General features: G+C 45.4%; 5 protein-coding genes and 1 pseudogene across 5 annotated transcripts; all 6 read right to left on the minus strand.

The window, feature by feature from the left end:
• Positions 1–3,661: 3,661 nt before the first annotated feature.
• Positions 3,662–6,575, minus strand: LOC133128386 (E3 ubiquitin-protein ligase TRIM35-like). The gene is made up of 5 exons (XM_061241839.1): positions 6,484–6,575; positions 6,168–6,398; positions 5,617–5,639; positions 4,908–5,023; positions 3,662–4,473 (listed from the first exon to the last, which is right to left on the minus strand). Exons 2-5 carry the CDS (start codon positions 6,363–6,365, stop codon positions 3,914–3,916), a joined length of 897 nt encoding a protein of 298 aa, XP_061097823.1. The 5' UTR covers positions 6,366–6,398; positions 6,484–6,575; the 3' UTR covers positions 3,662–3,913.
• Positions 6,576–16,646: 10,071 nt separating this feature from the next.
• On the minus strand, positions 16,647–22,029 carry LOC133128990 (E3 ubiquitin-protein ligase TRIM35-like; annotated as a pseudogene).
• A 27,830-nt stretch (positions 22,030–49,859) lies between these two features.
• On the minus strand, positions 49,860–64,123 carry LOC133128383 (E3 ubiquitin-protein ligase TRIM35-like). Its single transcript, XM_061241838.1, has 6 exons — positions 63,719–64,123; positions 62,647–62,742; positions 61,151–61,399; positions 53,850–53,856; positions 50,938–51,054; positions 49,860–50,506 (listed from the first exon to the last, which is right to left on the minus strand). Exons 1-6 carry the CDS (start codon positions 64,121–64,123, stop codon positions 49,989–49,991), a joined length of 1,392 nt encoding a protein of 463 aa, XP_061097822.1. The 3' UTR covers positions 49,860–49,988.
• LOC133128388 (zinc-binding protein A33-like) lies at positions 58,542–60,163 on the minus strand. Its single transcript, XM_061241841.1, has 2 exons — positions 59,772–60,163; positions 58,542–59,337 (listed from the first exon to the last, which is right to left on the minus strand). Exons 1-2 carry the CDS (start codon positions 59,959–59,961, stop codon positions 58,814–58,816), a joined length of 714 nt encoding a protein of 237 aa, XP_061097825.1. The 5' UTR covers positions 59,962–60,163; the 3' UTR covers positions 58,542–58,813.
• A 4,662-nt stretch (positions 64,124–68,785) lies between the features above and the next one.
• On the minus strand, positions 68,786–73,202 carry LOC133128381 (E3 ubiquitin-protein ligase TRIM35-like). The gene is made up of 6 exons (XM_061241835.1): positions 72,744–73,202; positions 71,667–71,762; positions 71,351–71,581; positions 70,969–70,991; positions 70,098–70,216; positions 68,786–69,676 (listed from the first exon to the last, which is right to left on the minus strand). The coding sequence occupies exons 1-6, from the start codon at positions 73,149–73,151 to the stop codon at positions 69,153–69,155; spliced, it is 1,401 nt and encodes a 466-aa protein (XP_061097819.1). The 5' UTR covers positions 73,152–73,202; the 3' UTR covers positions 68,786–69,152.
• A 10,251-nt stretch (positions 73,203–83,453) lies between these two features.
• On the minus strand, positions 83,454–99,292 carry LOC133128991 (E3 ubiquitin-protein ligase TRIM35-like). The gene is made up of 7 exons (XM_061242796.1): positions 98,888–99,292; positions 87,426–87,521; positions 87,110–87,340; positions 86,536–86,558; positions 85,880–85,998; positions 84,903–85,442; positions 83,454–83,485 (listed from the first exon to the last, which is right to left on the minus strand). Exons 1-7 carry the CDS (start codon positions 99,290–99,292, stop codon positions 83,454–83,456), a joined length of 1,446 nt encoding a protein of 481 aa, XP_061098780.1.
• Between the last annotated feature and the right edge of the window lie 26,831 nt (positions 99,293–126,123).

Genomic DNA, 126,123 nt, shown 5'->3' on the forward strand with positions numbered 1-126,123 from the left:
TTTGGAGGAGAACGACATGAATGCCAATTCATTGAAAGCCTCAATTACCATTCATCTCCGAAGTCTCCTCGACAAATTCCATCAATATTTTCTCACGGGAAATGTAGAGCATTATGACTGGATAGGACAACATTTCACCAGCTGCTCTTCAAACGACCTGCCATCTGAGCTCGAGGATGCGCTGATTGAGCTGTCCAGCGACGCACATTACAGACGTTGTAACACTGGAGGAATTCTGGCTGTCAATTGCGCAGGAATACGTCTTTTGGATCGACCTATCTGTGCGAGAAGACATTTTCGTCTCTGGCCTATATAAAAAATAAATACAGATGTCGGCTCAGCAGCGTGGAGGAAAACCTTTGTGTCGCCGTGTGCAGCATCAATCCAAGAATGAACTTGCTATGTTCGTGGAAGCAGGCCCATCCTTCTCATTAGCATAGCCTATGTATGTTATTAAAGAAAATAAACCAGAGGAAGAAACTAAAATAAATAAAGCGAGATCGTTATAGCCGTGTTTCTGTCTCTCTCCGCCTCCAGATTAGCTGCTCTGGTGTTTTTGATCTGGACTGGATCTGATGATTTGTGCATTTGTTTAATCGTGATTGCTTTGTTTGTTCCGGTTCTTGTTCGTTTTATTAAATTGTTGTAGCCTAGGCTATTTCTTACATTGCCTTATTCGTTTTTGCTTGATTGACAGTTGTTAACATGGGTTTGGAATGGGTTTGGAATGGGTTTTGGGAAAGTGCAGTCGCCAGACCTCTCCAGTTATTTTTGTGGTGTCGCCAGACAAAAAGTTTAAGAACCACTCCTGTAGCGGGTACAAGCTGACGTTAACTCGAGTGTCAAAGGGAGAGCAATATTCTGTTCCCAGAATAGAAGATTTACTTTTGCGTTTGTTTGTTTGTTTGTTTGTTTGTAATAAAAATCAGTAGTTGTAATTCAGGCAGACCGGTAGATGCAGGGCAGGCAGAGTGTAATCTGGAAAACATGCAGGAGTTCAAAAACCAAGAAGCCAGACCGGCAAAAGTGTAAAACTAAATCCAACAAACCAGGCAGAGAGCAAAAGCCAGACAGAATATATCAGGGCAAAGGCACAGGGAAGAGGAGGCTAGAACCAGGGGAAAGGAAATAACAAGGGCAGAACTCGGAAACAGGGGAAGATGAACGCGCCTGAGATGAACAAATGAAACAGACCAGTAAATATATTTAAAACTGATAACAAGGGGAACAAGAATCAGGTGAGTGAACTGGGGAACAGATGATAAGGAACAGGTGAAATGAATGACAAGAGACAGGAAGGAAGTCCATATAAGGAGTGGGAGATGGAGACACAGGTGGAACGAATGAATAAGAGTGAATTAACTGACAGACTGACTACGGTGAGCACAGAGGGTCACAAGGAACGAAAACGCAAAGAGCGGATACAGAAAAACAGAGAACCCGACAGACATGAGTTTTTCATCCTCATGGACACACACTCAAAATGGATGGATGTGTACCCAGTCAGTTCAGCCACTGCAGCCTGAACAGCTGAGTGCCTGCACATTAGTTTCAGTCACCATGGCAGCCAGAACTCTTGGTCTCTGATAATGGTGCCTGCTTTGTGAGTGGAGAGTTTACAGGGTTCATGAGGAAGAAACGGGCTTGCAGAGCGGCCAGTCCAAACCTTTAAGGAGATTATGAAAGACTGTCTGGAGGGAACACTGGACACGAAAGGGGCAAGAGTCTGGTTCAGCTGCAGAGCAACTCTCCAGACCAGGACAGCTCTATCGCCAGCGGGAATGTTGCTCTCCGCTGCACCCTGGACTCCATACACCCCCACCTGAAATGGAGAGTTCAAAAGAAGCAAAGAAAACTGAGAACCATGACAGGCAGGTTTGTCATCGGTGATCCTGCACACACAAGGAACTTCAGTCACGGACCAAAATGGATTCCTGGATACGCAGAGACGGTGACTGGACCGGTATCCTACAGAGAGAGGCTGGAGGATGGAGGAGCGGTCCAAAGACACCAGGACCCAATCCATTCAGAACCTGAGTCACCTGAGGAGATCTCTGCTGGAGAGCTGAAGGACTGTACTGTCCCTAGTCATAACACTGCTCATAACACTGCTCCTCACAACACTGCTCCTCATATCACTGCTCCTCATAACACTGCTCCTCATATCAATGCTCCTCATAACACTGCTCCTCATAACACTGCTCCTCATAACACTGCTCATAACACTGCTCCTCAGAACACTGCTCCTCATAACACTGCTCCTCATAACACTGCTCCTCATGTCACTGCTCCTCATAACACTGCTCCTCATGTCACTGCTCCTTATAACACTGCTCCTCATAACACTGCTCCTCATAACACTGCTCCTCATATCACTGCTCCTCATATCACTGCTCCTCATGTCACTGCTCCTCATAACACTGCTCCTCATAACACTGCTCCTCATATCACTGCTCCTCATGTCACTGCTCCTCATAACACTGCTCCTCATAACACTGCTCCTCATAACACTGCTCCTCATATCACTGCTCCTCATGTCACTGCTCCTCATATCACTGCTCCTCATAACACTGCTCCTCATAATACTGCTCCTCATATCACTGCTCCTCATGTCACTGCTCCTCATAACACTGCTCCTCATAACACTGCTCCTCATGTCACTGCTCCTCATATCACTGCTCCTCATATCACTGCTCCTCATAACACTGCTCGGACAGCGCCTCCCTCAGGGGCTGGTTACCCAGCAACCAATGTGCACTGGGACCGAGACCCACAAAGACAGAGAGAGTTACCTCCTCATCTGAAAGACTTTCATTGAATATAAATATTTTTATTCTATATTTTTTTCTGATTATGAACTTATCTTATTTTTTCATATTATTAAAATAATTGCTGAGAAGTAAAAATACTCGTTGCAGTGGTTACTGTAGAACGATTAGGCTGGTAAGTAGAGTTATAGTATGTTAAAATGTTTGGTGGCAGGAGATGGAGTGGAGTGGCGTAAGACTGCCAGTATTCTGATTCCACTAGAGGGCGGTAGAGTCACTGTTACGCAGCAGCGTCGGGGTGAAGAACGAGTGAAGAAGTCAGGCTGTTAGAAGAGGTGTGTGAGTCACACTCGTTTCTCTGGTCCTGTTCAACTTCCAATGAAAGTAACGATACAGATATCTCCTGTCTTTACGTTACTGCGCACACAATCCCAGCGCTCCATTACAACTGCTATGAGCACTATTTTATTTGTGCCAAGAGGATGCGTTTTAAACAATGAAATGTATAATGAGATGTGCATAGTAGCCTAAGGTGGAAGCTTGATTTTTGGTTCTTAAGGGCATCTCTGGAGGTTAGACTCAATAAAGTAGGATCCTTATTGATTCCACCCTCTTTTGTGTTTTTCCTGAAATGATTGGCAGACCTGAACACCCAATCCCAGCACTGCAGCCTCCTTTCTGCGCTGAGATTGTTTTTCAATGAGGGAGCCTTGGGGGGGCTCCACTGATCTCAGATCAGCTCAAGTGAGTGTGGAATGAGCCCAAACCCAGCGTATGAGGGGCGTATTTGTCTCTGTCTGCGTTCATACTGCACTGGAGAGAGAGAGACTTACCTCATCACACACCTGGGAGACACACTGGTGACGGGTCAGGAAAAGAGCAGCACTCTGGAGTTATTCCACCGGTGTATTTATTACACCCCAACTCATTACACACTCACTAGTGTACTTACAGTACCACCATGTACCACAGTAATTATTCAGTAATAACATTGTGAGGTTATATCAGAGAGATCAGACATTTCTCATCAAGCACTTAAGAATGTTTGTATTTACATTTCAGATAATTGACTATATTTTGTTCATGACGTGTTTTTGTTTGACATCTGTTGTAAACCTGCTTGGAGTTTAATAAATAAAGTCATTTTACTTCAACTGATGTTTACCCATAATCCCACAGTGCTGTTTAACACTTACAAACACCCCCAGTGGACAGATCCGCACAGTCCCCAGAGTACCAAAGAAAGGAAACAGTCTCTCAGTGAAGGAGTGTTTAAAAGTGTAGAGAGGAGTGTTGTCACTGGGGTCAGAGAATGACACCTCCCCCCTGTCCCAGTCCAGCTGCACTCTGACCCTCTGGAGTTTCCTCTGCACAGTGAGGTCTGTAGGTGTGGAGGTCATGGCTCTGTATTCCCCCCTGATCAGCTTTATACTCCACACTCCTCCTGCTGGGCTCAGATCCAAACGCCCTTTCCTGCTGAATGACTCTTTAATCACACCCACCCGCCAGGCCACACCCCCCACTTCTACATCCCAGCAGTGTGTCCCTGTGCTGAATCCCTCAGAGCCCAGCACCCAACACCATCCAACAAATCTCTCTGGATTATCAGGAACCTCCTGTCTCTCACCACTGTTTCTCACACTGGTCAGATCCTCAGACAGTGAGAGTTTGGGATCTGCTGTGTTTGGGTCCAGAGTCACAGGAGCTGAAGGGACAGAGAATGAGACGTCAGCACTGATCTGCACAAAGGGAAACCGTCAGAAACAATGGGCTCCTAATGATATAAACTGGGTTTCACAAGAACAACATTATAGCCTCAGATACATGTGTGAGAGAAGCACCAGAACTAAAGGATAATATTTCATTAGTCACATATTGTATAATCCCTATAAGAGGGAGCCAAGCCTGTCAGTGTTTGTGTAGCTCCTGTCCTTCCCCTTAAATACAGTATCACTCTTAAAGCAGCATTTTATTATGAGCATCAGTGAGATTAAGGACTGGTGCTCAGTCTCTTCACTCCAGGGCTCTTACACAGACAGGACCAATATGACTCTGACTGGCTTCATCAGCTTGTGGAAAGGATGCTGAAGATTCCCCCTGTACAGTGACAATGTGGAGCTCCCTGCCCCCAGTACTCACTGTATTGAACAGTCCCCAGCATCTTCTCCCACACTCTGTACTTCAGATTGCCCAGGTGCTTGGCCACATCAATCAGCGGTCCTGACACCTCTGGATCCCCCAGTGTGCACTGGGCTCTGCAATAATATTCAGGAGTCACTTGTGCTGTGGGCGTGGCTTCATTACCATAGAAGATTATCCGCAGAAACATCAGATCTTCATTCTGTAAGAAAATGGCTCCATCCCTCCCAGCATTCTGCCACACAGCCCCACTGAGAGACACACACTCACAGCCCCACTGAGAGACACACACTCACAGCCCCACTGAGAAACACACACTCACAGCCCCACTGAGAGACACACACTCACAGTCCCACTGAGAGACACACACTCACAGTCCCACTGAGAGACACACACTCACAGCCCCACTGAGAGACACACACTCACAGCCCACTGAGAGACACACACTCACAGCCCCACTGAGAGACACACACTCACAGCCCCACTGAGAGACACACACTCACAACCCCACTGAGAAACATGCACTCACAGGAGTGTGGGGGAGGGGGGTATTTACATTAGAGAGAGATATTAATTTAATTAAAGCTGCAGTAATTATTAAAGAGAGAGAGGCATTTCAAACACATTCCACAGTACCTCACTGATAGAACACTACAGGCTAATAAACTACTTTTCATATTTAACCTGATAGAGGATGGAGGTTGCTTACCTGTCTTGTGTGTCCTTGTAGCTCTGAAATAATAAAATGAGTGAATTATTACCAGTGTAGCCAATACTCAGTCCATTAACACATAAATATCTTTAAATAGCTTTAGATATTATATGATATAGAAAAATAAATGTGCTGCTTTAACACTTTAATAAGGGGCGGCCTGTAGTGTAGTGGTTAAGGTGCATGACTGGGACACACAAGGTCAGTGGTTCTAATCCTGGTGTAGCCACAATAAGATCAGCCATTGGGCCCTTGAGCAAGGCCCTTAACCCTGCATTGCTCCAGGGGAGGATAGTCTAATCAACTGTACGTCGCTCAGGATAAGAGCGTCTGCCAAATGCCATTAATGTAATGTAATGTAATGCATGAGATGTTGCACGATAAACTGGTTTTAAAACCCTTTCCCTGCAAGACAATTGATTAATTAGCTTGATGAAGTTTTGAGGAGATTTAATGATTTTTTAATACTATATTGTATAAATAAATGCATGCAAGCATTGACAGCAGTGTGTATAGAGTCCTACAGACACAGAGTGAACAGGTCTTACCTGCAGGAATGAGATGTCTTCAGCTCCCAGCTCCTGTTTTATGGCTCTGATCTGTTCTGAAAGGGATGATATCTCTTCTTTCATCTTCTCAATCTTCTCCTTCATCTTCTGACTCTTCTGCTCCTCTTCCTCCCTTAGTGTAGTGATCCTGGCTGCCTCTTCATCTTTTAGGAACTGCTGAAGTTTCTCAAACTCCATCTTTATCTGCCTCTCTGTGTGCTGGGCCTGGCTCTGGAATAAACATTATTCACCATCATTTCAGCACAATCCAGTGCTGCATTTTCAACACTGTGATTTAAAGGCCTCAGTTCAGTACCTTGATGTGCTCTGCTGTTTGATCACAGATTAGTTTCACTGCATTAAAGGCTTTTAGCTTCTTCTGCAGTGGAGCCAGTGCAGTCCTGAGTTTCTCCTGGAAAGAAATGACAGAGTCCACTTTACTGAGGACACAGAACCACAGTAAACTTTACTGTCTACACAAACAGCACAAGAGCCCCTGCTCAGACACAGGGGAGCCAAAATGGAGACTCAGGTCAACATGTGTAGAAACAATGTGTTCACAGTGACACATATCTGTGCATTGCCTCTATGACAGGACATGCCAAGCAAACAGGTATGACTGTAGTAAATTACAACATACAAATTAATTCATATATTAAATTCAGTTTAATGTGCTGTATATTTACTCTCCAGTGACACATTAACAGTGATCTTCCATCTTAGACCACATTGTGTCAGACACATTTATCTGAGCATGAACTTTGACCCCTCCTGTCCCATGCTGAGCACTGCTCCCTAACACAGCTCTGAGAATGTCTCCACACTCCTGCCCCTCCCTCCTGTCTCTCTGTCAGTCATGTGACACGTAGTGAGGAGCTCAAACTGCAGTCAGGCCTGAGAACTAAAATGGCTCCTTTTGCAGATCATTTCACTTTGGAAATACAATAAATACTTACATTAGAATGTGAAATAAAGAAACATTTTCATATTCAAAATGAACTATACTTCTGTTTTCAGTTCTACTGATAACCTTCAGCAAGGGCTCAGTAGATGACAGCAATACAAATCATTTTTAATCGGCAAGAATTTTCTGATAAAATTTGTAAAATATAAAGCTAATAAAATAAATTATGAATGAGCAAATTGCGTAATAACCAGGTACCTTATACTCTTCTGCAGCCTCCTGAACTGGTCGCATTTTGTGGTTTTCATGTTTTTTTGAAGTTTGACAGATAACACAGATGGGTATTTGATCCTCCAAACAGAAGAGTTTGAGTTTCTCACTGTGCAGACTGCAGAGCACTTCAGATCCTGCTTCAGCTCTCTGACTTCTCTCCTTTAAGAACGCCTCACAGGTATTCCTCAGAGACAAGTTACAGGGAGGACGTTGATTTGAAGATTTTCTCCTGCAAACTGGGCACTCCAGAGATCCCTTCTGATCCCAGTACTGCTGCAGACAGGCCTTACAGAAGCTGTGACTGCAACTCAGGAGAACAGGATCCCTGAAGATTTCAGAGCACACAGGACAGGAGAGCTCCTCTTCCAGGAGAGAAGGAGATGCAGACGCCATTCTGTCTCCGTCTGTTCTGAGCTCAGTAATGGCTTCTGCTAAATCTGCAGTTTAGTTTCACTTTTACTTACTGCTGTAACTGCAGGTAAACTTAATAAATCTATTTAAATGTTTTTGTTTCTCTTATCTTTAGAGGTTCCTTAATTTCTGAAGAATATACAGTGAGATCATATCCTGAGATTCCCAGTGTAACTGAAGTGTCTCTGTGTGTGAGAAACTTGTATTTCGCATTTCCTGGTAGACACGCCTGGTTATCAGAGACACTTCCTGCAGGGGGCAGCATTGTGCCACTGAGATTTGAGTGGCTGATCTGCCTGCAGATTTACACCAGTGTCACGGAATAATAACACATTATTTGTTGAGAATAACTTCCCCATCACTGCAAGAGAGGGAAGGTTCATCAATGTTAGAAAGCCATCGTAGGGCAACATTTACTTCCTCATTAAGGTTGATCCTCTGGGAATTACATTGATTTTTAAATCATAAGAAACTTTCTAAGCAAAAGCTATGACGGATAACTAGTTATTACGAGAAGGAGAAAATGTAGATTTAGGCCTAAAACGAATAACAGAACTTATATAAAGTACAGAATGATGTGTAGTTCCCGAAGGTAAATTATAAGGGTTCTGATTGTACGAAACCCTTAGATGTAAACCTCTATAAAATATAAAATAAAGGTTTAGGCCTACATCTTAGTCTAGCCATTCAGACTAAGAGATAAAAAGAAGATAAATAAATAAAGCTTTTGCAAAGCTCAAACAGTTGCACAGCAGCAATGGTGTTGTTAGTAAATTGCTCCACCTGAACCTGACTCCACGTTTGCTTTGTAGTTTGAGGTACGTGTGCAGGGCGGTAAAATCCTACTCACTTCCTTTGCGATCACTGAATTCACCCGATTCAACTAAAGAACTTACGGTCTTCAGTCCAAATGAGCTGAATCCGGCGTTTTCACTCTGAGCCTCAGGTGGCTAACCCGATATTTTCCTACATTTACCCTGACATTTTGGCCTCTTTGAGCTACAGTAAAACTGAATTAAATATATTTGTGAAAATATTATCACTACAACACGTTGTCATTAAAGACACTTGTATTATGTCAGGTAAAACCTCAGGACCGTACGGCGGTGTTCCAGTGGATGTGTCGCACGATCTGATGTGACCGGCGACACCACAGAGCAACACGTGATTGGCTGCAGTGTCGCCCGGGGCGACCGCGTCTCGCGGCTCTCTGGCTCCCTCTGCAGGTCAGTAGGATGTTCACAGCCAGGTTGTTGGACCGTATTCAACTCCAGAAGCAACAGCACCGTGACGTTTCGCTTTGTACCTGCAGAGGGCGCTCAAATTCAAATGGAGCGTTTCTTACACGAGGGAAATCCACAGCAACAGGCGCTACTACAATTCCATGGCTCAAACGAAATAAACGAAAATGTTTACACAGCACTCATTCCGGTTGGAGATTCACAGCTAACGGACATTCTGTTTGAGAATTACAGAAAGACAAACCCGCCCTTTGAAAGAAGGACAACACTTTGGATAAAGGCGCTATATAAATGGCAACCATTTACAAGAAATATATACAGTGCATCCGGAAAGTATTTTTTTATGTTACAGCCTTATTCCAAAATGGAATAAATTCTTTTTTTCCTCAACATTCTACACACAACACCCCATAATGGCTCCGTCAGGTTGGACATCAGGTTGGATGGGGAGTGTCGGTGCACAGCCATTTTCAGATCTCTCCAGAGATGTTCAATCGGATTCAAGTCTGGGCTCTGGCTGGGCCACTCAAGGACATTCACAGAGTTGTCCTGAAGCCACTCCTTTGATATCTTGGCTGTGTGCTTAGGGTCGTTGTCCTGCTGAAAGATGAACCGTCGCCCCAGTCTGATTGGTGGATTGCTGCAGAGATGGTTGTCCTTCTGGAAGGTTCTCCTCTCTCCACAGAGGAACGCTGGAGCTCTGACAGAGTGACCATCGGGTTCTTGGTTACCTCCCTGACTAAGGCCCTTCTCCCCCGATTGCTCAGTTTAGACGGGCGGCCAGCTCTAGGAAGAGTCCTGGTGGTTCCGAACTTCTTCCATTTACGGATGATGGAGGCCACTGTGCTCATTGGGACCTTCAAAGCAGCAGACATTTTTCTGTACCCTTCCCCAGATTTGTGCCTCGAGACAATCCTGTCTCGGAGGTCTACAGACAATTCCTTTGACTTCATGCTTGGTTTGTGCTCTGACATGCACTGTCAACTGTGGGACCTTATATAGACAGGTGTGTGCCTTTCCAAATCATGTCCAATCAACTGAATTTACCACAGGTGGACTCCAATTAAGCTGTAGAAACATCTCAAGGTTGATCAGTGGAAACAGGATGCACCTGAACTCAATTTTGAGCTTCATGGCAAAGGCTGTGAATACTTATGTACATGTGATTTCTTCGTTTTTTATTTTTAATAAATTTGCAAAAATTTCTAAAAAACTTCTTTCATGTTGTCATTATGGGGTGTTGTGTGTAGAATGTTGAGGGAAAAAAAAGAATTTATTCCATTTTGGAATAAGGCTGTAACATAACAAAATGTGGGAAAAGTGAAGCGCTGTGAATACTTCCCGGATGCACTGTATATGTATAATTTATACTCATTGATAAATACTGTATGTACATCAATGCTAGTCATCCAGGTCCTCTGAATTGAGTCACAATTTCCCATCTGTATCACACCTTATATCCCCTCTTGCCATACACACGGGCAAAAGCCTCTTTGAATGCCTGATCCATCCCAAGCCTTCACTGCGTTCAGCAGGGACCTCTCATCATGCGGACGGTGGTCATACGAGGACAATAGTCTCTGTAGTTTCTCTGGGACGAGCCTTCCATGGAGGTCACCCAGAAATGAGACGAGGTGCTCAGTGTTGCATGGGCCAGTCAGCGCTATGTGGAACAGCAGCCCAGCGGAGGACATTGCTGCACACATTGTTACAGTATGCTGGCTCCCCTCTGACCAGGACCATCCACTGTAGCTCTTTGTCCAATGATAAGGTGAGATGTACAGACATCCTACCTGGACATATGGGCACCTCCACTCTTTCACACACTCTGAGCTCCTCTCAAAGGGGACGGTATGCAGCCGCTTCATCATGACCTCATGTTTCCTCAGGAACGGCTGTCAAACTCACATTCTGGACATTTCCCAATGTTGTCTGCTACGACTCTGGGGTGGTGGTATAATGTTTTGATATATTTGTTGTGGTAACCCAGACAGAAACAGAGAGACAGAGACAGAGAGAGAGATTACACATTTTGAAAACTTATCAACAAATATCACCAAACACTCAATTTGGAGCAGAACAAAATCAAAGAAACTAAAAATCCTAGAATCAACTATCAAAAACAATCAGAACGCACTTGACTACCAAATCTCAATTAAGGAATTAGAAGACCAAATTAAAAAACTTAAACCAAGAAAAGCTTGTGGCCATGGCAGCATCAGGACAGAGATGCTTAAACACAGCACAGAGGATATGAGGTCACTGTATGACAGGTGAGGTTACTGTATGACCAGGTAACCCTCTTATGCCAAGACATAGAGGACAGCTTCCAGGCAGGAGAGAAGGCTGGTGCCATCTTTCTGGACCTCACAGCTGCCTACGACACGGTCTGGCCACGTGGGCTACACATGAAGCTTCTGGAAACCATCCCAGATAAGCACACGGTGAGCTTTATAATGGAGACGCTGAGCAACCGCAGCTTCCGGCTACTGACCAGCGACGGCCAGAGCAGCAGGGTGAGAAAGCTCAAGAACGGTGTCCCACAGGGTTCGGTGCTGGCACCTATGCTGTTTAACATCTACATCTATGACCTACCCCTAACAACATCAAGGAAGTATGGTTATGCAGATGACCTGGCCATCCTAACCAGCAAACCATCCTGGCAGGCAGTGGAGGAGGGCCTCTCGGAGGACATGAGCATCCTGTCTTCGTACCTGAAGGACTGGCGCCTCAAGCTCAGTGTGGACAAGACCGTGTCTACAATGTTCCACCTCAACAACAGGGAAGCAACCCGCGAAATTAACGTCATGGTTGACAGCGCCCGGCTACAGTCCCAAGCCTCCCCTACGTACCTCGGCGTGAAGCTCGACAGAACACTGTCATTCAAACAACACCTGGACAGTGCCAAGGCAAAGACCACCGCCCGCACTGCACTTATACGCCGCTTAGCCGGTACCACATGGGGAGCCACACAGAAGACACTGCGCATCTCCACCGAGGCCCTGGTCTTCACGGCTGCCGAGTACTGCGCCCCAGTCTGGTGCCGCAGCTCCCACGTGAAGAAGCTGGACACTGCCCTCAACGACGCCTTACGGACTGTCTCTGGATGCCTACGAGCCACTCCAACTCACCAACTACCTGTCCCAGCTGGTATCGCCCCAGTAGAGGTCAGACGGGAAGGAGCCATGCTGGCCCTTGCTCGGAAGGCACAGATGAGTGAATCCCACCTCCTCCACAAGACCATCACGGAGAGACCGCAGCGCAAGCGCCTCAAGTCCGGGCGTCCCTTTGCGATACAGGCCCAGGAACTGCTCAGTACAACACCAGCTGACATCAACAAGGCGTCCTGGGTCAAGGCAAGGTGGAGAGAACAGTGGAAAGCAGCAGAACCATCTAGGCTTCACAACTACATCGAGGATCCCACAGACGTCCCTGGTCAGCACCTGCCCCGTAAGCAGTGGACAACCCTCAACCGCCTGAGGACAGGCGTGGGACGCTTCGGTGAAGCAATGCAACGGTGGGGTCTCACGGACAGTGCCCACTGTGAATGTGGAGACCCCCTACAGACTGTGGAACACATTATGACCAGCTGCCCGAAACACCGCCCACCACATGGCGACCTAGGCCTGATGAACCTGGATGACGAGACGCTGGACTGGCTTGCTGCAACGGAGCTGAGGATCTGATGACATACGCAAGAAGAAGAAGGTGAGGTTGAAACGGAGGTGCACTTCCTTCTAAAATGTGAAAAACACAATAATATTAGAGAAAAATCTTTTTATAAATTTAAAAAAACATATCCCCAACTTTGTCCATCTGGAAGAGAGCAACCAACTGCCGATAGTCTGGGGGGAGGGACCAACTGCACATATTGCAGTAAAATATGTGTCTGAATGTCACATACTCAGAGACTCAAAGCCAGTGCGGTCCAAGAAGTATATATATATATATATATATATATATATATATATATAAATATTGTGGCGCCCCTGCTCCTGCATGTTGCGCCACGTGGGTGGAGAACCCCGGAAGCACCCGCACAACGCAGCCCCGCAGCGTTACGCATTGGGAGAGGTGTGCGCAGGAGTGTATCTTCCTAGAGAGGTGGTGGGGAGATCAGCACCATGGAGAGAGATTCCTCTACCTGCAGTCCCGGACAGTGCACGTGAGGGAGCACGGTGGAAAAGTACTGACTCGGCTGCAGCCCTTTTCCCTAATGAGCAGGGAGGGTATTTAAGGCGCGGTCGAGGCTGCAAACAGGGTCAGTCGGCGCCTATTCTGAGGAAGGAAGAGCAGCGAGAGGAAAGATCCTCTGCCGTACTGACCTGGAGGATTGAACCTAAAAGGAGGCCCCACCTTTATCAACGGACACTTGAGGATAATCGAGCACCCTTACCTTACCCTATCTCTGTGTGCTTCCCCCAGCCCCGACGCGGCCCAGGAGGGAAGAAGGAAGGAGGCCCTGAAGAATACCCTGGTCTGGGAAGAACCTAATTTATTTTTGCCTCAACGGCCCTTTTATTTTCTCCAGTTTTCCTACCCTTGCCCTGAGGGGAGGCGCTATCAGCAATACCCCGATGAGAGAAAAAAAAAAAAAAAAAAGATTAATATTTTTTCTGAATATTACTGACTCCTCTGTCTTGGGTTCCAGCTGGGCCCACCCACGGCCTCAGGATCTACCCCGAGGCACCACAATATAACCAGGTACCTTAAACTCTTCTGCAGCCTCCTGAACTGGTAGCAGTTTGTGGTTTTCATGTTTTCTTGAAGTTTGACAGACAAGACAGATAGATATTTCATCCTCCAAACAGAAGAGTTTGAGTTTCTCACTGTGCAGACTGCAGAGCACTTCAGATCCTGCTTCTGCTCTCTGACTTCTCTCCTTTAATATCCTCACAGATATTCTTCAGAGACAGGTTATAGGGAGGACGATCCTTAGAAGATCTTCTCCTGCAAACTGGGCACTCCTGAGATCCCTTCTTTCCCCAGTACTGCTGCAGACAGGCCTTACAGAAGCTGTGACTGCATCTCAGTACAACAGGATCCCTGAAGATTTCAAAGCACACAGGACAGGAGAGGTCCTCTTCCAGGAGAGAAGGTCCAGACGCCATTCTGTCTCCGTCTGTTCTGAGCTCAGTAATGGCTTCTGCTAAATCGGTCGGATAGTTTCACTTTTCACTTTAGCTGTTACACAAACTGCAGGTAAAAATAAATCTGAAGGATATACAGTGAAATCATATCATAAGTTCCCCAGTGTAGCTACAGTGTCTGTCTGTGAGAAAGTGGTACACTGTAAAAGTCTGTCTCCACTTTTACACCAGCCCTGTTCTTCAGGTTCTGTCAGTTCTCTCATGAATTAATGCAAATGGAGTCTCATTACCCAAATAAACTCATGATTCACACACAGATACAGAGCTGGAGTCCACAATCTATTCCTCTTGATAATCAACTGATGAAGCTAATGGAGAGAGCTGTGCTTTAGAATAGCTAATCTACAGCACTGATGAAGCTAATGGAGAGAGCTGTGCTTTAGAATAGCTCATCTACAGCACTGATGAAGCTAATGGAGAGAGCTGTGCTTTAGAATAGCTCATCTACAGTACTGATGAAGCTAATGGAGAGAGCTGTGCTTTAGAATAGCTCATCTACAGCACTGATGAAGCTAATGGAGAGAGCTGTGCTTTAGAATAGCTCATCTACAGCACTGATGAAGCTAATGGAGAGAGCTGTGCTTTAGAATAGCTCATCTACAGCACTGATGAAGCTAATGGAGAGAGCTGTGCTTTAGAATAGCTCATCTACAGTACTGATGAAGCTAATGGAGAGAGCTGAGTAAACCAAAGCCATGGGATGCAGTTAATTTACGGCAAGCTAAATCCGTATGAAACACATTCAATTTAAAAATGCTTTAAAAAGCGAAACACCTTTTGACACGTGCGTTTTTTTAACCGTTGAAATCTTCCCAGTGGATAAACCCAGGGAACTCTGGAGAGTAGTAATTAGTATTAGTTGTAAGAGTTGTAATTGTCCACAGGACTGGTAAAAGAAGGAATAGATTTTTGTCATATTAATAGAGGTGTGTGTGTGTGTGAGAGAGAGAGAGAGAGAGAGAGAGAGAGAGAGAGGGAGATGTAGGCCTACTCATTGCATACAGACTCCTTACCAAAAAAAGATAAACAATTATCAGAAAAATTACGTTGTATTTTACATTTAAAAGCTTCAGTTTTATATGGGCATGCACATGTGTTGAAAAAACACGTCCATAGCATGTTTTCGTCTTCTACGTCCCCCACCCCATCATGAGGAGACTCATGAGTGAGTGACACTGCTCGAGGAACATTCCAGCGCTTCAAACTCACCTGGAGGTTCAGGCAACTGGGGGAATCCATGTTGAGCTCTGTGGCCGTGTCGAGAAAATCAGCACGGGACTGCAATTATGGGGCGAAGCCGACGGAAATGCCACGAGAGAGAGACTGGTTTGTGGAGCTGGAGATGACCTTATTCAGCGCCGTCTGTTTGTCGGAAACGGACCGGACTTTTGAACAGGCGCTGAGCGCGGCACAAGCGTTGGAAGCGGCAAACAAAGACGTGCCAGATTTACAGACTCATCATTCAGAGGCCTCTCCTTCTGCAAGCAGCCCAGACGCACACAAGATGGCCGCCGCACGACCAGAGTGAAGAGGGGAACAGCCCAGATGTACACAAGATGGCCGCCGCATGACCAGAGCGGAGAGGGGAACAGCCCAGATGTACACAAGATGGCTGAAGTCCATATAAGGAGTGGGAGGTGGAGACACAGGGGGGAACGAATGAATAAGAGTGAATGAACTGACAGACTGACTACGGTGAGCACAGAGGGTCACAAGGAACGAAAACGCAAACAACAGACATGAGTTTTTCATCCTCATTGACACACACTCAAAATGGATGGGTGTGTAGTTCAGCCACTGCAGCCTGAACAACTGAGTGCCTGCACATTAGTTTCAGTCGCCATGGCAGCCAGAACTCTTGGTCTCTGATAATGGCAGCTGCTCTGTGAGTGCAGAGTTTACAGGGTTCATGAGGAAGAAACAGGCTTGCAGAGCGGCCAGTCCAAACCTTTAAGGAGATTATGAAAAACTGTCTGGAGGGAACACTGGACACCAAAGGGGCAAGAGTCTGGTTCAGCTGCAGAGCAACTCTCCAGACCAGGACAGCTCTATCACCAGCGGGAATGTTGCTCTCCGCTGCACCCTGGACTCCATACACCCCCACCTGAAATGGAGAGTTCAAAAGAAGCAAAGAAAACTGAGAACCATGACAGGCAGGTTTGTCATCGGTGATCCTGCACATACAAGGAACTTCAGTCACGGACCAAAATGGATTCCTGGATACGCAGAGACGGTGACTGGACCGGTATCCTACAGAGAGAGGCTGGAGGATGGAGGAGCGGTCCAAAGACACCAGGACCCAATCCATTCAGAACCTGAGTCACCTGAGGAGATCTCTGCTGGAGAGCTGAAGGACTGTACTGTCCCCAGTCATAACACTGCTCATAACACTGCTCCTCATGTCACTGCTCCTCATAACACTGCTCCTCATATCACTGCTCCTCATATCACTGCTCCTCATGTCACTGCTCCTCATATCACTGCTCAGACAGCGCCTCCCTCAGGGGCTGGTTACCCAGCAACCAAAGTGCACTGGGACCGAGACCCACAAAGACAGAGAGAGTCACCTCATCATCTGAAAGACTTTCATTGAGTATATATATTTTTATTCTATATTTTTTCTGATTATGAACTTATCTTATTTTTTCATATTATTACATTACATTACATTATTGGCATTTGGATATTGGCAGGATATTATGAAAATAATTGCTGAGAAGTAAAAATACTCGTTGCAGTGGTTATTGTAGAACGATTAGGCTGGTAAGTAGAGTTATAGTATGTTAAAATGTTTGGTGGCAGGAGATGGAGTGGAGTGGCGTGAGACTGCCAGTTCTGATTCCACTAGAGGGCGGTAGAGTCACTGTTACGCAGCTGCGTCGGGGTGAAGAACGAGTGAAGAAGTCGGCTGTTAGAAGAGGTGGTGAGTCACACTCGTTTCTCTGGTCCTGTTCAACTTCCAATGAAAGTGACGATACAGATATCTCCTGTCTTTACGTTACTGCGCACACAATCCCAGCGCTCCATTACAACTGCTATGAGCACTATTTTATTTGTGCCAAGAGGATTGTTGTAGGAATTTTAATGTATTTCTGTATGAAAACACTCAGAGACAAAGACAGTAAAATAATTCAATCTTTACTATGCATAGGGTCCAAGTTACATGCAAAAACAAGGACCAAGGTTCCAGGACCTGTCTGGATATATGTAGGCACAGAGCGCAACAAATGTACGCCCCTTCATTAGTATTCATTAATATTTCTGATAATCAATATTCAAAAACAATCCACCGCTCTTCTCCTTACTATAGATTGTTTATTCATAACTCCCCCTTCAAGGTACTGTCTATGCAGATACATGTTCTCAAAACATTCCAGCATGATGTATACGCAGGTGCCTGTGCAATTAACTGCACGTCTGAGAAATCTATCTTATCTTGTTTTAACTCCCTATTTCCAGGAAGATAATCCCCATGGTAGCTTCCGTCATGAGGTCTTATGTTTTTGGTTCTGCAGGCTCTCAGGCCCCAAGACAAGATAATCCAGAACACACAGTTAATAGCCGTGGCCTTGGAGGCCCATGGTACAGACAGGGAGAGACATCTCCACTCACACAGTTACAGAAAATAATATTGAGTAGCACAAAGCAAGTTATGATACTTTAATAAGTGTGTATGCTCTGGATCACTCCAGCATAAGCAACCAATAATAGTCGAAGAAATTAGGAAAGGATAAGCAATGAATAATATGATAAGCAATTAATAATGAACTAATCACATGAATATAATAATTTCAACAACAGGATGCGTTTTAAACAATGAGATGTATTATGAGATGTGCATAGAAGCCTAAGGTGGAAGCTTGATTTTTGGTTCTTAAGGGCATCTCTGGAGGTTAGACTCAATAAAGTAGGATCCTTACTATCCCATTTTACTTCAACTGATGTTTACCCATAATCCCACAGTGCTGTTTAACACTTACAAACACCCCCAGTGGACAGATCCGCACAGTCCCCAGAGTACCAAAGAAAGGAAACAGTCTCTCAGTGAAGGAGTGTTTAAAAGTGTAGAGAGGAGTGTTGTCACTGGGGTCAGAGAATGACACCTTCCCCCTGTCCCAGTCCAGCTCCACTCTGACCCTCTGGAGTTCCCTCTGCACAGTGAGGTGTGTAGATGTGGATGTCATGGCTCTGTATTCCCCCCTGATCAGCTTTATACTCCACACTCCTCCTGCTGGGCTCAGATCCAAACGCCCTTTCCTGCTGAAGGACTCTTTAACCACACCCACCATCCAGGCCACACCCCCCACTTCTACATCCCAACAGTGTCTCCCTGAGCTGAATCCCTCAGAGCCCAGCACACACAACCACCCAACACATCTCTCTGGATTATCAGGAACCTGCTGTCTCTCACCACTGCATCTCACACTGGTCAGATCCTCAGACAGTGAGAGGAGTGGATGTCATGTGTTTGGGTCCAGAGTCACAGGAGCTGAAGGGACAGAGAATGAGACGTCAGCACTGATCTGCACAAAGGGAAACTGTCAGACACAAAGGGCTCCTCATGATATTAACTGGGTTTCACAAGAACAACATTATAGCCTCAGATACATGTGTGAGAGAAGCACCAGAACTAAAGGATATTAATATTTCATAAGTCACATATTGTATAATCCCTGTAAGAGGGAGCAAAGCCTGTCAGTGTTTGTGTAGCTCCTGTCCTTCCCCTTAAATACAGTATCACTCTTAAAGCAGCATTTTATGATGAGCATCAGTGAGATTAAGGACTGGTGCTCAGTCTCTTCACTCCAGGGCTCTTACACAGACAGGACCAATATGACTCTGACTGGCTTCATCAGCTTGTGGAAAGGATGCTGAAGATTCCCCCTGTGCAGTGAAAATATGGAGCTCCCTGCCCCCAGTACTCACTGTATTGAACAGTCCCCAGCATCTTCTCCCACACTCTGTACTTCAGATTGCCCAGGTGCTTGGCCACATCAATCAGCGTTCCTGAGACCTTCTCTGGATCCCCCAGGGTGCACTGGGCTCTGCAATAATATTCAGGAGTCACTTGTGCTGTGGGCGTGGCTTCATTACCATAGAAGATTATCAGCAGCAACATCAGATCTTCATTCTGTAAGAAAATGGCTCCATCCCTCCCAGCGTTCTGACACACAGCCCCACTGAGAAACACACACCCACAGCCCCACTGAGAGACACACACTCACAGCCCCACTGAGAGACACACACTCACAGCCCCACTGAGAGCCACACACTCACAGCCCCACTGAGAGCCACACACTCACAGCCCCACTGAGAGCCACACACTCACAGCCCCACACCACTGATGACCGACCGACCGACCGACCGACAGTGCCAGGAAGAGACTTAAATAGCTCTTCAAGCAGCTGACTGCAATTGGCCATGATTACACCCGCATTCCACATGCAGGAGGAAATTTCTCCTGCAGAGCTAAGCCGGAAAGCCCTCTAGAGGTCTAGAGTGGTAAATACAGGAATTTCCAGAAGTAGACAGTGAGAAACCATGACACTATGAGAGAGGATGGAGTTTGCTTACATGTCTTGTGTGTGCTTGTAGCTCTGAAATAAAGAGAGTGAATTATTACCAGTGTAGCCAATACTCAGTCCATCAACACTGCATCAGAAACCACAGTAATATCTTTAAATAGCTTTAGATATGACATGACAGAAAAATGAATGTGCTGCTTTAACACTTTAATACGGGGTGGCCTGTAGCATAGTGGTTAAGGTAAATGACTGGGACCCGAAAGATTGGAGGTTCTAATCCCAGTGTAGCCACAATAAGATCCGCCATTGGGCTCTTGAGCAAGGCCCTTAACCCTGCATTGCTCCAGGGGAGGATTGTCTCCTGCTTAGTCTAATCAACTGTACGTTACTCTGGATAAGAGCGTCTGCCAAATGCCATTAATGTAATGTAATGTATTACCTGAGATGTTGCACAATAAACTGGTTTTAAAACCCTTTCCCTGCAAGACAATTATTCTGCTTGATTAAGTTTTGAGGAGATTTAATGATTTTTGAATACTATATTGTATAAATGAATGTATGCAAGCATTAACAGCAGTGTGTATAGAGACCTACAGACACAGAGTGAACAGGTCTTACCTGCAGGAATGAGACATCTTCAGCTCCCAGCTCCTGTTCTATGGCTCTGATCTGTTCTGAAAGGGATGATATCTCTTCTGTCATCTTCTCAATCTTCTCCTTCATCTTTTGACTCTTCTGCTCCTCTTCCTCCCTCAGTGCAGTGATCCTGGCTGCCTCTTCATCTTTTAGGAACTGCTGAAGTTTCTCAAACTCCATCTTTATCTGTCTCTCTGTGTGCTGGGCCTGGCTCTGGAATAAACATTATTCACCATCATTTCAGCACAATCCAGTGCTGCATTTTCAACACTGTGATTTAAAGGCCTCAATACAGTACCTTGATGTGCTCTGCTGTTTGATCACAGGTTAGTTTCACTGCATTAAAGGCTTTTAGCTTCTCCTGCAGTGGAGCCAGTGCAGTCCTGAGTTTCTCCTGGAAAGAAATGACAACCACAGACAGACAGTAAACTTCACTGCCTGCACAGACAGCACAAGAGCCCCTGTTCAGACAGAGAGGAGCCAGAATGGAGACCTAGGTCAACATTACATTACATTACATTACATTATTGGCATTTGGCAGACGCTCTTATCCAGAGCGACGTACAGTTGATCAGACTAAGCAGGAGACAATCCTCCCCTGGAGCAATGTGGGGTTAAGGGCCTTGCTCAAGGGCCCAACGACTGTGCAGATCTTGTTGTGGCTACACCGGGATTAGAACCACCAACCTCACATGTCCCAGTCATTTACCTTAACCACTACGCTACAGGCCGCCCATGTGTAGAAACAATGTGTTCACAGAGACATTGCATTGCCTCTATGACAGGACATGCCAAGCAAACAGGTATGACTGTAGTAAATGACAACATACAAATTAATTCATATATTAAATTCAGTTTAGTGTGCTCTATATTTACTCTCCAGTGACACATTAACAGTGATCTGCCCTCTAAGGCCACATTGTATCAGATACATTTATCTGATCAAGAACTTTGTCCCCTACTGTCCCATGCTGAGCACTGCTCCCTAACACAGCTCTGAGAACGTCTCCACACTCCTGCCCCTCCCTCCTGTCTCTCTGTCAGTCATGTGACATGTAATAAAGAGATAAAACCATAATCTCAGACCAAAGGTCACCTTATACATTTCCGTCTATTAAATATTAAGTTTTGACTTCCTGCTGTCAGCAAATTTCAGCGGTATTTTGCAATATAATCAGACATATTATTTTTTACATAGAACAGATACATGAAAAATAATGATATGCTAAACCACTGGAAATCCCAATTTTGTATAAATCCAAATAATTTTTAATCCCAATGAATTTACAAAAGGAAATTGTTTGAACTGAGAATTACCTTAAACACTTCTGCAGCCTCCTGAACTGGTTGCAGTTTGTGGTTTTCATGTTTTTTTGAAGTTTGACAGACAAGACAGACAGGTATTTGATCCTCCAAACAGAAGAGTTTGAGTTTCTCACTGTGCAGACTGCAGAGAACTTCAGATCCTGCTTTAGCTCTCTGACTTTTCTCCTTCAAGAACGACTCACAGGCATTCCTCAGAGACAGGTTACAAGGAGGATTTTTGTTAGAAGATCTTCTCCTGCAAACTGGGCACTCCAGAGATCCCTTGTGTTCCCAGTACTGCTGCAGACAGGCCTCACAGAAGCTGTGACTGCATCTCAGGACAACAGGATCCGTGAAGATTTTAGAGCACACAGGACAGGAGAGCTCCTCTTCCAGGAGAGAAGATCCAGACGCCATTCTGTCTCCGTCTGTTCTGAGCTCAGTAATGGCTTCTGCTAAATCTGTAGTTTAGTTTCACTTTGAAATCCACACACTTCACTGTAAAATGTCTTTAAATTAGTCCAGAAATCTCTGTGCTTCATGATCGGTTTTTATCCCTGTCAGAATCTTTAGAAATTCCATAGTTCCTGAAAATTACACATTAAACTCATATTATAAAGTCGGCAATATAACTAAAGCATCTGTGTGTGAGAAATGTTACCTCCCTCTTCACATTTACACCAGCCCTGTTCTTCAGCTTCTGGTTGTTCTCTCTCCTGTGTTCTTCAAAATGCACCCAGATCATCTCAAGCACACACCCTCCCTTATCAAGCATAGATCCAGTCCAGAGTCCAGAGTCCATTCATCTTTATATTGTTGTGTTGTTTAAGAGGTACAATGATAAACCTAGAGGCTGACGAACGTCTCAAACCGTTAGTGCCATTCAATCAACTAACTTTATTGGCAGCTACATGACCACACATACAGTCAACAACATGACGTATCACCTGTCAAGAACCTATCACTACATCCCCCTTTCCCAGATAAGAACCCTTTCTTATGAGATGCATGATAGGATAGTTAACTTTGGTGACTTTTGCTCTGTTTGTTTGTTTGTTTGTTCAAAAAAAGAAAAAAAGAAAAAAAAAGGCCCTCGTCCTTATCTTTGTTGTACAGGTAGCAGTTGAAATTGTACTTCCCTCTAGGCTCTTTCAGCGAACTTATCCCTGGTTATGGGTATGCACTTTGTTGTACGTCGCTCTGGATAAGAGCGTCTGCCAAATGCCACATGCTGGGTTGATCTGCGCTGGGATGATGGGGACAGTTGTTCGGATCTCTCTCCCCATAAGTCGCTCAGTGGGGCTGTGTCCATTGGCCAGAGGAGCAGCACGGTAGGCCATGAGGGCTAGGTAAGGGTCACCCGACTTCTTGAGGAGACTTTTGATTGTCCTCACTGCCCGTTCCGCCTCCCCGTTGCTCTGTGGGAAATGTGGACTGGATGTCACATGACTGAAGCTCCACTCTCGTGCAAACCTCCTGAAGGACTCGGATGGAAACTGTGGCCCATTGTCTGAGCGCAGTACCTCTGGTATCCCGTGACGAGCGAAGATGGACTTACAGTGCTCAATCACACCTTCTGATGATGTGGACGTTAGCTTGGCTACCTCAAGGTACCTGGAGAAATAATCTACTCTGACTAGGTTCTATCCGGAACAGGTCTGCTCCTACTATTGACCATGGCCTAGCTTACAAAGATGATCCAAGCACAGATCCAGAGTGCATTCATCTTTATATCATCGCTTATCAAGACAGACAAGACATAGAGGTATTTGATCCTCCAAACAGAAGAGTTTGAGTTTCTCACTGTGCAGATTGCAGAGCACTTCAGATCCTGCTTTAGCTCTCTGACTTCTCTCCTTTAAGAACGACTCACAGGCATTCTTCAGAGACAGGCTAGGGAGAGGTGGATCCATAGAATCTCTTCTCCTGCAAACTGGGCACTCCTGAGATCCCTTCTCTCTCCACCAAAGCTGCAGACAGGCCTCACAGAAGCTGTGACTGCATCTCAGGACAACAGGATCCCTGAAGATTTCAGAGCACACAGGACAGGAGAGGTCATCTTCCAGGAGGGAAGATCCAGACGCCATTCTGGAAAATCTGCTAAATCGGCTGTTAGACAAACCGCAGGTAAAAATAATTAATCTGAAGGATATACAGTGAAATCATATCATAAGTTCCCCAGTGTAGCTACAGCGTCTGTCTGTGAGAAAGTGCACCTCTGTCTTCACTTTTACACAATCCCTGTTCTTCAGGTTCTGTCAGTTTCCAGATAAACTCAAGTACAAACATGATTCACACACAGATGCAGAGCTGGAGTCCACAATCTATTCCTTTTGATAATAGCCTCACTGGTGAAGCTAATGGAGAGAGCTGTGCTTTAGAATAGCTCATCTACAGCGCTGATGAAGCTAATGGAGAGAGCTGTGCTTTAGAATAGCTCATCTACAGCACTGATGAAGCTAACGGAGAGAGCTGTGCTTTAGAATAGCTCATCTACAGCGCTGATGAAGCTAATGGAGAGAGCTGTGCTTTAGAATAGCTCATCTACAGCACTGATGAAGCTAATGGAGAGAGCTGTGCTTTAGAATAGCTCATCTACAGCACTGATGAAGCTAATGGAGAGAGCTGTGCTTTAGAATAGCTCATCTACAGCGCTGATGAAGCTAATGGAGAGAGCCGTGCTTTAGAATAGTTGAATTTCACAAATACTCATGACACGATTGGCTCTCAATTCAGTTCTGGCCAGAGGCTCCTGTTTCTTCCTCATTTAAATTCTGTGACAGGTGTATCACCCTGGTTTGTCCACAAGAGTGCGCTGCAGAGTAAACCAAAGCCATGGGATGCAGTTAATTTACGGAAAGCTAAATCCGTATGAAACACATTCATTTAAAGACTTTAAAAATGCTTTAAAAAGCGAAACACCTTTTGACACCTTTTTTTTACCGTTGTGTCATGAAATCTTCCCAGTGGATAAACCAAGGGAGGTCTGGAGAGTAGTAATTGTGCACAGGACTGGTAAAAGAAGGAATAGATTTCTTTCATATGAATAGATGCGTGTGTGAGTGTGTGTGTGTGTGTGTGTGAGAGAGAGAGAGAGAGAGAGAGAGAGAGATGTAGGCCTACTCATTGCATACAGGCTCCATACCAAAAAAAGAGAAACAATTACGTTGTATTTTACATTTAAAAGCTTCAGTTTTATATGGGCTTGCACATGTGTTGAAAACAACACGCCCATAGCATGTTTCTTCTACGTCCCCCACCCCATCATGAGCGAGTGACACTGCTGGAGGAACTTTCCAGTCTGAAGCCGAGCGAGGCTGTTCAGCGCTTCAAACTCACCTGGAGGTTCAGGTAACTGGGGGAATCCATGTTGAGCTATGTGGCCGTGTGGAGAAAATCATTACATTACATTACATTACATTATTGGCATTTGGCAGACGCTCTTATCCAGAGCGACGTACAACAAAGTGCATACCCATAACCAGGGATAAGTTCGCTGAAAGACCCTAGAGGTAAGTACAATTTCAACTGCTACCTGTACAACAAAGATAAGGACAAGGGCCATATTTTTTTTTAATTTTTTAATTTTTTATTTTTTTTGAACAAACAAACAAACAAGAGCAAAAGTGACCAAAGTTAACTATCCAAACACTGCTTACCTAGCCAACTAAAAATACCGATACACAAAGCAAGTCACAGAGACAACAATTAAGGTTCACAGGGAGGTAGGGAGGGATGGGGAGAGGTGCTGCTTGAAGAGGTGCGTCTTCAGCTTGCGCTTGAAGGTGGGGAGAGATTCTATAGTTCTGACCTCAACGGGGAGTTCGTTCCACCACCGTGGAGCCAGAACAGACAGTAGTCGTGAGCGTGAGGTGGAGGTTCTGAGAGGGGGAGGTGCCAAGCGGCCTGTGGAGGCTGAACGAAGAGGTCTGGCAGGGGTGTAGGGTCTGATGATTTTTTGCAGATAAGCTGGGGAAGACCCTTTAACTGCTTGGAAGGCTAGCACCAATGTTTTGAATTTGATGCGAGCCATGACAGGCAGCCAGTGGAGGGAAGTAAGCAGGGGGGTGACGTGTGAGTATTTGGGAAGGTTGAAGACCAGACGAGCTGCTGCATTCTGGATGAGTTGGAGGGGTCTGATGGCGGACGCTGGGAGGCCAGCCAAGAGGGAATTGCAGTAGTCCAGGCGGGACAGAACCATCGCTTGGACCAGGAGCTGGGTCGAGTAGGGGGTGAGAAAGGGGCGGATTCTCCGTATGTTGTAGAGGAAGAACCTGCAAGACCGGGTCACCGCCGCAATGTTCTCGGAAAGGGACAGTCTGCTGTCCATCACCACGCCGAGGTTCCTTGCACTGGGTGACGGCGTGAGTGTGGTATCCCCGAGAGAAATGGAGAGATCCAGATGGGGAGAGGTATTAGCAGGGATGAATATCATTTCAGTTTTACCTGGGTTGAGCTTTAGATGGTGGTTGTCCATCCAGCTCTGGATGTCCCTCAGGCGGCACGGGACTGCAATCATGGGGCGAAGCCGACGGAAATGCTACGAGAGAGAGAGACTGGTTTGTGGAGCTGGAGATGACCGTATTCAGCGCCGTCTGTTTGTCGGAAACGGACCGGACTTTTGAACAGGCGCTGAACGCGGCACAAGCTCATCATTCAGAGGCCTCTCCTTCTGCAAGCAGCCCAGACACACACAAGATGGCCGCCGCATGACCAGAGCAGAGAGGGGAACAGCCCAGATGTACACAAGATGGCTGAAGTCCATATAAGGAGTGGGAGGTGGAGACACAGGTGGAACGAATGAATGAGAGCGAATGAACTGACAGACTGACTACGGTGAGCACAGAGGGTCACAAGGAACGAAATGCAAAGAACAGATACAGAAAAACTGGGCAGACATGAGTTTTTCATCCTCATTGACACACACTCAAAATGGATGGGTGTGTAGTTCAGCCACTGCAGCCTGAACAGCTGAGTGCCTGCACATTAGTTTCAGTAGCCATGGCAGCCAGAACTCTTGGTCTCTGATAATGGCAACAGAGTTTACAGGGTTCATGAGGAAGAAACAGGCTTGCAGAGCGGCCAGTCCACACCTTTAAGGAGATTAGGAAAAGCTGTCTGGAGGGAACACTGGACACCAAAGGGGCAAGAGTCTGGTTCAGCTGCAGAGCAACTCTCCAGACCAGGACAGCTCTATCGCCAGCGGGAATGTTGCTCTCCGCTGCACCCTGGACTCCATACACCCCCACCTGAAATGGAGAGTTCAAAAGAAGCAAAGAAAACTGAGAACCATGACAGGCAGGTTTGTCATCGGTGATCCTGTACATACAAGGAACTTCAGTCACAGACCAAAATGGATTCCTGGATACGCAGAGACCGTGACTGGACCGGTATCCTACAGAGAGAGGCTGGAGGATGGAGGAGCGGTCCAAAGACACAAAGACCCAATCCATTCAGAACCTGAGTCACCTGAGGAGATCTCTGCTGGAGAGCTGAAGGACTGTACTGTCCTAGGCATAACACTGCTCATATCACTGCTCCTCATATCACTGATCCTCATAACACTGCTCCTCATGTCACTGCTCCTCATAACACTGCTCCTCATATCACTGCTCCTCATGTCACTGCTCCTCATATCACTGCTCCTCATAACACTGCTCCTCATAACACTGCTCCTCATATCACTGCTCCTCATATCACTGCTCCTCATATCACTGCTCGGACAGCGCCTCCCACAGGGGCTGGTTACCCAGCAACCAATGTGCACTGGGACCGAGACCCACAAAGACAGAGAGAGCTACTTCCTCATCTGAAAGACTTTCACTGAATATATATATTTTTATTCTATATTTTTTCAGATTATGAATTTATAATGTTATTTTTTCAGATTATGAAGATAATTGTTGAGAAGTAAAAATACACGTTGCAGTGGTTATTGTAGAACGATTAGGCTGGTAAGTAGAGTTATAGTAGGTTAAAATGTTTGGTGGCAGGAGATGGAGTGGAGTGGCGTGAGACTGCCAGTTTTCTGATTCCACTAGAGGGCGGTAGAGTCACTGTTACGCTGCAGCGTCGGGGTGAAGAACGAGTGAAGAAGTCAGGCTGTTAGAAGAGGTGTGTGAGTCACACTCGTTTCTCTGGTCCTGTTCAACTTCCAATGAAAGTAACGATACAGAGATCTCCTGTCTTTACGTTACTGCGCACACAATCCCAGCGCTCCATTACAACTGCTATGAGCACTATTTTATTTGTGCCAAGAGGATGTGTTTTAAACAATTAAATGTATTATGAGATGTGTATCGTAGCCTAAGGTATGAAAGGTGGAAGCTTGATTTTAGTTCTCTGGAGGTTTGGCTCAATAAAGTAGGATCCTTACTGATTCCACCCTCTTTTGTGTTTTTCCTGAAATGATTGGCAGACCTGGGGCCTCATTTATAAAACTGTGCTTAGGATTCACGTCAAAAGGTTGCGTAAGCATGATACCTAGGACGTGCCTACGCAAAAAAATATTCTGATTTATAAAACAGTGCATACGCACGTCCCACGCCAGTTTTCCATTATAAATCACAATCAACTCTAAATGTGGCGCAACTTTGCCAGCTTCATGTCCCGCCCACAGTTGCCTATAAATAGGCAGTGAAACACCCCTAATGAATATGCATTTCACGAAGACGACAATGGCAAACGCTGAAAAGAAGGCCAAGAAAAGGGATTTCAGCCATTTTATTGCCTCTGAAAAGCTACAGGTGTGGGAATTATCCTGATTGATTGTAAATGACGAACAGTTCTGCACAACGAATGTGATGATGACGATGATAATAATAATAATAATAATAATAATAATAATAATAATAATACACGTTATTTGTCTAGCAGCATTGAAAACACAGTTACAAAATTAAGAGATAAAACGAACAAAAATGTATAACAATAAACACATTATAAAACATAATATATGAATATGATAACAATATATGAAACTATGCTCGTATCTGCCCGACTGACGCATTGTAAACGGCATCAGTGCAGCGCAATTTGTCCGACTGTTCACCATATTATTTATGAGAATACATTTAATAACATGAAGTATTGTTTAACAATTCGTCTACATATTTGAGGGATTATTTTACTACAACATCTCCGTTTATATTTATCATCCTAAATCATATTTTTTGGGCACTCCAGGGAGCATCAATCAAACAGCTGTTTGTTTATTCGTTGTAAGAGAGGCTTTTGTCCGTTTTTGCAATTTAACTCTTCGTATATGATACGTGAGAGGTAATATTTCATTACATTACATTACATTATATTGCATGGCATTTAGCAGACGCTCTTATCCAGAGCGACGTACAAAGTGCAAATTAAACACAAGAACAAGTGCAAAGAGGACCTGAGAGGACAGTATAGTTCCGAGTCCTAGTGTAAACATGCAGAAAATCAGAACCCTTTAAGAGTACAATCAACAACAATCAATTTCGATTTATTTTACACAGTGGTATCAGTTGTGTATCATTTTCGACTTCTCTCGTCGCCAAATGTTGTGTTGCACTTAGGAAGGGAGAGAACCCGTATTGCGAGATTCAACACTTTAATAAGTATAACAGCATAGCTGCCAACTCTCACGCTTTCGGCGTGAGACACACGCATTTGCCTGTTTTCACACGCACATGCAAATGCGTGTGTCTCACGCCGAAAGCGTGAGAGTTGGCAGCTATGTAACAGGGACAACGCACGTCCTTACAGCAGCCATACCCAGCCACAACTCCCGGCAAATCTTTATACCTTTTTACATCCTGTTTCACTTCCCGTTTTCCTGGTCTTACGTCACGAGCATTAAAGGCACAGTTTCTCATTTCTCCAGTTAATGTGCGTACGCATGGGTCAGAGTTTCCGTGGAGGACCGCACATTTTCCCGTCAAGTTCGTTTTTCATAAATGCCAAAGTTTGCTTAGAAAGTGGCATACGCATTCTTTTGTGCCTACGCAACGTTTATAAATGAGGCCCCAGGGAGACACACTGGTGATGGGTCAGGAAAAGAGCAGCACTGGAGTTATTCCACCGGTGTATTTGTTACACCCCAACTCATTACACACACACCAGTGTACTTACAATACCACCATGTACCACAGTAATTATTCAGTAATAACATTGTGAGGTTATGTCAGAGAGATCAGACATTTCTCATCAAGCACTTAAGAATGTTTACATTTACATTTTACATTTTTGTCATTTGGCAGACGCTTTTAATCCAAAGCGATTTACAAGTGCATAGGTTCTACCATAAGTCAAAGCATCACATCCAGAACTAGCAAAATACACATGAAATGCTGTTCTAAACATAGTAACATAGTTGTCATCATAAGTGTAAAAATTAGACAAGGATAGGGATATCAGAAAGGAGGGGCAGGGGAAATCAGGAGGGAGGACTAAGGTAGAGTTTGAAAAGGTGGGTTTTGAGTCTGCGTCGAAATAGGGGGAGGGATTCTGCTGTTCTGACAGTGGTAGGCAAGTCATTCCACCACTGAGGAACCAGAACGGAAAACAGGCGTGAACGTGCAGCTCGACCGCCAGGTGTACGTAGAGAGGGAACCATAAGGCGACCAGAGCTGGCAGACCGGAGTGGTCTAGCTGGGGAGTAGGGAGTGATCAAGGATTGTATGTAAGGTGGGGCAGTCCCCTTAGCAGCCTGAAATGCCAACGCTGTGTTTGGGTCCAGAGTCACAGGAGCTGAAGGGACAGAGAATGAGACGTCAGCACTGATCTGCACAAAGGGAAACCGTCAGACACAATGGGCTCCTCATGATATAAACTGGGTTTCACAAGAACAACATTATAGCCTCAGATACACGTGTGAGAGAAGCACCAGAACTAAAGGATAATATTTCATAAGTCACATATTGTATAATCCCTGTAAGAGGGAGCAAAGCCTGTCAGTGTTTGTGTAGCTCCTGTCCTTCCCCTTAAATACAGTATCACTCTTAAAGCAGCATTTTATTATGAGCATCAGTGAGATTAAGGACTGGTGCTCAGTCTCTTCACTCCAGGGCTCCAGGTGCCACTGAGAGACACACACTCACAGCCCCACTGAGAGACACACACTCACAGCCCCACTGAGAGACACACACTCACAGCCTGACCCCACTGAGAGACACACACTCACAGGAGCGTGGGGGAGGGGTGTATTTACATTAGAGAGAGATATTAATTTCATTAAAGCTGCAGTAATTATTAAAGACACTGGCATTTTAAACACATTCCACAGTACCTCACTGATTGAGCAATACAGGCTAATAAACTACTTTTGATATTTAATCCTATGTGCAAGGGAGCAGGGGCGGGAGACCAAGAGCGACCAGGAAGGGATCACAAAGTTACCAACGATAAGTTGGATAACCACTAAAATAGGTGAAGAAAGAACGAAAAAAGGGAACAAAACTCCCCGGCGATCTGCCAACAGAAAAACTGACCTGAGCTATATTGGTCAGGAGAAACAAAATGAGATATTTCACCGGCAGTCTCGAACAGGCAAAACTTTATGAGCCGAACACTAGAACAAAGTACCCAGTACCCAGAACAAATAGGGAAGGTTCTAGGGAACTAAGCAACCCAAAGAAAAACAAACTAGGTCCCTAAACAATTCTGTCTTCTAAACCGACCGACCGACCGACCGACCGAACGACCGACCATCTTAATACCTTAATACCTTACCGGCTTTGGGTGCGTGTCAAACTGAAATGCCAAAGCTCAGAGCAGTGCCAGGAAGAGACTTAAATAGCTCTCCATGCAGCAGACTGCAATCGGCCATGATTACACCCGCATTCCTTGATGTGCTCTGCTGTTTGATCACAGATTAGTTTCACTGCATTAAAGGCTTTTAGCTTCTTCTGCAGTGGAGCCAGTGTAGTCCTGAGTTTCTCCTGGAAAGAAATGACAACAACAGACAGACAGTAAACTTCACTGCCTATACAAACAGCACAAGAGCCCCTGCTCAGACAGAGAGGAGCCAAAATGGAGACCCAGGTCAACATGTGTAGGAACAATGTGTTCACAGTGACACATATCTGTGCATTGCTTCTATGACAGGACATGCCAAGCAAACAGGTATGACTGTAGTAAATGACAACATACAAATTAATTAATATATTAAATTCAGTTTAGAGTGCTCTATATTTACTCTCCAGTGACACATTAACAGTGATCTGCCCTCTAAGGCCACATTGTGTCAGACACATATATCTGAGCATGAACTTTGACCCCTCCTGTCCCATGCTGAGCACTGCTCCCTAACACAGCTCTGAGAACGTCTCCACACTCCTGCCCCTCCCTCCCTCCGCTCTCTGTCAGTCATGTGACATGTGAAGAGATAAAACCATAATCTCAGACCAAAGGTCACCTTATACATTTCTGTCTATTAAATATTAAGTGTTGACTTCCGTCAGCAAATTTCAGCGGTATTTTTCAATATAATCAGACATATTCTTTTTTACATAGAACAGATACATGAAAAATAATGATATGCTAAACCACTTGAAATCCCAATTTTGTATAAATCCAAATAATTTTTAATCCCAATGAATTTACAAAAGGAAATTGTTTGAACTGAGAATTACCTTAAACTCTTCTGCAGCCTCCTGAACTGGTTGCAGTTTGTGGTTTTCATGTTTTTTTGAAGTTTGACAGACAAGACAGACAGGTATTTGATCCTCCAAACAGAAGAGTTTGAGTTTCTCACTGTGGAGACTGCAAAACACTTCAGATCCTGCTTTAGCTCTCTGACTTTTCTCCTTCAAGAACGACTCACAGGCATTCCTCAGAGACAGGTTACAGGGAGGATGAGTGTTAGAAGCTCTTCTCCTGCAAACTGGGCACTCCTGAGATCCCTTGTGTTCCCAGTACTGCTGCAGACAGGCCTCACAGAAGCTGTGACTGCATCTCAGGACAACAGGATCCCTCAAGATTTCAGAGCACACAGGACAGGAGAGGTCCTCTTCCAGGAGAGAAGATCCAGATGCCATTCTGTCTCCGTCTGTTCTGAGCTCTGTAATGGCTTCTGCTAAATCTGTAGCTTAGCTTCACTTTGAAATCCACACACTTCACTGTAAAATGTCTTTAAATTAGTCCAGAAATCTCTGTGCTTCTTGATCGGTTTTTATCCCTGTCAGAATCGTTAGAAATTCCATAGCTCCTGAAAATGACACATTAAACTCATATAATAAAGTCGGCAATATAACTAAAGCATCTGTGTGTGAGAAATGTTACCTCCCTCTTCACATTTACACCAGCCCTGTCCTTCAGATTCTGGTTGTTCTCTCTCCTGTGTTCTTCAAAATGCACCCAGATCATCTCAAGCACACACCCTCCCTTATCAAGCATAGATCCAGTCCAGAGTCCAGAGTCCATTCATCTTTATATTGTTGTGTTGTTTAAGAGGTACAATGATAAACCTAGAGGCTGACAAACATCTCAAACCATTAGTGCCATTCAATCAACTAACTTTATTGGCAGCTGCATGACCACACATACAGTCAACAGTATGACGTATCACCTGTCACAAGCCTATCACTACATCCCCCTTTCCCAGATAAGAACCCTTTCTTATGAGACGCATGAATTACTCATTCAAAACTAAAATATAGCTTTTCTAAACTATCACATAGGTTGAACACTTCAGGTATTTCAGGTATAAACATGAATGAAAACATTTCTTTCAGAATGAACTCAAAATCTTATAAATGCGTCTCTTTACTTCTTTACTTTTTATGCCATCCTTTATCTTACTGCTATAACTGGTATGAACTGCATCTCTGAACTTATGCTTCCATGAACCTATAATAACCAACAATAAACATTTCCACTACTATCTCTCTTCTCCTATGTGTGTGGCATAAGGGATGGGTAGACTGCCCAAACCCTTAACCTGAGTGAGGGTATTATTCTGCCCCTGGGGTCACTCAGTGTGTCAGTGCTCACTAAAAATAGTCTTTTAGATATGAGGGAGGCTTGCTCTCTCGAGAAGGATACCGTCTCTGTCGCATTGGAGTCTCTTGACTGGGGTCACACCGGGCCGGTCTGGCAGGTGTGACAGGTGCACTGGCTGTACCTGGAGCGGCGGTCTCCTGTGATGTCTCAGGTACGCTGGTGGCAGGTTCAGGTGCCACAGGGGTTGGCGAGAGGTGAAGTCTGTTTCTGCGCAGGGTGCCCCTGGGCGTCTCGATGACATAGGATCTGGGTGTGTTTGATGCAGACACCACTGTGCCTCTCTGGTTCATGTCTTTCACCCACACATGCTCACCTGGTTGCAGGTCTGGCAAGTCACGCGTACGGTGTCTCCGGTTGTAGTTTTGCTGCTGTTTTTGTCTGTATTTCTGTTCCTTCCTTTTCAGGTTCTCTATGTTCTCCATGCTGCGCTGGGATGATGGGGACAGTTGTTCGGATCTCTCTCCCCATAGGTAGCTCAGTGGGGCTGTGTCCATTGGCCAGAGGAGCAGCACGGTAGGCCATGAGGGCTAGGTAAGGGTCACCCGACTTCTTGAGGAGACTTTTGATTGTCCTCACTGCCCGTTCCGCCTCCCCGTTGCTCTGTGGGAAATGTGGACTGGATGTCACATGACTGAAGCTCCACTCTCGTGCAAACCTCCTGAAGGACTCGGATGGAAACTGTGGCCCATTGTCTGAGCGCAGTACCTCTGGTATCCCGTGACGAGCGAAGATGGACTTACAGTGCTCAATCACACCTTCTGATGATGTGGACGTTAGCTTGGCTACCTCAAGGTACCTGGAGAAATAATCTACTCTGACTAGGTTCTATCCGGAACAGGTCTGCTCCTACTGTTGACCATGGCCTAGCTTACAAAGATGATCCCAGCACAGATCCAGAGTGCATTCATCTTTATATCATCGCTTATCAAGACAGACAAGACATAGAGGTATTTGATCCTCCAAACAGAAGAGTTTGAGTTTCTCACTGTGCAGACTGCAGAGCACTTCAGATCCTGCTTTAGCTCTCTGACTTCTCTCCTTTAAGAACGACTCACAGGCATTCTTCAGAGACAGGCTAGGGAGAGGTGGATCCATAGAATCTCTTCTCCTGCAAACTGGGCACTCCTGAGATCCCTTCTCTCTCCACCAAAGCTGCAGACAGGCCTCACAGAAGCTGTGACTGCATCTCAGGACAACAGGATCCCTGAAGATTTCAGAGCACACAGGACAGGAGAGGTCATCTTCCAGGAGGGAAGATCCAGACGCCATTCTGGAAAATCTGCTAAATCGGCTGTTAGACAAACCGCAGGTAAAAATAATTAATCTGAAGGATATACAGTGAAATCATATCATAAGTTCCCCAGTGTAGCTACAGCGTCTGTCTGTGAGAAAGTGCACCTCTGTCTTCACTTTTACACAATCCCTGTTCTTCAGGTTCTGTCAGTTTCCAGATAAACTCAAGTACAAACATGATTCACACACAGATGCAGAGCTGGAGTCCACAATCTATTCCTTTTGATAATAGCCTCACTGGTGAAGCTAATGGAGAGAGCTGTGCTTTAGAATAGCTCATCTACAGCGCTGATGAAGCTAATGGAGAGAGCTGTGCTTTAGAATAGCTCATCTACAGCACTGATGAAGCTAACGGAGAGAGCTGTGCTTTAGAATAGCTCATCTACAGCGCTGATGAAGCTAATGGAGAGAGCTGTGCTTTAGAATAGCTCATCTACAGCACTGATGAAGCTAATGGAGAGAGCTGTGCTTTAGAATAGCTCATCTACAGCGCTGATGAAGCTAATGGAGAGAGCTGTGCTTTAGAATAGCTCATCTACAGCACTGATGAAGCTAATGGAGAGAGCTGTGCTTTAGAATAGCTCATCTACAGCGCTGATGAAGCTAATGGAGAGAGCCGTGCTTTAGAATAGTTGAATTTCACAAATACTCATGACACGATTGGCTCTCAATTCAGTTCTGGCCAGAGGCTCCTGTTTCTTCCTCATTTAAATTCTGTGACAGGTGTATCACCCTGGTTTGTCCACAAGAGTGCGCTGCAGAGTAAACCAAAGCCATGGGATGCAGTTAATTTACGGAAAGCTAAATCCGTATGAAACACATTCATTTAAAGACTTTAAAAATGCTTTAAAAAGCGAAACACCTTTTGACACCTTTTTGAGGCTGTTCAGCGCTTCAAACTCACCTGGAGGTTCAGGTAACTGGGGGAATCCATGTTGAGCTATGTGGCCGTGTGGAGAAAATCATTACATTACATTACATTACATTATTGGCATTTGGCAGACGCTCTTATCCAGAGCGACGTACAACAAAGTGCATACCCATAACCAGGGATAAGTTCGCTGAAAGACCCTAGAGGTAAGTACAATTTCAACTGCTACCTGTACAACAAAGATAAGGACAAGGGCCATATTTTTTTTTTTTTTTTTTTTTTTTTAACAAACAAACAAACAAGAGAAAAAGTGACCAAAGTTAACTATCCAAACACTGCTTACCTAGCCAACTAAAAATACCGATACACAAAGCAAGTCACAGAGACAACAATTAAGGTTCACAGGGAGGTAGGGAGGGATGGGGAGAGGTGCTGCTTGAAGAGGTGCGTCTTCAGCTTGCGCTTGAAGGTGGGGAGAGATTCTATAGTTCTGACCTCAACGGGGAGTTCGTTCCACCACCGTGGAGCCAGAACAGACAGTAGTCGTGAGCGTGAGGTGGAGGTTCTGAGAGGGGGAGGTGCCAAGCGGCCTGTGGAGGCTGAACGAAGAGGTCTGGCAGGGGTGTAGGGTCTGATGATTTTTTGCAGATAAGCTGGGGAAGACCCTTTAACTGCTTGGAAGGCTAGCACCAATGTTTTGAATTTGATGCGAGCCATGACAGGCAGCCAGTGGAGGGAAGTAAGCAGGGGGGTGACGTGTGAGTATTTGGGAAGGTTGAAGACCAGACGAGCTGCTGCATTCTGGATGAGTTGGAGGGGTCTGATGGCGGACGCTGGGAGGCCAGCCAAGAGGGAATTGCAGTAGTCCAGGCGGGACAGAACCATCGCTTGGACCAGGAGCTGGGTCGAGTAGGGGGTGAGAAAGGGGCGGATTCTCCGTATGTTGTAGAGGAAGAACCTGCAAGACCGGGTCACCGCCGCAATGTTCTCGGAAAGGGACAGTCTGCTGTCCATCACCACGCCGAGGTTCCTTGCACTGGGTGACGGCGTGAGTGTGGTATCCCCGAGAGAAATGGAGAGATCCAGATGGGGAGAGGTATTAGCAGGGATGAATATCATTTCAGTTTTACCTGGGTTGAGCTTTAGATGGTGGTTGTCCATCCAGCTCTGGATGTCCCTCAGGCGGCACGGGACTGCAATCATGGGGCGAAGCCGACGGAAATGCTACGAGAGAGAGAGACTGGTTTGTGGAGCTGGAGATGACCGTATTCAGCGCCGTCTGTTTGTCGGAAACGGACCGGACTTTTGAACAGGCGCTGAACGCGGCACAAGCTCATCATTCAGAGGCCTCTCCTTCTGCAAGCAGCCCAGACACACACAAGATGGCCGCCGCATGACCAGAGCAGAGAGGGGAACAGCCCAGATGTACACAAGATGGCTGAAGTCCATATAAGGAGTGGGAGGTGGAGACACAGGTGGAACGAATGAATGAGAGCGAATGAACTGACAGACTGACTACGGTGAGCACAGAGGGTCACAAGGAACGAAATGCAAAGAACAGATACAGAAAAACTGGGCAGACATGAGTTTTTCATCCTCATTGACACACACTCAAAATGGATGGGTGTGTAGTTCAGCCACTGCAGCCTGAACAGCTGAGTGCCTGCACATTAGTTTCAGTAGCCATGGCAGCCAGAACTCTTGGTCTCTGATAATGGCAACAGAGTTTACAGGGTTCATGAGGAAGAAACAGGCTTGCAGAGCGGCCAGTCCACACCTTTAAGGAGATTAGGAAAAGCTGTCTGGAGGGAACACTGGACACCAAAGGGGCAAGAGTCTGGTTCAGCTGCAGAGCAACTCTCCAGACCAGGACAGCTCTATCGCCAGCGGGAATGTTGCTCTCCGCTGCACCCTGGACTCCATACACCCCCACCTGAAATGGAGAGTTCAAAAGAAGCAAAGAAAACTGAGAACCATGACAGGCAGGTTTGTCATCGGTGATCCTGTACATACAAGGAACTTCAGTCACAGACCAAAATGGATTCCTGGATACGCAGAGACGGTGACTGGACCGGTATCCTACAGAGAGAGGCTGGAGGATGGAGGAGCGGTCCAAAGACACAAAGACCCAATCCATTCAGAACCTGAGTCACCTGAGGAGATCTCTGCTGGAGAGCTGAAGGACTGTACTGTCCTAGGCATAACACTGCTCATATCACTGCTCCTCATATCACTGATCCTCATAACACTGCTCCTCATGTCACTGCTCCTCATAACACTGCTCCTCATATCACTGCTCCTCATGTCACTGCTCCTCATATCACTGCTCCTCATAACACTGCTCCTCATATCACTGCTCCTCATATCACTGCTCCTCATATCACTGCTCGGACAGCGCCTCCCACAGGGGCTGGTTACCCAGCAACCAATGTGCACTGGGACCGAGACCCACAAAGACAGAGAGAGCTACTTCCTCATCTGAAAGACTTTCACTGAATATATATATTTTTATTCTATATTTTTTCAGATTATGAATTTATAATCTTATTTTTTCAGATTATGAAGATAATTGTTGAGAAGTAAAAATACACGTTGCAGTGGTTATTGTAGAACGATTAGGCTGGTAAGTAGAGTTATAGTATGTTAAAATGTTTGGTGGCAGGAGATGGAGTGGAGTGGCGTGAGACTGCCAGTTTTCTGATTCCACTAGAGGGCGGTAGAGTCACTGTTACGCTGCAGCGTCGGGGTGAAGAACGAGTGAAGAAGTCAGGCTGTTAGAAGAGGTGTGTGAGTCACACTCGTTTCTCTGGTCCTGTTCAACTTCCAATGAAAGTAACGATACAGAGATCTCCTGTCTTTACGTTACTGCGCACACAATCCCAGCGCTCCATTACAACTGCTATGAGCACTATTTTATTTGTGCCAAGAGGATGTGTTTTAAACAATTAAATGTATTATGAGATGTGTATCGTAGCCTAAGGTATGAAAGGTGGAAGCTTGATTTTAGTTCTCTGGAGGTTTGGCTCAATAAAGTAGGATCCTTACTGATTCCACCCTCTTTTGTGTTTTTCCTGAAATGATTGGCAGACCTGGGGCCTCATTTATAAAACTGTGCTTAGGATTCACGTCAAAAGGTTGCGTAAGCATGATACCTAGGACGTGCCTACGCAAAAAAATATTCTGATTTATAAAACAGTACATACGCACGTCCCACGCCAGTTTTCCATTATAAATCACAATCAACTCTAAATGTGGCGCAACTTTGCCAGCTTCATGTCCCGCCCACAGTTGCCTATAAATAGGCAGTGAAACACCCCTAATGAATATGCATTTCACGAAGACGACAATGGCAAACGCTGAAAAGAAGGCCAAGAAAAGGGATTTCAGCCATTTTATTGCCTCTGAAAAGCTACAGGTGTGGGAATTATCCTGATTGATTGTAAATGACGAACAGTTCTGCACAACGAATGTGATGATGACGATGATAATAATAATAATAATAATAATAATAATAATAATAATAATACACGTTATTTGTCTAGCAGCATTGAAAACACAGTTACAAAATTAAGAGATAAAACGAACAAAAATTTATAACAATAAACACATTATAAAACATAATATATGAATATGATAACAATATATGAAACTATGCTCGTATCTGCCCGACTGACGCATTGTAAACGGCATCAGTGCAGCGCAATTTGTCCGACTGTTCACCATATTATTTATGAGAATACATTTAATAACATGAAGTATTGTTTAACAATTCGTCTACATATTTGAGGGATTATTTTACTACAACATCTCCGTTTATATTTATCATCCTAAATCATATTTTTTGGGCACTCCAGGGAGCATCAATCAAACAGCTGTTTGTTTATTCGTTGTAAGAGAGGCTTTTGTCCGTTTTTGCAATTTAACTCTTCGTATATGATACGTGAGAGGTAATATTTCATTACATTACATTACATTACATTGCATGGCATTTAGCAGACGCTCTTATCCAGAGCGACGTACAAAGTGCAAATTAAACACAAGAACAAGTGCAAAGAGGACCTGAGAGGACAGTATAGTTTCGAGTCCTAGTGTAAACATGCAGAAAATCAGAACCCTTTAAGAGTACAATCAACAACAATCAATTTCGATTTATTTTACACAGTGGTATCAGTTGTGTATCATTTTCGACTTCTCTCGTCGCCAAATGTTGTGTTGCACTTAGGAAGGGAGAGAACCCGTATAGCGAGATTCAACACTTTAATAAGTATAACAGCATAGCTGCCAACTCTCACGCTTTCGGCGTGAGACACACGCATTTGCCTGTTTTCACACGCACATGCAAATGCGTGTGTCTCACGCCGAAAGCGTGAGAGTTGGCAGCTATGTAACAGGGACAACGCACGTCCTTACAGCAGCCATACCCAGCCACAACTCCCGGCAAATCTTTATACCTTTTTACATCCTGTTTCACTTCCCGTTTTCCTGGTCTTACGTCACGAGCATTAAAGGCACAGTTTCTCATTTCTCCAGTTAATGTGCGTACGCATGGGTCAGAGTTTCCGTGGAGGACCGCACATTTTCCCGTCAAGTTCGTTTTTCATAAATGCCAAAGTTTGCTTAGAAAGTGGCATACGCATTCTTTTGTGCCTACGCAACGTTTATAAATGAGGCCCCAGGGAGACACACTGGTGATGGGTCAGGAAAAGAGCAGCACTGGAGTTATTCCACCGGTGTATTTGTTACACCCCAACTCATTACACACACACCAGTGTACTTACAATACCACCATGTACCACAGTAATTATTCAGTAATAACATTGTGAGGTTATGTCAGAGAGATCAGACATTTCTCATCAAGCACTTAAGAATGTTTACATTTACATTTTACATTTTTGTCATTTGGCAGACGCTTTTAATCCAAAGCGACTTACAAGTGCATAGGTTCTACCATAAGTCAAAGCATCACATCCAGAACTAGCAAAATACACATGAAATGCTGTTCTAAACATAGTAACATAGTTGTCATCATAAGTGTAAAAATTAGACAAGGATAGGGATATCAGAAAGGAGGGGCAGGGGAAATCAGGAGGGAGGACTAAGGTAGAGTTTGAAAAGGTGGGTTTTGAGTCTGCGTCGAAATAGGGGGAGGGATTCTGCTGTTCTGACAGTGGTAGGCAAGTCATTCCACCACTGAGGAACCAGAACGGAAAACAGGCGTGAACGTGCAGCTCGACCGCCAGGTGTACGTAGAGAGGGAACCATAAGGCGACCAGAGCTGGCAGACCGGAGTGGTCTAGCTGGGGAGTAGGGAGTGATCAAGGATTGTATGTAAGGTGGGGCAGTCCCCTTAGCAGCCTGAAATGCCAACGCTGTGTTTGGGTCCAGAGTCACAGGAGCTGAAGGGACAGAGAATGAGACGTCAGCACTGATCTGCACAAAGGGAAACCGTCAGACACAATGGGCTCCTCATGATATAAACTGGGTTTCACAAGAACAACATTATAGCCTCAGATACACGTGTGAGAGAAGCACCAGAACTAAAGGATAATATTTCATAAGTCACATATTGTATAATCCCTGTAAGAGGGAGCAAAGCCTGTCAGTGTTTGTGTAGCTCCTGTCCTTCCCCTTAAATACAGTATCACTCTTAAAGCAGCATTTTATTATGAGCATCAGTGAGATTAAGGACTGGTGCTCAGTCTCTTCACTCCAGGGCTCCAGGTGCCACTGAGAGACACACACTCACAGCCCCACTGAGAGACACACACTCACAGCCCCACTGAGAGACACACACTCACAGCCTGACCCCACTGAGAGACACACACTCACAGGAGCGTGGGGGAGGGGTGTATTTACATTAGAGAGAGATATTAATTTCATTAAAGCTGCAGTAATTATTAAAGAGACTGGCATTTTAAACACATTCCACAGTACCTCACTGATTGAGCAATACAGGCTAATAAACTACTTTTGATATTTAATCCTATGTGCAAGGGAGCAGGGGCGGGAGACCAAGAGCGACCAGGAAGGGATCACAAAGTTACCAACGATAAGTTGGATAACCACTAAAATAGGTGAAGAAAGAACGAAAAAAGGGAACAAAACTCCCCGGCGATCTGCCAACAGAAAAACTGACCTGAGCTATACTGGTCAGGAGAAACAAAATGAGATATTTCACCGGCAGTCTCGAACAGGCAAAACTTTATGAGCCGAACACTAGAACAAAGTACCCAGTACCCAGAACAAATAGGGAAGGTTCTAGGGAACTAAGCAACCCAAAGAAAAACAAACTAGGTCCCTAAACAATTCTGTCTTCTAAACCGACTGACCGACCGACCGACCGACCGAACGACCGACCATCTTAATACCTTAATACCTTACCGGCTTTGGGTGCGTGTCAAACTGAAACGCCAAAGCTCAGAGCAGTGCCAGGAAGAGACTTAAATAGCTCTCCACGCAGCAGACTGCAATCGGCCATGATTACACCCGCATTCCTTGATGTGCTCTGCTGTTTGATCACAGATTAGTTTCACTGCATTAAAGGCTTTTAGCTTCTTCTGCAGTGGAGCCAGTGCAGTCCTGAGTTTCTCCTGGAAAGAAATGACAACAACAGACAGACAGTAAACTTCACTGCCTATACAAACAGCACAAGAGCCCCTGCTCAGACAGAGAGGAGCCAAAATGGAGACCCAGGTCAACATGTGTAGGAACAATGTGTTCACAGTGACACATATCTGTGCATTGCTTCTATGACAGGACATGCCAAGCAAACAGGTATGACTGTAGTAAATGACAACATACAAATTAATTAATATATTAAATTCAGTTTAGAGTGCTCTATATTTACTCTCCAGTGACACATTAACAGTGATCTGCCCTCTAAGGCCACATTGTGTCAGACACATATATCTGAGCATGAACTTTGACCCCTCCTGTCCCATGCTGAGCACTGCTCCCTAACACAGCTCTGAGAACGTCTCCACACTCCTGCCCCTCCCTCCCTCCGCTCTCTGTCAGTCATGTGACATGTGAAGAGATAAAACCATAATCTCAGACCAAAGGTCACCTTATACATTTCTGTCTATTAAATATTAAGTGTTGACTTCCGTCAGCAAATTTCAGCGGTATTTTTCAATATAATCAGACATATTCTTTTTTACATAGAACAGATACATGAAAAATAATGATATGCTAAACCACTTGAAATCCCAATTTTGTATAAATCCAAATAATTTTTAATCCCAATGAATTTACAAAAGGAAATTGTTTGAACTGAGAATTACCTTAAACACTTCTGCAGCCTCCTGAACTGGTTGCAGTTTGTGGTTTTCATGTTTTTTTGAAGTTTGACAGACAAGACAGACAGGTATTTGATCCTCCAAACAGAAGAGTTTGAGTTTCTCACTGTGCAGACTGCAGAGAACTTCAGATCCTGCTTCAGCTCTCTGACTTCTCTCCTTTAAGAACGCCTCACAGGCATTCCTCAGAGACAGGTTACAGGGAGGATGAGTGTTAGAAGCTCTTCTCCTGCAAACTGGGCACTCCTGAGATCCCTTGTGTTCCCAGTACTGCTGCAGACAGGCCTCACAGAAGCTGTGACTGCATCTCAGGACAACAGGATCCCTGAAGATTTCAGAGCACACAGGACAGGAGAGGTCATCTTCCAGGAGGGAAGATCCAGATGCCATTCTGTCTCCGTCTGTTCTGAGCTCTGTAATGGCTTCTGCTAAATCTGTAGCTTAGCTTCACTTTGAAATCCACACACTTCACTGTAAAATGTCTTTAAATTAGTCCAGAAATCTCTGTGCTTCTTGATCGGTTTTTATCCCTGTCAGAATCGTTAGAAATTCCATAGCTCCTGAAAATGACACATTAAACTCATATAATAAAGTCGGCAATATAACTAAAGCATCTGTGTGTGAGAAATGTTACCTCCCTCTTCACATTTACACCAGCCCTGTCCTTCAGATTCTGGTTGTTCTCTCTCCTGTGTTCTTCAAAATGCACCCAGATCATCTCAAGCACACACCCTCCCTTATCAAGCATAGATCCAGTCCAGAGTCCAGAGTCCATTCATCTTTATATTGTTGTGTTGTTTAAGAGGTACAATGATAAACCTAGAGGCTGACAAACATCTCAAACCATTAGTGCCATTCAATCAACTAACTTTATTGGCAGCTGCATGACCACACATACAGTCAACAGTATGACGTATCACCTGTCACAAGCCTATCACTACATCCCCCTTTCCCAGATAAGAACCCTTTCTTATGAGACGCATGAATTACTCATTCAAAACTAAAATATAGCTTTTCTAAACTATCACATAGGTTGAACACTTCAGGTATTTCAGGTATAAACATGAATGAAAACATTTCTTTCAGAATGAACTCAAAATCTTATAAATGCGTCTCTTTACTTCTTTACTTTTTATGCCATCCTTTATCTTACTGCTATAACTGGTATGAACTGCATCTCTGAACTTATGCTTCCATGAACCTATAATAACCAACAATAAACATTTCCACTACTATCTCTCTTCTCCTATGTGTGTGGCATAAGGGATGGGTAGACTGCCCAAACCCTTAACCTGAGTGAGGGTATTATTCTGCCCCTGGGGTCACTCAGTGTGTCAGTGCTCACTAAAAATAGTCTTTTAGATATGAGGGAGGCTTGCTCTCTCGAGAAGGATACCGTCTCTGTCGCATTGGAGTCTCTTGACTGGGGTCACACCGGGCCGGTCTGGCAGGTGTGACAGGTGCACTGGCTGTACCTGGAGCGGCGGTCTCCTGTGATGTCTCAGGTACGCTGGTGGCAGGTTCAGGTGCCACAGGGGTTGGCGAGAGGTGAAGTCTGTTTCTGCGCAGGGTGCCCCTGGGCGTCTCGATGACATAGGATCTGGGTGTGTTTGATGCAGACACCACTGTGCCTCTCTGGTTCATGTCTTTCACCCACACATGCTCACCTGGTTGCAGGTCTGGCAAGTCACGCGTACGGTGTCTCCGGTTGTAGTTTTGCTGCTGTTTTTGTCTGTATTTCTGTTCCTTCCTTTTCAGGTTCTCTATGTTCTCCATGCTGCGCTGGGATGATGGGGACAGTTGTTCGGATCTCTCTCCCCATAGGTAGCTCAGTGGGGCTGTGTCCATTGGCCAGAGGAGCAGCACGGTAGGCCATGAGGGCTAGGTAAGGGTCACCCGACTTCTTGAGGAGACTTTTGATTGTCCTCACTGCCCGTTCCGCCTCCCCGTTGCTCTGTGGGAAATGTGGACTGGATGTCACATGACTGAAGCTCCACTCTCGTGCAAACCTCCTGAAGGACTCGGATGGAAACTGTGGCCCATTGTCTGAGCGCAGTACCTCTGGTATCCCGTGACGAGCGAAGATGGACTTACAGTGCTCAATCACACCTTCTGATGATGTGGACGTTAGCTTGGCTACCTCAAGGTACCTGAAATAATCTACTCTGACTAGGTTCTATCCGGAACAGGTCTGCTCCTACTGTTGACCATGGCCTAGCTTACAAAGATGATCCCAGCACAGATCCAGAGTGCATTCATCTTTATATCATCGCTTATCAAGACAGACAAGACATAGAGGTATTTGATCCTCCAAACAGAAGAGTTTGAGTTTCTCACTGTGCAGATTGCAGAGCACTTCAGATCCTGCTTTAGCTCTCTGACTTCTCTCCTTTAAGAACGACTCACAGGCATTCTTCAGAGACAGGCTAGGGAGAGGTGGATCCATAGAATCTCTTCTCCTGCAAACTGGGCACTCCTGAGATCCCTTCTCTCTCCACCAAAGCTGCAGACAGGCCTCACAGAAGCTGTGACTGCATCTCAGGACAACAGGATCCCTGAAGATTTCAGAGCACACAGGACAGGAGAGGTCATCTTCCAGGAGGGAAGATCCAGACGCCATTCTGGAAAATCTGCTAAATCGGCTGTTAGACAAACCGCAGGTAAAAATAATTAATCTGAAGGATATACAGTGAAATCATATCATAAGTTCCCCAGTGTAGCTACAGCGTCTGTCTGTGAGAAAGTGCACCTCTGTCTTCACTTTTACACAATCCCTGTTCTTCAGGTTCTGTCAGTTTCCAGATAAACTCAAGTACAAACATGATTCACACACAGATGCAGAGCTGGAGTCCACAATCTATTCCTTTTGATAATAGCCTCACTGGTGAAGCTAATGGGGAGAGCTGTGCTTTAGAATAGCTCATCTACAGCGCTGATGAAGCTAATGGAGAGAGCTGTGCTTTAGAATAGCTCATCTACAGCACTGATGAAGCTAACGGAGAGAGCTGTGCTTTAGAATAGCTCATCTACAGCGCTGATGAAGCTAATGGAGAGAGCTGTGCTTTAGAATAGCTCATCTACAGCACTGATGAAGCTAATGGAGAGAGCTGTGCTTTAGAATAGCTCATCTACAGCGCTGATGAAGCTAATGGAGAGAGCCGTGCTTTAGAATAGTTGAATTTCACAAATACTCATGACACGATTGGCTCTCAATTCAGTTCTGGCCAGAGGCTCCTGTTTCTTCCTCATTTAAATTCTGTGACAGGTGTATCACCCTGGTTTGTCCACAAGAGTGCGCTGCAGAGTAAACCAAAGCCATGGGATGCAGTTAATTTACGGAAAGCTAAATCCGTATGAAACACATTCATTTAAAGACTTTAAAAATGCTTTAAAAAGCGAAACACCTTTTGACACCTTTTTGAGGCTGTTCAGCGCTTCAAACTCACCTGGAGGTTCAGGTAACTGGGGGAATCCATGTTGAGCTATGTGGCCGTGTGGAGAAAATCATTACATTACATTACATTACATTATTGGCATTTGGCAGACGCTCTTATCCAGAGCGACGTACAACAAAGTGCATACCCATAACCAGGGATAAGTTCGCTGAAAGACCCTAGAGGTAAGTACAATTTCAACTGCTACCTGTACAACAAAGATAAGGACAAGGGCCATATTTTTTTTTTTTTTTTTTTTTTTTAACAAACAAACAAACAAGAGAAAAAGTGACCAAAGTTAACTATCCAAACACTGCTTACCTAGCCAACTAAAAATACCGATACACAAAGCAAGTCACAGAGACAACAATTAAGGTTCACAGGGAGGTAGGGAGGGATGGGGAGAGGTGCTGCTTGAAGAGGTGCGTCTTCAGCTTGCGCTTGAAGGTGGGGAGAGATTCTATAGTTCTGACCTCAACGGGGAGTTCGTTCCACCACCGTGGAGCCAGAACAGACAGTAGTCGTGAGCGTGAGGTGGAGGTTCTGAGAGGGGGAGGTGCCAAGCGGCCTGTGGAGGCTGAACGAAGAGGTCTGGCAGGGGTGTAGGGTCTGATGATTTTTTGCAGATAAGCTGGGGAAGACCCTTTAACTGCTTGGAAGGCTAGCACCAATGTTTTGAATTTGATGCGAGCCATGACAGGCAGCCAGTGGAGGGAAGTAAGCAGGGGGGTGACGTGTGAGTATTTGGGAAGGTTGAAGACCAGACGAGCTGCTGCATTCTGGATGAGTTGGAGGGGTCTGATGGCGGACGCTGGGAGGCCAGCCAAGAGGGAATTGCAGTAGTCCAGGCGGGACAGAACCATCGCTTGGACCAGGAGCTGGGTCGAGTAGGGGGTGAGAAAGGGGCGGATTCTCCGTATGTTGTAGAGGAAGAACCTGCAAGACCGGGTCACCGCCGCAATGTTCTCGGAAAGGGACAGTCTGCTGTCCATCACCACGCCGAGGTTCCTTGCACTGGGTGACGGCGTGAGTGTGGTATCCCCGAGAGAAATGGAGAGATCCAGATGGGGAGAGGTATTAGCAGGGATGAATATCATTTCAGTTTTACCTGGGTTGAGCTTTAGATGGTGGTTGTCCATCCAGCTCTGGATGTCCCTCAGGCGGCACGGGACTGCAATCATGGGGCGAAGCCGACGGAAATGCTACGAGAGAGAGAGACTGGTTTGTGGAGCTGGAGATGACCGTATTCAGCGCCGTCTGTTTGTCGGAAACGGACCGGACTTTTGAACAGGCGCTGAACGCGGCACAAGCTCATCATTCAGAGGCCTCTCCTTCTGCAAGCAGCCCAGACACACACAAGATGGCCGCCGCATGACCAGAGCAGAGAGGGGAACAGCCCAGATGTACACAAGATGGCTGAAGTCCATATAAGGAGTGGGAGGTGGAGACACAGGTGGAACGAATGAATGAGAGCGAATGAACTGACAGACTGACTACGGTGAGCACAGAGGGTCACAAGGAACGAAATGCAAAGAACAGATACAGAAAAACTGGGCAGACATGAGTTTTTCATCCTCATTGACACACACTCAAAATGGATGGGTGTGTAGTTCAGCCACTGCAGCCTGAACAGCTGAGTGCCTGCACATTAGTTTCAGTAGCCATGGCAGCCAGAACTCTTGGTCTCTGATAATGGCAACAGAGTTTACAGGGTTCATGAGGAAGAAACAGGCTTGCAGAGCGGCCAGTCCACACCTTTAAGGAGATTAGGAAAAGCTGTCTGGAGGGAACACTGGACACCAAAGGGGCAAGAGTCTGGTTCAGCTGCAGAGCAACTCTCCAGACCAGGACAGCTCTATCGCCAGCGGGAATGTTGCTCTCCGCTGCACCCTGGACTCCATACACCCCCACCTGAAATGGAGAGTTCAAAAGAAGCAAAGAAAACTGAGAACCATGACAGGCAGGTTTGTCATCGGTGATCCTGTACATACAAGGAACTTCAGTCACAGACCAAAATGGATTCCTGGATACGCAGAGACGGTGACTGGACCGGTATCCTACAGAGAGAGGCTGGAGGATGGAGGAGCGGTCCAAAGACACAAAGACCCAATCCATTCAGAACCTGAGTCACCTGAGGAGATCTCTGCTGGAGAGCTGAAGGACTGTACTGTCCTAGGCATAACACTGCTCATATCACTGCTCCTCATATCACTGATCCTCATAACACTGCTCCTCATGTCACTGCTCCTCATAACACTGCTCCTCATATCACTGCTCCTCATGTCACTGCTCCTCATGTCACTGCTCCTCATAACACTGCTCCTCATGTCACTGCTCCTCATAACACTGCTCCTCATATCACTGCTCCTCATGTCACTGCTCCTCATATCACTGCTCCTCATATCACTGCTCCTCATATCACTGCTCGGACAGCGCCTCCCACAGGGGCTGGTTACCCAGCAACCAATGTGCACTGGGACCGAGACCCACAAAGACAGAGAGAGCTACTTCCTCATCTGAAAGACTTTCACTGAATATATATATTTTTATTCTATATTTTTTCAGATTATGAATTTATAATCTTATTTTTTCAGATTATGAAGATAATTGTTGAGAAGTAAAAATACACGTTGCAGTGGTTATTGTAGAACGATTAGGCTGGTAAGTAGAGTTATAGTATGTTAAAATGTTTGGTGGCAGGAGATGGAGTGGAGTGGCGTGAGACTGCCAGTTTTCTGATTCCACTAGAGGGCGGTAGAGTCACTGTTACGCAGCAGCGTCGGGGTGAAGAACGAGTGAAGAAGTCAGGCTGTTAGAAGAGGTGTGTGAGTCACACTCGTTTCTCTGGTCCTGTTCAACTTCCAATGAAAGTAACGATACAGAGATCTCCTGTCTTTACGTTACTGCGCACACAATCCCAGCGCTCCATTACAACTGCTATGAACATTATTTTATTTGTGCCAAGAGGATGCGTTTTAAACAATGAAATCTTTGATGAGATGTGCATAGTAGCCTAAGGTGGAAGCTTGATTTTTGGTTCTTAAGGGCATCTCTGGAGGTTAGACTCAATAAAGTAGGATCCTTCCTGATTCCACCCTCTTTTGTGTTTTTCCTGAAATGATTGGCAGACCTGAACACCCAATCCCAGCACTGCAGCCTCCTTTCTGCGCTGAGATTGTTTTTCAACGAGGGAGGGGGCTCCACTGATCTCAGATCAGCTCAAGTGAGTGTGGAATGAGCCCAAACCCAGCGTATGAGGGGCGTATTTGTCTCTGCCTGCGTTCATACTGCACTGGAGAGAGAGACTTACCTCATTACACACCTGGGAGACACACTGGTGACGGGTCAGGAAAAGAGCAGCACTCTGGAGTCATTCCACTGGTGTATTTATTTATTTTGGAGTAATGTGTTTTTGTTTATAACATTTGTAGTAAACCTGCTCTGAGTTGATTAAATACAGTCCTTTGATTTCAACTGATGTTTACAAACAATCCCACAGTGCTATTTCACACTTACTGACACCTTCAGTGGACAGATCCGCACAGTCCCCACAAAGAATGGAAACAGTCTCTCAGTGAAGGAGTGTTTAAAAGTGAAGAGAGGAGTGTTGTCACTGGGGTCAGAGAATGACACCTCCCCTCTGTCCCAGTCCAGCTGCACTCTGACCCTCTGGAGGTCCCTCTGCACAGTGAGGCGTGTAGGTGTGGGGGCCAGGGCTCTGTATTTCCCATCGTGCAGCCCTATACCCCACACTCCTCCTGCTGGGCTCAGATCCAAACGCCCTTTCCTGCTGCTGGACTCTTTAATCACACCCATCCGCCAGGCCACACCCCCCACTTCTACATCCCAGCAGTGTCTCCCTGAGCTGAATCCCTCAGAGCCCAGCACACACAACCATGCATCAAATCTCTCTGGATTATCAGGAACCTGCTGTCTCTCATCACTGTATCTCACACTGGTCAGATCCTCAGACGGTGAGAGTTCAGGATGTGCTGTGTTTGGGTCCAGAGTCACAGGAGCTGAAGGGACAGAGAATGAGACGTCAGCACTGATCTGCACAAAGGGAAACCGTCAGACACAAAGGGCTCCTAATGATATAAACTGGGTTTCACAAAAACAACATTATAGACTCAGATACATGTGTGAGAGAAGCAGCAGAACTAAAAGACAGTAATAATTCTAAGGATTTCACAAGGATAGTATAATCGTTGTAAGAAGGAGCAAAGCCTGTCTGTGTTTCTGTAGCCCCTTAAATACAGTATCACTCTTAAAGCAGCATTTTATGATGAGCATCAGTGAGATTAAGGACTGGTGCTCAGTCTCTTCACTCCAGGGCTCTCACACAGACAGGACCAATATGACTCTGACTGGCTTGATCAGCTTTTGGAAAGGATGCTGAAGATTCCCCCTGTACAGTGACAATGTGGAGCTCCCTGCCCCCAGTACTCACTGTATTGAACAGTCCCAAGCATCTTCTCCCACACTCTGTACTTCAGATTGCCCAGGTGCTTGGCCACATCAACCAGCGTTCCTGAGACCTTCTCTGGATCCCCCAGGGTGCACTGGGCTCTGCAATAATATTCAGGAGTCACTTGTGCTGTGGGTGGGGCTTCATTACCACAGAAGATTATCAGCAGCAACATCAGATCTTCATTCTGTAAGAAAATGGCTCCATCCCTCCCAGCGTTCTGCCACACCGCCCCACTGAGAGACACACACTCACAGCCCCACTGAGAGACACACACTCACAGCCCCACTGAGAGACACACACTCACAGCCCCACTGAGGAACACACACTCACAGCCCCACTGAGAGACACACACTCACAGCCCCACTGAGAGACACATACTCACAGCCCCACTGAGAAACACACACTCACAGGAGTGTGGGAAGGGGGTATTTATATTTGAGGCAAATAATATTGTAAATACTTCAATATTATTATATATATATGTTCCTCCACAGTCATTATTAAAGCAGCAGTAATTATTACAGAGAGAGAGGCATTTCAAACACATTCCACAGTAGCTCACTGATAGAACACTGCAGAGCTAATGAACTACTCTTGATATTTAACCTGATGAGAGAGGATGGAGTTTGTTTACCTGTTTTGTGTGTCCTTGTAGCTCTGAAATAAAGAGAGTGAATTATTATCACTGTAGCCAATACTCAGTCCATTAACACCATGTTAGGAACCACATTAATATCTTTAAATAACTTTTGATATTATATGACATAGAAAATTAAATGTGCTGCTTTAACACTGTTATACATGGGTGCAGTGTATGTTGCCTGATAACGTCGATTTAAAACACTTTCCCTGCAAAACAATAATTCTGCTTGATTAAATTTTGAGGAGATTGAATGACTTTTGCAAGAATAGAGAATACTATCTTGTATAAATGAATGTGTGTGAGCATTAACAGCAGTGTACACAGAGTCCTACAGACACAGAGTGAACAGGTCTTACCTGCAGGAATGAGACGTCTTCAGCTCCCAGCTCCTGTTCTAAGGCTCTGATCTGTTCTGAAACGGATTATATCTCTTCTGTCATCTTCTCAATCTTCTCCTTCATCTTCTGACTCTTCTGTTCCTCTTCCTCCCTCAGTGCAGTGATCCTGGCTGCCTCTTCATCTTTTAGGAACTGCTGAAGTTTCTCAAACTCCATCTTTATCTGTCTCTCTGTGTGCTGGGCCTGGCTCTGGAATAAACATTATTCACCATCATTTCAGAACAATCCAGTGCTGCATTTTCAACACTGTGATTTAAAGGCCCCAGTACAGTACCTTGATGTGCTCTGCTGTTTGATCACAGATTAGTTTCACTGCATTAAAGGCTTTTAGCTTCTCCTGCAGTGGAGCCAGTGCAGTCCTGAGTTTCTCCTGGAAAGAAATGAGTCCACACTTTACTGAGGAAACAGACCCACAGTAAACTTCACTGCCTACGGACAGCACAAGAGTCCCTGCTCAGACAGAGGGGAGACAGAATGGCTCTATTCTGTTTTCACAGACAAAATTCAACATCCATCCATCCATCCATTATCTTAACCTGCTTATCCTGAACAGGGTCGCAGGGGGACTGGAGCCTATCCCAGCATACATTGGGCGAAAGGCAGGAATACTGTAAAGACGGGGACTATAAGTATAATACCGGGCACAATGTCCCTCACCCAAAAGCTCACACGAGCTAGAAATAAAAAGAACCTTCAGGAAGGCGTCAGAAGCACACGCCGCACTAACGACCTGAACACCTTCCTTACCTTTTCTTTTAAGAGTGAACGAAACCCCGCACCAGCACGATACCTGACTCACTAACACACCTAGTCTACCGCGTGCTTACCAGCTTGGTGCAAGAGCGAACACCAAAGCACTGACAGACTGCCAGCGAGGGCTTTAAATACCCTCAGGAGGTAGGCTCCCCTGGCACTAACGAGGACCAGGTGAAGATAATGACAACCTGCCCCCTGGTGGCCACAACCAGTCACTACCTCCCAACCCTGACAAATACACCCTAGAAAGGTCGCCAGTCCATCACAGGGCACACACACCATTCACTCACACACTCATACTCACGGACAATTTAGAGTCTCCAATCAGCCTAACCTGCATGTCTTTGGACTGTGGGAGGAAACCCACGCAAACACGGGGAGAACATGCAAACTCCACACAGAGAGGCCCCGGCTGACCGGGATTCAAACCCAAAACCTTTGCTGTGAGGCATTCAATATCCAGATGTTTTTAAATGAAAATATCCTACAATGTATACTTCGTCTCTCATGACAGATCAACAGTGATCTTCCATCTTAGACCACATTGTGTCAGACACATTTATCTGAGCATGAACTTTGACCCCAACTGTCCCATGCTGAGCACTGCTCCCTAACACAGCTCTGAGAATGTCTCCACACTCCTGCCCCTCCCTCCTGTCTCTCTCTGTCAGTCATGTGACACGTAGTGAGGAGCTCCAACTGCAGTCAGGCCTGAGAACTAAAATGGCTCCTTTTGCAGATCATTTCACTTTGGAAATACAGTAAATACTGACATTAGAATGTGAAATCATGTCAAATCTTAATATTAAAATGTTAATTCTACTTCTGTTTTCAGTTATAGTGATAACCTTCACCATGGGCTCAGTAGATGACAGCAAAACAAATCATTTTCAATCATGAAGAATAAATTGCGTTATAACCAGTTACCTTATACTCTTCTGCAGCCTCCTGAACTGGTCGCATTTTGTGGTTTTCATGTTTTTTGGAAATTTGACAGATAACACAGATGGGTATTTGATCGTCCAAACAGAAGACTTTGAGTTTCTCACTGTGCAGACTGCAGAACACTTCAGATCCTGCTTTAGCTCTCTGACTTCTCTCCTTTAAGAACGCCTCACAGGTATTCCTCAGAGACAGGCTAATGGGAGGATGTTTCTTCGAAGATCTGCTCCTACAAACTGGGCACTCCTGAGATCCCTTGTCTCTCCACCAATGCTGCAGACAGGCCTTACAGAAGCTGTGACTGCATCTCAGGACAACAGGATCCCTGAAGATTTCAGAGCACACAGGACAGGAGAGCTCCTCTTCCAGGAGAGAAGGAGATCCAGACGCCATTCTGTCTCCGTCTGTTCTGAGCTCAGTAAATAAATCTGAAGGATATACAGTGAAATCATATCATAAGTTCCCCAGTGTAGCTACAGCGTCTGTCTGTGAGAAAGTGGTACACTGTAAAAGTCTGTCTTCACTTTTACACCAGCCTTGTTTTTCAGGTTCTGCCAGTTCTCTCTGATGTAATGCAAATGGAATCTCATTACCCACATAAACTCAAGCACACACCCTCCCTTACAAACATGCTTCACACACAGATGCATAACTGGAGTCCACAATCCATTCCTCTTCATAATATTGTCACTGATGAAGCTGATGGAGTTAGCTGTGCTTTAGATTAGTTGAATTTCACAAATACTCATGACAGGGCAGCCTGTGGTGTAGTGGTTAAGGTAAATGACTGGGACACACAAGGTCGGTGGTTCTAATCCTGGTGTAGCCACAATAAGATCCGCACAGCCATTGGGCCCTTGAGCAAGGCCCTTAACCCTGCATTGCTCCAGGGGAGGATTGTCTCCTGCTTAGTCTAATCAACTGCACGTCACTCTGGATAAGAGTGTCTGCCAAATGCCACTAATGTAATAATGATTGGCTCTCAATTCAGTTCTGTCCAGAGGCTCCTGTTTCTTCCTCAGGTGTACCACCCTGGTTTGTCCACAAGAGTGCACTGCAGAGTAAACCAAAGCCATGGGATGCAGTTAATTGACGCTAAGCCAAATCCGTATAAAAACACATTCAATTAAAGATTTTAAAAACGCTTTAAAAAGCAAAACACCTTTTGAACACGGACGACAGTACATACAGAAGTACATACAGACACACGTGCATTTTTTAAACCGTTGTGTCAGGAAATCTTCCCAGTGGATAAACCAAGGGAACTCTGGAGAGTTGTAATTATGCACTGGTAAAATAAGGACTAGATTTTTTCAATATTAATAGATGCGTATGTGAGAGAGATGTAGGCCTACTCATTGCATACAGGCTCCATACCAAAAAAAGAAAGACAATTATCTGAACAATTATGTTGTATTTTACATTTAAAAGCTTCAGTTTTATATGAGCATGCACATGTGTTGAAAACAACACGTCCATAGCATGTTTTCGTCTTCTACGTCCCCCACCCCATCATGAGGAGACTCATGAGTGAGTGACACTGCTCGAGGAACATTCCGGTCTGAAGCCGAGCGAGGCTGTTCAGCGCTTCAAACTCACCTGGAGGTTCAGGTAACTGGGGGAATCCATGTTGAGCTATGTGGCCGTGTGGAGAAAATCAGCACGGGACTGAAATGATGGGGCGAAGCTCAACACTAACATCCTCACGCCTTTTGGATCGACCTATCTGTGCGAGAAGACATTTTCGTCTCTGGCCTATATAACAAATAAATACAGATGTCGGCTCAGCAGCGTGGAGGAAAACCTTTGTGTCGCCGTGTGCAGCATCAATCCATGAATTAACTTGCTATGTTCGTGGAAGCAGGCCCATCCTTCTCATTAACATAGTCTATGTATGTTACTAAAGAAAATAAACCAGAGGAAGAAACTAAAATAAATAAAGTGAGATCGTTATAGCCGTGTTTCTGTCTCTCTCCGCCTCCAGATTAGCTGCTCTGGTGTTGTGACTCTTGGCTCCCGTTTTAGATCTGAACTGGATCTGATGATTTGTGCATTTGTTTAATCGTGATTGCTTTGTTTGTTCTGGTTCTTGTTCGTTTTATTAAATTGTTGTAGCCTAGGCTATTTCTTACATTGCCTTATTCGTTTTTGGTTGATTGACAGTTGTTAACATGGGTTTGGAATGGGTTTTGGGAAAGTGGGGTCGCCAGACCTCTCCAGTTATTTTTGTGGTGTCGCCAGACAAAACGTTTAAGAACCACTGCTGTAGCGGGTACAAGCTGACGTTAACTCGAGTGTCAAAGGGAGAGCAATATTCTGTTCCCAGAATAGAAGATTTACTTTTGCGTTTGTTTGTTTGTTTGTTTGTAATAAAAATCAGTAGTTGTAATTCAGGCAGACCGGTAGATGCAGGGCAGGCAGAGTGTAATCTGGAAAACATGCAGGAGTTCAAAAACCAAGAAGCCAGACCGGCAAAAGTGTAAAACTAAATCCAACAAACCAGGCAGAGAGCAAAAGCCAGACAGAATATATCAGGGCAAAGGCACGGGGAAGAGGAGGCTAGAACCAGGGGAAAGGAAATAACAAGGGCAGAACTCGGAAACAGGGGAAGATGAACGCGCCTGAGATGAACAAATGAAACAGACCAGTAAATATATTTAAAACAGATAACAAGGGGAACAAGAATCAGGTGAGTGAACTGGGGAACAGATGATAAGGAACAGGTGAAATGAATGACAAGATACAGGAAGGAAGTCCATATAAGGAGTGGGAGGTGGAGACACAGGTGGAACGAATGAATGAGAGTGAATTAACTGACAGACTGACTACGGTGAGCACAGAGGGTCACAAGGAACGAAAACGCGAAGAACAGATACAGAAAAACACAGAACTGGGCAGACATGAGTTTTTCATCCTCATGGACACACACTCAAAATGGATGGATGTGTACCCAGTCAGTTCAGCCACTGCAGCCTGAACAGCGGAGTGCCTGCACATTAGTTTCAGTCGCCATGGCAGCCAGAACTCTTGGTCTCTGATAATGGCAGCTGCTCTGTGAGTGCAGAGTTTACAGGGTTCATGAGGAAGAAACAGGCTTGCAGAGCGGCCAGTCCAAACCTTTATGTCCAAAAGATTATGAAAAACTGTCTGGAGGTAACACTGGACACGAAAGGGGCAAGAGTCTGGTTCAGCTGCAGAGCAACTCTGCAGACCAGGACAGCTCTATCACCAGCGGGAATGTTGCTCTCCACTGCACCCTGGACTCCATACACCCCCACCTGAAATGGAGAGTTCAAAAGAAGCAAAGAAAACTGAGAACCATGACAGGCAGGTTTGTCATCGGTGATCCTGCACATACAAGGAACTTCAGTCACGGACCGAAATGGATTCCTGGATACGCAGAGACGGTGACTGGACCGGTATCCTACAGAGAGAGGCTGGAGGATGGAGGAGCGGTCCAAAGACGCAAAGACCCAATCCATTCAGAACCTGAGGATATTTCTGCTGGAGAGCTGAAGAACTGTACTGTCCCTAGTCATAACACTGCTCATGTCACTGCTCCTCATAACACTGCTCCTCATATCACTGCTCCTCATAACACTGCTCCTCATATCACTGCTCCTCATATCACTGCTCCTCATAACACTGCTCCTCATATCACTGCTCCTCATAACACTGCTCCTCATAACACTGCTCCTCATATCACTGCTCCTCATAACACTGCTCCTCATATCACTGCTCCTCATAACACTGCTCCTCATATCACTGCTCCTCATATCACTGCTCATGATTACACTGCTCATCATGTCACTGCTCCTCATAACACTGCTCATGCCACTGCTCCTCATAACACTGGTCATGTCACTGCTCCTCATAACACTGCTCCTCATAACACTGCTCGGACAGCGCCTCCAACAGGGGCTGGTTACCCAGCAACCAATGTGCACTGGCGCCGAGACCCACAAAGACAGAGAGAGTTACCTCATCATCTGAAAGACTTTCATTGAATATATATATTTTTTTCTGATTATGAATTTATAATCTTATTTTTTCAGATTATGAAGATAATTGTTGAGAAGTAAAAATACACGTTGCAGTGGTTATTGTAGAACGATTAGGCAGGTAAGTAGAGTTATAGTATGTTAAAATGTTTGGTGGCAGGAGATGGAGTGGAGTGGCGTGAGACTGCCAGTTCTGATTCCACTAGAGGGCGGTAGAGTCACTGTTACGCAGCAGCGTCGGGGTGAAGAACGAGTGAAGAAGTCAGGCTGTTAGAAGAGGTGTGTGAGTCACACTCGTTTCTCTGGTCCTGTTCAACTTCCAATGAAAGTAACGATACAAATATCTCCTGTCTTTACGTTACTGCGCACACAATCCCAGCGCTCCATTACAACTGCTATGAGCACTATTTTATTTGTGTGTTTTAAACAATGAAATGTATTCTGAGATGTGCGTAGTAGCCTAAGGTGGAAGCTTGATTTTTGGTTCTTAAGGGCATCTCTGGAGGTTAGACTCAATAAAGTAGGATCCTTACTGATTCCACCCTCTTTTGTGTTTTTCCTGAAATGATTGGCAGACCTGAACACCCAATCCCAGCACTGCAGCACCCTTTCTGCGCTGAGATTGTTTTTCAAGGAGGGAGCCTTGGGGGGGCTCCACTGATCTCAGATCAGCTCAAGTGAGTGTGGAATGAGCCCAAACCCAGCGTATGAGGGGCGTATTTGTCTCTGTCTGCGTTCATACTGCACTGGAGAGAGAGAGACTTACCTCATCACACACCTGGGAGACACACTGGTGATGGGTCAGGAAAAGAGCAGCACTGGAGTTATTCCACCGGTGTATTTATTACACCTCAACTCATTACACACACAACACCAGTGTACTTACAGTACCACCATGTACCACAGTAATTATTCAGTAATAACATTGTGAGGTCATATCAGAGAGATCAGACATTTCTCATCAAGCACTTAAGAATGTTTGTATTTACATTTCAGATAATTGACTATATTTTGTTCATGACGTGTTTTTGTTTGACATTTGTAGTAAACCTGCTCTGAGTTGATTAAATAAAGTCATTTTACTTCAACTGATGTTTACCAACAATGCCACATTGCTATTTTACACTTACAGACACCTTCAGTGGACAGATCCGCACAGTCCCCAGAGTACAAAAGAAAGGAAACAGTCTCTCAGTGAAGGAGTGTTTAAAAGTGTAGAGAGGAGTGTTGTCACTGGGGTCAGAGAATGACACCTTCCCCCTATCCCAGTCCAGCTGCACTCTGACCCTCTGGAGTTTCCTCTGCACAGTGAGGCGTGGAGGTGTGGAGGTCATGGCTCTGTATTTGCCCCTGAACAGCTCTATACCAAACAGTCCTCCTGCTGGGCTCACATCCGCATCCCCTTTCCTGCTGAATGACTCTTTAACCACACCCACCTGCCAGATCCCACCCCCCACTTCTACATCCCAGCAGTGTGTCCCTGAGCTGAATCCCTCAGAGCCCAGCACACACAACCACCCAACACATCTCTCTGGATTATCAGGAACCTGCTGTCCCTCATCACTGCGTCTCACACTGGTCAGATCCTCAGACAGTGAGAGTTTGGGATGTGCTGTGTTTGGGTCCAGAGTCACAGGAGCTGAAGGGACAGAGAATGAGACGTCAGCACTGATCTGCACAAAGGGAAACCGTCAGACACAAAGGGGTCCTCATGATATAAACTGGGTTTCACAAAAACAACATTATAGCCTCAGATACATGTGTGAGAGAAGCACCAGAACTAAAGGATAATATTTCATAAGTCACATATTGTATAATCCCTGTAAGAGGGAGCAAAGCCTGTCAGTGTTTGTGTAGCTCCCGTCCTTCCCCTTAAACACAGTATCACTCTTAAAGCAGCATTTTATGATGAGCATCAGTGAGATTAAGGACTGGTGCTCAGTCTCTTCACTCCAGGGCTCTTACACAGACAGGACCAATATGACTCTGACTGGCTTCATCAGCTTGTGGAAAGGATGCTGAAGATTCCCCCTGTACAGTGACAATGTGGAGCTCCCTGCCCCCAGTACTCACTGTATTGAACAGTCCCCAGCATCTTCTCCCACACTCTGTACTTCAGATTGCCCAGGTGCTTGGCCACATCAATCAACGCTCCTGAGACCTCTGGATCCCCCAGGGTGCACTGGGCTCTGCAATAATATTCAGGAGTCACTTGTGCCGTGGGCGTGGCTTCATTACCATAGAAGATTATCAGCAGCAACATCAGATCTTCATTCTGTAAGAAAATGGCTCCATCCCTCCCAGCGTTCTGCCACACAGCCCCACTGAGAGACACACACTCACAGCCCCACTGAGAGACACACACTCACAGCCCCACTGAGAGACACACACTCACAGCCCCACTGAGAGACACACACTCACAGCCCCACTGAGAGACACACACTCACAGCCCCACTGAGGGACACACACTCACAGTCCCACTGAGAAACACACACTCACAGCCCCACTGAGAGACACACACTCACAGCCCCACTGAGAGACACACACTCACAGCCCCACTGAGAGACACACACTCACAGCCCCACTGAGAGACACACACTCACAGCCCCACTGAGAGACACACACTCACAGCCCCACTGAGAGACACACACTCACAGCCCCACTGAGAGACACACACTCACAGCTCCACTGAGAGACACACACTCACAGCCCCACTGAGAAACACACACTCACAGCCCCACTGAGAGACACACACTCACAGCCCCACTGAGAAACACACACTCACAGCCCCACTGAGAGACACACACTCACAACCCCACTGAGAGACACACACTAACAGCCCCACTGAGAGACACACACTCGCAGGAGTGTGGGAGGAGGGAAGGGAGGCATTTATATTAGAGGCAAATAATATTGTAAATACTTCAATATTATTATATATATATAGATGTTCCTCCATAGTCATTATTAAAGCTGCAGTAATTATTACAGAGAGAGAGGCATTTCAAACACATTCCACAGTAGCTCACTGATAGAACACTGCAGAGCTAATAAACTACTCTTGATATTTAACCTGGTGAGAGAGGATGGAGTTTGTTTACCTGTTTTGTGCGTCCTTGTAGCTCTGAAATAAAGAGAGTGAATTATTCACTGAAGCAAATACTCAGTCCTTTAACACTATGTTAGAAACCATTTTTATTTAAATATCTTTAAATAACTTTTGATATTCTATGACATAGAAAAATAAATGTTCTGCTTTAACACTGTTATACATGTGTACAGTGTATGTTGCATGATAATGTTGATTTAAAACACTTTCCCTGCAAAACAATAATTCTGCTTGATTAAGTTTTGAGGAGATTGAATGACTTTTGCAAGAATAGAGAATACTATATTGTATAAATGAATGTGTGTGAGCATTAACAGCAGTGTGTTTAGAGTCCCACAGACACAGAGTGAACAGGTCTTACCTGCAGGAATGAGATGTCTTCAGCTCCCAGCTCCTCTTCTATGGCTCTGATCTGTTCTGAAAGGGATGATATCTCTTCTGTCATCTTCTCAATCTTCTCCTTCATCATCTGACTCTTCTGCTCCTCTTCCTCCCTCAGTGCAGTGATCCTGGCTGCCTCTTCATCTTTTAGGAACTGCTGAAGTTTCTCAAACTCCATCTTTATCTGTCTCTCTGTGTGCTGGGCCTGGCTCTGGAATAAACATTATTCACCATCATTTCAGCACAATCCAGTGCTGCATTTTCAACACTGTGATTTAAAGACCTCAGTACAGTACCTTGATGTGCTCTGCTGTTTGATCACAGATTAGTTTCACTGCATTAAAGGCTTTTAGCTTCTTCTGCAGTGGAGCCAGTGCAGTCCTGAGTTTCTCCTGGAAAGAAATGACAGAGTCCACACTTTACTGAGGAAACAGACAGACAGTAAACTTCACTGCCTACAGACAGCACAAGAGTCCCTGCTCAGACAGAGGGGAGACAGAATGGCTCTATTCTGTTTTCACAGACAAAATTCAATATCCATCCGTCCATCCATCCATTATCTTAGCCTGCTTATCCTGAACAGGGTCGCAGGGGGGCTGGAGCCTATCCCAGCATACATTGGGCGAAAGGCAGGAATACTGTAAAGACGGGGACTATAAATATAATACCGGGCACAACGTCCCTCACCCAAAAGCTCACACGAGCTAGAAATAAAAAGAACCTTCAGGAAGGCGTCAGAAGCACACGCCGCACTAACGACCTGAACACCTTCCTTACCTTTTCTTTTAAGAGTGAACGAAACCCTGCACCAGCACGATACCTGACTCACTAACACACCTAGTCTACCGCGTGCTTACCAGCTTGGTGCAAGAGCGAACACCAAAGCACTGACAGCCTGCCAGCGAGGGCTTTAAATACCCTCAGGAGGTAGGCTTCCCTGGCACTAACGAGGACCAGGTGAAGATAATGACAACCTGCCCCCTGGTGGCCACAACCAGTCACTACCTCCCAACCCTGACAAATACACCCTAGAAAGGTCGCCAGTCCATCACAGGGCACACACACCATTCACTCACACACTCATACTCACGGACAATTTAGAGTCTCCAATCAGCCTAACCTGCATGTCATTGGACTGTGGGAGGAAACCCACGCAAACACGGGGAGAACATGCAAACTCCACACAGAGAGGCCCCGGGATTCAAACCCAAAACCTTTGCTGTGAGGCATTCAATCTTCTCCTTCATCATCCGACTCTTCTGCTCCTCTTCCTCCCTCAGTGCAGTGATCCTGGCTGCCTCTTCATCTTTTAGGAACTGCTGAAGTTTCTCAAACTCCATCTTTATCTGTCTCTCTGTGTGCTGGGCCTGGCTCTGGAATAAACATTATTCACCATCATTTCAGCACAATCCAGTGCTGCATTTTCAACACTGTAACTTAAAGGCCTCAGTTCAGTACCTTGATGTGCTCTGCTGTTTGATCACAGATTAGTTTCACTGCATTAAAGGCTTTTAGCTTCTCCTGCAGTGGAGCCAGTGCAGTCCTGAGTTTCTCCTGGAAAGAAATGAGTCCACACTTTTCTGAGGAAACGGACAGTAAACTTCATTGCCTACAGACAGCACAAGAGTCCCTGCTCAGACAGAGGGGAGACAGAATGGCTCTATTCTGCTTTCACAGACAAAATTCAATATCCATCCATCCATCCATCCATCCATTATCTTAACCTGCTTATCCTGAACAGGGTCGCAGGGGGGCTGGAGCCTATCCCAGCATACATTGGGTGAAAGGCAGGAATACACCCTGGACAGGTCGCCAGTCCATCGCAGGGCACACACACCATTCGCTCACACACTCATACCCATGGGCAATTTAGACTCTCCAATCAGCCTAACCTGCATGTCTTTGGACTGTGGGAGGAAACCCACGCAAACACGGGGAGAACATGCAAACTCCACACAGAGAGGCCCCGGCTGACCGGGATTCAAACCCTTGCTGTGAGGCATTCAATATCCAGATGTTTTAAAATGAAAATATCCTACAATGTATACTTAGTCTCTCTTGACACATTAACAGTGATCTTCCATCTTAGACCACATTGTGTCAGACACATTTCTCTGAGCATGAACTTTGACCCCGACTGTCCCATGCTGAGCACTGCTCCCTAACACAGCTCTGAGAACGTCTCCACACTCCTGCCCCTCCCTCCTGTCTCTCTCTGTCAGTCATGTGACACCTAGTGAGGAGCTCCAACTGCAGTCAGGCCTGAGAACTAAAATGGCTCCTTTTGCAGATCATTTCACTTTGGAAATACAGTAAATACTTACATTAGAATGTTAAATAATGAAACATTTTAATATTAAAGGTTAATTATACTTCTTTTTTCAGTTCTACTGATAACCTTCACCGAGGGCTCAGTAGATGACAGCAAAACAAATTATTTTCAATCATCATGAATTTTCTGATTAAATTAGTAAAATATAAAGTTGATAAAATAAATTATGAATGTGTAAATTGCGTTATAACCAGTTACCTTATACTCTTCTGCAGCCTCCTGAACTGGTCGCATTTTGTGGTTTTCATGTTTTTTTGAGGTTTGACAGATAACACAGATGGGTATTTGATCCTCTAAACAGAAGAGTTTGAGTTTCTCACTGTGCAGACTGCAGAGCACTTCAGATCCTGCTTCAGCTCTCTGACTTCTCTCCTTTAAGAACGCCTCACAGGTATTCCTCAGAGACAGGTTACAGGGAGGACGTTGATTTGAAGATTTTCTCCTGCAAACTGGGCACTCCAGAGATCCCTTCTGATCCCAGTACTGCTGCAGACAGGCCTTACAGAAGCTGTGACTGCAACTCAGGACAACAGGATCCCTGAAGATTTCAGTGCACACAGGACAGGAGAGCTCCTCTTCCAGGAGAGAAGGTCCAGACGCCATTCTGTCTCCGTCTGTTCTGAGCTCAGTAATGGCTTCTGCTAAATCTGCAGTTTAGTTTCACTTTTACTTACTGCTGTAACTGCAGGTAAACTTAATACATCTCTTTAAATGTCTGCTTCTCAGTCTGTTTTTGTTTCTCTATCTTTAGAGGTTCCTTAATTTCTGAAGAATATGCAGTGAGATCATATCCTGAGATTCCAAGTTAAACTGAAGGGTCTTTGTGTGAGAAAGTTGTACTTTGCTCTTCCTAACGACTAACAGAACTTATATAAAAGTACAAAATGATGTGTAGTTCCCGAAAGTACATTTTAAGGGTTCTGATTGTACGAAACCCCTATAATATATAAAATAAAGGTTTAGTCCTACATCTTCGTCTATACATTCAGACTAGACTAAGAGAAAAAAAAAAAGAGATATCAGAAATAAATTAAGCTTTTGAAAAGCTCTAACGGGTACACAGCAGCAATGGTGTAGTTAGTAAATTGCTCCACCTTTACCTGACTCCACGTTTGCTTTGTACAGAGTTTGAGGTACGTGCGCAGGGCGGTAAAATCCTACCCGCTTCCTTTGCGATCACTGAATTCACCCCATTCAACAAAAGAACTGACGGTCTTCAGTCCAGATGTAGAAGAGTTGAATCCGGCGTTTTCACTCTGAGCCCGACATTTTGGCTTCCCTGAGCTACAGCCTTTATCGCAACATAAGGGGCATTACAGTAAAACTAAAAAAAATATTTGTGAAAATATTATCACTGCAACAACACGTTGTCATTAAAGACACTTGTATTATGTCACGTAAACTTCCCCCCTGGATCTCAGGACCGTACGGCGGTGTTCTAGTGGTTGTGCCGCACGATCTGTTGTGACCGGCGACACCACAGAGCAACAGGTGATTGGCTGCAGTGTCGCCCGGGGCGACCGTGTCTCGCTGTGTAGGGGAAATTCCCTGGACAGGCGACGTCTTGCAAACAACCTTTCCCGTTCACTTTCACTTTCCGAGTTCTTTCACAGCAAGGAGAGCTACACTAATACGAACTTTATGACTACTGCAGCAAAACAAAGCACGGAGAATGTACCACACCAATGTGAGAATAACTGCTAAAATCTAGAGTGTTTCTAACTATATGCATTGTACATATCTGGATACATATATCCTAGGTTACATTGTTCTACATTATATTTTTCTCACAGCTGCTCTCTGGCTCCCTCTGCAGGTCAGTAGGGTGTTCACAGCCTGATTGCTCGAGCTTCCCCTGACACGTGACGTTTTCGTGCGACTAGTCTCAGGTTGTATTCAACTCCAGAAGCAGCAGCACCTTGACGTTTCGCTTTGTACCTGCAGAGGGCACTCAAATTCAAACAGAGCGTTTTTTACACGAGGGAAATCCACAGCAACAGACGCTACTACAATTCCATGACTCAAACGAAAAAAACAAAAATGATTTCGGTGAAGCCAAAATTTGTACACAGCGCTCATTCCGGGTGGAGATTGACAGCTAACGGACATGGTGGCCATTATGTTTGAGAATTACAGGAAGACAAACCTGCCCTTTAAAAGAAGGGACAACGCCAACAAAAAAACAACCGAAGAGCACTCTTCAAAAAAAAGCAACAAAAATGAAAATAAAAGCAAGGATTGTGTTTTATTTTTCCTTCCTTTATCTACTGTGGTGCCTCGGGGTGGATCCTGAGGGCAGTGGGTGGGCCCAGCTGGAAACCAGACACAGGAGTCAGCAATATTCAGAAAAAATTAATCTTTTAAAAGGGCCGTTCAGGCAAAAAGAACTTATGCTCTTCCCAGACCGGGGTATTCTTCAGGGCCTCCTTCCTCATTCCCTCCTGGGCCGCGTCAGGGCTGGGGGACGTACACAGGGAGAGGGTAAGTGAAGGTGCTTTATTATCCTCACGTGTCCTTCGGTAAAGGTGGGGTCTCCTTTCGGATCAATCCTCCTTGTCAGTACAGCAGGGCGCAGACGGTCCTTCCTCTCTCTGCCTCTTCCTTCCTCAGAATAGACTGACTCTGTTTGCAGCCTTGACCGCGCCTTAAATCCTCCCCTCCTCGTTTTAGAAAAAGGGCTGCAGCTGAGTTAGTACTTTTCCACATTGTTCACTCACATGTGCTGTCCGGGGTCCTGGACTGCAGGTAGAGGTGTCTCTCTCCATGGTGCTGATCTCCCCATCACCTTTCTAGGGAAATACACTCCTTCGCATACCTCTCCCAATGTGTAACGTTTGCGTGGCTGAGTGGTGCGGGTTCTTCGGGGGTTTTCCCCCCACGTGCATATATATTTCAATATGGTATTATGGTGGACATGTCAAATTGCTGTCTAACTCAATTGCATTATGTTTTGAACAGTTTTTAAAACATTACCTTCACCTGTCCAAAAGGTGCTGTCGATACACAGAATTTTAGTGGTGTTTGTGTTGTGTTGACACTGAATGCATTTTGTTTGAAAGCAATGAAAAATGATCCAGTTAGACTGCTGTTGTGCTACCTGTGTTAAGAGTTTAGCCCACATAGACTGCTGTTGTGCTACCTGTGTTAAGACTTTAGCCCACACAGACTGCTGTTGTGCTACCTGTGTAAAGACTTTAGCCCACATAGACTGCTGTTGTGCTTCCTGTGTTAAGAGTTTAGCCCACACAGACTGCTGTTGTGCTACCTGTGTTAAGAGTTTAGCCCACATAGACTGCTGTTGTGCTACCTGTGTAAAGACTTTAGCCCACACAGACTGCTGTCGTGCTTCCAGTGTTAAGAGTTTAGCCCACATAGACTGCTGTCGTGCTTCCAGTGTTAAGAGTTTAGCCCACATAGACTGCTGTTGTGCTTCCTGTGTTAAGAGTTTTGAAAAAGTGTACTCGGTACTGGGACATGGGTATAAGCAATTGTAAAAAAAATTAAGATCCCTCAAGTATTCTATTGCCTAAAGGGCTGGAAGAAACATATTGACTGTGTTTTAAACAGGAACCCCAAAAGATATGAGGAAGTGCTTAGTCACACTGCTATTTAAATTCTGAATGTTGAAGAAACCAGACCTCTAACATCACGTGCTGAAGATGCCTGACATCCTTGGAAGGATGAGTCCCACGTGTGCTGGTCTACAGGGCAGTAATGGCCCATGTGTGGTGGTCTACAGGGCAGTAATGGCCCATGTGTGCTGGTCTACAGGGCAGTAATGGCCCATGTGTGCTGGTCTACAGGGCAGTAATGGCCCATGTGTGCTGGTCTACAGGGCAGTAATGGCCCATGTGTGGTGGTCTACAGGGCAGTAATGGCCCATGTGTGCTGGTCTACAGGGCAGTAATGGCCCATGTGTGCTGGTCTACAGGGCAGTAATGGCCCATGTGTGCTGGTCTACAGGGCAGTAATGGCCCATGTGTGCTGGTCTACAGGGCAGTAATGGCCCATGTGTGCTGGTCTACAGGGCAGTAATGGCCCATGTGTGCTGGTCTACAGGGCAGTAATGGCCCATGTGTCCTGGTCTACAGGGCAGTAATGGCCCATGTGTGCTGGTCTACAGGGCAGTAATGGCCCATGTGTGCAGGGCAGTAATGGCCCATGTGTGCTGGTCTACAGGGCAGTAATGGCCCATGTGTCCTGGTCTACAGGGCAGTAATGGCCCATGTGTGCTGGTCTACAGGGCAGTAATGGCCCATGTGTGCTGGTCTACAGGGCAGTAATGGCCCATGTGTGCTGGTCTACAGGGCAGTAATGGCCCATGTGTGCTGGTCTACAGGGCAGTAATGGCCCATGTGTGCTGGTCTACAGGGCAGTAATGGCCCATGTGTGCTGGTCTACAGGGCAGTAATGGCCCATGTGTGCTGGTCTACAGGGCAGTAATGGCCCATGTGTGCTGGTCTACAGGGCAGTAATGGCCCATGTGTGCTGGTCTACAGGGCAGTAATGGCCCATGTGTGCTGGTCTACAGGGCAGTAATGGCCCACGTGTGCTGGTCTACAGGGCAGTAATGGCCCATGTGTGCTGGTCTACAGGGCAGTAATGGCCCATGTGTGCTGGTCTACAGGGCAGTAATGGCCCATGTGTGCTGGTCTACAGGGCAGTAATGGCCGCTTGCCTGTCTTACTGTATGTCAGCGTTAGCAGCAGGCAGTGCAGCTGTGGCACAAGTCAGATTGCAGATTGATGGAGCAGCACAGTTTATGAATGAAGCTGAACACGTTTTTGCTCTCCATGACGTGAAACTGGTTGTAATGATAGAAGTCTTAAAAATCCTAGAAATATCCCATGAATCACAAAAGATGGTTTGGTATTGTTTTTTTGAATTGGATTGAGTGACATTCACACTGTACTACTGCTGCTGTCTCCATGGCGATGGCCTTTCTTGTGTTACCACGACCCTGCTTAAGACTCAACCACACGTCTTTGCTTATTACGATGGCTCTGTGTTTCTCAACTGATCTTAGATCAGCTCAAGTGAGTGTGGAATGAACCCAAACCCAGCGTATGAGGGGCGTATTTGTCTCTGTCTGCGTTCATACTGCACTGGAGAGAGAGACTTACCTCATCACACACCTGGGAGACACACTGGTGACGGGTCAGGAAAAGAGCAGCACTCTGGAGTGATTCCACTGCTGTATTTATTACACCCCAACTCATTACACACACCAGTATACTTACAATACCACCATGTACCACAGTAATTACTCCTTACACACACACCAGTGTACTTACAATACCACCATGTACCACAGGAATTACTCATTACACACACACCAGTGTACTTACAATACCACCATGTACCACAGTAATTACTCCTTACACACACACCAGTGTACTTACAATACCACCATGTACCACAGGAATTACTCAGTAATAACATTCTGAAGTTATATCAGAGAGATTAGACATTTCTCATCAAGCACAATACAATGTTTCTATTTACATTTAAAATAATAGATAATATTTTGTAATAATGTGTTTTTGTTGATAAAATTTGGAGTTAATCTGCTCTGAGTTGATCAAATACAGTCCTTTGACTTCAAGTGATGTTTACAAGCAATCCCACATTGCTATTTAACACTTACAGACACCTCCAGTGGGCAGATCCGCACAGTCCCCTCAGTACAAAAGATTGGAAACAGTCTCTCAGTGAAGGAGTGTTTAAAAGTGTAGAGAGGAGTGCTGTCACTGGGGTCAGAGAATGACACCTCCCCCCTGTCCCAGTCCAGCTGCACTCTGACCCTCTGGAGGTCCCTCTGCACAGTGAGGACTGTAGGTGGGGAGGTCAGGGCTCTGTATTTCCCACTGAACAGCCCTATACCCCACAATCCTGCTGTTGGGCTCAGAGACACACCCCCTTTCCTGCTGATGGACTCTTTAACCACACCCACCCGCCAGAACTCACCCCCCACTTCTACATCCCAGCAGTGTCTCCCTGAGCTGAATCCCTCAGAGCCCAGCACCCACCAGCACCCATCAAATCTCTCTGGATTATCAGGAACCTGCTGTCTCTCACCACTGCGTCTCACACTGGTCAGATCCTCAGACAGTGAGAGTTCGGGATGTGCTGTGTTTGGGTCCAGAGTCACAGGAGCTGAAGTGACAGAGAATGAGACGTCAGCACTGATCTGCACAAAGGGAAACAATGGGCTACTAATGATATAAACTGGGTTTCACAAGAACAACATTATAGCTTCAGACACATGTGTGAGAGAAGCAGCAGAACTAAAAGACAGTAATAATTCTAAGGATTTCACAAGGATAGTATAATCGTTGTAAGAAGAAGCAAAGCCTGTCAGTGTTTCTGTAGCCCCTTAAATACAGTATCACTCTTAAAGCAGCATTTTATTTTGAGCATCAGTGAAATTAAGGACTGGTTCTCAGTCTCTTCACTCCAGGGCTCTCACACAGACAGGACCCATATGACTCTGACTGGCTTCATCAGCTTGTGGAAAGGATGCTGAAGATTCCCCCTGTACAGTGACAATGTGGAGCTCCCTGCCCCCAGTACTCACTGTATTGAACAGTCCCCAGCATCTTCTCCCACACTCTGTACTTCAGATTGCCCAGGTGCTTGGCCACATCAACCAGCACTCCTGAGACCGTCTCTGGATCCCCCAGGGTGCACTGGGCTCTGCAATAATATTCAGGAGTCACTTGTGCTGTGGGTGGGGCTTCATTACCACAGAAGATTATCAGCAGCAACATCAGATCTTCATTCTGTAAGAAAATGGCTCCATCCCTCCCAGCGTTCTGCCACACAGCCCCACTGAGAGACACACACTCACAACCCCACTGAGAGACACACACTCACAGCCCCACTGAGAGACACACACTCACAGCCCCACTGAGAAACACACACTCACAGCCCCACTGAGAGACACACACTCACAGCCCCACTGAGAGACACACACTCACAGCCCCACTGAGAGACACACACTCACAGCCCCACTGAGAGACACACACTCACAGCCCCACTGAGAGACACACACTCACAGCCCCACTGAGAGACACACACTCACAGTCCCACTGAGAGACACACACTCACAGCCCCACTGAGAGACACACACTCACAGCCCCACTGAGAGACACACACTCACAGCCCCACTGAGAAACACACACTCACAGCCCCAGTGAGAGACACACACTCACAGGAGTGTGGGAGGGGGGAAGGGGGGTATTTATATTTGAGGCAAATAATATTGTAAATACTTCAATATTATTATATATATATGTTCCTCCATAGTCATTATCAAAGCTGCAGTAATTATTACAGAGAGAGAGGCATTTCAAACACATTCCACAGTAGCTCACTGATAGAACACTGCAGAGCTAATAAACTACTCTTGATATTTAACCTTATGAGAGAGGATGGAGTTTGTTTACCTGTTTTGTGTGTCCTTGTAGCTCTGAAATAAAGAGAGTGAATTATTATCACTGTAGCCAATACTCTGTCCATTAAGACCATGTTAGGAACCACATTAATCTCTTTAAATACCTTTTGATATTATATGACATAGAAAAATAAATCTTCTGCTTTAACACTGTTATACATGTGTACAGTGTTATGTTACATGATGAAGTAAAACTGACTTAAAAATGACTTAAAACACTTCCTCTGCAGAACAATAATTCTGCTTGATTAAGTTTTGAGGAGATTGAATGACTTTTGCAAGAATACAGAATACTATATTGTATAAATGAATGTATGCAAGCATTAACAGCAGTGTACATAGAGTCCTACAGACACAGAGTGAACAGGTCTTACCTGCAGGAATGAGACGTCTTCAGCTCCCAGCTCCTGTTCCAAGGCTCTGATCTGTTCTGAAAGGGATGATATTTCTTCTGTCATCTTCTCAATCTTCTCCTTCATCATCCGACTTCTCTGCTCCTCTTCCTCCCTCAGTGCAGTGATCCTGGCTGCCTCTTCATCTTTTAGGAACTGCTGAAGTTTCTCAAACTCCATCCTTATCTGTCTCTCTGTGTGCTGGGCCTGGCTCTGGAATAAACATTATTCACCATCATTTCAGCACAATCCAGTGCTGCATTTTCAACACTGTAACTTAAAGGCCTCAGTTCAGTACCTTGATGTGCTCTGCTGTTTGATCACAGATTAGCTTCAGTGCATTAAAGGCTTTTAGCTTCTCCTGCAGTGGAGCCAGTGCAGTCCTGAGTTTCTCCTGGAAAGAAATGAGTCCACACTTTACTGAGGAAACGGACAGACGGTAAACTTCATTGCCTACAGACAGCACAAGAGTCCCTGCTCAGACAGAGGGGAGACAGAATGGCTCTATTCTGTTTTCACAGACAAAATTCAATATCCATCCATCCATCCATCCATCCATCCATTATCTTAACCTGCTTATCCTGAACAGGGTCACAGGGGGGCTGGAGCCTATCCCAGCATACATTGGGCGAAAGGCAGGAATACACCCTGGACAGGTCGCCAGTCCATCGCAGGGCACACACACCATTCGCTCACACACTCATACCCATGGGCAATTTAGACTCTCCAATCAGCCTAACCTGCATGTCTTTGGACTGTGGGAGGAAACCCACGCAAACACGGGGAGAACATGCAAACTCCACACAGAGAGGCCCCGGCTGACCGGGATTCAAACCCTTGCTGTGAGGCATTCAATATCCAGACGTTTTAAAATGAAAATATCCTACAATGTGTACTTAGTCTCTCTTGACACATTAACAGTGATCTTCCATCTGAGACCACATTGTGTCAGACACATTTATCTGAGCATGAACTTTGACCCCGACTGTCCCATGCTGAGCACTGCTCCCTAACACAGCTCTGAGAACGTCTCCACACTCCTGCCCCTCCCTCCTGTCTCTCTCTGTCAGTCATGTGACACCTAGTGAGGAGCTCCAACTGCAGTCAGGCCTGAGAACTAAAATGGCTCCTTTTGCAGATCATTTCACTTTGGAAATGCAATAAATACTTACATTAGAATGTGAAAATAATGAAACATTTTAATATTCAATGTTAATTATACTTCTGTTTTCAGTCTGATAACCTTCACCAAGGGCTCAGTAGATGAAAGCAAAACAAATCATTTTTAATCATCAAGAATTTTCTGATGAAATTTGTAAAATATAAAGTTAATAAAAGAAATTATGAATGTTTAAATTGTGTTTTAACCGGTTACCTTAAACTCTTCTGCAGCCTCCTGAACTGGTCGCATTTTGTGGTTTTCATGTTTTTTGGAAATTTGACAGATAACACAGATGGGTATTTGATCCTCCAAACAGAAGAGTTTGAGTTTCTCACTGTGCAGACTGCAGAGCACTTCAGGTCCTGCTTTAGCTCTCTGACTTCTCTCCTTTAAGAACGTCTCACAGATATTCCTCAGAGACAGGTTAATGGGAGGATTTTCCTTCGAAGATCTTCTCCTGCAAACTGGGCACTCCAGAGATCCCTTCTGATCCCAGTACTGCTGCAGACAGACCTTACAGAAGCTGTGGCTGCAACTCAGGACAACAGGATCCCTGAAGATTTCAGAGCACACAGGACAGGAGAGCTCCTCTTCCAGGAGAGAAGGAGATCCAGACGCCATTCTGTCTCCGTCTGTTCTGAGCTCAGTAATGGCTTCTGCTAAATCTGCAGTTTAGTTTCACTTTTACTTATGAAGGGGAAAATTCACAGAACGAAAGATCTCCCTCCTAAAAGCATGATAACCAATCACAAGTCAAAATCAGACTCCACCTTAGTGAGCAGGCTGGTTCCTCCAAAACTCTCGACGATGTGTGCTAAAAGTTTATCAATATATCTGTATTAAAGTATGATATGTACCCTGTATAGTTTCAAACTGATTAACTGCTAAATTGTGGTAGGATTACACAGTGAGCCCAGCCAGCTGGCAGGGGGGGGGGGCCGTCTTGAACTGTGTCAAGGACACGGGCAGAGCAAGATATGACTGTACAGCTGATTTCTCCGGGACTCTCAATGTTTTATGCCAGAAGTGTATCTATTTGACCTTGAACATTAATTATAGCTGAGCTTATGAAAACGCAAGAAACCACAGTGAAAACTGTTGAAATGAGAGCAAAGAATGCTACGTACATTTATTCCCTTAGAAGAGAATAATTAATGAAATGTTTAGTATGTCTGTATATTAGAAAAGTATATTAGAAGTGAATATTAATGAAATGTTTAGTTTGTCTGTATATTTTCAATGATTACTGCTGCTTAGTTTGTCTTATAAAAGCTAAAGATGCAGAGTGACGTGTATGGATGACGTGTTAGAGGGAGGGCATCCAGAACTTTATGAGGTCTGGTAGTTTGCCAAGAGCAGGTGCGGGGTGAAGTGAGGACACGTAGTTGGCAGAATGCCCTGAACTTTGTACAGAGTTGGCAGAGCATAAGGACCGTTGGCAATTTGCCACAATGACGTTGTGGGAGGAGCGTTGGGAGGAGTTACGATAAGAAAAGTGTGGGTGATTTGCCTGAATGAGGTTTGAGGAGGAGTTGTAGGTGGAGTAACTGTGTATAAAATGGGTGTACAAATGCCAGTCGGGGGTCAGTTCTGGAGAGCTGATCCGGCTTTATGCACGTGTGCTAATAAAGTCTGATTTTCCTGAAGATCTTGCTGCCTGGTGTCGTCTTTTCCCTCGCGAAGATGTTTTTCGACAAATTGAAGATTTGGACTCTGTCATTTCCTAGACACGACACTTACTGCTGTACTGCAGGTAAACTTAATAAATCTATTTAAATGTCTGCTTCTCAGTGTGTTTTTGTTTCTCTATCTTTATAAGTTCCTTAATTCCTGAAGAATATGCAGTGAGATCATATCCTGAGATTCCCAGTGTAACTGAAGTGTCTCTGTGTGTGAGAAACTTGTATTTCGCATTTCCTGGTAGACACGCTTGGTTATCAGAGACACTTCCTGCAGGGGGCAGCATTGTGCCACTGAGATTTGAGCGGCTGATCTGCCTGCAGATTTACACCAGTATCACGGAATAATAACACATTATTTGATGAAAGTCACTTCCCCAACACTGCAAGAGAGGGAAGGTTCATCAATGTTAGAAAGCCATCGTAGGGCAGCATTTTCTTCCTCATTAAGGTTGATCCTCCGGGAATTACATTGATTTTTAAATCATAAGAAACTTTCTAAGCAAAAGCTATGACGGATAACTAGTTATTACGAGAAGGAGAAAATGTAGATTTAGGCCTAAAACGACTAACAGAACTTATATAAAGTACAGAATGATGTGTAGTTCCCGAAGGTAAATTATAAGGGTTCTGATTGTACGAAACCCGTAGATGTAAACCTCTATAAAATATAAAATAAAGGTTTAGGCCTACATCTTAGTCTAGCCATTCAGACTAAGAGATAAAAAGGAGATAAATAAATAAAGCTTTTGCAAAGCTCAAACAGTTGCACGGCAGCAATGGTGTTGTTAGTAAATTGCTCCACCTGAACCTGACTCCACGTTTGCTTTGTAGTTTGAGGTACGTGCGCAGGGCGGTAAAATCCTACTCACTTCCTTTGCGATCACTGAATTCACCCGATTCAACTAAAGAACTTTCGGTCTTCAGTCCAGATGGAGAGGAGCTGAATCCGGCGTTTTCACTCTGAGCCTCAGGTGGCTATCCCGATATTTTCCTACATTTACCCTGACATTTTGGCCTCTTTGAGCTACAGTAAAACTGAATTAAATATATTTGTGAAAATATTATCACTACAACACGTTGTCATTAAAGACACTTGTATTATGTCAGGTAAAATCTCAGGACCGTACGGCGGTGTTCCAGTGGATGTGTCGCACGATCTGATGTGACCGGCGACACCACAGAGCAACACGTGATTGGCTGCAGTGTCGCCAGGGGCGACCGCGTCTCGCGGCTCTCTGGCTCCCTCTGCAGGTCAGTAGGATGTTCACAGCCAGGTTGTTGGACCGTATTCAACTCCAGAAGCAGCAGCACCGTGACGTTTCGCTTTGTACCTGCAGAGGGCGCTCAAATTCAAACGGAGCGTTTCTTACACGAGGGAAATCCACAGCAACAGGCGCTACTACAATTCCATGGCTCAAACGAAATAAACGAAAATGTTTACACAGCACTCATTCCGGTTGGAGATTCACAGCTAACGGACATGGTGGCCATTCCGTTTGAGAATTACAGAAAGACAAACCTGCCCTTTGAAAGAAGGACAACACTTTGGATAAAGGCGCTATATAAATGGCAACCATTTACAAGAAATATATACAGTGCATCCGGAAAGTATTTTTTTATGTTACAGCCTTATTCCAAAATGGAATAAATTCTTTTTTTTCCTCAACATTCTACACACAACACCCCATAATGGCTCCGTCAGGTTGGACATCAGGTTGGATGGGGAGTGTCGGTGCACAGCCATTTTCAGATCTCTCCAGAGTTGTTCAATCGGATTCAAGTCTGGGCTCTGGCTGGGCCACTCAAGGACATTCACAGAGTTGTCCTGAAGCCACTCCTTTGATATCTTGGCTGTGTGCTTAGGGTCGTTGTCCTGCTGAAAGATGAACCGTCGCCCCAGTCTGATTGGTGGATTGCTGCAGAGATGGTTGTCCTTCTGGAAGGTTCTCCTCTCTCCACAGAGGAACGCTGGAGCTCTGACAGAGTGACCATCAGGTTCTTGGTCACCTCCCTGACTAAGGCCCTTCTCCCCCAATTGCTCAGTTTAGACAGGCGGCCAGCTCTAGGAAGAGTCCTGGTGGTTCCGAACTTCTTCCATTTACGGATGATGGAGGCCACTGTGCTCATTGGGACCTTCAAAGCAGCAGAAATTTTTCTGTACCCTTCCCCAGATTTGTGCCTCGAGACAATCCTGTCTCGGAGGTCTACAGACAATTCCTTTGACTTCATGCTTGGTTTGTGCACTGACATGCACTGTCAACTGTGGGACCTTATATAGACAGGTGTGTGCCTTTCCAAATCATGTCCAATCAACTGAATTTACCACAGGTGGACTCCAATTAAGCTGTAGAAACATCTCAAGGTTGATCAGTGGAAACAGGACGCACCTGAGCTCAATTTTGAGCTTCATGGCAAAGGCTGTGAATACTTATGTACATGTGATTTCTTAGTTTTTTATTTTTAATAAATTTGCAAAAATTTCTAAAAAACTTCTTTCATGTTGTCATTATGGGGTGTTGTGTGTAGAATGTTGAGGGAAAAAAAAGAATTTATTCCATTTTGGAATAAGGCTGTAACATAACAAAATGTGGGAAAAGTGAAGTGCTGTGAATACTTCCCGGATGCACTGTATATGTATAATTTATACTCATTGACAAATACTGTATGTACATCAATGCTAGTCATCCAGGTCCTCTGAATTGGGTCACACTTTCTCATCTGTATCACACCTTATATCCCCTCTTGCCGTACACACGGGCAAAAGCCTCTTTGAATGCCTGATCCATCCCAAGCCTTCACTGCGTTCAGCAGGGACCTCTCATCATGAGGACGGTGGTCATACGAGGACAATAGTCTCTGTAGTTTCTCTGGGACGAGCCTTCCATGGAGGTCACCCAGAAATGAGACGAGGTGCTCAGTGTTGCATGGGCCAGTCAGCGCTATGTGGAACAGCAGCCCAGCGGAGGACATTGCTGCACACATTGTTACAGTATGCTGGCTCCCCTCTGACCAGGACCATCCACTGTAGCTCTTTGTCCAATGATAAGGTGAGATGTACAGACATCCTACCTGGACATATGGGCACCTCCACTCTTTCACACACTCTGAGCTCCTCTCAAAGGGGACGGTATGCAGCCGCTTCATCATCACCTCATGTTTCCTCAGGAATGGCTGTCAAACTCACATTCTGGACATTTCCCAATGTTGTCTGCTACGACTCTGGGGTGGTGGTATAATGTTTTGATATATTTGTTGTGGTAACCCAGACAGAAACAGAGAGACAGAGACAGAGAGAGAGATTACACATTTTGAAAACTTATCAACAAATATCACCAAACACTCAATTTGGAGCAGAACAAAATCAAAGAAACTAAAAATCCTAGAATCAACTATCAAAAACAATCAGAACGCACTTGACTACCAAATCTCAATTAAAGAATTAGAAGACCAAATTAAAAAACTTAAACCAAGGAAAGCTTGTGGCCATGGCAGCATCAGGACAGAGATGCTTAAACACAGCACAGAGGATATGAGGTCACTGTATGACAGGTGAGGTTACTGTATGACCAGGTAACCCTCTTATGCCAAGACATAGAGGACAGCTTCCAGGCAGGAGAGAAGGCTGGTGCCGTCTTTCTGGACCTCACAGCTGCCTACGACACGGTCTGGCCACGTGGGCTACACATGAAGCTTCTGGAAACCATCCCAGATAAGCACACGGTGAGCTTTATAATGGAGACGCTGAGCAACCGCAGCTTCCGGCTACTGACCAGCAACGGCCAGAGCAGCAGGGTGAGAAGCTCAAGAACGGTGTCCCACAGGGTTTGGTGCTGGTACCTATGCTGTTTAACATCTACATCTATGACCTACCCCTAACAACATCAAGGAAGTATGGTTATGCAGATGACCATCCTGGCAGGCAGTGGAGGAGGGCCTCTCGGAGGACATGAGCATCCTGTCTTCTTACCTGAAGGACTGGCGCCTCAAGCTCAGTGTGGACAAGACCGTGTCTACAATGTTCCACCTCAACAACAGGGAAGCAACCCGCGAAATTAACGTCATGGTTGACAGCGCCCGGCTACAGTCCCAAGCCTCCCCTACGTACCTCGGCGTGAAGCTCGATAGAACACTGTCATTCAAACAACACCTGGACAGTGCCAAGGCAAAGACCACCTCCCACACTGCACTTATACGCCGCTTAGCCGGTACCACATGGGGAGCCACACAGAAGACACTGCGCATCTCCACCGAGGCCCTGGTCTTCACGGCTGCCGAGTACTGCGCCCCAGTCTGGTGCCGCAGCTCCCACGTGAAGAAGCTGGACACTGCCCTCAACGACGCCTTACGGACTGTCTCTGGATGCCTACGAGCCACTCCAACTCACCAACTACCTGTCCCAGCTGGTATCGCCCCAGTAGAGGTCAGACGGGAAGGAGCCATGCTGGCCCTTGCTCGGAAGGCACAGATGAGTGAATCCCACCTCCTCCACAAGACCATCACGGAGAGACCGCAGCGCAAGCGCCTCAAGTCCGGGCGTCCCTTTGCGATACAGGCCCAGGAACTGCTCAGTACAACACCAGCTGACATCAACAAGGCGTCCTGGGTCAAGGCAAGGTGGAGAGAACAGTGGAAAGCAGCAGAACCATCTAGGCTTCACAACTACATCGAGGATCCCACAGACGTCCCTGGTCAGCACCTGCCCCGTAAGCAGTGGACAACCCTCAACCGCCTGAGGACAGGCGTGGGACGCTTCGGTGAAGCAATGCAACGGTGGGGTCTCACGGACAGTGCCCACTGTGAATGTGGAGACCCCCTACAGACTGTGGAACACATTATGACCAGCTGCCCGAAACACCGCCCACCACATGGCGACCTAGGCCTGATGAACCTGGATGACGAGACGCTGGACTGGCTTGCTGCAACGGAGCTGAGGATCTGATGACATACGCAAGAAGAAGAAGGTGAGGTTGAAACGGAGGTGCACTTCCTTCTAAAATGTGAAAAACACAATAATATTAGAGAAAAATCTTTTTATAAATTTAAAAAAACATATCCCCAACTTTGTCCATCTGGAAGAGAGCAACCAACTGCCGATAGTCTGGGGGGAGGGACCAACTGCACATATTGCAGTAAAATATGTGTCTGAATGTCACATACTCAGAGACTCAAAGCCAGTGCGGTCCAAGAAGTATATATATATATATATATATATATATATATATATAAATATTGTGGCGCCCCTGCTCCTGCATGTTGCGCCACGTGGGTGGAGAACCCCGGAAGCACCCGCACAACGCAGCCCCGCAGCGTTACGCATTGGGAGAGGTGTGCGCAGGAGTGTATCTTCCTAGAGAGGTGGTGGGGAGATCAGCACCATGGAGAGAGATTCCTCTACCTGCAGTCCCGGACAGTGCACGTGAGTGAGCACTGTGGAAAAGTACTGACTCGGCTGCAGCCCTTTTCCCTAATGAGCAGGGAGGGTATTTAAGGCGCGGTCGAGGCTGCAAACGGTGTCAGTCGGCGCCTATTCTGAGGAAGGAAGAGCAGCGAGAGGAAAGATCCTCTGCCGTACTGACCTGGAGGATTGAACCTAAAAGGAGGCCCCACCTTTACCAACGGACACTTGAGGATAATCGAGCACCCTTACCTTACCCTATCTCTGTGTGCTTCCCCCAGCCCTGACGCGGCCCAGGAGGGAAGAAGGAAGGAGGCCCTGAAGAATACCCTGGTCTGGGAAGAACCTAATTTATTTTTGCCTCAACGGCCCTTTTATTTTCTCCAGTTTTCCTACCCTTGCCCTGAGGGGAGGCGCTATCAGCAATACCCCGATGAGAGAAAAAAAAAAAAAAGATTAATATTTTTTCTGAATATTACTGACTCCTCTGTCTTGGTTACCAGCTGGGCCCACCCACGGCCTCAGGCTCTACCCCGAGGCACCACAATATAACCAGGTACCTTAAACTCTTCTGCAGCCTCCTGAACTGGTAGCAGTTTGTGGTTTTCATGTTTTCTTGAAGTTTGACAGACAAGACAGACAGATATTTCATCCTCCAAACAGAAGAGTTTGAGTTTCTCACTGTGCAGACTGCAGAGCACTTCAGATCCTGCTTCAGCTCTCTGACTTCTCTCCTTTAATATCCTCACAGATATTCTTCAGAGACAGGTTACAGGGAGGACGACCCTTAGAAGATCTTCTCCTGCAAACTGGGCACTCCTGAGATCCCTTCTTTCCCCAGTACTGCTGCAGACAGGCCTTACAGAAGCTGTGACTGCATCTCAGGACAACAGGATCCCTGAAGATTTCAGAGCACACAGGACAGGAGAGCTCCTCTTCCAGGAGAGAAGATCCAGACGCCATTCTGTCTCCGTCTGTTCTGAGCTCAGTAATGGCTTCTGCTAAATCGGTCGGATAGTTTCACTTTAGCTGTTACACAAACTGCAGGTAAAAATAAATCTGAAGGATATACAGTGAAATCATATCATAAGTTCCCCAGTGTAGCTACAGTGTCTGTCTGTGAGAAAGTGGTACACTGTAAAAGTCTGTCTCCACTTTTACACCAGCCCTGTTCTTCAGGTTCTGTCAGTTGTCTCATGAATTAATGCAAATGGAGTCTCATTACCCAAATAAACTCATGATTCACACACAGATACAGAGCTGGAGTCCACAATCTATTCCTCTTGATAATCAACTGATGAAGCTAATGGAGAGAGCTGCGCTATAGAATAGCTCATCTACAGCACTGATGAAGCTAATGGAGAGAGCTGTGCTTCAGAATAGCTCATCTACAGCACTGATGAAGCTAATGGAGAGATCTGTGCTTTAGAATAGCTCACCTACAGCACTGATGAAGCTAATGGAGAGAGCTGTGCTTTAGAATAGCTCATCTACAGCGCTGATGAAGCTAATGGAGAGAGCTGTGCTTTAGAATAGCTCATCTACAGCACTGATGAAGCTAATGGAGAGAGCTGAGTAAACCAAAGCCATGGGATGCAGTTAATTTACGGAAAGCTAAATCCGTATGAAACACATTCAATTAAAGACTTTAAAAATGCTTTAAAAAGCGAAACACCTTTTGACACGTGCGTTTTTTTAACCGTTGAAATCTTCCCAGTGGATAAACCCAGGGAACTCTGGAGAGTAGTAATTAGTATTAGTTGTAAGAGTTGTAATTGTCCACAGGACTGGTAAAAGAAGGAATAGATTTTTGTCATATTAATAGATGTGTGTGTGTGTGTGTGTGTGTGTGTGTGAGAGAGAGAGAGAGAGAGAGAGAGAGAGAGAGAGAGAGGGAGATGTAGGCCTACTCATTGCATACAGACTCCTTACCAAAAAAAGAGAAACAATTATCAGAAAAATTACGTTGTATTTTACATTTAAAAGCTTCAGTTTTATATGGGCATGCACATGTGTTGAAAACACGTCCATAGCTTGTTTCTTCTACGTCCCCCACCCCATCATGAGGAGACTCATGAGCACGTGACACTGCTCGAGGAACATTCCAGCGCTTCAAACTCACCTGGAGGTTCAGGCAACTGGGGGAATCCATGTTGAGCTCTGTGGCCGTGTCGAGAAAATCAGCACGGGACTGAAATCATGGGGCGAAGCCGACGAAAATGCCACGAGAGAGAGACTGGTTTGTGGAGCTGGAGATGACCGTATTCAGCGCCGTCTGTCAGAAACGGACCGGACTTTTGAACAGGCGCTGAGCGCGGCACAAGCGTTGGAAGCGCCAAACAAAGACGTGCCAGATTTACAGACTCATCATTCAGAGGCCTCTCCTTCTGCAAGCAGCCCAGACGCACACAAGATGGCCGCCACATGACCAGAGTGGAGAGGGGAACAGCCCAGATGTACACAAGATGGCCGCCGCATGACCAGAGCAGAGAGGGGAACAGCCCAGATGTACACAAGATGGCCGCCACATGACCAGAGTGGAGAGGGGACAGCCCAGATGTACACAAGATGGCCGCCACATGACCAGAGTGGAGAGGGGAACAGCCCAGATGTACACAAGATGGCCGCCGCATGACCAGAGTGAAGAGGGGAACAGCCCAGACGCACACAAGATGGCCGCCACATGACCAGAGTGAAGAGGGGAACAGCCCAGATGTACACAAGATGGCCGCCACATGACCAGAGTGGAGAGGGGAACAGCCCAGATGTACACAAGATGGCCGCCACATGACCAGAGCAGAGAGGGGAACAGCCCAGATGTACACAAGATGGCCGCCGCTCAACCAGAGCAGGGAGGGGAGCAGCCCAGATGTACACAAGATGGCCGCCACACAACCAGAGCAGAGAGGGGAGCAGCCCAGACGCACACAAGATGGCTGAAGTCCATATAAGGAGTGGGAGGTGGAGACACAGGGGGGAACGAATGAATAAGAGTGAATGAACTGACAGACTGACTACGGTGAGCACAGAGGGTCACAAGGAACGAAAACGCAAACAACAGACATGAGTTTTTCATCCTCATTGACACACACTCAAAATGGATGGGTGTGTAGTTCAGCCACTGCAGCCTGAACAGCTGAGTGCCTGCACATTAGTTTCAGTAGCCATGGCAGCCAGAACTCTTGGTCTCTGATAATGGCAGCTGCTCTGTGAGTGCAGAGTTTACAGGGTTCATGAGGAAGAAACAGGCTTGCAGAGCGGCCAGTCCAAACCTTTAAGGAGATTATGTCTGGAGGGAACACTGGACACCAAAGGGGCAAGAGTCTGGTTCAGCTGCAGAGCAACTCTCCAGACCAGGACAGCTCTATCACCAGCGGGAATGTTGCTCTCCGCTGCACCCTGGACTCCATACACCCCCACCTGAAATGGAGAGTTCAAAAGAAGCAAAGAAAACTGAGAACCATGACAGGCAGGTTTGTCATCGGTGATCCTACACATACAAGGAACTTCAGTCACGGACCAAAATGGATTCCTGGATACGCAGAGACGGTGACTGGACTGGTATCCTACAGAGAGAGGCTGGAGGATGGAGGAGCGGTCCAAAGACACCAGGACCCAATCCATTCAGAACCTGAGTCACCTGAGGAGATCTCTGCTGGAGAGCTGAAGGACTGTACTGTCCCTAGTCATAACACTGCTCATAACACTGCTCCTCCTAACCCTGCTCCTCATAACACTGCTCCTCATATCACTGCTCCTCATAACACTGCTCCTCATAACACTGCTCCTCATATCACTGCTCCTCATGTCACTGCTCCTCATATCACTGCTCAGACAGCGCCTCCCTCAGGGGCTGGTTACCCAGCAACCAATGTGCACTGGGACCGAGACCCACAAAGACAGAGAGAGTCACCTCATCATCTGAAAGACTTTCATTGAGTATATATATTTTTATTCTATATTTTTTCTGATTATGAACTTATCTTATTTTTTCATATTATTACATTACATTACATTATTGGCATTTGGATATTGGCAGGATATTATGAAAATAATTGCTGAGAAGTAAAAATACTCGTTGCAGTGGTTATTGTAGAACGATTAGGCTGGTAAGTAGAGTTATAGTATGTTAAAATGTTTGGTGGCAGGAGATGGAGTGGAGTGGCGTGAGACTGCCAGTTCTGATTCCACTAGAGGGCGGTAGAGTCACTGTTACGCAGCAGCGTTGGGGTGAAGAACGAGTGAAGAAGTCGGCTGTTAGAAGAGGTGGTGAGTCACACTCGTTTCTCTGGTCCTGTTCAACTTCCAATGAAAGTGACGATACAGATATCTCCTGTCTTTACGTTACTGCGCACACAATCCCAGCGCTCCATTACAACTGCTATGAGCACTATTTTATTTGTGCCAAGAGGATTGTTGTAGGAATTTTAATGTATTTCTGTATGAAAACACTCAGAGACAAAGACAGTAAAATAATTCAATCTTTACTATGCATAGGGTCCAAGTTACATGCAAAAACAAGGACCAAGGTTCCAGGACCTGTCTGGATATATGTAGGCACAGAGCGCAACAAATGTACGCCCCTTCATTAGTATTCATTAATATTTCTGATAATCAATATTCAAAAACAATCCACCGCTCTTCTCCTTACTATAGATTGTTTATTCATAACTCCCCCTTCAAGGTACTGTCTATGCAGATACATGTTCTCAAAACATTCCAGCATGATGTATACGCAGGTGCCTGTGCAATTAACTGCACGTCTGAGAAATCTATCTTATCTTGTTTTAACTCCCTATTTCCAGGAAGATAATCCCCATGGTAGCTTCCGTCATGAGGTCTTATGTTTTTGGTTCTGCAGGCTCTCAGGCCCCAAGACAAGATAATCCAGAACACACAGTTAATAGCCGTGGCCTTGGAGGCCCATGGTACAGACAGGGAGAGACATCTCCACTCACACAGTTACAGAAGATAATATTGAGTAGCACAAAGCAAGTTATGATACTTTAATAAGTGTGTATGCTCTGGATCACTCCAGCATAAGCAACCAATAATAGTCGAAGAAATTAGGAAAGGATAAGCAATGAATAATATGATAAGCAATTAATAATGAACTAATCACATGAATATAATAATTTCAACAACAGGATGCGTTTTAAACAATGAGATGTATTATGAGATGTGCATAGTAGCCTAAGGTGGAAGCTTGATTTTTGGTTCTTAAGGGCATCTCTGGAGGTTAGACTCAATAAAGTAGGATCCTTACTATCCCATTTTACTTCAACTGATGTTTACCCATAATCCCACAGTGCTGTTTAACACTTACAAACACCCCCAGTGGACAGATCCGCACAGTCCCCAGAGTACCAAAGAAAGGAAACAGTCTCTCAGTGAAGGAGTGTTTAAAAGTGTAGAGAGGAGTGTTGTCACTGGGGTCAGAGAATGACACCTTCCCCCTGTCCCAGTCCAGCTCCACTCTGACCCTCTGGAGTTCCCTCTGCACAGTGAGGCATGTAGATGTGGATGTCATGGCTCTGTATTCCCCCCTGATCAGCTTTATACTCCACACTCCTCCTGCTGGGCTCAGATCCAAACGCCCTTTCCTGCTGAAGGACTCTTTAATCACACCCACCCGCCAGTCCTCACCCCCCACTTCTACATCCCAGCAGTGTCTCCCTGAGCTGAATCCCTCAGAGCCCAGCACCCACCACCGCCAATCAAATCTCTCTGGATTATCAGGAACCTGCTGTCTCTCACCACTGCGTCTCACACTGGTCAGATCCTCAGACAGTGAGAGGTTGGGATGTGCTGTGTTTGGGTCCAGAGTCACAGGAGCTGAAGGGACAGAGAATGAGACGTCAGCACTGATCTGCACAAAGGGAAACCGTCAGACACAATGGGGTCCTAATGATATAAACTGGGTTTCACAAGAACAACATTATAGCCTCAGATACATGTGTGAGAGAAGCACCAGAACTAAAGGATATTAATATTTCATAAGTCACATATTGTATAATCCCTGTAAGAGGGAGCAAAGCCTGTCAGTGTTTGTGTAGCTCCTGTCCTTCCCCTTAAATACAGTATCACTCTTAAAGCAGCATTTTATGATGAGCATCAGTGAGATTAAGGACTGGTGCTCAGTCTCTTCACTCCAGGGCTCTTACACAGACAGGACCAATATCACTCTGACTGGCTTCATCAGCTTGTGGAAAGGATGCTGAAGATTCCCCCTGTACAGTGACAATGTGGAGCTCCCTGCCCCCAGTACTCACTGTATTGAACAGTCCCCAGCATCTTCTCCCACACTCTGTACTTCAGATTGCCCAGGTGCTTGGCCACATCAATCAGCGTTCCTGAGACCTTCTCTGGATCCCCCAGGGTGCACTGGGCTCTGCAATAATATTCAGGAGTCACTTGTGCTGTGGGCGTGGCTTCATTACCATAGAAGATTATCAGCAGCAACATCAGATCTTCATTCTGTAAGAAAATGGCTCCATCCCTCCCAGCGTTCTGACACACAGCCCCACTGAGAAACACACACCCACAGCCCCACTGAGAGACACACACTAACAGCCCCACTGAGAGACACACACCCACAGCCCCACTGAGAGACACACACTCACAGCCCCACTGAGAGACACACACTCACAGCCCCACTGAGAGACACACACTCACAGCCCCACACCACTGATGACCGACCGACCGACCGACCGACCGACCGACAGTGCCAGGAAGAGACTTAAATAGCTCTTCAAGCAGCTGACTGCAATTGGCCATGATTACACCCGCATTCCACATGCAGGAGGAAATTTCTCCTGCAGAGCTAAGCCGGAAAGCCCTCTAGAGGTCTAGAGTGGTAAATACAGGAATTTCCAGAAGTAGACAGTGAGAAACCATGACACTATGAGAGAGGATGGAGTTTGCTTACATGTCTTGTGTGTGCTTGTAGCTCTGAAATAAAGAGAGTGAATTATTACCAGTGTAGCCAATACTCAGTCCATCAACACTGCATCAGAAACCACAGTAATATCTTTAAATAGCTTTAGATATGACATGACAGAAAAATGAATGTGCTGCTTTAACACTTTAATACGGGGTGGCCTGTAGCATAGTGGTTAAGGTAAATGACTGGGACCCGAAAGATTGGAGGTTCTAATCCCAGTGTAGCCACAATAAGATCCGCACAGCCATTGGGCCCTTGAGCAAGGCCCTTAACCCTGCATTGCTCCAGGGGAGGATTGTCTCCTGCTTAGTCTAATCAACTGTACGTTACTCTGGATAAGAGCGTCTGCCAAATGCCATTAATGTAATGTAATGTATTACCTGAGATGTTGCACAATAAACTGGTTTTAAAACCCTTTCCCTGCAAGACAATTATTCTGCTTGATTAAGTTTTGAGGAGATTTAATGATTTTTGAATACTATATTGTATAAATGAATGTATGCAAGCATTAACAGCAGTGTGTATAGAGACCTACAGACACAGAGTGAACAGGTCTTACCTGCAGGAATGAGACATCTTCAGCTCCCAGCTCCTGTTCTATGGCTCTGATCTGTTCTGAAAGGGATGATATCTCTTCTGTCATCTTCTCAATCTTCTCCTTCATCTTTTGACTCTTCTGCTCCTCTTCCTCCCTCAGTGCAGTGATCCTGGCTGCCTCTTCATCTTTTAGGAACTGCTGAAGTTTCTCAAACTCCACCTTTATCTGTCTCTCTGTGTGCTGGGCCTGGCTCTGGAATAAACATTATTCACCATCATTTCAGCACAATCCAGTGCTGCATTTTCAACACTGTGATTTAAAGGCCTCAATACAGTACCTTGATGTGCTCTGCTGTTTGATCACAGGTTAGTTTCACTGCATTAAAGGCTTTTAGCTTCTCCTGCAGTGGAGCCAGTGCAGTCCTGAGTTTCTCCTGGAAAGAAATGACAACCACAGACAGACAGTAAACTTCACTGCCTGCACAGACAGCACAAGAGCCCCTGTTCAGACAGAGAGGAGCCAGAATGGAGACCTAGGTCAACATTACATTACATTACATTACATTATTGGCATTTGGCAGACGCTCTTATCCAGAGCGACGTACAGTTGATCAGACTAAGCAGGAGACAATCCTCCCCTGGAGCAATGTGGGGTTAAGGGCCTTGCTCAAGGGCCCAACGACTGTGCAGATCTTGTTGTGGCTACACCGGGATTAGAACCACCAACCTCACATGTCCCAGTCATTTACCTTAACCACTACGCTACAGGCCGCCCATGTGTAGAAACAATGTGTTCACAGAGACATTGCATTGCCTCTATGACAGGACGTGCCAAGCAAACAGGTATGACTGTAGTAAATGACAACATACAAATTAATTCATATATTAAATTCAGTTTAGTGTGCTCTATATTTACTCTCCAGTGACACATTAACAGTGATCTGCCCTCTAAGGCCACATTGTTTCAGACACATTTATCTGAGCATGAACTTTGACCCCTCCTGTCCCATGCTGAGCACTGCTCCCTAACACAGCTCTGAGAATGTCTCCACACTCCTGCCCCTCCCTCCTGTCTCTCTGTCAGTCATGTGACATGTAATAAAGAGATAAAACCATAATCTCAGACCAAAGGTCACCTTATACATTTCCGTCTATTAAATATTAAGTTTTGACTTCCTGCTGTCAGCAAATTTCAGCGGTATTTTGCAATATAATCAGACATATTCTTTTTTACATAGAACAGATACATGAAAAATAATGATATGCTAAACCACTGGAAATCCCAATTTTGTATAAATCCAAATAATTTTTAATCCCAATGAATTTACAAAAGGAAATTGTTTGAACTGAGAATTACCTTAAACACTTCTGCAGCCTCCTGAACTGGTAGCAGTTTGTGGTTTTCATGTTTTTTTGAAGTTTGACAGACAAGACAGACAGGTATTTGATCCTCCAAACAGAAGAGTTTGAGTTTCTCACTGTGCAGACTGCAGAGAACTTCAGATCCTGCTTTAGCTCTCTGACTTTTCTCCTTCAAGAACGACTCACAGGCATTCCTCAGAGACAGGTTACAAGGAGGATTTTTGTTAGAAGATCTTCTCCTGCAAACTGGGCACTCCAGAGATCCCTTGTGTTCCCAGTACTGCTGCAGACAGGCCTCACAGAAGCTGTGACTGCATCTCAGGACAACAGGATCCGTGAAGATTTTAGAGCACACAGGACAGGAGAGCTCCTCTTCCAGGAGAGAAGATCCAGACGCCATTCTGTCTCCGTCTGTTCTGAGCTCAGTAATGGCTTCTGCTAAATCTGTAGTTTAGTTTCACTTTGAAATCCACACACTTCACTGTAAAATGTCTTTAAATTAGTCCAGAAATCTCTGTGCTTCATGATCGGTTTTTATCCCTGTCAGAATCTTTAGAAATTCCATAGTTCCTGAAAATTACACATTAAACTCATATTATAAAGTCGGCAATATAACTAAAGCATCTGTGTGTGAGAAATGTTACCTCCCTCTTCACATTTACACCAGCCCTGTTCTTCAGCTTCTGGTTGTTCTCTCTCCTGTGTTCTTCAAAATGCACCCAGATCATCTCAAGCACACACCCTCCCTTATCAAGCATAGATCCAGTCCAGAGTCCAGAGTCCATTCATCTTTATATTGTTGTGTTGTTTAAGAGGTACAATGATAAACCTAGAGGCTGACGAACGTCTCAAACCGTTAGTGCCATTCAATCAACTAACTTTATTGGCAGCTACATGACCACACATACAGTCAACAACATGACGTATCACCTGTCAAGAACCTATCACTACATCCCCCTTTCCCAGATAAGAACCCTTTCTTATGAGATGCATGATAGGATAGTTAACTTTGGTGACTTTTGCTCTGTTTGATTGTTTGTTTGTTCAAAAAAAGAAAAAAAGAAAAAAAAAGGCCCTCGTCCTTATCTTTGTTGTACAGGTAGCAGTTGAAATTGTACTTCCCTCTAGGCTCTTTCAGCGAACTTATCCCTGGTTATGGGTATGCACTTTGTTGTACGTCGCTCTGGATAAGAGCGTCTGCCAAATGCCACATGCTGGGTTGATCTGCGCTGGGATGATGGGGACAGTTGTTCGGATCTCTCTCCCCATAAGTCGCTCAGTGGGGCTGTGTCCATTGGCCAGAGGAGCAGCACGGTAGGCCATGAGGGCTAGGTAAGGGTCACCCGACTTCTTGAGGAGACTTTTGATTGTCCTCACTGCCCGTTCCGCCTCCCCGTTGCTCTGTGGGAAATGTGGACTGGATGTCACATGACTGAAGCTCCACTCTCGTGCAAACCTCCTGAAGGACTCGGATGGAAACTGTGGCCCATTGTCTGAGCGCAGTACCTCTGGTATCCCGTGACGAGCGAAGATGGACTTACAGTGCTCAATCACACCTTCTGATGATGTGGACGTTAGCTTGGCTACCTCAAGGTACCTGGAGAAATAATCTACTCTGACTAGGTTCTATCCGGAACAGGTCTGCTCCTACTATTGACCATGGCCTAGCTTACAAAGATGATCCAAGCACAGATCCAGAGTGCATTCATCTTTATATCATCGCTTATCAAGACAGACAAGACATAGAGGTATTTGATCCTCCAAACAGAAGAGTTTGAGTTTCTCACTGTGCAGATTGCAGAGCACTTCAGATCCTGCTTTAGCTCTCTGACTTCTCTCCTTTAAGAACGACTCACAGGCATTCTTCAGAGACAGGCTAGGGAGAGGTGGATCCATAGAATCTCTTCTCCTGCAAACTGGGCACTCCTGAGATCCCTTCTCTCTCCACCAAAGCTGCAGACAGGCCTCACAGAAGCTGTGACTGCATCTCAGGACAACAGGATCCCTGAAGATTTCAGAGCACACAGGACAGGAGAGGTCATCTTCCAGGAGGGAAGATCCAGACGCCATTCTGGAAAATCTGCTAAATCGGCTGTTAGACAAACCGCAGGTAAAAATAATTAATCTGAAGGATATACAGTGAAATCATATCATAAGTTCCCCAGTGTAGCTACAGCGTCTGTCTGTGAGAAAGTGCACCTCTGTCTTCACTTTTACACAATCCCTGTTCTTCAGGTTCTGTCAGTTTCCAGATAAACTCAAGTACAAACATGATTCACACACAGATGCAGAGCTGGAGTCCACAATCTATTCCTTTTGATAATAGCCTCACTGGTGAAGCTAATGGAGAGAGCTGTGCTTTAGAATAGCTCATCTACAGCGCTGATGAAGCTAATGGAGAGAGCTGTGCTTTAGAATAGCTCATCTACAGCACTGATGAAGCTAATGGAGAGAGCTGTGCTTTAGAATAGCTCATCTACAGCGCTGATGAAGCTAATGGAGAGAGCCGTGCTTTAGAATAGTTGAATTTCACAAATACTCATGACACGATTGGCTCTCAATTCAGTTCTGGCCAGAGGCTCCTGTTTCTTCCTCATTTAAATTCTGTGACAGGTGTATCACCCTGGTTTGTCCACAAGAGTGCGCTGCAGAGTAAACCAAAGCCATGGGATGCAGTTAATTTACGGAAAGCTAAATCCGTATGAAACACATTCATTTAAAGACTTTAAAAATGCTTTAAAAAGCGAAACACCTTTTGACACCTTTTTTTTACCGTTGTGTCATGAAATCTTCCCAGTGGATAAACCAAGGGAGGTCTGGAGAGTAGTAATTGTGCACAGGACTGGTAAAAGAAGGAATAGATTTCTTTCATATGAATAGATGCGTGTGTGAGTGTGTGTGTGTGTGTGTGTGAGAGAGAGAGAGAGAGAGAGAGAGAGAGAGAGATGTAGGCCTACTCATTGCATACAGGCTCCATACCAAAAAAAGAGAAACAATTACGTTGTATTTTACATTTAAAAGCTTCAGTTTTATATGGGCTTGCACATGTGTTGAAAACAACACGCCCATAGCATGTTTCTTCTACGTCCCCCACCCCATCATGAGGAGACTCATGAGCGAGTGACACTGCTGGAGGAACTTTCCAGTCTGAAGCCGAGCGAGGCTGTTCAGCGCTTCAAACTCACCTGGAGGTTCAGGTAACTGGGGGAATCCATGTTGAGCTATGTGGCCGTGTGGAGAAAATCATTACATTACATTACATTACATTATTGGCATTTGGCAGACGCTCTTATCCAGAGCGACGTACAACAAAGTGCATACCCATAACCAGGGATAAGTTCGCTGAAAGACCCTAGAGGTAAGTACAATTTCAACTGCTACCTGTACAACAAAGATAAGGACAAGGGCCATATTTTTTTTTAATTTTTTAATTTTTTATTTTTTTTGAACAAACAAACAAACAAGAGCAAAAGTGACCAAAGTTAACTATCCAAACACTGCTTACCTAGCCAACTAAAAATACCGATACACAAAGCAAGTCACAGAGACAACAATTAAGGTTCACAGGGAGGTAGGGAGGGATGGGGAGAGGTGCTGCTTGAAGAGGTGCGTCTTCAGCTTGCGCTTGAAGGTGGGGAGAGATTCTATAGTTCTGACCTCAACGGGGAGTTCGTTCCACCACCGTGGAGCCATAACAGACAGTAGTCGTGAGCGTGAGGTGGAGGTTCTGAGAGGGGGAGGTGCCAAGCGGCCTGTGGAGGCTGAACGAAGAGGTCTGGCAGGGGTGTAGGGTCTGATGATTTTTTGCAGATAAGCTGGGGAAGACCCTTTAACTGCTTGGAAGGCTAGCACCAATGTTTTGAATTTGATGCGAGCCATGACAGGCAGCCAGTGGAGGGAAGTAAGCAGGGGGGTGACGTGTGAGTATTTGGGAAGGTTGAAGACCAGACGAGCTGCTGCATTCTGGATGAGTTGGAGGGGTCTGATGGCGGACGCTGGGAGGCCAGCCAAGAGGGAATTGCAGTAGTCCAGGCGGGACAGAACCATCGCTTGGACCAGGAGCTGGGTCGAGTAGGGGGTGAGAAAGGGGCGGATTCTCCGTATGTTGTAGAGGAAGAACCTGCAAGACCGGGTCACCGCCGCAATGTTCTCGGAAAGGGACAGTCTGCTGTCCATCACCACGCCGAGGTTCCTTGCACTGGGTGACGGCGTGAGTGTGGTATCCCCGAGAGAAATGGAGAGATCCAGATGGGGAGAGGTATTAGCAGGGATGAATATCATTTCAGTTTTACCTGGGTTGAGCTTTAGATGGTGGTTGTCCATCCAGCTCTGGATGTCCCTCAGGCGGCACGGGACTGCAATCATGGGGCGAAGCCGACGGAAATGCTACGAGAGAGAGAGACTGGTTTGTGGAGCTGGAGATGACCGTATTCAGCGCCGTCTGTTTGTCGGAAACGGACCGGACTTTTGAACAGGCGCTAAACGCGGCACAAGCTCATCATTCAGAGGCCTCTCCTTCTGCAAGCAGCCCAGACACACACAAGATGGCCGCCGCATGACCAGAGCAGAGAGGGGAACAGCCCAGATGTACACAAGATGGCTGAAGTCCATATAAGGAGTGGGAGGTGGAGACACAGGTGGAACGAATGAATGAGAGCGAATGAACTGACAGACTGACTACGGTGAGCACAGAGGGTCACAAGGAACGAAATGCAAAGAACAGATACAGAAAAACTGGGCAGACATGAGTTTTTCATCCTCATTGACACACACTCAAAATGGATGGGTGTGTAGTTCAGCCACTGCAGCCTGAACAGCTGAGTGCCTGCACATTAGTTTCAGTAGCCATGGCAGCCAGAACTCTTGGTCTCTGATAATGGCAACAGAGTTTACAGGGTTCATGAGGAAGAAACAGGCTTGCAGAGCGGCCAGTCCACACCTTTAAGGAGATTAGGAAAAGCTGTCTGGAGGGAACACTGGACACCAAAGGGGCAAGAGTCTGGTTCAGCTGCAGAGCAACTCTCCAGACCAGGACAGCTCTATCGCCAGCGGGAATGTTGCTCTCCGCTGCACCCTGGACTCCATACACCCCCACCTGAAATGGAGAGTTCAAAAGAAGCAAAGAAAACTGAGAACCATGACAGGCAGGTTTGTCATCGGTGATCCTGTACATACAAGGAACTTCAGTCACAGACCAAAATGGATTCCTGGATACGCAGAGACGGTGACTGGACCGGTATCCTACAGAGAGAGGCTGGAGGATGGAGGAGCGGTCCAAAGACACAAAGACCCAATCCATTCAGAACCTGAGTCACCTGAGGAGATCTCTGCTGGAGAGCTGAAGGACTGTACTGTCCTAGGCATAACACTGCTCATATCACTGCTCCTCATATCACTGATCCTCATAACACTGCTCCTCATGTCACTGCTCCTCATAACACTGCTCCTCATATCACTGCTCCTCATGTCACTGCTCCTCATATCACTGCTCCTCATAACACTGCTCCTCATATCACTGCTCCTCATATCACTGCTCCTCATATCACTGCTCGGACAGCGCCTCCCACAGGGGCTGGTTACCCAGCAACCAATGTGCACTGGGACCGAGACCCACAAAGACAGAGAGAGCTACTTCCTCATCTGAAAGACTTTCACTGAATATATATATTTTTATTCTATATTTTTTCAGATTATGAATTTATAATGTTATTTTTTCAGATTATGAAGATAATTGTTGAGAAGTAAAAATACACGTTGCAGTGGTTATTGTAGAACGATTAGGCTGGTAAGTAGAGTTATAGTAGGTTAAAATGTTTGGTGGCAGGAGATGGAGTGGAGTGGCGTGAGACTGCCAGTTTTCTGATTCCACTAGAGGGCGGTAGAGTCACTGTTACGCAGCAGCGTCGGGGTGAAGAACGAGTGAAGAAGTCAGGCTGTTAGAAGAGGTGTGTGAGTCACACTCGTTTCTCTGGTCCTGTTCAACTTCCAATGAAAGTAACGATACAGAGATCTCCTGTCTTTACGTTACTGCGCACACAATCCCAGCGCTCCATTACAACTGCTATGAGCACTATTTTATTTGTGCCAAGAGGATGTGTTTTAAACAATTAAATGTATTATGAGATGTGTATCGTAGCCTAAGGTATGAAAGGTGGAAGCTTGATTTTAGTTCTCTGGAGGTTTGGCTCAATAAAGTAGGATCCTTACTGATTCCACCCTCTTTTGTGTTTTTCCTGAAATGATTGGCAGACCTGGGGCCTCATTTATAAAACTGTGCTTAGGATTCACGTCAAAAGGTTGCGTAAGCATGATACCTAGGACGTGCCTACGCAAAAAAATATTCTGATTTATAAAACAGTGCATACGCACGTCCCACGCCAGTTTTCCATTATAAATCACAATCAACTCTAAATGTGGCGCAACTTTGCCAGCTTCATGTCCCGCCCACAGTTGCCTATAAATAGGCAGTGAAACACCCCTAATGAATATGCATTTCACGAAGACGACAATGGCAAACGCTGAAAAGAAGGCCAAGAAAAGGGATTTCAGCCATTTTATTGCCTCTGAAAAGCTACAGGTGTGGGAATTATCCTGATTGATTGTAAATGACGAACAGTTCTGCACAACGAATGTGATGATGACGATGATAATAATAATAATAATAATAATAATAATAATAATAATACACGTTATTTGTCTAGCAGCATTGAAAACACAGTTACAAAATTAAGAGATAAAACGAACAAAAATGTATAACAATAAACACATTATAAAACATAATATATGAATATGATAACAATATATGAAACTATGCTCGTATCTGCCCGACTGACGCATTGTAAACGGCATCAGTGCAGGGCAATTTGTCCGACTGTTCACCATATTATTTATGAGAATACATTTAATAACATGAAGTATTGTTTAACAATTCGTCTACATATTTGAGGGATTATTTTACTACAACATCTCCGTTTATATTTATCATCCTAAATCATATTTTTTGGGCACTCCAGGGAGCATCAATCAAACAGCTGTTTGTTTATTCGTTGTAAGAGAGGCTTTTGTCCGTTTTTGCAATTTAACTCTTCGTATATGATACGTGAGAGGTAATATTTCATTACATTACATTACATTATATTGCATGGCATTTAGCAGACGCTCTTATCCAGAGCGACGTACAAAGTGCAAATTAAACACAAGAACAAGTGCAAAGAGGACCTGAGAGGACAGTATAGTTCCGAGTCCTAGTGTAAACATGCAGAAAATCAGAACCCTTTAAGAGTACAATCAACAACAATCAATTTCGATTTATTTTACACAGTGGTATCAGTTGTGTATCATTTTCGACTTCTCTCGTCGCCAAATGTTGTGTTGCACTTAGGAAGGGAGAGAACCCGTATTGCGAGATTCAACACTTTAATAAGTATAACAGCATAGCTGCCAACTCTCACGCTTTCGGCGTGAGACACACGCATTTGCCTGTTTTCACACGCACATGCAAATGCGTGTGTCTCACGCCGAAAGCGTGAGAGTTGGCAGCTATGTAACAGGGACAACGCACGTCCTTACAGCAGCCATACCCAGCCACAACTCCCGGCAAATCTTTATACCTTTTTACATCCTGTTTCACTTCCCGTTTTCCTGGTCTTACGTCACGAGCATTAAAGGCACAGTTTCTCATTTCTCCAGTTAATGTGCGTACGCATGGGTCAGAGTTTCCGTGGAGGACCGCACATTTTCCCGTCAAGTTCGTTTTTCATAAATGCCAAAGTTTGCTTAGAAAGTGGCGTACGCATTCTTTTGTGCCTACGCAACGTTTATAAATGAGGCCCCAGGGAGACACACTGGTGATGGGTCAGGAAAAGAGCAGCACTGGAGTTATTCCACCGGTGTATTTGTTACACCCCAACTCATTACACACACACCAGTGTACTTACAATACCACCATGTACCACAGTAATTATTCAGTAATAACATTGTGAGGTTATGTCAGAGAGATCAGACATTTCTCATCAAGCACTTAAGAATGTTTACATTTACATTTTACATTTTTGTCATTTGGCAGACGCTTTTAATCCAAAGCGACTTACAAGTGCATAGGTTCTACCATAAGTCAAAGCATCACATCCAGAACTAGCAAAATACACATGAAATGCTGTTCTAAACATAGTAACATAGTTGTCATCATAAGTGTAAAAATTAGACAAGGATAGGGATATCAGAAAGGAGGGGCAGGGGAAATCAGGAGGGAGGACTAAGGTAGAGTTTGAAAAGGTGGGTTTTGAGTCTGCGTCGAAATAGGGGGAGGGATTCTGCTGTTCTGACAGTGGTAGGCAAGTCATTCCACCACTGAGGAACCAGAACGGAAAACAGGCGTGAACGTGCAGCTCGACCGCCAGGTGTACGTAGAGAGGGAACCATAAGGCGACCAGAGCTGGCAGACCGGAGTGGTCTAGCTGGGGAGTAGGGAGTGATCAAGGATTGTATGTAAGGTGGGGCAGTCCCCTTAGCAGCCTGAAATGCCAACGCTGTGTTTGGGTCCAGAGTCACAGGAGCTGAAGGGACAGAGAATGAGACGTCAGCACTGATCTGCACAAAGGGAAACCGTCAGACACAATGGGCTCCTAATGATATAAACTGGGTTTCACAAGAACAACATTATAGCCTCAGATACACGTGTGAGAGAAGCACCAGAACTAAAGGATAATATTTCATAAGTCACACACTGTATAATCCCTGTAAGAGGGAGCAAGACCTGTCAGTGTTTGTGTAGCTCCTGTCCTTCCCCTTAAATACAGTATCACTCTTAAAGCAGCATTTTATTATGAGCATCAGTGAGATTAAGGACTGGTGCTCAGTCTCTTCACTCCAGGGCTCCAGGTGCCACTGAGAGACACACACTCACAGCCCCACTGAGAGACACACACTCACAGCCCCACTGAGAGACACAGACTCACAGCCTGACCCCACTGAGAGACACACACTCACAGGAGCGTGGGGGAGGGGTGTATTTACATTAGAGAGAGATATTAATTTCATTAAAGCTGCAGTAATTATTGAAGAGACTGGCATTTTAAACACATTCCACAGTACCTCACTGATTGAGCAATACAGGCTAATAAACTACTTTTGATATTTAATCCTATGTGCAAGGGAGCAGGGGCGGGAGACCAAGAGCGACCAGGAAGGGATCACAAAGTTACCAACGATAAGTTGGATGACCACTAAAATAGGTGAAGAAAGAACGAAAAAAGGGAACAAAACTCCCCGGCGATCTGCCAACAGAAAAACTGACCTGAGCTATACTGGTCAGGAGAAACAAAATGAGATATTTCACCGGCAGTCTCGAACAGGCAAAACTTTATGAGCCGAACACTAGAACAAAGTACCCAGTACCCAGAACAAATAGGGAAGGTTCTAGGGAACTAAGCAACCCAAAGAAAAACAAACTAGGTCCCTAAACAATTCTGTCTTCTAAACCGACCGACCGACCGACCGACCGAACGACCGACCATCTTAATACCTTAATACCTTACCGGCTTTGGGTGCGTGTCAAACTGAAACGCCAAAGCTCAGAGCAGTGCCAGGAAGAGACTTAAATAGCTCTCCACGCAGCAGACTGCAATCGGCCATGATTACACCCGCATTCCTTGATGTGCTCTGCTGTTTGATCACAGATTAGTTTCACTGCATTAAAGGCTTTTAGCTTCTTCTGCAGTGGAGCCAGTGCAGTCCTGAGTTTCTCCTGGAAAGAAATGACAACAACAGACAGACAGTAAACTTCACTGCCTATACAAACAGCACAAGAGCCCCTGCTCAGACAGAGAGGAGCCAAAATGGAGACCCAGGTCAACATGTGTAGGAACAATGTGTTCACAGTGACACATATCTGTGCATTGCCTCTATGACAGGACATGCCAAGCAAACAGGTATGACTGTAGTAAATGACAACATACAAATTAATTAATATATTAAATTCAGTTTAGAGTGCTCTATATTTACTCTCCAGTGGCACATTAACAGTGATCTGCCCTCTAAGGCCACATTGTGTCAGACACATATATCTGAGCATGAACTTTGACCCCTCCTGTCCCATGCTGAGCACTGCTCCCTAACACAGCTCTGAGAATGTCTCCACACTCCTGCCCCTCCCTCCCGCCGCTCTCTGTCAGTCATGTGACATGTGAAGAGATAAAACCATAATCTCAGACCAAAGGTCACCTTATACATTTCTGTCTATTAAATATTAAGTGTTGACTTCCGTCAGCAAATTTCAGCGGTATTTTTCAATATAATCAGACATATTCTTTTTTACATAGAACAGATACATGAAAAATAATGATATGCTAAACCACTTGAAATCCCAATTTTGTATAAATCCAAATAATTTTTAATCCCAATGAATTTACAAAAGGAAATTGTTTGAACTGAGAATTACCTTAAACACTTCTGCAGCCTCCTGAACTGGTTGCAGTTTGTGGTTTTCATGTTTTTTTGAAGTTTGACAGACAAGACAGACAGGTATTTGATCCTCCAAACAGAAGAGTTTGAGTTTCTCACTGTGCAGACTGCAGAGCACTTCAGATCCTGCTTTAGCTCTCTGACTTTTCTCCTTCAAGAACGACTCACAGGCATTCCTCAGAGACAGGTTACAGGGAGGATGAGTGTTAGAAGCTCTTCTCCTGCAAACTGGGCACTCCTGAGATCCCTTGTGTTCCCAGTACTGCTGCAGACAGGCCTCACAGAAGCTGTGACTGCATCTCAGGACAACAGGATCCCTCAAGATTTCAGAGCACACAGGACAGGAGAGGTCCTCTTCCAGGAGAGAAGATCCAGATGCCATTCTGTCTCCGTCTGTTCTGAGCTCTGTAATGGCTTCTGCTAAATCTGTAGCTTAGCTTCACTTTGAAATCCACACACTTCACTGTAAAATGTCTTTAAATTAGTCCAGAAATCTCTGTGCTTCTTGATCGGTTTTTATCCCTGTCAGAATCGTTAGAAATTCCATAGCTCCTGAAAATGACACATTAAACTCATATAATAAAGTCGGCAATATAACTAAAGCATCTGTGTGTGAGAAATGTTACCTCCCTCTTCACATTTACACCAGCCCTGTCCTTCAGCTTCTGGTTGTTCTCTCTCCTGTGTTCTTCAAAATGCACCCAGATCATCTCAAGCACACACCCTCCCTTATCAAGCATAGATCCAGTCCAGAGTCCAGAGTCCATTCATCTTTATATTGTTGTGTTGTTTAAGAGGTACAATGATAAACCTAGAGGCTGACAAACATCTCAAACCATTAGTGCCATTCAATCAACTAACTTTATTGGCAGCTGCATGACCACACATACAGTCAACAGTATGACGTATCACCTGTCACAAGCCTATCACTACATCCCCCTTTCCCAGATAAGAACCCTTTCTTATGAGACGCATGAATTACTCATTCAAAACTAAAATATAGCTTTTCTAAACTATCACATAGGTTGAACACTTCAGGTATTTCAGGTATAAACATGAATGAAAACATTTCTTTCAGAATGAACTCAAAATCTTATAAATGCGTCTCTTTACTTCTTTACTTTTTATGCCATCCTTTATCTTACTGCTATAACTGGTATGAACTGCATCTCTGAACTTATGCTTCCATGAACCTATAATAACCAACAATAAACATTTCCACTACTATCTCTCTTCTCCTATGTGTGTGGCATAAGGGATGGGTAGACTGCCCAAACCCTTAACCTGAGTGAGGGTATTATTCTGCCCCTGGGGTCACTCAGTGTGTCAGTGCTCACTAAAAATAGTCTTTTAGATATGAGGGAGGCTTGCTCTCTCGAGAAGGATACCGTCTCTGTCGCATTGGAGTCTCTTGACTGGGGTCACACCGGGCCGGTCTGGCAGGTGTGACAGGTGCACTGGCTGTACCTGGAGCGGCGGTCTCCTGTGATGTCTCAGGTACGCTGGTGGCAGGTTCAGGTGCCACAGGGGTTGGCGAGAGGTGAAGTCTGTTTCTGCGCAGGGTGCCCCTGGGCGTCTCGATGACATAGGATCTGGGTGTGTTTGATGCAGACACCACTGTGCCTCTCTGGTTCATGTCTTTCACCCACACATGCTCACCTGGTTGCAGGTCTGGCAAGTCACGCGTACGGTGTCTCCGGTTGTAGTTTTGCTGCTGTTTTTGTCTGTATTTCTGTTCCTTCCTTTTCAGGTTCTCTATGTTCTCCATGCTGCGCTGGGATGATGGGGACAGTTGTTCGGATCTCTCTCCCCATAGGTAGCTCAGTGGGGCTGTGTCCATTGGCCAGAGGAGCAGCACGGTAGGCCATGAGGGCTAGGTAAGGGTCACCCGACTTCTTGAGGAGACTTTTGATTGTCCTCACTGCCCGTTCCGCCTCCCCGTTGCTCTGTGGGAAATGTGGACTGGATGTCACATGACTGAAGCTCCACTCTCGTGCAAACCTCCTGAAGGACTCGGATGGAAACTGTGGCCCATTGTCTGAGCGCAGTACCTCTGGTATCCCGTGACGAGCGAAGATGGACTTACAGTGCTCAATCACACCTTCTGATGATGTGGACGTTAGCTTGGCTACCTCAAGGTACCTGGAGAAATAATCTACTCTGACTAGGTTCTATCCGGAACAGGTCTGCTCCTACTGTTGACCATGGCCTAGCTTACAAAGATGATCCCAGCACAGATCCAGAGTGCATTCATCTTTATATCATCGCTTATCAAGACAGACAAGACATAGAGGTATTTGATCCTCCAAACAGAAGAGTTTGAGTTTCTCACTGTGCAGACTGCAGAGCACTTCAGATCCTGCTTTAGCTCTCTGACTTCTCTCCTTTAAGAACGACTCACAGGCATTCTTCAGAGACAGGCTAGGGAGAGGTGGATCCATAGAATCTCTTCTCCTGCAAACTGGGCACTCCTGAGATCCCTTCTCTCTCCACCAAAGCTGCAGACAGGCCTCACAGAAGCTGTGACTGCATCTCAGGACAACAGGATCCCTGAAGATTTCAGAGCACACAGGACAGGAGAGGTCATCTTCCAGGAGGGAAGATCCAGACGCCATTCTGGAAAATCTGCTAAATCGGCTGTTAGACAAACCGCAGGTAAAAATAATTAATCTGAAGGATATACAGTGAAATCATATCATAAGTTCCCCAGTGTAGCTACAGCGTCTGTCTGTGAGAAAGTGCACCTCTGTCTTCACTTTTACACAATCCCTGTTCTTCAGGTTCTGTCAGTTTCCAGATAAACTCAAGTACAAACATGATTCACACACAGATGCAGAGCTGGAGTCCACAATCTATTCCTTTTGATAATAGCCTCACTGGTGAAGCTAATGGAGAGAGCTGTGCTTTAGAATAGCTCATCTACAGCGCTGATGAAGCTAATGGAGAGAGCTGTGCTTTAGAATAGCTCATCTACAGCACTGATGAAGCTAACGGAGAGAGCTGTGCTTTAGAATAGCTCATCTACAGCGCTGATGAAGCTAATGGAGAGAGCTGTGCTTTAGAATAGCTCATCTACAGCACTGATGAAGCTAATGGAGAGAGCTGTGCTTTAGAATAGCTCATCTACAGCGCTGATGAAGCTAATGGAGAGAGCCGTGCTTTAGAATAGTTGAATTTCACAAATACTCATGACACGATTGGCTCTCAATTCAGTTCTGGCCAGAGGCTCCTGTTTCTTCCTCATTTAAATTCTGTGACAGGTGTATCACCCTGGTTTGTCCACAAGAGTGCGCTGCAGAGTAAACCAAAGCCATGGGATGCAGTTAATTTACGGAAAGCTAAATCCGTATGAAACACATTCATTTAAAGACTTTAAAAATGCTTTAAAAAGCGAAACACCTTTTGACACCTTTTTTTTACCGTTGTGTCATGAAATCTTCCCAGTGGATAAACCAAGGGAGGTCTGGAGAGTAGTAATTGTGCACAGGACTGGTAAAAGAAGGAATAGATTTCTTTCATATGAATAGATGTGTGTGTGAGTGTGTGTGTGTGTGTGTGTGAGAGAGAGAGAGAGAGAGAGAGAGAGAGAGAGAGAGAGATGTAGGCCTACTCATTGCATACAGGCTCCATACCAAAAAAAGAGAAACAATTACGTTGTATTTTACATTTAAAAGCTTCAGTTTTATATGGGCTTGCACATGTGTTGAAAACAACACGCCCATAGCATGTTTCTTCTACGTCCCCCACCCCATCATGAGGAGACTCATGAGCGAGTGACACTGCTGGAGGAACTTTCCAGTCTGAAGCCGAGCGAGGCTGTTCAGCACTTCAAACTCACCTGGAGGTTCAGGTAACTGGGGGAATCCATGTTGAGCTATGTGGCCGTGTGGAGAAAATCGGCACGGGACTGCAATCATGGGGCGAAGCCGACGGAAATGCTACGAGAGAGACTGGTTTGTGGAGCTGGAGATGACCGTATTCAGCGCCGTCTGTTTGTCGGAAACGGACCGGACTTTTGAACAGGCGCTGAACGCGGCACAAGCTCATCATTCAGAGGCCTCTCCTTCTGCAAGCAGCCCAGATGTACACAAGATGGCCGCCACATGACCAGAGCAGAGAGGGGAACAGCCCAGATGTACACAAGATGGCCGCCACACAACCAGAGTGGAGAGGGGAACAGCCCAGATGTACACAAGATGGCCGCCACATGACCAGAGTGGAGAGGGGACAGCCCAGATGTACACAAGATGGCCGCCACATGACCAGAGCAGAGAGGGGAACAGCCCAGATGTACACAAGATGGCCGCCGCATGACCAGAGTGGAGAGGGGAACAGCCCAGACGCACAGAAGATGGCTGAAGTCCATATAAGGAGTGGGAGGTGGAGACACAGGTGGAACGAATGAATGAGAGCGAATGAACTGACAGACTGACTACGGTGAGCACAGAGGGTCACAAGGAACGAAATGCAAAGAACAGATACAGAAAAACTGGGCAGACATGAGTTTTTCATCCTCATTGACACACACTCAAAATGGATGGGTGTGTAGTTCAGCCACTGCAGCCTGAACAGCTGAGTGCCTGCACATTAGTTTCAGTAGCCATGGCAGCCAGAACTCTTGGTCTCTGATAATGGCAACAGAGTTTACAGGGTTCATGAGGAAGAAACAGGCTTGCAGAGCGGCCAGTCCACACCTTTAAGGAGATTATGAAAACTGTCTGGAGGGAACACTGGACACCAAAGGGGCAAGAGCCTGGTTCAGCTGCAGAGCAACTCTCCAGACCAGGACAGCTCTATCGCCAGCGGGAATGTTGCTCTCCGCTGCACCCTGGACTCCATACACCCCCACCTGAAATGGAGAGTTCAAAAGAAGCAAAGAAAACTGAGAACCATGACAGGAAGGCTTGTCATCGGTGATCCTGTACATACAAGGAACTTCAGTCACAAACCAAAATGGATTCCTGGATACGCAGAGACGGTGACTGGACCGGTATCCTACAGAGAGAGGCTGGAGGATGGAGGAGCGGTCCAAAGACACCAGGACCCAATCCATTCAGAACCTGAGTCACCTGAGGAGATCTCTGCTGGAGAGCTGAAGGACTGTACTGTCCCTAGTCATAACACTGCTCATATCACTGCTCCTCATATCACTGATCCTCATAACACTGCTCCTCATAACACTGCTCATATCACTGCTCCTCATATCACTGCTCCTCATAACACTGCTCCTCATGTCACTGCTCCTCATATCACTGCTCCTCATGTCACTGCTCCTCATAACACTGCTCCTCATGTCACTGCTCCTCATGTCACTGCTCCTCATATCACTGCTCCTCATATCACTGCTCCTCATATCACTGCTCCTCATGTCACTGCTCCTCATAACACTGCTCCTCATATCACTGCTCCTCATGTCACTGCTCCTCATATCACTGCTCCTCATATCACTGCTCGGACAGCGCCTCCCACAGGGGCTGGTTACCCAGCAACCAATGTGCACTGGGACCGAGACCCACAAAGACAGAGAGAGTTACTTCCTCATCTGAAAGACTTTCACTGAATATATATATTTTTATTCTATATTTTTTCAGATTATGAATTTATAATGTTATTTTTTCAGATTATGAAGATAATTGTTGAGAAGTAAAAATACACGTTGCAGTGGTTATTGTAGAACGATTAGGCTGGTAAGTAGAGTTATAGTAGGTTAAAATGTTTGGTGGCAGGAGATGGAGTGGAGTGGCGTGAGACTGCCAGTTTTCTGATTCCACTAGAGGGCGGTAGAGTCACTGTTACGCAGCAGCGTCGGGGTGAAGAACGAGTGAAGAAGTCAGGCTGTTAGAAGAGGTGTGTGAGTCACACTCGTTTCTCTGGTCCTGTTCAACTTCCAATGAAAGTAACGATACAGAGATCTCCTGTCTTTACGTTACTGCGCACACAATCCCAGCGCTCCATTACAACTGCTATGAGCACTATTTTATTTGTGCCAAGAGGATGTGTTTTAAACAATTAAATGTATTATGAGATGTGTATCGTAGCCTAAGGTATGAAAGGTGGAAGCTTGATTTTAGTTCTCTGGAGGTTTGGCTCAATAAAGTAGGATCCTTACTGATTCCACCCTCTTTTGTGTTTTTCCTGAAATGATTGGCAGACCTGGGGCCTCATTTATAAAACTGTGCTTAGGATTCACGTCAAAAGGTTGCGTAAGCATGATACCTAGGACGTGCCTACGCAAAAAAATATTCTGATTTATAAAACAGTGCATACGCACGTCCCACGCCAGTTTTCCATTATAAATCACAATCAACTCTAAATGTGGCGCAACTTTGCCAGCTTCATGTCCCGCCCACAGTTGCCTATAAATAGGCAGTGAAACACCCCTAATGAATATGCATTTCACGAAGACGACAATGGCAAACGCTGAAAAGAAGGCCAAGAAAAGGGATTTCAGCCATTTTATTGCCTCTGAAAAGCTACAGGTGTGGGAATTATCCTGATTGATTGTAAATGACGAACAGTTCTGCACAACGAATGTGATGATGACGATGATAATAATAATAATAATAATAATAATAATAATACACGTTATTTGTCTAGCAGCATTGAAAACACAGTTACAAAATTAAGAGATAAAACGAACAAAAATTTATAACAATAAACACATTATAAAACATAATATATGAATATGATAACAATATATGAAACTATGCTCGTATCTGCCCGACTGACGCATTGTAAACGGCATCAGTGCAGCGCAATTTGTCCGACTGTTCACCATATTATTTATGAGAATACATTTAATAACATGAAGTATTGTTTAACAATTCGTCTACATATTTGAGGGATTATTTTACTACAACATCTCCGTTTATATTTATCATCCTAAATCATATTTTTTGGGCACTCCAGGGAGCATCAATCAAACAGCTGTTTGTTTATTCGTTGTAAGAGAGGCTTTTGTCCGTTTTTGCAATTTAACTCTTCGTATATGATACGTGAGAGGTAATATTTCATTACATTACATTACATTACATTGCATGGCATTTAGCAGACGCTCTTATCCAGAGCGACGTACAAAGTGCAAATTAAACACAAGAACAAGTGCAAAGAGGACCTGAGAGGACAGTATAGTTTCGAGTCCTAGTGTAAACATGCAGAAAATCAGAACCCTTTAAGAGTACAATCAACAACAATCAATTTCGATTTATTTTACACAGTGGTATCAGTTGTGTATCATTTTCGACTTCTCTCGTCGCCAAATGTTGTGTTGCACTTAGGAAGGGAGAGAACCCGTATAGCGAGATTCAACACTTTAATAAGTATAACAGCATAGCTGCCAACTCTCACGCTTTCGGCGTGAGACACACGCATTTGCCTGTTTTCACACGCACATGCAAATGCGTGTGTCTCACGCCGAAAGCGTGAGAGTTGGCAGCTATGTAACAGGGACAACGCACGTCCTTACAGCAGCCATACCCAGCCACAACTCCCGGCAAATCTTTATACCTTTTTACATCCTGTTTCACTTCCCGTTTTCCTGGTCTTACGTCACGAGCATTAAAGGCACAGTTTCTCATTTCTCCAGTTAATGTGCGTACGCATGGGTCAGAGTTTCCGTGGAGGACCGCACATTTTCCCGTCAAGTTCGTTTTTCATAAATGCCAAAGTTTGCTTAGAAAGTGGCATACGCATTCTTTTGTGCCTACGCAACGTTTATAAATGAGGCCCCAGGGAGACACACTGGTGATGGGTCAGGAAAAGAGCAGCACTGGAGTTATTCCACCGGTGTATTTGTTACACCCCAACTCATTACACACACACCAGTGTACTTACAATACCACCATGTACCACAGTAATTATTCAGTAATAACATTGTGAGGTTATGTCAGAGAGATCAGACATTTCTCATCAAGCACTTAAGAATGTTTACATTTACATTTTACATTTTTGTCATTTGGCAGACGCTTTTAATCCAAAGCGATTTACAAGTGCATAGGTTCTACCATAAGTCAAAGCATCACATCCAGAACTAGCAAAATACACATGAAATGCTGTTCTAAACATAGTAACATAGTTGTCATCATAAGTGTAAAAATTAGACAAGGATAGGGATATCAGAAAGGAGGGGCAGGGGAAATCAGGAGGGAGGACTAAGGTAGAGTTTGAAAAGGTGGGTTTTGAGTCTGCGTCAAAATAGGGGGAGGGATTCTGCTGTTCTGACAGTGGTAGGCAAGTCATTCCACCACTGAGGAACCAGAACGGAAAACAGGCGTGAACGTGCAGCTCGACCGCCAGGTGTACGTAGAGAGGGAACCATAAGGCGACCAGAGCTGGCAGACCGGAGTGGTCTAGCTGGGGAGTAGGGAGTGATCAAGGATTGTATGTAAGGTGGGGCAGTCCCCTTAGCAGCCTGAAATGCCAACGCTGTGTTTGGGTCCAGAGTCACAGGAGCTGAAGGGACAGAGAATGAGACGTCAGCACTGATCTGCACAAAGGGAAACCGTCAGACACAATGGGCTCCTCATGATATAAACTGGGTTTCACAAGAACAACATTATAGCCTCAGATACACGTGTGAGAGAAGCACCAGAACTAAAGGATAATATTTCATAAGTCACATATTGTATAATCCCTGTAAGAGGGAGCAAAGCCTGTCAGTGTTTGTGTAGCTCCTGTCCTTCCCCTTAAATACAGTATCACTCTTAAAGCAGCATTTTATTATGAGCATCAGTGAGATTAAGGACTGGTGCTCAGTCTCTTCACTCCAGGGCTCCAGGTGCCACTGAGAGACACACACTCACAGCCCCACTGAGAGACACACACTCACAGCCCCACTGAGAGACACACACTCACAGCCTGACCCCACTGAGAGACACACACTCACAGGAGCGTGGGGGAGGGGTGTATTTACATTAGAGAGAGATATTAATTTCATTAAAGCTGCAGTAATTATTAAAGACACTGGCATTTTAAACACATTCCACAGTACCTCACTGATTGAGCAATACAGGCTAATAAACTACTTTTGATATTTAATCCTATGTGCAAGGGAGCAGGGGCGGGAGACCAAGAGCGACCAGGAAGGGATCACAAAGTTACCAACGATAAGTTGGATAACCACTAAAATAGGTGAAGAAAGAACGAAAAAAGGGAACAAAACTCCCCGGCGATCTGCCAACAGAAAAACTGACCTGAGCTATACTGGTCAGGAGAAACAAAATGAGATATTTCACCGGCAGTCTCGAACAGGCAAAACTTTATGAGCCGAACACTAGAACAAAGTACCCAGTACCCAGAACAAATAGGGAAGGTTCTAGGGAACTAAGCAACCCAAAGAAAAACAAACTAGGTCCCTAAACAATTCTGTCTTCTAAACCGACCGACCGACCGACCGACCGAACGACCGACCATCTTAATACCTTAATACCTTACCGGCTTTGGGTGCGTGTCAAACTGAAATGCCAAAGCTCAGAGCAGTGCCAGGAAGAGACTTAAATAGCTCTCCATGCAGCAGACTGCAATCGGCCATGATTACACCCGCATTCCTTGATGTGCTCTGCTGTTTGATCACAGATTAGTTTCACTGCATTAAAGGCTTTTAGCTTCTTCTGCAGTGGAGCCAGTGCAGTCCTGAGTTTCTCCTGGAAAGAAATGACAACAACAGACAGACAGTAAACTTCACTGCCTATACAAACAGCACAAGAGCCCCTGCTCAGACAGAGAGGAGCCAAAATGGAGACCCAGGTCAACATGTGTAGGAACAATGTGTTCACAGTGACACATATCTGTGCATTGCTTCTATGACAGGACATGCCAAGCAAACAGGTATGACTAGTAAATGACAACATACAAATTAATTAATATATTAAATTCAGTTTAGAGTGCTCTATATTTACTCTCCAGTGACACATTAACAGTGATCTGCCCTCTAAGGCCACATTGTGTCAGACACATATATCTGAGCATGAACTTTGACCCCTCCTGTCCCATGCTGAGCACTGCTCCCTAACACAGCTCTGAGAACGTCTCCACACTCCTGCCCCTCCCTCCCTCCGCTCTCTGTCAGTCATGTGACATGTGAAGAGATAAAACCATAATCTCAGACCAAAGGTCACCTTATACATTTCTGTCTATTAAATATTAAGTGTTGACTTCCGTCAGCAAATTTCAGCGGTATTTTTCAATATAATCAGACATATTCTTTTTTACATAGAACAGATACATGAAAAATAATGATATGCTAAACCACTTGAAATCCCAATTTTGTATAAATCCAAATAATTTTTAATCCCAATGAATTTACAAAAGGAAATTGTTTGAACTGAGAATTACCTTAAACTCTTCTGCAGCCTCCTGAACTGGTTGCAGTTTGTGGTTTTCATGTTTTTTTGAAGTTTGACAGACAAGACAGACAGGTATTTGATCCTCCAAACAGAAGAGTTTGAGTTTCTCACTGTGGAGACTGCAAAACACTTCAGATCCTGCTTTAGCTCTCTGACTTTTCTCCTTCAAGAACGACTCACAGGCATTCCTCAGAGACAGGTTACAGGGAGGATGAGTGTTAGAAGCTCTTCTCCTGCAAACTGGGCACTCCTGAGATCCCTTGTGTTCCCAGTACTGCTGCAGACAGGCCTCACAGAAGCTGTGACTGCATCTCAGGACAACAGGATCCCTCAAGATTTCAGAGCACACAGGACAGGAGAGGTCCTCTTCCAGGAGAGAAGATCCAGATGCCATTCTGTCTCCGTCTGTTCTGAGCTCTGTAATGGCTTCTGCTAAATCTGTAGCTTAGCTTCACTTTGAAATCCACACACTTCACTGTAAAATGTCTTTAAATTAGTCCAGAAATCTCTGTGCTTCTTGATCGGTTTTTATCCCTGTCAGAATCGTTAGAAATTCCATAGCTCCTGAAAATGACACATTAAACTCATATAATAAAGTCGGCAATATAACTAAAGCATCTGTGTGTGAGAAATGTTACCTCCCTCTTCACATTTACACCAGCCCTGTCCTTCAGCTTCTGGTTGTTCTCTCTCCTGTGTTCTTCAAAATGCACCCAGATCATCTCAAGCACACACCCTCCCTTATCAAGCATAGATCCAGTCCAGAGTCCAGAGTCCATTCATCTTTATATTGTTGTGTTGTTTAAGAGGTACAATGATAAACCTAGAGGCTGACAAACATCTCAAACCATTAGTGCCATTCAATCAACTAACTTTATTGGCAGCTGCATGACCACACATACAGTCAACAGTATGACGTATCACCTGTCACAAGCCTATCACTACATCCCCCTTTCCCAGATAAGAACCCTTTCTTATGAGACGCATGAATTACTCATTCAAAACTAAAATATAGCTTTTCTAAACTATCACATAGGTTGAACACTTCAGGTATTTCAGGTATAAACATGAATGAAAACATTTCTTTCAGAATGAACTCAAAATCTTATAAATGCGTCTCTTTACTTCTTTACTTTTTATGCCATCCTTTATCTTACTGCTATAACTGGTATGAACTGCATCTCTGAACTTATGCTTCCATGAACCTATAATAACCAACAATAAACATTTCCACTACTATCTCTCTTCTCCTATGTGTGTGGCATAAGGGATGGGTAGACTGCCCAAACCCTTAACCTGAGTGAGGGTATTATTCTGCCCCTGGGGTCACTCAGTGTGTCAGTGCTCACTAAAAATAGTCTTTTAGATATGAGGGAGGCTTGCTCTCTCGGGAAGGATACCGTCTCTGTCGCATTGGAGTCTCTTGACTGGGGTCACACCGGGCCGGTCTGGCAGGTGTGACAGGTGCACTGGCTGTACCTGGAGCGGCGGTCTCCTGTGATGTCTCAGGTACGCTGGTGGCAGGTTCAGGTGCCACAGGGGTTGGCGAGAGGTGAAGTCTGTTTCTGCGCAGGGTGCCCCTGGGCGTCTCGATGACATAGGATCTGGGTGTGTTTGATGCAGACACCACTGTGCCTCTCTGGTTCATGTCTTTCACCCACACATGCTCACCTGGTTGCAGGTCTGGCAAGTCACGCGTACGGTGTCTCCGGTTGTAGTTTTGCTGCTGTTTTTGTCTGTATTTCTGTTCCTTCCTTTTCAGGTTCTCTATGTTCTCCATGCTGCGCTGGGATGATGGGGACAGTTGTTCGGATCTCTCTCCCCATAGGTAGCTCAGTGGGGCTGTGTCCATTGGCCAGAGGAGCAGCACGGTAGGCCATGAGGGCTAGGTAAGGGTCACCCGACTTCTTGAGGAGACTTTTGATTGTCCTCACTGCCCGTTCCGCCTCCCCGTTGCTCTGTGGGAAATGTGGACTGGATGTCACATGACTGAAGCTCCACTCTCGTGCAAACCTCCTGAAGGACTCGGATGGAAACTGTGGCCCATTGTCTGAGCGCAGTACCTCTGGTATCCCGTGACGAGCGAAGATGGACTTACAGTGCTCAATCACACCTTCTGATGATGTGGACGTTAGCTTGGCTACCTCAAGGTACCTGGAGAAATAATCTACTCTGACTAGGTTCTATCCGGAACAGGTCTGCTCCTACTGTTGACCATGGCCTAGCTTACAAAGATGATCCCAGCACAGATCCAGAGTGCATTCATCTTTATATCATCGCTTATCAAGACAGACAAGACATAGAGGTATTTGATCCTCCAAACAGAAGAGTTTGAGTTTCTCACTGTGCAGACTGCAGAGCACTTCAGATCCTGCTTTAGCTCTCTGACTTCTCTCCTTTAAGAACGACTCACAGGCATTCTTCAGAGACAGGCTAGGGAGAGGTGGATCCATAGAATCTCTTCTCCTGCAAACTGGGCACTCCTGAGATCCCTTCTCTCTCCACCAAAGCTGCAGACAGGCCTCACAGAAGCTGTGACTGCATCTCAGGACAACAGGATCCCTGAAGATTTCAGAGCACACAGGACAGGAGGGAAGATCCAGACGCCATTCTGGAAAATCTGCTAAATCGGCTGTTAGACAAACCGCAGGTAAAAATAATTAATCTGAAGGATATACAGTGAAATCATATCATAAGTTCCCCAGTGTAGCTACAGCGTCTGTCTGTGAGAAAGTGCACCTCTGTCTTCACTTTTACACAATCCCTGTTCTTCAGGTTCTGTCAGTTTCCAGATAAACTCAAGTACAAACATGATTCACACACAGATGCAGAGCTGGAGTCCACAATCTATTCCTTTTGATAATAGCCTCACTGGTGAAGCTAATGGAGAGAGCTGTGCTTTAGAATAGCTCATCTACAGCGCTGATGAAGCTAATGGAGAGAGCTGTGCTTTAGAATAGCTCATCTACAGCACTGATGAAGCTAACGGAGAGAGCTGTGCTTTAGAATAGCTCATCTACAGCGCTGATGAAGCTAATGGAGAGAGCTGTGCTTTAGAATAGCTCATCTACAGCACTGATGAAGCTAATGGAGAGAGCTGTGCTTTAGAATAGCTCATCTACAGCGCTGATGAAGCTAATGGAGAGAGCCGTGCTTTAGAATAGTTGAATTTCACAAATACTCATGACACGATTGGCTCTCAATTCAGTTCTGGCCAGAGGCTCCTGTTTCTTCCTCATTTAAATTCTGTGACAGGTGTATCACCCTGGTTTGTCCACAAGAGTGCGCTGCAGAGTAAACCAAAGCCATGGGATGCAGTTAATTTACGGAAAGCTAAATCCGTATGAAACACATTCATTTAAAGACTTTAAAAATGCTTTAAAAAGCGAAACACCTTTTGACACCTTTTTGAGGCTGTTCAGCGCTTCAAACTCACCTGGAGGTTCAGGTAACTGGGGGAATCCATGTTGAGCTATGTGGCCGTGTGGAGAAAATCATTACATTACATTACATTACATTATTGGCATTTGGCAGACGCTCTTATCCAGAGCGACGTACAACAAAGTGCATACCCATAACCAGGGATAAGTTCGCTGAAAGACCCTAGAGGTAAGTACAATTTCAACTGCTACCTGTACAACAAAGATAAGGACAAGGGCCATATATTTTTTTTTTTTTTTTTTTTTTTTTTTAACAAACAAACAAACAAGAGCAAAAGTGACCAAAGTTAACTATCCAAACACTGCTTACCTAGCCAACTAAAAATACCGATACACAAAGCAAGTCACAGAGACAACAATTAAGGTTCACAGGGAGGTAGGGAGGGATGGGGAGAGGTGCTGCTTGAAGAGGTCCGTCTTCAGCTTGCGCTTGAAGGTGGGGAGAGATTCTATAGTTCTGACCTCAACGGGGAGTTCGTTCCACCACCGTGGAGCCAGAACAGACAGTAGTCGTGAGCGTGAGGTGGAGGTTCTGAGAGGGGGAGGTGCCAAGCGGCCTGTGGAGGCTGAACGAAGAGGTCTGGCAGGGGTGTAGGGTCTGATGATTTTTTGCAGATAAGCTGGGGAAGACCCTTTAACTGCTTGGAAGGCTAGCACCAATGTTTTGAATTTGATGCGAGCCATGACAGGCAGCCAGTGGAGGGAAGTAAGCAGGGGGGTGACGTGTGAGTATTTGGGAAGGTTGAAGACCAGACGAGCTGCTGCATTCTGGATGAGTTGGAGGGGTCTGATGGCGGACGCTGGGAGGCCAGCCAAGAGGGAATTGCAGTAGTCCAGGCGGGACAGAACCATCGCTTGGACCAGGAGCTGGGTCGAGTAGGGGGTGAGAAAGGGGCGGATTCTCCGTATGTTGTAGAGGAAGAACCTGCAAGACCGGGTCACCGCCGCAATGTTCTCGGAAAGGGACAGTCTGCTGTCCATCACCACGCCGAGGTTCCTTGCACTGGGTGACGGCGTGAGTGTGGTATCCCCGAGAGAAATGGAGAGATCCAGATGGGGAGAGGTATTAGCAGGGATGAATATCATTTCAGTTTTACCTGGGTTGAGCTTTAGATGGTGGTTGTCCATCCAGCTCTGGATGTCCCTCAGGCGGCATGGGACTGCAATCATGGGGCGAAGCCGACGGAAATGCTACGAGAGAGAGAGACTGGTTTGTGGAGCTGGAGATGACCGTATTCAGCGCCGTCTGTTTGTCGGAAACGGACCGGACTTTTGAACAGGCGCTGAACGCGGCACAAGCTCATCATTCAGAGGCCTCTCCTTCTGCAAGCAGCCCAGACACACACAAGATGGCCGCCGCATGACCAGAGCAGAGAGGGGAACAGCCCAGATGCACACAAGATGGCTGAAGTCCATATAAGGAGTGGGAGGTGGAGACACAGGTGGAACGAATGAATGAGAGCGAATGAACTGACAGACTGACTACGGTGAGCACAGAGGGTCACAAGGAACGAAATGCAAAGAACAGATACAGAAAAACTGGGCAGACATGAGTTTTTCATCCTCATTGACACACACTCAAAATGGATGGGTGTGTAGTTCAGCCACTGCAGCCTGAACAGCTGAGTGCCTGCACATTAGTTTCAGTAGCCATGGCAGCCAGAACTCTTGGTCTCTGATAATGGCAACAGAGTTTACAGGGTTCATGAGGAAGAAACAGGCTTGCAGAGCGGCCAGTCCACACCTTTAAGGAGATTAGGAAAAGCTGTCTGGAGGGAACACTGGACACCAAAGGGGCAAGAGTCTGGTTCAGCTGCAGAGCAACTCTCCAGACCAGGACAGCTCTATCGCCAGCGGGAATGTTGCTCTCCGCTGCACCCTGGACTCCATACACCCCCACCTGAAATGGAGAGTTCAAAAGAAGCAAAGAAAACTGAGAACCATGACAGGCAGGTTTGTCATCGGTGATCCTGTACATACAAGGAACTTCAGTCACAGACCAAAATGGATTCCTGGATACGCAGAGACGGTGACTGGACCGGTATCCTACAGAGAGAGGCTGGAGGATGGAGGAGCGGTCCAAAGACACAAAGACCCAATCCATTCAGAACCTGAGTCACCTGAGGAGATCTCTGCTGGATAGCTGAAGGACTGTACTGTCCTAGGCATAACACTGCTCATATCACTGCTCCTCATATCACTGATCCTCATAACACTGCTCCTCATGTCACTGCTCCTCATAACACTGCTCCTCATATCACTGCTCCTCATGTCACTGCTCCTCATATCACTGCTCCTCATAACACTGCTCCTCATATCACTGCTCCTCATAACACTGCTCCTCATGTCACTGCTCCTCATAACACTGCTCCTCATATCACTGCTCCTCATGTCACTGCTCCTCATATCACTGCTCCTCATAACACTGCTCCTCATATCACTGCTCCTCATATCACTGCTCCTCATATCACTGCTCCTCATATCACTGCTCCTCATATCACTGCTCCTCATGTCACTGCTCCTCATAACACTGCTCCTCATATCACTGCTCCTCATGTCACTGCTCCTCATATCACTGCTCCTCATATCACTGCTCGGACAGCGCCTCCCACAGGGGCTGGTTACCCAGCAACCAATGTGCACTGGGACCGAGACCCACAAAGACAGAGAGAGTTACTTCCTCATCTGAAAGACTTTCACTGAATATATATATTTTTATTCTATATTTTTTCAGATTATGAATTTATAATGTTATTTTTTCAGATTATGAAGATAATTGTTGAGAAGTAAAAATACACGTTGCAGTGGTTATTGTAGAACGATTAGGCTGGTAAGTAGAGTTATAGTAGGTTAAAATGTTTGGTGGCAGGAGATGGAGTGGAGTGGCGTGAGACTGCCAGTTTTCTGATTCCACTAGAGGGCGGTAGAGTCACTGTTACGCAGCAGCGTCGGGGTGAAGAACGAGTGAAGAAGTCAGGCTGTTAGAAGAGGTGTGTGAGTCACACTCGTTTCTCTGGTCCTGTTCAACTTCCAATGAAAGTAACGATACAGAGATCTCCTGTCTTTACGTTACTGCGCACACAATCCCAGCGCTCCATTACAACTGCTATGAGCACTATTTTATTTGTGCCAAGAGGATGTGTTTTAAACAATTAAATGTATTATGAGATGTGTATCGTAGCCTAAGGTATGAAAGGTGGAAGCTTGATTTTAGTTCTCTGGAGGTTTGGCTCAATAAAGTAGGATCCTTACTGATTCCACCCTCTTTTGTGTTTTTCCTGAAATGATTGGCAGACCTGGGGCCTCATTTATAAAACTGTGCTTAGGATTCACGTCAAAAGGTTGCGTAAGCATGATACCTAGGACGTGCCTACGCAAAAAAATATTCTGATTTATAAAACAGTGCATACGCACGTCCCACGCCAGTTTTCCATTATAAATCACAATCAACTCTAAATGTGGCGCAACTTTGCCAGCTTCATGTCCCGCCCACAGTTGCCTATAAATAGGCAGTGAAACACCCCTAATGAATATGCATTTCACGAAGACGACAATGGCAAACGCTGAAAAGAAGGCCAAGAAAAGGGATTTCAGCCATTTTATTGCCTCTGAAAAGCTACAGGTGTGGGAATTATCCTGATTGATTGTAAATGACGAACAGTTCTGCACAACGAATGTGATGATGACGATGATAATAATAATAATAATAATAATAATAATAATAATAATAATAATAATAATAATACACGTTATTTGTCTAGCAGCATTGAAAACACAGTTACAAAATTAAGAGATAAAACGAACAAAAATTTATAACAATAAACACATTATAAAACATAATATATGAATATGATAACAATATATGAAACTATGCTCGTATCTGCCCGACTGACGCATTGTAAACGGCATCAGTGCAGCGCAATTTGTCCGACTGTTCACCATATTATTTATGAGAATACATTTAATAACATGAAGTATTGTTTAACAATTCGTCTACATATTTGAGGGATTATTTTACTACAACATCTCCGTTTATATTTATCATCCTAAATCATATTTTTTGGGCACTCCAGGGAGCATCAATCAAACAGCTGTTTGTTTATTCGTTGTAAGAGAGGCTTTTGTCCGTTTTTGCAATTTAACTCTTCGTATATGATACGTGAGAGGTAATATTTCATTACATTACATTACATTATATTGCATGGCATTTAGCAGACGCTCTTATCCAGAGCGACGTACAAAGTGCAAATTAAACACAAGAACAAGTGCAAAGAGGACCTGAGAGGACAGTATAGTTCCGAGTCCTAGTGTAAACATGCAGAAAATCAGAACCCTTTAAGAGTACAATCAACAACAATCAATTTCGATTTATTTTACACAGTGGTATCAGTTGTGTATAATTTTCGACTTCTCTCGTCGCCAAATGTTGTGTTGCACTTAGGAAGGGAGAGAACCCGTATAGCGAGATTCAACACTTTAATAAGTATAACAGCATAGCTGCCAACTCTCACGCTTTCGGCGTGAGACACACGCATTTGCCTGTTTTCACACGCACATGCAAATGCGTGTGTCTCACGCCGAAAGCGTGAGAGTTGGCAGCTATGTAACAGGGACAACGCACGTCCTTACAGCAGCCATACCCAGCCACAACTCCCGGCAAATCTTTATACCTTTTTACATCCTGTTTCACTTCCCGTTTTCCTGGTCTTACGTCACGAGCATTAAAGGCACAGTTTCTCATTTCTCCAGTTAATGTGCGTACGCATGGGTCAGAGTTTCCGTGGAGGACCGCACATTTTCCCGTCAAGTTCGTTTTTCATAAATGCCAAAGTTTGCTTAGAAAGTGGCGTACGCATTCTTTTGTGCCTACGCAACGTTTATAAATGAGGCCCCAGGGAGACACACTGGTGATGGGTCAGGAAAAGAGCAGCACTGGAGTTATTCCACCGGTGTATTTGTTACACCCCAACTCATTACACACACACCAGTGTACTTACAATACCACCATGTACCACAGTAATTATTCAGTAATAACATTGTGAGGTTATGTCAGAGAGATCAGACATTTCTCATCAAGCACTTAAGAATGTTTACATTTACATTTTACATTTTTGTCATTTGGCAGACGCTTTTAATCCAAAGCGACTTACAAGTGCATAGGTTCTACCATAAGTCAAAGCATCACATCCAGAACTAGCAAAATACACATGAAATGCTGTTCTAAACATAGTAACATAGTTGTCATCATAAGTGTAAAAATTAGACAAGGATAGGGATATCAGAAAGGAGGGGCAGGGGAAATCAGGAGGGAGGACTAAGGTAGAGTTTGAAAAGGTGGGTTTTGAGTCTGCGTCGAAATAGGGGGAGGGATTCTGCTGTTCTGACAGTGGTAGGCAAGTCATTCCACCACTGAGGAACCAGAACGGAAAACAGGCGTGAACGTGCAGCTCGACCGCCAGGTGTACGTAGAGAGGGAACCATAAGGCGACCAGAGCTGGCAGACCGGAGTGGTCTAGCTGGGGAGTAGGGAGTGATCAAGGATTGTATGTAAGGTGGGGCAGTCCCCTTAGCAGCCTGAAATGCCAACGCTGTGTTTGGGTCCAGAGTCACAGGAGCTGAAGGGACAGAGAATGAGACGTCAGCACTGATCTGCACAAAGGGAAACCGTCAGACACAATGGGCTCCTCATGATATAAACTGGGTTTCACAAGAACAACATTATAGCCTCAGATACACGTGTGAGAGAAGCACCAGAACTAAAGGATAATATTTCATAAGTCACATATTGTATAATCCCTGTAAGAGGGAGCAAAGCCTGTCAGTGTTTGTGTAGCTCCTGTCCTTCCCCTTAAATACAGTATCACTCTTAAAGCAGCATTTTATTATGAGCATCAGTGAGATTAAGGACTGGTGCTCAGTCTCTTCACTCCAGGGCTCCAGGTGCCACTGAGAGACACACACTCACAGCCCCACTGAGAGACACACACTCACAGCCCCACTGAGAGACACAGACTCACAGCCTGACCCCACTGAGAGACACACACTCACAGGAGCGTGGGGGAGGGGTGTATTTACATTAGAGAGAGATATTAATTTCATTAAAGCTGCAGTAATTATTAAAGAGACTGGCATTTTAAACACATTCCACAGTACCTCACTGATTGAGCAATACAGGCTAATAAACTACTTTTGATATTTAATCCTATGTGCAAGGGAGCAGGGGCGGGAGACCAAGAGCGACCAGGAAGGGATCACAAAGTTACCAACGATAAGTTGGATAACCACTAAAATAGGTGAAGAAAGAACGAAAAAAGGGAACAAAACTCCCCGGCGATCTGCCAACAGAAAAACTGACCTGAGCTATACTGGTCAGGAGAAACAAAATGAGATATTTCACCGGCAGTCTCGAACAGGCAAAACTTTATGAGCCGAACACTAGAACAAAGTACCCAGTACCCAGAACAAATAGGGAAGGTTCTAGGGAACTAAGCAACCCAAAGAAAAACAAACTAGGTCCCTAAACAATTCTGTCTTCTAAACCGACCGACCGACCGACCGACCGAACGACCGACCATCTTAATACCTTAATACCTTACCGGCTTTGGGTGCGTGTCAAACTGAAACGCCAAAGCTCAGAGCAGTGCCAGGAAGAGACTTAAATAGCTCTCCACGCAGCAGACTGCAATCGGCCATGATTACACCCGCATTCCTTGATGTGCTCTGCTGTTTGATCACAGATTAGTTTCACTGCATTAAAGGCTTTTAGCTTCTTCTGCAGTGGAGCCAGTGCAGTCCTGAGTTTCTCCTGGAAAGAAATGACAACAACAGACAGACAGTAAACTTCACTGCCTATACAAACAGCACAAGAGCCCCTGCTCAGACAGAGAGGAGCCAAAATGGAGACCCAGGTCAACATGTGTAGGAACAATGTGTTCACAGTGACACATATCTGTGCATTGCTTCTATGACAGGACATGCCAAGCAAACAGGTATGACTAGTAAATGACAACATACAAATTAATTAATATATTAAATTCAGTTTAGAGTGCTCTATATTTACTCTCCAGTGACACATTAACAGTGATCTGCCCTCTAAGGCCACATTGTGTCAGACACATATATCTGAGCATGAACTTTGACCCCTCCTGTCCCATGCTGAGCACTGCTCCCTAACACAGCTCTGAGAACGTCTCCACACTCCTGCCCCTCCCTCCCTCCGCTCTCTGTCAGTCATGTGACATGTGAAGAGATAAAACCATAATCTCAGACCAAAGGTCACCTTATACATTTCTGTCTATTAAATATTAAGTGTTGACTTCCGTCAGCAAATTTCAGCGGTATTTTTCAATATAATCAGACATATTCTTTTTTACATAGAACAGATACATGAAAAATAATGATATGCTAAACCACTTGAAATCCCAATTTTGTATAAATCCAAATAATTTTTAATCCCAATGAATTTACAAAAGGAAATTGTTTGAACTGAGAATTACCTTAAACTCTTCTGCAGCCTCCTGAACTGGTTGCAGTTTGTGGTTTTCATGTTTTTTTGAAGTTTGACAGACAAGACAGACAGGTATTTGATCCTCCAAACAGAAGAGTTTGAGTTTCTCACTGTGCAGACTGCAGAGCACTTCAGATCCTGCTTTAGCTCTCTGACTTTTCTCCTTCAAGAACGACTCACAGGCATTCCTCAGAGACAGGTTACAGGGAGGATGAGTGTTAGAAGCTCTTCTCCTGCAAACTGGGCACTCCTGAGATCCCTTGTGTTCCCAGTACTGCTGCAGACAGGCCTCACAGAAGCTGTGACTGCATCTCAGGACAACAGGATCCCTGAAGATTTCAGAGCACACAGGACAGGAGAGGTCCTCTTCCAGGAGAGAAGATCCAGATGCCATTCTGTCTCCGTCTGTTCTGAGCTCTGTAATGGCTTCTGCTAAATCTGTAGCTTAGCTTCACTTTGAAATCCACACACTTCACTGTAAAATGTCTTTAAATTAGTCCAGAAATCTCTGTGCTTCTTGATCGGTTTTTATCCCTGTCAGAATCGTTAGAAATTCCATAGCTCCTGAAAATGACACATTAAACTCATATAATAAAGTCGGCAATATAACTAAAGCATCTGTGTGTGAGAAATGTTACCTCCCTCTTCACATTTACACCAGCCCTGTCCTTCAGCTTCTGGTTGTTCTCTCTCCTGTGTTCTTCAAAATGCACCCAGATCATCTCAAGCACACACCCTCCCTTATCAAGCATAGATCCAGTCCAGAGTCCAGAGTCCATTCATCTTTATATTGTTGTGTTGTTTAAGAGGTACAATGATAAACCTAGAGGCTGACAAACATCTCAAACCATTAGTGCCATTCAATCAACTAACTTTATTGGCAGCTGCATGACCACACATACAGTCAACAGTATGACGTATCACCTGTCACAAGCCTATCACTACATCCCCCTTTCCCAGATAAGAACCCTTTCTTATGAGACGCATGAATTACTCATTCAAAACTAAAATATAGCTTTTCTAAACTATCACATAGGTTGAACACTTCAGGTATTTCAGGTATAAACATGAATGAAAACATTTCTTTCAGAATGAACTCAAAATCTTATAAATGCGTCTCTTTACTTCTTTACTTTTTATGCCATCCTTTATCTTACTGCTATAACTGGTATGAACTGCATCTCTGAACTTATGCTTCCATGAACCTATAATAACCAACAATAAACATTTCCACTACTATCTCTCTTCTCCTATGTGTGTGGCATAAGGGATGGGTAGACTGCCCAAACCCTTAACCTGAGTGAGGGTATTATTCTGCCCCTGGGGTCACTCAGTGTGTCAGTGCTCACTAAAAATAGTCTTTTAGATATGAGGGAGGCTTGCTCTCTCGAGAAGGATACCGTCTCTGTCGCATTGGAGTCTCTTGACTGGGGTCACACCGGGCCGGTCTGGCAGGTGTGACAGGTGCACTGGCTGTACCTGGAGCGGCGGTCTCCTGTGATGTCTCAGGTACGCTGGTGGCAGGTTCAGGTGCCACAGGGGTTGGCGAGAGGTGAAGTCTGTTTCTGCGCAGGGTGCCCCTGGGCGTCTCGATGACATAGGATCTGGGTGTGTTTGATGCAGACACCACTGTGCCTCTCTGGTTCATGTCTTTCACCCACACATGCTCACCTGGTTGCAGGTCTGGCAAGTCACGCGTACGGTGTCTCCGGTTGTAGTTTTGCTGCTGTTTTTGTCTGTATTTCTGTTCCTTCCTTTTCAGGTTCTCTATGTTCTCCATGCTGCGCTGGGATGATGGGGACAGTTGTTCGGATCTCTCTCCCCATAGGTAGCTCAGTGGGGCTGTGTCCATTGGCCAGAGGAGCAGCACGGTAGGCCATGAGGGCTAGGTAAGGGTCACCCGACTTCTTGAGGAGACTTTTGATTGTCCTCACTGCCCGTTCCGCCTCCCCGTTGCTCTGTGGGAAATGTGGACTGGATGTCACATGACTGAAGCTCCACTCTCGTGCAAACCTCCTGAAGGACTCGGATGGAAACTGTGGCCCATTGTCTGAGCGCAGTACCTCTGGTATCCCGTGACGAGCGAAGATGGACTTACAGTGCTCAATCACACCTTCTGATGATGTGGACGTTAGCTTGGCTACCTCAAGGTACCTGGAGAAATAATCTACTCTGACTAGGTTCTATCCGGAACAGGTCTGCTCCTACTGTTGACCATGGCCTAGCTTACAAAGATGATCCCAGCACAGATCCAGAGTGCATTCATCTTTATATCATCGCTTATCAAGACAGACAAGACATAGAGGTATTTGATCCTCCAAACAGAAGAGTTTGAGTTTCTCACTGTGCAGACTGCAGAGCACTTCAGATCCTGCTTTAGCTCTCTGACTTCTCTCCTTTAAGAACGACTCACAGGCATTCTTCAGAGACAGGCTAGGGAGAGGTGGATCCATAGAATCTCTTCTCCTGCAAACTGGGCACTCCTGAGATCCCTTCTCTCTCCACCAAAGCTGCAGACAGGCCTCACAGAAGCTGTGACTGCATCTCAGGACAACAGGATCCCTGAAGATTTCAGAGCACACAGGACAGGAGAGGTCATCTTCCAGGAGGGAAGATCCAGACGCCATTCTGGAAAATCTGCTAAATCGGCTGTTAGACAAACCGCAGGTAAAAATAATTAATCTGAAGGATATACAGTGAAATCATATCATAAGTTCCCCAGTGTAGCTACAGCGTCTGTCTGTGAGAAAGTGCACCTCTGTCTTCACTTTTACACAATCCCTGTTCTTCAGGTTCTGTCAGTTTCCAGATAAACTCAAGTACAAACATGATTCACACACAGATGCAGAGCTGGAGTCCACAATCTATTCCTTTTGATAATAGCCTCACTGGTGAAGCTAATGGAGAGAGCTGTGCTTTAGAATAGCTCATCTACAGCGCTGATGAAGCTAATGGAGAGAGCTGTGCTTTAGAATAGCTCATCTACAGCACTGATGAAGCTAACGGAGAGAGCTGTGCTTTAGAATAGCTCATCTACAGCGCTGATGAAGCTAATGGAGAGAGCTGTGCTTTAGAATAGCTCATCTACAGCACTGATGAAGCTAATGGAGAGAGCTGTGCTTTAGAATAGCTCATCTACAGCGCTGATGAAGCTAATGGAGAGAGCCGTGCTTTAGAATAGTTGAATTTCACAAATACTCATGACACGATTGGCTCTCAATTCAGTTCTGGCCAGAGGCTCCTGTTTCTTCCTCATTTAAATTCTGTGACAGGTGTATCACCCTGGTTTGTCCACAAGAGTGCGCTGCAGAGTAAACCAAAGCCATGGGATGCAGTTAATTTACGGAAAGCTAAATCCGTATGAAACACATTCATTTAAAGACTTTAAAAATGCTTTAAAAAGCGAAACACCTTTTGACACCTTTTTTTTACCGTTGTGTCATGAAATCTTCCCAGTGGATAAACCAAGGGAGGTCTGGAGAGTAGTAATTGTGCACAGGACTGGTAAAAGAAGGAATAGATTTCTTTCATATGAATAGATGTGTGTGTGAGTGTGTGTGTGTGTGTGTGTGAGAGAGAGAGAGAGAGAGAGAGAGAGAGAGAGATGTAGGCCTACTCATTGCATACAGGCTCCATACCAAAAAAAGAGAAACAATTACGTTGTATTTTACATTTAAAAGCTTCAGTTTTATATGGGCTTGCACATGTGTTGAAAACAACACGCCCATAGCATGTTTCTTCTACGTCCCCCACCCCATCATGAGGAGACTCATGAGCGAGTGACACTGCTGGAGGAACTTTCCAGTCTGAAGCCGAGCGAGGCTGTTCAGCACTTCAAACTCACCTGGAGGTTCAGGTAACTGGGGGAATCCATGTTGAGCTATGTGGCCGTGTGGAGAAAATCGGCACGGGACTGCAATCATGGGGCGAAGCCGACGGAAATGCTACGAGAGAGAGAGACTGGTTTGTGGAGCTGGAGATGACCGTATTCAGCGCCGTCTGTTTGTCGGAAACGGACCGGACTTTTGAACAGGCGCTGAACGCGGCACAAGCTCATCATTCAGAGGCCTCTCCTTCTGCAAGCAGCCCAGATGTACACAAGATGGCCGCCACATGACCAGAGCAGAGAGGGGAACAGCCCAGATGTACACAAGATGGCCGCCACACAACCAGAGTGGAGAGGGGAACAGCCCAGATGTACACAAGATGGCCGCCACATGACCAGAGCAGAGAGGGGAACAGCCCAGATGTACACAAGATGGCCGCCGCATGACCAGAGTGGAGAGGGGAACAGCCCAGACGCACAGAAGATGGCTGAAGTCCATATAAGGAGTGGGAGGTGGAGACACAGGTGGAACGAATGAATGAGAGCGAATGAACTGACAGACTGACTACGGTGAGCACAGAGGGTCACAAGGAACGAAATGCAAAGAACAGATACAGAAAAACTGGGCAGACATGAGTTTTTCATCCTCATTGACACACACTCAAAATGGATGGGTGTGTAGTTCAGCCACTGCAGCCTGAACAGCTGAGTGCCTGCACATTAGTTTCAGTAGCCATGGCAGCCAGAACTCTTGGTCTCTGATAATGGCAACAGAGTTTACAGGGTTCATGAGGAAGAAACAGGCTTGCAGAGCGGCCAGTCCACACCTTTAAGGAGATTATGAAAACTGTCTGGAGGGAACACTGGACACCAAAGGGGCAAGAGCCTGGTTCAGCTGCAGAGCAACTCTCCAGACCAGGACAGCTCTATCGCCAGCGGGAATGTTGCTCTCCGCTGCACCCTGGACTCCATACACCCCCACCTGAAATGGAGAGTTCAAAAGAAGCGAAGAAAACTGAGAACCATGACAGGAAGGCTTGTCATCGGTGATCCTGTACATACAAGGAACTTCAGTCACAAACCAAAATGGATTCCTGGATACGCAGAGACGGTGACTGGACCGGTATCCTACAGAGAGAGGCTGGAGGATGGAGGAGCGGTCCAAAGACACCAGGACCCAATCCATTCAGAACCTGAGTCACCTGAGGAGATCTCTGCTGGAGAGCTGAAGGACTGTACTGTCCCTAGTCATAACACTGCTCATATCACTGCTCCTCATATCACTGATCCTCATAACACTGCTCCTCATAACACTGCTCATATCACTGCTCCTCATATCACTGCTCCTCATAACACTGCTCCTCATGTCACTGCTCCTCATATCACTGCTCCTCATGTCACTGCTCCTCATAACACTGCTCCTCATGTCACTGCTCCTCATGTCACTGCTCCTCATATCACTGCTCCTCATATCACTGCTCCTCATATCACTGCTCCTCATGTCACTGCTCCTCATAACACTGCTCCTCATATCACTGCTCCTCATGTCACTGCTCCTCATATCACTGCTCCTCATATCACTGCTCGGACAGCGCCTCCCACAGGGGCTGGTTACCCAGCAACCAATGTGCACTGGGACCGAGACCCACAAAGACAGAGAGAGTTACTTCCTCATCTGAAAGACTTTCACTGAATATATATATTTTTATTCTATATTTTTTCAGATTATGAATTTATAATGTTATTTTTTCAGATTATGAAGATAATTGTTGAGAAGTAAAAATACACGTTGCAGTGGTTATTGTAGAACGATTAGGCTGGTAAGTAGAGTTATAGTAGGTTAAAATGTTTGGTGGCAGGAGATGGAGTGGAGTGGCGTGAGACTGCCAGTTTTCTGATTCCACTAGAGGGCGGTAGAGTCACTGTTACGCAGCAGCGTCGGGGTGAAGAACGAGTGAAGAAGTCAGGCTGTTAGAAGAGGTGTGTGAGTCACACTCGTTTCTCTGGTCCTGTTCAACTTCCAATGAAAGTAACGATACAGAGATCTCCTGTCTTTACGTTACTGCGCACACAATCCCAGCGCTCCATTACAACTGC

Source organism: Conger conger, chromosome 5, assembly GCF_963514075.1.
Source record: "Conger conger chromosome 5, fConCon1.1, whole genome shotgun sequence".
NCBI classification, from domain to species: Eukaryota; Metazoa; Chordata; class Actinopteri; order Anguilliformes; family Congridae; genus Conger; species Conger conger.

Excerpts from the sequence above, each read along its gene's own strand:
- LOC133128386 (XM_061241839.1), bottom strand. The coding sequence starts at position 6,365 with ATGGAGTTTGAGAAACTTCAGCAGTTCCTAAAAGATGAAGAGGCAGCC. Across the intron at positions 5,640-6,167 it reads AAGACATCTCATTCCTGCAG|AGCTACAAGGACACACAAGA; the intron begins GTAAGACCTGTT and ends TTATTATTTCAG. Across the intron at positions 5,024-5,616 it reads TACAAGGACACACAAGACAG|AGCCCAGTGCACACTGGGGG; the intron begins GTAAGCAACCTC and ends ATATTATTGCAG.
- LOC133128388 (XM_061241841.1), bottom strand. The coding sequence starts at position 59,961 with ATGTTGCTGCTGATAATCTTCTATGGTAATGAAGCCACGCCCACGGCA. Across the intron at positions 59,338-59,771 it reads GCTGGGGACTGTTCAATACA|CTCCTGTGACTCTGGACCCA; the intron begins GTGAGTACTGGG and ends CTGTCCCTTCAG.
- LOC133128383 (XM_061241838.1), bottom strand. The coding sequence starts at position 64,123 with ATGGCGTCTGGACCTTCTCTCCTGGAAGAGGAGCTCTCCTGTCCTGTG. Across the intron at positions 62,743-63,718 it reads AGGCTGCAGAAGAGTATAAG|GAGAAACTCAGGACTGCACT; the intron begins GTAACTGGTTAT and ends ATTTCTTTCCAG. Across the intron at positions 61,400-62,646 it reads AAACAGCAGAGCACATCAAG|AGCCAGGCCCAGCACACAGA; the intron begins GTACTGAACTGA and ends TGTTTATTCCAG.
- LOC133128381 (XM_061241835.1), bottom strand. The coding sequence starts at position 73,151 with ATGGCGTCTGGATCTCCTTCTCTCCTGGAAGAGGAGCTCTCCTGTCCT. Across the intron at positions 70,992-71,350 it reads AAGACGTCTCATTCCTGCAG|AGCTACAAGGACACACAAAA; the intron begins GTAAGACCTGTT and ends TCTTTATTTCAG. Across the intron at positions 69,677-70,097 it reads GCTGGGGACTGTTCAATACA|CTCCTGTGACTCTGGACCCA; the intron begins GTGAGTACTGGG and ends CTGTCACTTCAG.
- LOC133128991 (XM_061242796.1), bottom strand. The coding sequence starts at position 99,292 with ATGGCATCTGGATCTTCTCTCCTGGAAGAGGACCTCTCCTGTCCTGTG. Across the intron at positions 87,522-98,887 it reads AGGCTGCAGAAGTGTTTAAG|GAGAAACTCAGGACTGCACT; the intron begins GTAATTCTCAGT and ends ATTTCTTTCCAG. Across the intron at positions 87,341-87,425 it reads AAACAGCAGAGCACATCAAG|AGCCAGGCCCAGCACACAGA; the intron begins GTACTGTATTGA and ends TGTTTATTCCAG.